Source organism: Anomaloglossus baeobatrachus, chromosome 4, assembly GCF_048569485.1.
Source record: "Anomaloglossus baeobatrachus isolate aAnoBae1 chromosome 4, aAnoBae1.hap1, whole genome shotgun sequence".
In the NCBI taxonomy this organism is placed as follows: domain Eukaryota; kingdom Metazoa; phylum Chordata; class Amphibia; order Anura; family Aromobatidae; genus Anomaloglossus; species Anomaloglossus baeobatrachus.
This window is the reverse complement of record NC_134356.1, coordinates 104,723,535-104,867,713: the sequence shown is the minus strand read 5'-3', so window position 1 is coordinate 104,867,713 and position 144,179 is coordinate 104,723,535.

Sequence of the window (144,179 nt, the reverse complement as noted above, 5' to 3'; positions counted from 1 at the left end):
GAGGCACAGGCCTAAATGGCAGCTGATGCCTGGGCGCAACTGAAACCGCAGCAGGCTGCTTGCGTTTAAGGCGTCACCGTTTTGTAACAACAAATACCATCCAAAAGAACAGGTGTACTTCTTCCCATGGATAATCTGATATGATCCCTTTTTTCATGGACACGACCATCGCTAACAAATGTAGATGAGGCCAAATAAGCAGCTGCTTCAATGGATCTGAATTGCTCCATAAAGTGGCCTCTCCTCCACCCCAATTTCAAGATCCCAAATACTCCATTCCTCTGTGGTGTCAATCCAATCGCACTTGCTTCCTAACAGCTCTCAAGTTTCCACCAGCCCCGCTGAGTATGGGGTGACAGAGATGGTTGAGTTTGCATAGCTGTTCAGTCGCACTATAGCCTGGGAATCAGAGGTCTGCTCCAAAGTTGCAATGAGTACAGACAAGGAAGTTATTATTATTTTTATTATTATTGATTTATAGAGCACCATTGAATCCATGGTGCTGTACATGAGAAGGGGGTTACATACAGAATACATATACAAATAACTATAGACAGACTGGTACAGAGGGAAGAGGGCCCTGCCCTTGCGGGATTACATTCTAAAGGATTTTTGGGAGGAGACAGTAGGAGTTGTTTAGGTTGAGCGTCAAGTACGTATGGTGGTGGTGTCATTGAAGGTTATAGTCATTTCTGAACAGATGAGTTTTCAGATTCAGTTTGAAGCTTGCATGTGTAGCATATAATCTAACGTAGAATAGAAAATGGCATAAACATCTGCATATCGTTAGTTCAAATATAGCAATGCACATGTACATACATATTTATCATATATAGCGCAGAAGGACTATGATATATGAACCAAATCGCTAAAGGAACAACCAAAAAAGAGAGAAAAGAGGCGATCAATGGTTCAATACTTATTTTATTAATATTCATAGAACATGTGGACAAGTGAAGGGAGGAAAAAACGGTGTACATCACCGCAACCAGTATAGGTATAGATAATAATGTGCCAATTATATCCCAAATTCAAGATATAGGGTCGTATCCAGAAAGGGTGAGAGTCCCATAATTTGGAGAAAGGACCACATCAGGCCGACACATCAAAACAATTCCTGCTAAATAGATACAATGTATGATAGAAAATTATCTATATATATAATTGCCTTATTCTGTCTGTCTGTCTGTCTGTCTGTCTGTCTGTCTGTCTGTCTATCTGTCTGTCTGTCTGTCATGCTCCAAAATTGTGTCCTTACGGTGACACAAAGCTGATTGGCCGCTGGGCTCGCCATGGCCCCGCTCGCCCAGGCTGCGCCCCCACACGGATTGGCCAGCCGCTCGCCCAGGCTCCGCCCCCCCCACAGATTGGCCTCTCGCCCCGGCACCCTGCAGGCATTGGCAATTCGGCCACGCCACGCCCCGCCCCCCTCACGCAATGCACGCTAGCTCTGGCCCCACCCCCTCCCTCCTCCCGCGCATTTCTCGAACTGACACGGCTGTCACGGAGGTGAGTACGGTACTCCCTGCCCACCCCCCCCCCTCCCCCCCCGCCCCCGCCCCCGCTCGCACAGGACTGGTGTGGATACGTTGCTAACCATGCTCGCATGGTTACAAGCGCTGTCACGGAGGTGAGTACTGTACTCCCTCCCCCCCCCTCCCCCCCCCGGCCCCCGCTCGCACGGCAGTGGTGGGAGTGGTGTGGATACGTTGGTATCAAGCCCATCAAGGTCCTGCTGCGCCAGAAGATCCACACGCACACACACAAACATACACACACATCAGATCACACTCACACTCACTCTTACACACACCTCACACACACCTCACATCGCATCCACATACTCACAACATCCTGGGATATCGCTTGCTTCTCGGCGGCGAAAATGTGCTGTTGTGATCTTCCAGGACCTGACGGAGGATCACATGGCCAGAAGCATGTGATATCCCCGGATGTTGTGAGTATGAGCGCGTAAGTGCGATATCGTCAGTGTCTGTGTGTGTGAGTGGATGCGATCGGGTGTGTGTGAGTGGATGCGATCGGGTGTGTGTGAGTGGATGCGATCGGGTGTGTGTGAGTTGATGCGATCGGGTGTGTGTGTGAGTGGATGCGATCGGGTGTGTGTGTGAGTGGATGCGATCGGGTGTGTGTGTGAGTGGATGCGATCGGGTGTGTGTGTGAGTGGATGCGATCGGGTGTGTGAGTGTCGGCAGAGGACCAGGCCGTGCTGGAGGAGGCTGGGAGCAGAGAGGCTGATCATGGGGAAGAGGGGAATGCTGATGCTGAAGGAGGCTGGGATGGGAAGGCTGGGAGGAAGGAGGCTGGGACGAGAGAGGCTGATCCTCAGGAAGGCTGAGGAGGGGAGGCTGATGCTGAGGGAGGCTGGAAGGAGAGAGGCTGAGCAAACGTGCTCCATCCGCCATACTGCGCACTCCCCATCGTGCTGCATCCCCCATGCTGCGCACTCCCAAACGTGGTCCATCCGCCATGCTGCGCACTCCCAAACGTGGTCCATCCGCCATGCTGCGCACTCCCAAACGTGCTCCATCCGCCATGCTGCGCACTCCCAAACGTGCTCCATCCGCCATACTGCGCACTGGAGCACGTTTGGGAGTGCGCAGCATGGCGGATGGAGCACGTTTGAGAATGCGCAGCATGGCGGATGGAGCACGTTTGGGAGTGCGCAGCATGGCGGATGGAGCACGTTTGGGAGTGCGCAGCATGCCGGATGGTGCACGATCGGGAGTGCGCAGTATGGCGGATGGAGCACGTTTGGGAGTGCGCAGCATGGCGGATGGAGCACGTTTAGAAGTGCGCAGCATGGCGGATGGACCACGTTTGGGAGTGCGCAGCATGGCGGATGGAGCACGTTTAGGAGTGCGCAGCATGGCGGATGGAGCACGTTTGCAAGTGCGCAGCATGGCGGGTGGAGCACGATGGGAGGTGCACACCTCCCCCCAACACACACACACACGCGCACTGCACAACACACACACACTAGGAATCACAAACAACGCCCTACACAGACACCCACACAGACAACGCTGCACACACAAATATACGCACATACTGCACAACACACACATTGCTCAAAACATACCTCCCCCCAAAACACACCACACCCACACAAACCGCACAACACACACACACACACACAACGCTACAGACACACAGCGCTCCACAAACAACGCAACACACGCAACACACATACAACACCGCTCTCACCCCCCGCGACACTCAGAACATGTACAGCGCCCTACACAAACACTTGGTAACTACACACAACAACATCTATATATATATATAACAAAAATCATACATGAACTACACAATACGTAAATTCTAGAATACCCGATGCGTAGAATCGGGCCACCTTCTAGTATATCTATAAATATGTAAATAGGAGCAGGAAGGATGAGACAAGACCTTTCAATGTGGAAAAGACTCCTCAGTCATTATATAGTCTATGTCATGTAAATTGCATCATACTAGTACACATCCATATGCTTACACATCACATAAAGAAACACATAGGTATTCATCCACAGGAACATATGTTCCATGCTAGCTCTGCTGTAGAAGCCACAGCATGCAGACCCCATATATGGCCAGTGAGAGACCAAGCAATGATTTATATATATATATAGAATTAATTTCACACAAAGTCAATATATATGGAAGTAACAACAACAAGAGCAGCAGTATGGGGATACCTCACAGAATAATTGTAAGCATGCATCTGCACATACATACATTTAGTCCCACATAGAGGTCAATAGATTAATCCCACATGGAAGTCAATGTGTATATCACATAGCATGAGAAAAGGGGAATTGATAGTGTATGCATGTACACATAGACGTATTATAGACGAGGCTGCAGCAAGAGGACACACACAGGTTACACATATATATAACCTCACAACGGTGGCCAATCGTGTGTTCCCCTTGCGGCAGTAGCGGCAATCACCAAACCACAGCACGTGCAGGTGTCAGTGTAAAGTAGGACATATAGCACCACGGGGTAGTAAAACCAATAATACCACCGGGTAACAAAGACTATAACACCGACACTCCACACACGCTACCGGCCGGCGACCGCCACCGTACTAGCACAACAAGATAGAAGCATATGGGGAAAAAAATCCCACAATGGGGGACATCAGAACACTTTCTGGATCAACCAAAATGTGGATAAGGCAATACCTAGAATCTGCGGTTTGCGGAGGGAATGCGCCGGATGCGCATTTCGGAGTGTACCTTCGTCAGGGGGCGTGACCGGAAGACACGGGGGTGCCATTAAAATAGGCCTTCATCCCCCAGCTGATTGGGCAGACAATCGGACGCATCCGCCACCGGCCAACCGGAAGTCCCGCCTCACAAGCACGTCATGGCCCCACAGAACGCCGGGTAGAAACACCCGGCGTCCCCGTCGCCATAGAGACGCACCTGCGAGGACAAGAAATCCAGGCAAGCGGCGCATGCGTCAACCACCCAGCCAGGAGGGGGATGAAAAATAGAAATAGAGATTATAGTATATTATAGAAACTGCTGTGCAGGGGAATAAACATGGAGGGAGCCCCACATAGTAACCGCAGCATAACATGGATATAGCACCAGTCTCATAAGGGCACAAATTATATACCAATGATACAAATGGAACAAATACTATACATAGTAAAACATACACATAATATACAGCGCATATACAGAAACAAATGCACGAATCACATATATGCACTAAATGCATAGATGTAAGTAAGTATATATATATATATGTCATGGCAATTAAATTCAAGAAATACAAAATGAAAATATACTTTTAGATATAGGGAAGAAATAAATAATAAAAAATAAATTAAAAATAAAAAATGTATAAAAAATGAAAAATAAAGAAAAATAGAGAAGAAAAAGAGATGTATAAAATAAATAAAGATAAAAAAATATATATAAAATAAAATAAAAATAAAAAAAATAGAAAATTACAAACGAAAACTGATTAAGAGACAAAAGGAATATCCAAAAGATGCTGCAGTCCGAAGAGATCCATCCACGTCAACATCCCGTATGCACAGCAATGATGACCAGGTAACCAATCGCCGATGCAGATAACACGTACCAATGCATATAATACTAATAGGCCTAAAAGAATAAATTAAAAACAATTAAAACCAAAAAAGACACCACAACATTTACAAAAATGGAATAAAACTCATGTTTTCATTTAGGCCTTGGGGCTGCACCGTACGAAGACGCCAAATCCATTGCGTCTCTAATTGTGCCAATCGCTGACTAACTCGACCCCCACGAACATCCATATCCAAGATATCAATTCCACGGACTAGAAATCCCCTCGAATCACATTCATGAAAGAGCTTAAAGTGCCGCGGAATTGTCTTAAGAGTGGATGTATCAGAATGTTCTCGTGCGGCTTCTATTCCCAACACGTGTTCACGAACCCGAGTTTTCAACTGTCGGGTCGTGAGCCCAATGTAGATCTTGGGACAAGGACAGACTCCATAATAAACTACAGATTTGGACTCACATGTGATCCTCTTCCTGATTGTGTAATTCTTCAAGGAAGAGGAATCACAAAAAGTATTTGTCCGCATTACATTAGGACAAGCCACGCATTTGCCGCACGGAGAACAACCGGTCCTAATAGCTGGTATATTGGAAAACATTGGGGGTGGAGTACTCTCATGAAGGCTATGGACAAGATAGTCCTTTAGGTTTTTGGCTCTACGTAGGGTGATCTGTGGTCTTAAGGGTAAGATTTTGGCCAGTATGGAATCAGCCTGTAGTATCGGCCACGATTTTAGCAAAGCTTCACGGATGCCAGAATGTGCGGAACAGTAGTTGGTAATAAACCTAATAGTTGAATCACTGTTCCGCACCTTCCTGGAATACAGCAAATCATTCCTCACAGAGTATTTAGCTCTATGGTACGCATGTTTGATCATGCGTTTGCTGTATCCCCTTTCAGAAAATCGTTTAGTTAGTTCAGCCGCCTGAAATTCAAAATCACGATCACTAGAACACAGACGGCGGACACGGAGAAACTGTCCAACAGGTATAGAACGGATCATATGTGGGGGATGGAAAGATGACGCATGAAGTAGCGTATTAGTCGCTGTAGATTTACGATGTAAATTAGACTGTAAGCAGTCCTCGGAATCCCTATACACCAGCACATCCAAAAATGCAACGGAATCAGCAGAGCTTTGATATGTAAGGCGGATGTTGCGGGTGTTGGAGTTCAAATCGTTAAAAAACGACAAATATAAATCTAAGGACCCCTGCCAGATGAGGAAAATATCGTCGATGTACCGAGTCCATAAAAGGACTCGGCCCATCGACGACTCCAAATCTGACAGGGGGAGGTCCCTCTCCCACAGCCCCAGGAACAGATTTGCGTAAGCTGGCGCAAAAGAAGCGCCCATCGCTGTACCCTGGAGCTGGAGATAAAAGGACCCCTTAAAAATAAAAAAATTATGCGTCAACGAGAACTCCAACAACCGCAACACCAGATCCACAAAGTTAGATGACAAATTACTCATACTTAAATAGAATCTCGCTGCCCTGATTCCGTCAGCATGTCAGATACTGGTGTATAGGGATTCCACGTCACAAGATACTAAAAGAGAATCCTTACCCACATATAATCCGTCTATACGTCTCAGAAAGTCACCCGTGTCTTGAATGAATGAAGGAAGGTTCCTAACAAGTGGCTGAAGTTGATCATCAAGCCACTTATTGATGTTCTCAAGGAAGTTCCCATTTCCTGAAATAATCGGGCGACCCGGAGGAGAGGAGGTGTTTTTGTGTACTTTTGGTAGTAAGTACAATGTGGCAATCCTAGGCTCAGATACAATCAAGGCTGATGCCAGTTCAGGGGAGATAGTACAGTCATCCTTAGCCGTTTGCACAATCCGCTTGAGTTCCTCAACATATTTATTGAGGGGGTTGAATGTTAGTTTTTTGTAACATACAGTATCCCTTAGTTGGCGAAACGCCTCTTTCTCATATGCGGATGTCGGCCAGATGACTATATTTCCCCCTTTATCCGCAGGCTTTATAGTAACATCTGGTAGCCGTTGCAACTCCTGAAGACGATTGCGTTCAACCTTGGATAGATTGTCAACCCTGACCTGGCTAGACAAATTTTCAAGGTCTTTGGATACCACCTGCACAAACAAATCAATATTTGCGCAGGAAGATAATGGTAAAGATCTTTTTGAAGAAGGTTTAATGCAGTATGGTACCTTACCTCCCTCACCAGCTCTATGTTCAGATTCTAACTCAGATAATATTGTTAGTGCCGCTTGTTCTTTTTCTGTGGGAAACAAAGTTCGAGATGTATCATCAAAAAAATACCTTTTGAATAAAAGGGATCGGGCAAAAAGATGTAAGTCTTTAATTAATGTAAACATGTTTAGCCCTGCCACTGGTGAAAAGGATAAACCTCTAGACAATAGGGATAAATCAGATTTACTAAGTATATGAGAGCTTAAATTAATCACCTTATTGTCAGTGTTGATGTTAGGTCCTTTAGATTTTTTATACCAGGGAGGCTGATGTCGAGGGAAACCACCACCGCCATATGTCGCTCCCGATCTAGTGCTGGAATCGGACGTTTCCGATACTTCTCTCAAAGAGGATGCACTGGAATGAGCAGACGGACGTCTCGTTCCCTCCTGCATGGCATACGGTTTACGCCAGAAGTAAACCTTATTTTCAGAAAAATCCTTCTGGTCTCGTCTAAACTTCCTCAGATGAACATCTCGAATTTGTTTCACAAGGGAGTCAACCTTCTTCATGGCATCAGAATCATATTTGTCAGCCTTGTCAGGGGGACAAATAGACCGAAAGGAGGTCTGTTTCTGGTCAATGACAGAGTCCATCTTAGCAATATTAGAAGTGTTTAAGTCTATCAGGAGTTGCATGAGATTAAAGGAGCAACTATTGCACGTATCCTCCCACCTCGATATAAAGTCTTGGTCCTCAACCACAAAGGTTGGTGTTAATCTTACCCTAAGACCATGTGGTATTAATTTTTTATCAATATATTTAGACAGGAGTAACCTGCTCCACCAAAGGTGTGTACGTTTACTTAGGAGAGTAGTAATCTCAGAAAACATGAGATCTAAATCCGGTCCACTACTAATCTCATTATCCGTAGGGACCTCACCAAACACTTGATCCACTTGGTTCAGCCATGAAGACTCCATGGCTTTATAGTCCATTATGAATATACCTAAATCTGTGCATAACACAGTGAAGAGAACAAGAATAGAAAATGGCATAAACATCTGCATATCGTTAGTTCAAATATAGCAATGCACATATACATACATATTTATCATATATAGCGCAGAAGGACTATGATATATGAACCAAATCGCTAAAGGAACAACCAAAAAAGAGAGAAAAGAGGCGATCAACAGTTCAATACTTATTTTATTAATATTCATAGAACATGTGGACAAGTGAAGGGAGGAAAAAACGGTGTACATCACCGCAACCAGTATAGGTATAGATAATAATGTGCCAATTATATCCCAAATTCAAGATATAGGGTCGTATCCAGAAAGGGTGAGAGTCCCATAATTTGGAGAAAGGACCACATCAGGCCGACACATCAAAACAATTCCTGCTAAATAGATACAATGTATGATAGAAAATTATATATCTATAAATATGTAAATAGGAGCAGGAAGGATGAGACAAGACCTTTCAATGTGGAAAAGACTCCTCAGTCATTATATAGTCTATGTCATGTAAATTGCATCATACTAGTACACATCCATATGCTTACACATCACATAAAGAAACACATAGGTATTCATCCACAGGAACATATGTTCCATGCTAGCTCTGCTGTAGAAGCCACAGCATGCAGACCCCATATATGGCCAGTGAGAGACCAAGCAATGATTTATATATATATATAGAATTAATTTCACACAAAGTCAATATATATGGAAGTAACAACAACAAGAGCAGCAGTATGGGGATACCTCACAGAATAATTGTAAGCATGCATCTGCACATACATACATTTAGTCCCACATAGAGGTCAATAGATTAATCCCACATGGAAGTCAATGTGTATATCACATAGCATGAGAAAAGGGGAATTGATAGTGTATGCATGTACACATAGACGTATTATAGACGAGGCTGCAGCAAGAGGACACACACAGGTTACACATATATATAACCTCACAACGGTGGCCAATCGTGTGTTCCCCTTGCGGCAGTAGCGGCAATCACCAAACCACAGCACGTGCAGGTGTCAGTGTAAAGTAGGACATATAGCACCACGGGGTAGTAAAACCAATAATACCACCGGGTAACAAAGACTATAACACCGACACTCCACACACGCTACCGGCCGGCGACCGCCACCGTACTAGCACAGCAAGATAGAAGCATATGGGGAAAAAAATCCCACAATGGGGGACATCAGAACACTTTCTGGATCAACCAAAATGTGGATAAGGCAATACCTAGAATCTGCGGTTTGCGGAGGGAATGCGCCCGATAATCTAACGTGTTGAGGTAGTGAGTTCCATGAGACAGGGGAAATGATCTGCGCAGATAGCCTGAAGCTTTGTGACTGGGATCCAGGCCCCGATGAAGAAGGTGCTGTGCCTAATCTACACCCTCATTTCCAAAAATTAAATCCTCCTGGTGGAGACAATGGGGAACATGATGAGGAGCACAGATACCTGATTGGAAGGACAACTTTACTATTCGGTCAGGGCAGGAAGAGGTTGTCTCGGAGGACTCAGGACGAGGGGAATGAAAACACACAGGGTTATTGATGAGGTTGGAGACAACACTTACTGTCAAACCAAAGTCAGCCAGTCGATGAGGTCAGCAGAGGAGGTGGAGGAGGATGCTACTGACGACGAGGTTACGTTGCATCTTCCTGGCCAGAAATAAAGTACTGGAAGCACGTCAACAACTGAATCCTGGACCACAACTTTGACTCTGAGCAGATGTCGTGTTGGCTATGCAGGTCGCATGGGCTGTAAGCCTTTCCTAGCCTGTGAATTTTTAGACATCGCAAAGGATCACCAAAGTCATGTAATCTGTAAGATTTGTCAACAATCTGTAAGTAGAAGGCAAAAACTCACACTTTTGAGTACTTCCTCCATGAAGTATCACATGGCTATGAATTGACAGCGTGAAGGTGTATTGCTCAGCTTTAGCAACTGTCAACGCAATATGCTTATTTGCCGTTCATTGCATGCATTGTTGCAGACTACACACAAGGGGCTGCTGTTTTTTTGGATCTGCCTTTGGTCACTATAGCAATATAAAATTGCTCTTTGGGTGTGGACTTGGAGATGCTGTCTATGAACAGAAGGAAAAGCTAAAGGTGTGTGTTACAGCAAGGAGCCACCGCGGAAACACTTCGTTCAATTGTGAGGGGAGTTGTGTTGTACTTTGATGATGAGCACTGTAACGTCAGTGAGCAGCATCCTGTGCCACAGACCAACATTCTTACGGTGCTGTCTATACTGTTTACCGTGAGAGGAGCGTAAAGTCTCTATTTCTGGCAACTGGACATCACAGTACCCGGGTACGGTAGGCTGTGCCCAGACAATAATGCGGGCACGCAACACTTTGTTTTATTAGCAAAACACATATCTGTTCTGGGTAGGCCGACTATATAGACAATAAGACTTGCTGCCTCTGCACTGTCAAATTGTCATGTACAGTTTAAATCATAGAGGGACAGCAACACATGTTTGCATTGACTGTTGCTTTTCAAGATTTCCATGACTGTGTTGCAGAGCTGTGTGGTTTGCATTCACACTGTTATCATCTGCAATATCTGTGAGGCTTCAGCTAACAAGGGTATTCAGGGGGGGTCATGTGTTTTGTCTATGTTTAGGTAGATAACTTGTAAGCTCTTGCACCACTGGTAAGTCGTGTTCGCACACACAGACACACGCACAAACACACAATTACTGCTACACAGAGGGATTAGCAGGTAGTAGGCAACAGAATAGATTGTTCAATTTTTTTAATTGTATGCATGGTTCTTATTGTTTGTTTTGGTAAAGTTAAACAATCATTTATCAACCCAACTGCCTAGAGTCCTTTTCCTTTTGCCTGGTTTTGCTGCATACTGGGGAGCCCACCCTGTACACGACTTAAAATGAAGCATAAGTCGCAATGTGAATTTCACTGTGCTACAATGCGGCCTAGCGTGCCTGTGCAACCACCGCTTGCCCCATCAAGTGCATCTGCGTGCTCTTCATCCTCTGTGACTGTGGGGACAGCAGTCACACATGTTTTTTCACACTGAACTTCCACTCCTTAACCCGCAACAGGGAGTGTGATTGGCAGGTCGTCACTTGTTTTGGAAGTGGAAACAGATGGTATTGTTGAGCTGTCAGACATCGAGAGAACCATCATTGGATGCAGACTACATTATATCCACGCCTGCACCTTCGTCACAGTTTGCCTGGACTACCTGCAGTTAATAATTGCATTCCAGAAATGGAAAGGAGTGTAGAATGCACATGTGTTGTACCTTGCTTGGCAGCAAAGGAACACTAACTTAGTATTCCAGACAATTTTCGGAAGGCAGAAAAAGAGTCAGCTCTTTGTGCAAATTAAATAGCGTGGCAAAAGTGGACAGATGGGTACAGTGGCCGTGTTCTGTGGGTACCAGGACAGTAAAAGAAGCCTCACTTTCTATCACTCCTAATGATCAAATGCAGCAAGGAATTCCCTGAGTTTGCTATAAAATTAGCATAGCTAAATGTGCAGGAGGGTGTCATGCAGAGGTGCTAGAAATAGCTTGGCAACAGTGGGGCACTAATGGAATACAACAGCCAGTTCTATGATGCCACTAAATGGCAGTATTTTTTGCTATCATTATAGCTTATTAAAAACAGAGCAGGAGGGTGTCATGCAGAGGTGCTGCACATAGATTTGCACCAGTGGGGCACTAATGGAGTACAACAGCCACTTCTTGTATGCCACTAGGTACACTGAGTGTTTGCTAGTATAATGGCTTAGTAACAATGAGTTTGAGTGTGCAATGCAGGTAGACGTGCTGCAAATATCTTTGCACTAGTGGGACTAGACAAAAGTCCAATAGCCTCGTTTAGAATGCCACTAGGTACACTGAGTGTTTGCTAGTATAATGGCTTAGTTAAAAAGAGTTTGAGTGTGCAATGCAGGCAGACGTGCTGCAAATATCTTTGCACTAGTGTGACTAGACAAAAGTCCAATAGCCACGTTTAGGATGCCACTAGGTACACTGACTGTTTGCTAGTATAATGGCTTAGTTAAAAAGAGTTTGAGTGTGCAATGCAGGCAGACGTGCTGCAAATATCTTTGCACTAGTGTGACTAGACAAAAGTCCAATAGCCACGTTTAGGATGCCACTAGGTACACTGACTGTTTGCTAGTATAATGGCTTAGTTAAAAAGAGTTGGAGTGTGCAATGCAGGCAGACGTGCTGCAAATATCTTTGCACTAGTGTGACTAGACAAAAGTCCAATAGCCACGTTTAGGATGCCACTAAGTACACTGACTGTTTGCTAGTATAATGGCTTAGTTAAAAAGAGTTGGAGTGTGCAATGCAGGCAGAGGTGCTGCAAATATCTTTGCACTAGTGGGACTATAGCAAAGTCCAATAGCCACGTTTAGGATGCCACTAGGTACACTGAGTGTTTGCTAGTATAATGACTTAGTTATAATGAGTTGGAGTGTGCAATGCAGGCAGAGGTGCTGCAAATATCTTTGCACTAGTGGGACTATAGCAAAGTCCAATAGCCACGTTTAGGATGCCACTAGGTACACTGACTGTTTGCTAGTATAATGGCTTAGTTAAAAAGAGTTGGAGTGTGCAATGCAGGCAGAGGTGCTGCAAATATCTTTGCACTAGTGGGACTATAGCAAAGTCCAATAGCCACGTTTAGGATGCCACTAGGTACACTGAGTGTTTGCTAGTATAATGGCTTAGTTAAAAAGAGTTTGAGTGTGCAATGCAGGCAGACGTGCTGCAAATATCTTTGCACTAGTGTGACTAGACTAAAGTCCAATAGCCACGTTTAGGATGCCACTAGGTACACTGACTGTTTGCTAGTATAATGGCTTAGTTATAATGAGTTGGAGTGTGCAGAGGACAGGAGGGCACAGTGCCAGGATTGTGGGGCTCTGGGTAGAGGAATGGAAGCCTGCCTTTCTATTCCCTCCTAATGGGGAAATGCAGCGACGAAATCCCTGACCTTAGCTACACAGACGCTGTCTGTTTTCAGGACCTGTCACCTATGGCTCTGACCCTGCCGGTACGAGCCCTTAAAAGGACTGATAGAAAGTGCTCTCCCTGTAGATGGAGCGCATACAGCTGTATCGGCGATAGGATTTAGGACGGAGCTGCGCCAGTGATGTTTGACACCAAGGACGCAGAAGGCAGATAATGGCATCCTGGAGGAAAATGTCCGGTTTTATAATGCAGGGACATGTGACATGGACATCCTATCACACATGCCGTTGCTTCTCTGGCTAAAAGTCCACTTAGCTGTGTGTGTGTCTGGGATTGGCTGACATGCTGGCCCTCCCCACTACACGCGCGCGCTTAGGGAAGGAAGACAAGGAAAAAAAAAAAATGGCGATCGCCATTATACAAACAGCAGTGATCTGAACGCGCTGTTCCCGCACACTATACACTGAAATTTCATAATAGTGTGAGTCACAGAGTGACTTACACTATTACAGCGGAAAGCCAGCTAGGAATTAGCTGTTTTTTGCTGCTAGAACCGTTCTCGAACGTTTCAAGAACTATCGAGCTTTTGCAAAAAGCTCGAGTTCTAGTTCGATCTAGAACAGGCCCCAAAATCACTCGAGCCTAGAACTGGAGAACCTCGAACCGCGAACCGCGCTCAACTCTAGTGATCAGCAGATAGTGCAGAGCGATCGGACTGCTGATCGCAATAGCCCCCTAGGGGGACTAGTAAAATAAAAAAAAAAGTTAAAAAAAAAGCTTTAAAAAATTAAAAAAAAAAACAAAAAAACCTAAAAGTTCAAATCACCCCCCATTCGCTCCATTGAAAATTAAAGGGTTTAAAAAATAAAAAATATACACACATGGAATCGCCACGTTCAGAAACTCCCGGTCTATCAAAATATAAAATCAATTAATTTGATTAGTATACGGCGTAGCGGCAAAAAAATTCCAAACGCCAAAATGACGTTTTTTTGTCGCCACAACTTTTGCCCAAAATGCAATAGGATCCCTAAACCCAGTAATGAGCTATTCATCTCTCCCTCCATCCTCCCCACCCATCTTACCTTCCCCTCAGATATTTTCCTCCACATTTCACCCAGTGTCTCCAGACACACATGTCCACCTCATGGCCTCTCCTGCTCCCACTTACTAACACTCTCATTGCTTCTCCTCACTGCTGGGGATATTGCTCCAAATCCTGGGCCTCCTCACCCCATCCCTATTGTCACTTCAAACCCTCTTCAACAACCTAACACAAATTTCCGCAACCTCGCAAACCTCATACCCATTCACCCAGCCCCCGCTCCCCCAGTCCCACTAACAGGAGCTCTATGGAACGCTCGCTCTGTCTGCAACAAACTATCCTACATTCATGATCTTTTCATCACTAATAAACTCTCTTCCCTCGCCATCACAGAAACCTGGCTCACCCCCTCTGACACTGCCTCTCCTGCTGCACTTTCTTATGGCGGTCTCCAACTGTCTCACACCCCCCGCCCCAGTAACAAGCATGTTGGAGGAGTTGGTTTGCTCCTGTCCGACCAATGCTCCTTTAACTCAATTCCACTACCACACTCTGTTACTCTTCCCTCTTTTGAGGTGCACTCCGTACGCATCTACGCCCCCTCCAACCTCCAACTGGCTGTCATTTATCACTCCCAAGGGCCAGCCACTGCCTTTTTTGACCATTTCACCATTTGGCTACTAAAATTCCTTTCCACCGACATCCCCACCATCATCATCTGCCTCGAAACTTCTAACACTTACTTCCTCCTTCGATCTCACCCAATGGTCCTCTGCAGCTACTCACTAAGATGGCCACACGCTGGACCTCATCTTCACTCGCCTCTGTTCCCTATCTAACCTCTCTAACGCGCCTTTCCCCCTGTCTGACCACAACCTACTCTCATTCTCATCCCTCTCTTCTCCAAGAACACAACCCCCCCCTCCACAAACTTTCACACTCCCACAGAAATCTCAATCACCTTGACTTTGTCAGTCTCTTTTCCCTCTTGCAGACATTGCTTCTTCAAACAATGCATATGCTGCTGCCACTTTATACACCACCATCTCTGCAGCTCTCAAATCAGCTGCCCCCCCCTCACACACACCAAAACCCGCACAATCAACAGGCAACCCTGGCACACGAGTCAGACTAAAGAATTGAGATGGGCTTCCAGAATTGCTGAGCACAGATGGAAGAGGTCTCATTCCACTGAGCACTTCATTACATACAAACAAGCTCTCACCACTTTCAAGTCTGTACTCACTGCTGCAAATTAAACCTACTTCTCATCCCTCATATCCTCTCTATGCCACAACCCTAAACAGCTATTCAACACTTTCAACTCTCTCCTCCGTCCACCAGCACCACCTCCCTCTCCTCTCATCTCAGCTGAAGACTTTGCCTCTTTCTTCAAGCAGAAGATTGACAACATCAGAGCAAGCTTTGGCCCACAATCACCACAGCCACTCCTCACAGCTACTCAGCCTTCTTCCTCGAAATCCAGTTTCTCCACCATGACAGAAGAACATCTTTCCACTCTACTCTCAAGATCACATCTCACAACTAGAGATGAGCGAACCGGTCGCGGTTCGGCTCGAGGTCGGTTCGCCGAATGGAGGTCCCGTTCGAGTTCGGTTCGTCGAACGTTCGACGAACCGAACTCGAACTGCATAGGAAACAATGGCAGGCAATCACAAACACATAAAAACACCTAGAAAACACACTCAAAGGTGTCCAAAAGGTGACAAACAACTCACAACACAACACAAACACATGGGAAAGTGACAAGGACATATACTCATGCGAAAACAAAAGAGCTGGACAAGGAAAAAGAGGAGGAGACACAGATATAAGACTGGCACGCCCTTCTAAAATCATGTGAAACACCGCAAGGTGACTCCAAGCGGAGTCTCCCTTTTTTCTAAAAATTGGGCCACACACACACCCACCCCTTCAGTGGCAGCACTTGTGCCCCAGTTGTACACTTCACAGCTAGATTTGCATCAAGCACATTCAAAAATACGCCATACTTAACCGTTCCAGGATGACACTGGGGTAGGTAGCAAAGTCTTTCCTGATCCCAGCTGTATGCATCTTGGATCATTTTTTAAAACAATGTAAGCAAGGATTACTCCAAGCGGAGTGTCCCTTTTTTCCAAAAATTGTGCCCCACACACACCCACCCCTTCAGTGGCAGCAGTTGTGCCCTAGTTGTACACTTCACAGCTAGATTTGCATCAAGCACATTCAAAAATATGCCATTCTTAACCATCCCCAGGATGACACCGGGGTAGGTAGCAAAGTCTTTCCTGATCCCAGCTGTATGCATCTTGGATCATTTTTTAAAACAATGTAAGCAACGATTACTCCAAGCGGAGTGTCCCTTTTTTCCAAAAATTGTGCCCCACACACACCCACCCCTTCAGTGGCAGCACTTGTGCCCTAGTTGTACACTTCACAGCTAGATTTGCATTAAGCACATTCAAAAATACGCCATTATTAACCGTCCCCAGGATGACACCGGGGTAGGTAGCAAAGTCTTTGCTGATCCCAGCTCTGTTCATCTTGGATCATTTTTAAAAACACTGTCAGTAAGGGTTACTTCAAGTGGAGTCTCCCTTTTTTCCAAAAATTGTGCCCCACACACACTCACCCATTCAGTGGCAGCACTTGTGCCCTAGTTGTACACTTCACAGCTAGATTTGCATCAAGCACATTCAAAAATATGCCATACTTAACCTTCCCCAGGATGACACTGGGGTAGGTAGCAAAGTCTTTCCTGATCCCAGCTGTATGCATCTTGGATCATTTTTTAAAACAATGTAAGCAAGGATTACTCCAAGCGGAGTGTCCCTTTTTTCCAAAAATTGTGCCCCACACACACCCACCCCTTCAGTGGCAGCACTTGTGCCCTAGTTGTACACTTCACAGCTAGATTTGCATCAAGCACATTGAAAAATACGCCATTCTTAACCGCCCCAGGATGACACCGGGGTAGGTAGCAAAGTCTTTGCTGATCCCAGCTCTGTTCATCTTGGATCATTTTTAAAAACACTGTAAGTAAGGGTTACTCCAAGCGGAGTCTCCCTTTTTTCCAAAAATTGGGCCCCACAGACACCCCATCAGTGGCAGCACTTGTGCCCTAGTTGCAAACAGGATGTTTTGATTTGCATCAAGCACATTCCAAATCCACAAGCATTTACTCTCCCCAGGATGACACAGGGGTAGTAAATTCCTTGTGGATCCATGACTTGTTCATTTTGATGAACGTTAGTCTGTCCACATTGTCACTGGACAGACGCGTGCGCTTATCTGTCAGCACACACCCAGCAGCACTGAAGACACGTTCAGAGACAACGCTGGCAGCTGGACACGACAAAATCTCCAAGGCGTAACTGGAGAGCTCTGGTCATTTTTCAAGATTTGAAGCCCAAAATGAGCAAGGCTCCATTTGCAAAGTCATGGCATTGATGTTCATTTGGAGATACTCTTATATCATCCTCTCCAGCCGTTGACTATGTGTCAGACTTGTTGTCTCTGGTGGCCTTGCAAAGGAGGGTCTAAAAAAATTATGAAAAGATTCCATAAAATTGCTGTTACCAGCTCCAGATACGGTGCTACTGGTACGGGTAGACTGTTGGAGATGACGAGACCGTCCCATGTTTGTCAAGTTACAACTGGGAGATTCACTCCCTGCACCTGCATGGTTGTTTGGTGGAAAAGCCGAGCTAAGATCGAGTAACAGCTTCTGCTGATACTCCTGCATACGTGCGTCCCTTTCTATGGCTGGAATTATGTCACAAAATTTGGACTTGTACCGGGGATCTAATAGTGTGGCAAGCCAGTAGTCATCATCACTTCTAATTTTGACAATACGAGGGTCATGTTGGAGGTAGTGCAACAAGAAGGCACTCATGTGTCTTGCGTAGCCATGCGGACCAAGTCCACGCTGTGTTTGTGGGTGGGTAGAGGTGCTAACCGTTCTTTCTTCCTCTGACATCTCCCCCCAACCTCTTTCAACTGAAATTTGACCAAGGTCTCCCTCATCCGCTGAGTCTTCCATGTCCATGGACAGTTCGTCCTCCATTTCTTCATGTTGTCCTGCACCTTCCTCAACATTTCCCCTGCTACCATGCGCCCTTGTTGATCCCTGTCCCCCATGGTCCCATGCCTGCTGCCGTGGTGATGATGAACGTCTGGACTTTGGTGATGTTGTTGTCCCTTGCGCATATGATTCCTCCTGTAGTTCCTCCCCTTCCTGTTGTCCCACACCCTGACTCCGAATAGTGTTTAGCGTGTGCTCCAGCATGTAAATGACTAGAATTGTCATGCTGATAATGGCATTGTCAGCGCTAAACATATTCGTCGCCATGTTGAAACTGTGCAGAAGGGTGCATAGGTCCTGGATCTGAGACCACTCCATCAGGGTGATCTGCCCCACCTCTGCATCTCGTTGGCCCAGGCTATACGTCATGACGTATTGCACCAGGGCTCGGCAGTGTTGCCACAGTCGCTGTAACATGTGGAGAGTCAAATACCAGCGTGTCGCCACATCGCATTGCAGGCGATGAACCGGCAGGCCGAAAGACTTCTGGAGCGATGCAAGTCGCTCAGCTGTGGCGGTTGAACGGCGGAAGTGAGCAGACAGTTTTCGTGCCCTGGTCAGAAGGCCATCTAGGCCGGGATAGTGTGTTAAAAATTGCTGGACAACAAGGTTCAACACGTGAGCCATACAAGGCACGTGTGTCACCTTGCCCAGGCGAAGGGCCGCACCCAGGTTTGCAGCATTGTCTCACACGGCCTTACCAGGCTGCAGGTTGAGTGGAGACAACCATTTATTAAACTCGGACCGCAGAGCTGACCACAACTCCTCAGCTGTGTGACTCTTATTCCCAAGACATGTCAAGCTAAAGACCGCCTGATGCCATTGCGCTCTGCTGCCAGCATAGTAATGAGGGGTGCATGATTCCTTCTGCGCAGTGAGAACGCTGGTGGCCTGACCAGGCAGGCTTGGGGCGGCGGTGGAGGACACAGATGAGGTGGAGGAGGCAGAAGCAGTGGCGGAACTTGGACAGACAGAGGATTGACACACAAGTCGTGGGGACGGCAAGACTTGTGCAGCAGACCCTTCACCATCTATCACCATAGTTTCCCAGTGCCCAGTCAGCGACATGTAACGTCCCTGTCCATGCTTACTGGTCCAAGTATCGGTGGGGAAATGCACCCGTTCACACACAGAGTTTCTCAAGGAAGCGGTGATGTTGTGTGCGACATGCTGGTGTAGCGCGGGCGCACCTTTCTTAGAGAGGTAGTGGCGACTGGGCATCTGGTACAGGGTCACAGCGACAGACATAAGGTCTCTAAAATCCTGTGTGTCCACCAGGCGGAAAGGCAGCATTTCGGTAGCCAAGAGCTTACAGAGGGATAAAGTCAACCTCTTAGCTTTGTCATGGGTCGCAGGAAATGGCCTTTTATTTGCCCACATCTGAGGGACAGAGATTTGGCTGCTGTGTGTAGACGGTGTTGAGTAGGGTGTCCCTGGAAAAATGCAGGTTTGTGAGGAAAGTGCAGGCGGAGACATGATGTTGCCTTCATCCAACGTTGGTGCTATCGATGTCTGAGAGAGCTGTACACACGCACTTGTTTCCCCTTCCAAACCAACTGACGACCTACCAAGCAAACTGCCTGTTGCGTTTACAGTGGTGGAAGTTGTGCATGGAAAACCAGGTGTGACAGCTGTCCCCACAGTCCTAGAAGATGAAGAGCGCGCGGATGCACTGGAAGGGGCAGGCCGTGGATGGTTCGCTCCGCTAGGCCGCATTGCAGCACGGTGAGCTTCCCACTGGGACCTATGATATTTATTCATGTGACGATTCATGGAAGAAGTTGTCAAACTGCTGAGGTTTTGACCTCTACTAACAGAATCACGACAAATTTTACACATCACATAATTTGGGCGATCTTTTTCTATGTCAAAAAAGGACCAGGCTAGGCAAGGCTTAGAGGGCATGCGACCTGCTGAGCCACCCCGACTAGTGCTCAGAGGCAGAGTGGTGGCTGATGATGCAGTTGTAGATGTGCTACCAGTGCTCCGACTCTGTCCAGGAAGGCGCAAGGTAACTTCGTCGTCGGTTGCATCCTCCTCCACCGCCTCTGTTGACCTCCTCGAGTGCCTGACTGTGGGTTGACAGTAGGTGGGATCTAGAACTTCATCATCAATTGTTGTGTTTGCACTCCCCTCACCCTCAGACCGAGCCTCTTCTTGCCCTGACTGAATATTTAAGTTGTCATCCCAATCTGGTATCTGCGTCTCATCGTCATCAGTGTGTTCCTCATTGTCTATAACCACAGTTGTTACAGTTTGTGACAAAGAGTCAACATTATGCTCAGAAACTTGGTCTTCACGCCTGAATCAGAGTCACAAAGGTTCTGGGCATCACTGCAGACCATTTCCTGGTCTGTACTCACTGTAGCTTGGGAGCAGACCTCTGATTCCCAGGCTATAGTGTGACTGAACAGCTCTGCAGACTCAGCAATCTCAGTTCCACCATACTGTGCAGGACTGATGGAGACTTCAGAGCTGGGAGAAAGCAAGTTTGATTGGGATGACAACTCAGAGGACTTGTGTTTTTTGGATGCGGTACTTGAGGTGGCTTAGAGGGCACTTGTTGGACCACTTGAGATCCATTCAAGCATTTTCCTTTTTGGCCATCATCTACCTTTGTTCCTGTTGTTTGTGTCCGTAAAAAAGGGAGCACATCGGATTGTCCACGGTAAGTAGTAGACATCTTACTTTTGCTGGTAGATGGTCTATCTTCAGCAGATGTTAATGGAGCTTTTCCACCTTCCCCACGGACAAACCCTTTTTTTCCTTTTCCACCACGCCTCTTCCCCTTTCCACCAGCATCTGTCATTTTGCCACTCATGTTGATTGCGACAAGATTGTGCACTGAAAATGTGGTAGTAAAAATTGAGAGGTAGTGTAGATTGCAGCGGTGGTCTAGCTTTATTAACAGCAGAATAATAAAGAATAAATATCCCTGACAATGCAACTACGGCCCTTAAACTGGCAGCATAAATGGCTAGTATAATGGCTTAGTAACAATGAGTTTGAGTGTGCAATGCAGGCAGACATCCTGCAAATATCTTTGCACTAGTGGGACTATACATAAGTCCAATAGCCACGTTTAGGATGCCACTAAGTTCACTCAGTGTTTGCTAGTATAATGGCTTAGTAACAATGAGTTGGAGTGTGCAATGCAGGCAGACGTGCTGCAAATATCTTTGCACTAGTGGGACTATACAGAAGTCCAATAGCCACGTTTAGGATGCCACTAAGTTCACTCAGTGTTTGCTAGTATAATGGCTTAGTAACAATGAGTTGGAGTGTGCAAAGTGCAGGAGGGTACAGTGGCAGGGTTGTGGGTCTCTGGGTAGAGGAAAGGAAGCCTGCCTTTCTATCCCTCCTAATGGGGAAATGCAGCGAGGAAATCCCTGACCTTAGCTACACAGACGCTGTCATCTTGTGTAGCTGTTAAACTCTGTTTTAAACTCTGTCACTCATGGCTCTGACCCTGCCGGTATGAGCCCTTAAAAGGACTGATAGAAAGTGCTATCCCTAAGCTGTCCAGCGCTGTGTATAGAGCATATACAGCAGTATCGGCGATAGGAGCTGCGCCAGCGATGTCTGACACCAAGGACTCAGAAGGCAGATAATGGCGTGCCGGAGGAAAATGTCCGGTTTTATAATGCAGGGACATGTGACATGGACATCCTATCACACATGCCGTTGCTTCTCTGGCTAAAAGTCCACTTAGCTGTGTGTGTGTCTGGGATTGGCTGACATGCTGGCCCGCCCCACTACACGCGCGCGCTTAGGGAAGGAAGACAAGGAAAAAAAAAAAAATGGCGATCGCCATTATACATACAGCAGTGATCTGAATGCGCTGTTCCCGCACACTATACACTGAAATGTCATAATAGTGTGACTTACACTATTACAGCGGAAAGCCAGCTAGGAATTAGCTGTTTTTTTTGCTGCTAGAACCGTTCTCGAACGTATCTAGAACTATCAAGCTTTAGCAAAAAAGCTCGAGTTCTAGTTCGATCTAGAACAGCCCCCAAAATCACTTGAGCCGCGAACTGGAGAACCTCGAACCACGAACCGCGCTCAACTCTACCACCAACCCCTACCCACGGAGGGGGAAAACAACATCCCAGCTGCTCCCTACCATCGTTCCCGGGATCCCCGTCACCAGCAGCGGTGGTGCCCACCTTCACCACAACCCGTGGGTGGCGTCACGGACTAAATCCCCAAACAAACCACCCCCTTTTCACTCACGGACGAGGAGTGCCGCTCGGGTCCCCATATCCGGCCCACCGCTTGAGCCACCGAGCAGCAGCACTGCTGGACCCGAGCGTTAGCGAGCGCAGCGCCCCGCCGCTCGCGACAGAAACATTCCTCCCAAAAGGACGTATACAAATTGGCCAGAGCACATGAAAAACTGGCACCCATTGGGCAACCAGAAGTTTGGAGGTAAAAAATGTTATTAAATTAGAAAAAATATTCTTTAACAAAAAACCAGTAACTGTGAGAATAAACTCCTTATGTATGCCATCCAGGGAACTATATTTCTCCAGGTAAAAAAGTATTGCCTGTAGAGCTAAATCATGAGGAATACTGGGGTAAAGTGAATTGACATCGCTCATAATCCAAAATGAATGCTCAGTCCATTTGATATCATTGAGGTTTTGTAGCAGACTTTTTGTGTCCCTAATATATCCGGGGGTACGTCTGACAAGGGGCTGGAGAATGTTATCAAGCCAGTCTGACAGGTGACTAGTCAGAGAACCTATGCTGGCCACGATGGGGCGGGGGGGGAGATATTTTTATGGACTTTGGGGGATACTGAATAAAAGGACACAGGAGTACCTCATAATTGATAATCCTGTTTGCCCTATATTTCAAGGCCTTCCCAATCAAACCCTTTTTGTAATATTTCATTTAATTTGGTGGCAAAAACATTAGTCGGATCCCCATTAAGACGTCTATATGTCAAAGTGTCACTCAGGATGTCCATAATTAATTTTTCATATAGGGTATTGTCCAGGACAACTACTGAGCCCCCTTTGTCCGCTGATCGGATCGAAATATAAGGATTGTTTTTCAGATCATTCAGGGCATGTTTTTCACGTTTTGAGAGATTGTCAGGAAGGGAAGACTCACAAGAAATGATGTCCCGGACTTCTCTTTCAATTAGATCCTGGTAAGTATCCATGGCTTGTGTCCTGGAGGCTACTGGATAAAAAGATGGATTCCTGGTCTGAAAGGGAGGAATTTCGGAAACCACGTCCTCAATTCCACCCAAATCTTGTAAGGACATAATGGAGGTCTTGTCTCTTAAGTCCATGTATAGAGGAATAGGAGTGCTGGGGGCTTCCAAAGGAGGATTGGGAACAGCATCACATTCCCCAGAAGGGACATTCAAAAAATGTCTTTTGACCGTGATATTTCTAATAAACCGATTGACATCCCTCATAGTCTGGAAAAGGTTTGCCCTAGAAGTGGGGGCAAAGTTCAATCCTTTGCTCAGAATGTGTCGTTGGTCCCCGCTCAAGATGCAGGCAGAGAGATTGAGAACAGAATATTCCGAGTGGTCATGCTGGATTAATTCCTCCAGTACTTGCGGCGCCTGGAGCACCCCCCCCTTTTCCCTTCCTTCACCCCCCTCCCCTCCCCTCTCCTCTCTTCCACTTCCCCAGCCCCTTCTTCCATTCTCCCCCCCACCCCACCTTTCCGTCCCCTTCCTCCCCTCCCTCTCCTGTCGGCGTCGGTCTTTATACTTTAGACTTATTTATTATACTATACAATTTTTCATTCACATTTATTTCTTAGTTTCTGTTTTTTTAGATTGCAGAATTCCACTACGTTTATGTCATTACTTGGTCCATATTCTTTAATAAGTTTTTTTTCGTTTTTCCTTTTTTTCTTTTTTTCTGCTTTGCAGTCACCATGATTATATAGGTGCTCTGTATTAAGGGGTCTGCGCACAAGACTCTCTGTGCTGTTCATTCTCCACTCGTGTGCAGTCCTCCTCATACCAGCGCTATTGCACATGCGCTGCTTACATTTAGATGGGATGTGCCCCATCTTTGACTCGCCGCGCATGCGCGGACCTTCCAGGATGGTGGCGCCCATCTTCCTGCATTACAGCGGCTGTAATACACGCTCCTGTTGTCCATCGGTCCGGACCATTAGCCACCCTCCACTCAGGTGATTCCTATTTATCTATTATTATGTGGCATATATATCACCCTTGTTGGGAGCTACTAGCACACTGTTACGGGGGGCTGTCTGATAATAAAACCCAAAAGAATATCAGACAGTCAGGGTCCACCGTGCAAAGACTCTGCTGCAGACTATGGCAGAGGATAAGGGGTATGTATATAAGTGTGCCACTGTAAATAGTAATAGCACAAGTGCAGAGTGCAATACCTCTGTTAAACTCACATAGGAATATAATTAGGAAATAAAGCATTTCCTCCCTTGCTTGGAGGGTGTGTGGTATGGTCTCTGTTAATGGTCACAGAGTCAAAAGCAGTGAGTGTGAAATGGCACCTACCTAGGTCCGTTCCTCTAGAGGTGCCAGGAGACGGACAGCAGCGTAAGCCGCACAAAGCTCCTACCTGCGTTCGCTCCACTAGTGTGCGAGGACACAAACCACTAGATATGGCACCTGCCTAGGTCCGCTCCACAAGTGGTGCAAAAGAGACGGACAGCACCATAAGCCGCACAAAGCTCCTACCTATGTTCGCTCCCCTAGTGTGCGAGGATACAAACAAATGCCAGACGCAGTATGAGGAACGTTACCCTAGCGGCAACGTCCACCTACGAGTAGAATCACAAGACCCAGCCGGACCATGTGCCTCAGGCACCTGCCTATGTCTGCTCCACTAAGGTGTAAGGATACGGACCCCAGCCGAAGCTGTAAGGTATAAGAACGCTACACTGCCGATAGCGCTCACCTATCATAGACAGATAGATGCCTAGAGGGACGTGCACAGAGCGTCTACTCTCATGCATGAACCAAGAGGACTGAGCACCGGGCGGCGTGCGTCAGGGTCTTATATAGACTCTATGCCTCATCCAAGATGGAGGACACCAGAGCCAATCCGCTGCCAGAACGACAGCAATGACGTCACACTGGCCTATCACCGAGCAAAGCGTCACAAGCACATGACCAGCGACCAATCGGCATAGAAGGTGTCAGAGACATGGTGACCATGTGTCACAAGCACATGACCAGCGGCCAATCAGCTTAGAAGGTGTCAGAGACATGTGACCTCGTGTCAGCGATGATGTCACCCGCACATGTGCAATGGCTCCAAGATAGGACTTAGTCTGTGCAGTAGCAAGAAATCCGAACATAGTCTCCAGTGCCACAGCAACCGTAACAGTACCTCCCCCTCAAGGGCCCCCCTCCAGGCGACGGAGGTAATCGGCAACAAAGTCGGGAGCATGGACAGCCTCCTCAGGCTCCCAAGAGCAATGTTCCAGGCCGTAGCCCTCCCAATCTATCAAGAAGAACCTGCACCCTCTAACCATCTTAGAGCCAACTATGGCTCGTACCTCATAGCTAGAGCGAGAGGAATCAGAGGCAGGAGAGTGCACTTCACGAGCGTGAGGTAAAATAGCCGGCTTTAGCAGTGAGACATGGAATTTGTCATGGATCCTAAGATGGACGGGTAACTTCAATTGGTAGACTACAGGATTTACCTGTCGAAGAACCTCATAAGGACCCAGGAAGCGAGGAGCAAATTTGACAGAGGTCACTCTAAGTTTCACGTGTTTTACAGAGAGCCACACAAAGTCCCCTGGAGAAAAGACAGGAGCCGGGCGCCGAAACCGATCGGACACCGTCTTCATACGGTCTTTAGCTGCTTGGATCGACTCTTGAGTCCGATCCCAAACCTCTCTGGCATTAGTTGCCCAGTCGGCCACAAGAGGAGGAGGTAATGCAGCGGGAAACGGTACCGGTACCCTAGGGTGTTGCCCATTATTGAGTACGAACGGTGTCTGCCCAGTGGCCTCAGCCAGCGAATTGTTAAGGGCAAATTCTGCCCAGGGTAGGAGGGAGGGCCAGTTATCGTGGTTCTCAGCAACAAAGTGTCGAAGGTATATAATCATGGATTGATTGGTACGCTCAACCAAAGCATTGGTCTCCGGATGGTATGCCGAAGAGAGATTCAACTCAATTTTCAGAAGGCTACAAAGATCTCGCCAGAAACGGGAAGCAAATTGTGGGCCTCTATCACAAATGATACGATCTGGCATCCCATGAAGCCTAAAGACATGCTTGAGGAATAGTTTAGCTAGTACCCTGGAAGATGGGATTCTCGATAACAGTACGAGATGAACCATCCGGGAGAAATGGTCCATAATGACCCACACAAATCTATGTCCCTGTGAACACGGAAGATCACCCACAAAATCCATGCCTACCACCTCCCATGGTCTATCTGGCACTGGTAAAGGATGCAAGAACCCTGCCGGTCTCTCCCGTAACGGACGGTTGCGAGCACACGAGTAGCAGGAACCAACATATCTCTTGACGTGGCTGGCTAAGTGTGGCACCAATACCACCTCTCGAGTAACTCTCGTGTCCGTCTAATACCAAAATACCCACCCACCTTTGAAGTGTGGGCCCACGACAGTATATCATTCTGTCGATCCGGCGGAACAAAGGTCTTGCCCGGTGGGATTTGGTTTAACGTCACAGGGGAGAGCATTTGAAAAACTCTGGAGGGAAGGATAAGACAAGGTTCGTCAATCTCTTCCTGGGTAGAAACCATAGAGTGAGACAGGGCGTCTGCCTTGTTATTCTTACTCCCAGACAGATAGTTGATGGAGAAGTGAAAGCGGGAGAAAAACAAGGACCAGCGGGCTTGGCGAGGATTCAGACGCTGAGCGGTTTGTAAGTACGTCAGATTCTTATGGTCTGTATAGACCTGGAAAGGATGTTTCTCTCCTTCTAGCAAGTGACACCACTCCTCCAAGGCTAATCTCAGGGCGAGCAGTTCCCTATCCCCAATGGTATAGTTTCTCTCTGCCGGTGAAAAGGTTTTAGCAAAGAAGAAACACGGCCTTTTTCTACCTACACCGTTCTTTTGATACAAGACCGCACCAGCACCCACTGAAGAGGCATCAACCTCCAAGAGGAAGGGCTTATTCTCATCGGGTCTTTGAAGAACGGGAGCAGTTGAAAAGTGTCTTTTTACTGCCTCAAAAGCCTGGGATGTCTCAGTAGACCAGACTTTTGGATTAGCACCTTTCTTTGTCAAGGCCACCAAAGAGGCCACCAAAGTGGAGAAATGGGGTATGAACTGCCGGTAATAATTTATGAATCCTAAGAAGCATTGCACCGCCTTCAAGGAATGAGGTTCGGACCATTCCAGGACAGCAGAGAGCTTCGCAGGATCCATAGCCAGACCCTCTTGTGAGATAATCTAACCCAAAAAAGGCAAGGATGACTGCTCGAATACACACTTTTCGAGTTTAGCAAACAATGAGTGCTCCCTTAAACGGGAAAGGACACGAACGACATCCTGACGATGAGTCTCCAGATCAGGAGAAAAAATCAGGATGTCGTCCAGATATACCACGACGGAGGATAACAGTAAATCCCTGAACACATCGTTTACGAAGTCCTGAAATACTGCGGGTGCATTACATAAACCAAAAGGCATGACAAGGTATTCATAGTGACCGTCTCGGGTGTTAAAAGCGGTCTTCCATTCGTCACCCTCTCGAATTCGTACCAAGTTATATGCACCCCGGAGATCCAACTTCGTAAAAACCTGAGTTCCCCTCAGTCTGTCAAAGAGCTTCGAAATTAAAGGTAACGGGTATTTGTTCTTTATTGTGATTTCGTTGAGACCCCTGTAATCTATGCAGGGACGCAAATCACTCTCTTTCTTCCGAACAAAGAAAAACCCAGCTACCGCGGGAGAGACAGACTTACGAATGAACCCCTTCTCTAAACTCTCTCTTATATAGGTCGACATGGCCTCCAACTGAGGTATTGACAGGGGGTAAACCCTGCCCTTAGGTGGAACCGAACCTGGGATAAGGTCTATGGCGCAGTCACACGGCCTATGGGGTGGAAGAACCTCAGCACCCTGTTTGGAGAACACGTCAGCGAAATCCAAATAGGGTGTAGGTATGGGAGAGAGATCAGTTGATGCAACCACAACTACCTTAGGTGGTAAGGGAAGACATCGGGACTGACATTTCGAACCCCAACTAATAATGCTGTCGGACTCCCAGTCAATTAGAGGAGCATGGGTCCGAAGCCATGGGAGACCCAGAAGAACGTCGTCTATACCCTCAGGGTCACATAGAGAAGATTTCTTTTCTTGTTTTGCCTGAGACAGGGAAAGGCGCAAGGGAACTGTCCTCAATGTAATGGAGTCAGACAACATAGTCCCATTAACAACACGGACAGGAATAGGCGCCTCTAACATGATTGAGGGAATATTGTGTCTCTTTACAAATCCTGAGGACACAAAAGTCCCGTCAGCTCCGGAATCCACAAAAGCCATAATAGGCCATGTATTCTCAGAGAATGAGAGCTGACCTAGGATACTACACTTAGAGGGTGCAGAAGACGTCTCTAGTAACCCCCCTCTAATGGTTACTAGGCCTGGGAGTTTCCCTGACGGCTAGGACACTTGTTGGCATAGTGCCCAGCCTGGTGACGTAACATACGTAACATATAGGAGGACCAGACCTGCGTAGTCTGGAGGACATATGACCTAACTCCATAGGAGTGAGAGATGTCTCAGATGCTGAGGAAGATGGTAGTGGACCCTCAACAACTGGAATAGCCTGATGCTTAGGGCGTGAGGAAGAGACCTCGAGTCTACGTTCCCTATGGCGTACGTCGATCCTTGTTGCTTCAGTGATTAAGTCCTCCAGAGAAGCAGGGACCTCACGAGTAGCCAGAGCATCCTTGACATAGCCTGCCAACCCTCTCCAGAAGATAGGAATCAACACCTTTTCTGGCCAATCTAGTTCTGCCACCAGAGTTCTAAAAGCAATGGCATAAGAACTAGTGGATAACGAACCCTGAGATAGATCTAACAGTCTCAGGGCCGCATCATGGGTAACCTGCGGAGTGCGGACCCATGAATACCGCTTTAAGAGCTTCAAGAAAGTCTTGATGTCTCAGAGTAACCACATCAGAGCGCTTCCATAGGGGAGTCGCCCATTCTAAGGCTTTGTCCTGAAGTAAGGATATGATAAAGCCTACTCTGGACCTCTCCGTAGAGAAGCGAGAAGAGTTGACCTCTAGGTGTATCTGACACTGAGTAATGAAACCACGACATGATCTGGCATCGCCAGAATACCTGTTTGGCAGAGCAAGTCGAGGATCATGTGCAGATGTCACCATGGTCTGAGGTTTATCCTCAATAGTCTTGAGCCGCGACTCAAGTACTTGTATGTAACGGTGTAACTGCTGATATTCTGCCATACCTGCCAGACCCTTGGCTAAGTCCTAATGTTACGGGGGGGCTGTCTGATAATAAAACCCAAAGGAATATCAGACAGTCAGGGTCCACCGTGCAAAGACTCTGCTGCAGACTATTGCAGAGGATAAGGGGTATATAAGTGTGCCACTGTAAATAGTAATAGCACAAGTGCAGAGTGCAATACCTCTGTTAAACTCACAGAGGAATATAATTAGGAAATAAAGCAATTCCTCCCTTGCTTGGAGGGTGTGTGGTATGGTCTCTGTTAATGGTCACAGAGACAAAAGCAGTGAGTGTGAAAGGCACCTACCTAGGTCCGTTCCTCTAGCGGTGCCAGGAGATGGACAGCAGCATAAGCCGCACAAAGCTCCTACCTGCGTTCGCTCCACTAGTGTGCGAGGACACAAACCACTAGATATGGCAACTGCCTAGGTCCGCTCCACTAGTGGTGCAAAAGAGACGGACAGCAGCATAAGCCGCACAAAGCTCCTAACTATGTTCACTCTCCTAGTGTGCGAGGATACGAACAACTGCCAGACGTTTTCCTAATGGCAATGTCCACCTACGAGTAGAATCACAAGGCCCAGCCGGACCATGTGCCTCAGGCACCTGCCTATGTTTGCTCCACTAAGATGTAAGGATACGGACCGCAGCCGAAGCTGTAAGGTATAAGAACGCTACCCTGCCGGTAGCACTCACCTAGCATAGACAGAGAGATGCCTAGAGGGACGTGCACAGAGCGTCTACTCTCATGCATGAACCAAGAGGACTGAGCACCGGGTGGCGTGCATCAGGTTCTTATATAGACTCTATGCCTCATCCAAGATGGAGGACACCAGAGCCAATCTGCTGCCAGAACGACAGCAATGATGTCACGCTGGCCTATCACCGAGCAAAGCGTCACAAGCACATGACCAGCGACCAATCGGCATAGAAGGTGTCAGAGACATGTGACCACGTGTCACAAGCACATGACCAGCGGCCAATCAGCTTAGAAGGTGTCAGAGACATGTGACCTCGTATCAGCGATGATGTCACCCGCACATGTGCAATGGCTCCAAGATAGGACTTAGTCTCCAGCGCTTGCACATGTGCAGTAGCAAGAAATCCGAATTTAGTCTCCAGTGCTCACACATGTGCAGTAGCAAGAAATCCGAACATAGTCTCCAGTGCCACAGCAACCGTAACACACACACTTGCCCTGAGGAAGCCGTTGCTGCGGCGATATGCGTGGGTCTTGTCCCCCTCCACCCTCTTGGCTCCTTCTGTTCATCCGCATGCTTGCTGCTACTTTGCCTTCCTTGGCTATCGCCTCCATGAAGCATCCTTGCCTTATGGTTATACGTGCTGTTTATCTCTGATGCTTTTCAGTAGGTGATGTTGCTTCCATGATACATAACTATTGTCTATTCTGACATTCTTTGGTGGGTTATATCGCTTACTACGGTGATCTTTTTTCTTATGCACAGTGTTTTGCGGATTACAGTGTGTTGGCCTGTACTATGTCTCATATGCACTTTGGTCAGCATTTACTATTAGCGTTTGTATATCATTGTATGCTTACATTTTTCATGCATGACCATTGTATGTATACATAATTATTGCACATGCTTTGTATATCACGGGTGTTACAGGGGGTATCAGGCCGTGTTATTCTGTGTGTCATGTTTTTAGGTGTTTTTATCTTGCTTCCACAATAAAGGTTTGCCTTTTATACACATTATTGTGGTTGTGCTCCCCGTCCTTATGCAGTTCTTTTTCTTTGTTATTGTCTGGTCTCTTCCGCTGCATGGGTGAGCACCTATTTATAATTATTGAGGTGGTGCACCCGCTTTTGTGTTTCTCTGGAGCGAATGAGGTATCTGCCCCCTGTACTTGCCGTGTTTCCTTCCTCCCCTGCATTTTTTGGGGCGTTCCTCTGTTGTGGCTGCTTATATCTGGGAGCCTGGGTTTCGCTGCCAGGTTCATAAGAGCTGGAACTACCCTCCGTGGAGTCCAAATCGGTAGATGAAAAGTACACAGACTTATCATTAGAAAACTGTCTGTCCAGTTGCCTCAAAATGGACTTCATTATTTCATTTTTTTCGTTTTATATACAGTTTTATATACAGTTTCTTACATATTGGCATGTTTCATGTGATGAGATCTTGCATGTGGGGATTTGTGATCTCTATAATAATAATTTTGGTATTCTCAATTTCCGTATTTTTTCCCCTTACCAATCTGGTTTTTGATTATATCCTCTTGACACCTGTGCGAATCACACACCTCCCTCCCCTTTGTGTCTATGCTCCCTTTGTTTGAAACATTTATATATTCTGTCCATGGCCGCGCGCAGGTAACTTATGACTAAGGACACTCTTGTTTTTAGAAATTAGATCCGAAACGCGTAAAGTTTCACCGGCGCACCTTTTTGTACAGTGTGTTTCCAGGCATGATTATTTTAGAGACATTAATAAAGGTTTTTTTATATTTTATTGGCCTGGTGCTGAGCCTACTCTCTTTTCACCAAACCTTCTGCTCGTATACCAGCATGGACGGACCGGCAGGCTTCGTGCACCTTGGAGCATTAATAGGATCCGGATGACAGGTGAGCTGGACAACTACCTTTTCCTTGTATATCAGTCTGTATACGTCTGTTGTCATCGACCTCAATATCAATATCAAGGAAATCTACTTGTTTAGCACTGCTTTTATAGGTTAACCTGATATCGAATGGATTTTTGCCCAATCAGTCCATTAAATAGTCGAGTTGCTCCGTCATGCCCGTACATCAAATAAACAAATCATCGATGTACCGCAGCCAGCACTGCAGATGGCTGTCGGCCTCCCCACCCCCGTCACAAAGCAAACCCCTCTCCCAGTACCCCACGAAGATTATTGCGTACGAGGGCGCGCAGGCCACGCCCATGGCAGTGCCGTGTTCCTGCATGTAATGTACATCTTTAAATAAAAAGAAATTGTGGGTAAGGACAAAACGGAGCAACTCGAGTATTAGATCGCACATCGGACCATCCCGACCGGAGTTCATCAAAAAGAATTTGGTTTCCTTCAGGCCATCCTCGTGGCGGATGCATGTGTACAGGGTTTCCACATCTGCCATTACAAGTAGTGTGTTACTATCCACAGAGATGCCATATATCCTCCTCAGAACGTCCGTCATGTCACGTACATATGAGGGGAGTATCTCGACCAAAGGTTTTAAATAATAATCAATAGATTGACATACTTGTAATTAAACAGAGGGATGCACAGCCTGAGATAAACAAGAGTGTTGCCCTATGTGTGAAAGCAGAATATGTGCAAGAAGGGGACAGAGCACACATAATATGGGCGCACATCAAAAAATAATGTGCAAAAACATGTTATATATAATTTATTTATTGGGTCAAATAGAGAAAAACACACAATTAAAATCCTTTAAAAAGACAAACAATTATAAAACAACCTCAGAGTATAGTTCAATGGTTCCAGGATAATATACCAATTGATACAATGATAAGAAAATGAACATAGGTAATACCAATAAATATTTATAAATTGTATCAACTAATTCTCCAATTAAAATTGACATAATCTATTGCATGCAGATAATGGTTTCAAACAATTTGTATTTTTTGATGTGCGCCCATAGTATGTGTGCTCTTTCCCCTTCTTGCACATAGATTGACATACTAGCTCACACAACCCCTCAATGCCGGTTCCTAATGTATATCCATTGATGGAGTGGTCACAAGATCTAGTGCTTCAGAGTTCATTTCATTAATAGGATCCCAGATAACCGTTCCTTAAGAGGTAAATGATCCTAACGGTGCAATCACAAAGCTGCTTCATGATGACAGCTGAATATCGTGCATACAGACTCCCCGCTGTGGCCAGTATTATTGTGCCCTGTAGTATTGTGCCCATCCTTGTAATATTGTGCCCTGTAGTACTGTGCTCATCCTTGTAGTATTGTGCTCTGTAGTATCATGCTCTGTAGTACTGTGCTCTGTAGTACTGTGCCCATCCTTGTAGTATTGTGCTCTGTAGTATCATGCTCTGTAGTACTGTGCTCTGTAATACTGTGCTTCGTAGTACTGTGCCCATCCTTGTAGTATTGTGCGCTGTAGTACCGTGCTCCGTAGTACTGTGCCCATCCTTGTAGTATTGTACTCTGTAGTATCATGCGCCGTAGTACTGTGCTCTGTAGCACTGTGTCCATCCTTGTAGTACCGTGCTCTGTAGTACTGTGCTCTGTAGTACCGTGCTCTGTAGTATTGTGCTATGTAGTATCGTGCTCTGTAGTACTGTGCTCTGTAGTACCGTGCTCTGTAGTACCATGCTCTGTATTATCGTGCTCTGTAGTACCGTGCTCTGTAGTACTGTGCTCTGTAGTACTGTGCTCTGTTGTACTGTGCCCATCCTTTTAGCTGTGCTCTGTAGTATTGTGCCCTGTAGTATTATGTCCTACAGTACTGTGCCCATCCTTGTAATCTTGTGCTTAATCTTTAGTAATATGCAAAAAAAAAAAATCAATCTCCTCACCTTTCCTCTGTTCCCTCTTATTAGGCTGTGTGCCCACGATCAGGGTTTGCAGCGTTTTGGATGCAGCATGCTTCAGCTGCGTCCAAAACACTGTGATGTAGAGTACAAGCAGAGTGGAAGGGATTTGTAGACACCCCATGTGACTGTGCTTGTCGGCCAGAGTTGAAAACTGACCTGCAGAGGCCGCGGAATGTGAATTTATTCTGCGGAGTCACTGCCCTCCCTAGGGAGAACACAGCGAGTAGACTGCAGTGCTCTGAACCCTGATCGCGGGCATGGGGAGCTATGGTCTCCTAAGGAGGAGACTGGCAGCCCCGCAGGTCAGGACTCGCCGCGTCAAGGATGCAGCTGGTCCTGATAGTGAGCACGTACCTTACATGCTTGTTGAGGCCCGTGACGATCACAGCTGTATGCCCAGAGCCGGCGCCGGCAGGACTTTACTACAATTGAATCATTTGCGGTGCCACGCTGAGGAGATGCCTGCTGGCCGCCAATCAGGTGCAAGGAGGGGACGTCTTACAGCGACATCACTTCCTTGTATCTGATTGGCCGGCAGTAGACAGCATCTCTGCTGCTGGCGCCGGCTCCAGGGCATAGAGCTGCAATCGTCACGGCGTCTGCGGGCCGCAACAAGCAGCCTCAGGGGCCGCGTGTTTGAGACCTCTGGTTTATTCGACTGGTTATTATGAACAAAAGACACACTCTCCCCAATATCGCCTGTAACTGGCTGTGTGTAACCTGTTATATATATTTCATGTACACATGGAATAAAACTATATGGAGATCTTATCCAGAGTGTTCTTTCCTTCCTGTGCTCGATACTACTACACTACTGGACAGGCATAAATAGTACGCTACAAAATATAGGCATTTATAAGCATGATTTGAAGGCAAAGAAAGTTTTGCTGTCTTGGCCTTCAATAAATTACTGTACTAAAAAATATGGGCTTCTGCCCCTACTAGTTGGAGCGACCAAGTATTTACTCTCTCTCCATTGGAAGAAATCTTCTCCTCCAACTCTTCATGATTGGGAGGAAAAGGTACATGTGTTATACAGATTAGAGGAGTTACTAGCTGGGAGACACATTCTCACCCCACTTTTAAGGCAACCTGGGATCCCTGGTCTAGCAGGTACAATATATAGACCAAGTAGTTGGTTCACGCAACGGTCCAACTTTAATCATTCTAAGATTCTATATGCTTATTCTATACCCTACTCTTGATACTCCTGACAATCTTAATCATCATCATTTCGGCTCTACTCCATGCCCGCCTCCTGGAGTCCCAGCCAAGAAGATGCGTGCCTCAGTGAGTCCAAGCACTATTCATACCCTACTGCCTTATACATCTTAAGTATCACTGTAGTTCTACCTCTCGCCTACCAAGTTATATGTTTTGTTATATTGATCTTCATTGTCTTGCAATTACCATGGAATTGTAATGGGAATAAAGTTATTTGTGTTTGATAGAAAAACTTTCTTAAAGTAAAAAATTGTTAAAAAAAACATGTTCATGCAGAAAGGGTACCAGTACTAAATGCAAAATCAGTAAAAAAAACATGAAAGTTTTATTTCATCATAGCATGAGAAAGAGAGCAGTGCACATGCGTGGCAGGTTAGATTCGTAAACGATAAAGGGTAACTCTAGTACACTATGTGGGAAAAAATATAGTCTGGATGCTCAATTAGAGGGAATTTGAGTGCACGGTATCTAGTGTTTACTCAGATTACTCAGGAGATGAGTGCGGAAGAAGAAGAAAGTCAATGTAATTAACAAGAAAGAGAACATTAAGGAAAAATAATCATAAAAACAATTTAATACACCAAAATATTCTCAATCACATTAGAAAGCTATCCAGGGAATAAAAGAAAGAAATAAAAACATTTTAATAAGAACAACAATAAAACTTATATAGTAATGAAAGTAAAATATATATTGATTCATAAAAATGCTAATTAAAAAATATCTGTAATTTCATTAAGCCCGTGTGGTCTTAGAGGTATTCTTTATTTATAAATTGAATACCTTTTCTTATTTAGAACCTCTTTTCTGTTTGGTATATGAGAGGAAAAACTTTTATTATGATTAGTGATGTGCGAGCACTAAAATGCTCGGGTGCATGTTATTGGAGCTGAGCAATTTCTACTGATAAGGTGCTCATCTCGAGTAACAACCATAAAAATGCAGTTTCCTACCAAGAGATGCTGGGCTGATTGAACTTTGAACTCAGTGACCTCACCTCAGGTGAACAATCAGTTAACCTGAGGTCAGTTTACCTATGTTCACAGATGGGGTACCATGGGAGTAAAGATGAGTGAACCTCTCAAGGTTCAGTTCATCTAGCACAACTGAACAAGTGAATGTTCACCGAGAATTCCTAGACTATTGACATAATAAATATAGAGGTGGATGAGAGACAGGCTGATGCTCCCATACCCCTGCCAGTACAGACAAGGAACAACATAGACACCTATCTAGTAATCTCAACATTGAAAATCTTTTCAGGCAGAGAGCAGTACAGTAGCATCAATTGCCCCCCTCCCGATAGGACCTTAAAAAAACAGGGAGGTGCGGTCCATGCAACACACAGGCTGTGGCCTGGCATTTCAATTTTAAAAATGAAGACATTCTACAGTGACTGGTGTAGCCTCGTGCTCCCAGAAGACTGGCATTACCCACAAGACACAATTTTTTACCTATCTTGTAGTCTCGACATTCAAAATCCTTTCAGACCGACAGCAGTACAGCAGCACCAATTGCCTGCCTCCCCATAGGGCCTTAAAAGAGCAGAGAGGTACGGTTCATGCAACACACAGGCTGTGGCCTGGCATTTTAGTTTTAAAAATGAAGACATGCTAGAGTGACCGGTGTAGGCCTCTAGTTCCCAGAAGACTAGCATTACAGACATAAATGTCTTTATGAGTGAGGTGGAAAGGGTATCTTTTTCATGTAAACTGTAATGGCATCATCAAACTTGGAGTGACTCATTTGCACTCTAGTTTGGCAACGTTGCTGCCCTTACATACACAGATGAATGAAGACTCCATTTGGAAAGACCGCAGCTCAGTAATGAAGATCTGATGCAGCACATGCTGTCATTTCTGCAAATATGATGAAGAAAAGGACCGCTCACAAGAAACATCGAACCAATATGGGACCAAGTAAACCAATGTCTTATCTAAGAAGAAATATTGCAGGTTGCAGGATATAACATGGCTGGAAAGAGGGCAGTGGTCCAATAACTCAATAGAAATGAACTGTTTTGATCACGTACCAGTCAACCCTTCTCTTTATCTTATAAATATGGTGGATTTGATTGTTTATGGACTTGTGCTTCACATAGATGAAAGGGTGTCTGATCACAAAGTTCTACCAGATAGAGTTGTATCATCCTGAATCAGCAATGCTCATTTAGCAGGGGAGTGGCATCCAGGGCACCTGCAGGGAATACTTCCATGAAGACAACCTGCCTTTTGGCTCCACTTTATGGTTGAAAATCTCTTTGCGTGTGAGTTTGAAAAAAAGGGTATCTTTTTCATGTAAACATAAACAAATAGCCAGCTCACCGTAGTCCAGGTCTGGAGTGTACCACGTGGTCCGCATGGAAATCCAAAGTAGAGAATAGCAGAATCCAAGACAAGAATGAAATCCATTAGCATACAAAATGACCAAAAATTGAGAAGAAAACAGAAAAGCCAATACATGGCACCTGTCTTAGCACACGCTAAACATCAAACACGACTTGGGATGTTTTTTGTGATATTGAATACTCTGTGCTATAGTATATGATCTCCTTAAGTGTTACATTGTTTATATCTATCTATTTGTATTTTTGACATTGATTATGGATATGGAGTTCATATATTATACATTGATTACCTTCCTCTTTGTACCACGACTAGGACACCTGAATTAATTTTGAGTGTTCTGTGTTATAATTAGAGATGAGCGAACCGATCCCGGTTCAGCTCGAGGTCGGTTCGCCGAACGGAGGCCCCGTTCGAGTTCGGTTCGTCGAACCGCATAGAAAACAATGGCAGGCATTCACAAACACATAAAAAACACCTAGAAAACACCCTCAAAGGTGACAAACAACTCACAACACAACACAAACACATGGGAAAGTGACAAGGACATATACTCATGCGAAAACAAAAGAGCAGGACAAGGAAAAAGAGGAGACACAGATATAGGCATGGCACGCCCTTCTAAAATCATGTAAAACACCGCAAGGTGACTCCAAGCGGAGTCTCCCTTTTTTCCAAAAATTGGGCCACACAGACACTCACCCCTTCAGTGGCAGCACTTGTGCCCCAGTTGTACACTTCACAGGTAGATTTGCATCAAGCACATTCAAAAATACACCATACTTAACCGTTTCCAGGATGACACCGGGTTAGGTAGCAAAGTCTTTCCTGATCCCAGATCTGTTCATCTAGGATCATTTTTAAAAACACAGCAAGCAAGGGTTACTCCAAGCGGAGTCTCCCTTTTTTCCAAAAATTAGGCCCCACACACACCCACCCCTTCAGTGGCAGCAGTTGTGCCCCAGTTGTACACTTCACAGTTAGATTTGCATCAAGCACATTCAAAAATACGCCATAATTACCCGTCCCCAGGATGACACCGGGGTAGGTAGCAAAGTCTTTCCTGATCCCAGCTCTGTTCATCTTGGCTCCTTTTAAAAAACACATCAAGCAAGGGTTACTCCAAGCGGAGTCTCCCTTTTTTCCAAAAATTGGGCCCCACAAACACCCACCCCTTCAGTGGCAGCAGTTGTGCCCCAGTTGTACTTTTCACAGCTAGATTTGCATCAAGCACATTCAAAAATACGCCATAATTAACCGTCCCCAGGATGACACCGGGGTAGGTAGCAAAGTCTTTCCTGATCCCAGCTCTGTTCATCTTGGCTCCTTTTAAAAAACACATCAAGCAAGGGTTATTCCAAGCGGAGTCTCCCTTTTTTCCAAAAATTGGGCCCCACACACACCCACCCCTTCAGTGGCAGCAGTTGTGCCCCAGTTGTACACTTCACAGCTAGATTTGCATCAAGCACATTCAAAAATACGCCATAATTAACCGTCACCAGGATGACATTGGGGTAGGTAAAAGTCTTTGCTGAACCATGACTTGTTCATCTTGGCTCCTTTTAAAAAACACAGCAAGCAAGGGTTACTCCAAGCGGAGTCTCCCTTTTTTCCAAAAATTAGGCCCCACACACACCCACCCCTTCAGTGGCAGCAGTTGTGCCCCAGTTGTACACTTCACAGTTAGATTTGCATCAAGCACATTCAAAAATACGCCATAATTAACCGTCCCCAGGATGACACCGGGGTAGGTAGCAAAGTCTTTCCTGATCCCAGCTCTGTTCATCTTGGCTCCTTTTAAAAAACACATCAAGCAAGGGTTACTCCAAGCGGAGTCTCCCTTTTTTCCAAAAATTGGGCCCCACAAACACCCACCCCTTCAGTGGCAGCAGTTGTGCCCCAGTTGTACTTTTCACAGCTAGATTTGCATCAAGCACATTCAAAAATACGCCATAATTAACCGTCCCCAGGATGACACCGGGGTAGGTAGCAAAGTCTTTCCTGATCCCAGCTCTGTTCATCTTGGCTCCTTTTAAAAAACACATCAAGCAAGGGTTATTCCAAGCGGAGTCTCCCTTTTTTCCAAAAATTGGGCCCCACACACACCCACCCCTTCAGTGGCAGCAGTTGTGCCCCAGTTGTACACTTCACAGCTAGATTTGCATCAAGCACATTCAAAAATACGCCATAATTAACCGTCACCAGGATGACATTGGGGTAGGTAAAAGTCTTTGCTGAACCATGACTTGTTCATCTTGGCTCCTTTTAAAAAACACAGCAAGCAAGGGTTACTCCAAGCGGAGTCTCCCTTTTTTCCAAAAATTGGGCCCCACACACACCCACCCCTTCAGTGGCAGCAGTTGTGCCCCAGTTGTACACTTCACAGCTAGATTTGCATCAAGCACATTCAAAAATACGCCATAATTAACCGTCCCCAGGATGACACCGGGGTAGGTAAAAGTCTTTGCTGAACCATGACTTGTTCATCTTGGCTCCTTTTAAAAAACACAGCAAGCAAGGGTTACTCCAAGCGGAGTCTCCCTTTTTTCCAAAAATTGGGCCCCACACACACCCACCCCTTCAGTGGCAGCAGTTGTGCCCCAGTTGTACACTTCACAGCTAGATTTGCATCGAGCACATTCAAAAATACGCCATAATTAACCGTCCCCAGGATGACTCCGGGGTAGGTAGCAAAGTCTTTCCTGATCCCAGCTCTGTTCATCTTGGCTTCTTTTAAAAACAATGTAAGCAAGGGTTACTCTTAGCGGAGTCTCCCTTTTTTCCAAAAATTGGGCCCCACACACACCCACCCCTTCAGTGGCAGCAGTTGTGCCCCAGTTGTACACTTCACAGTTAGATTTGCATCAAGCACATTCAAAAATACGCCATAATTAACCGTCCCCAGGATGACACCAGGGTAGGTAAAAGTCTTTGTTGAACCATGACTTGTTCATCTTGGCTCCTTTTAAAAAACACAGCAAGCAAGCGGAGTCTCCCTTTTTCCAAAAATTGGGCCCCACACACACCCACCCCTTCAGTGGCAGCAGTTGTGCCCCAGTTGTACACTTCACAGCTAGATTTGCATCAAGCACATTTAAAAATACGCCATAATTAACCATCCCCAGGATGACACCGGGCTAGGTAAAAGTCTTTGCTGAACCATGACTTGTTCATCTTGGCTCCTTTTAAAAAACACAGCAAGCAAGGGTTACTCCAAGCGGAGTCTCCCTTTTTTCCAAAAATTGGGCCCCACACACACCCACCCTTTCACTGGCAGCACTTGTGCCCTAGTTGTACACTTCACAGCTAGATTTGCATCAAGCACATTCAAAAATATGCCATAATTAACCGTCCCTAGGATGACACCGGGGTAGGTAAAAGTCTTTGCTGAACCATGACTTGTTCATCTTGGCTCCTTTTAAAAAACACAGCAAGCATGGGTTACTCCAAGCGGAGTCTCCCTTTTTTCCAAAAATTTGGCCCCACACACACCCACCCCTTCAGTGGCAGCAGTGTGCCCCAGTTGTACACTTCACAGCTAGATTTGCATCAAGCACATTCAAAAATACGCCATAACCGTCCCCAGGATGACACCGGGGTAGGTAAAAGTCTTTGCTGAACCATGACTTGTTCATCTTGGCTCCTTTTAAAAAACACAGCAAGCAAGGGTTACTCCAAGCGGAGTCTCCCTTTTTTCCAAAAATTGGGCCCCAAACACACCCACCCCTTCAGTGGCAGCAGTTGTGCCCCAGTTGTACACTTCACAGCTAGATTTGCATCAAGCACATTCAAAAATACGCCATAATTAACCGTCCCCAGGATGACACCGGGGTAGGTAGCAAAGTCTTTCCTGATCCCAGCTCTGTTGATCTTGGCTCCTTTTAAAAAACACATCAAGCAAGGGTTACTCCAAGCGGAGTCTCCCTTTTTTCCAAAAATTGGGCCCCACAAACACCCACCCCTTCAGTGGCAGCAGTTGTGCCCCAGTTGTACTTTTCACAGCTAGATTTGCATCAAGCACATTCAAAAATACGCCATAATTAACCGTCCCCAGGATGACACCGGGGTAGGTAGCAAAGTCTTTCCTGATCCCAGCTCTGTTCATCTTGGCTCCTTTTAAAAAACACATCAAGCAAGGGTTATTCCAAGCGGAGTCTCCCTTTTTTCCAAAAATTGGGCCCCACACACACCCACCCCTTCAGTGGCAGCAGTTGTGCCCCAGTTGTACACTTCACAGCTAGATTTGCATCAAGCACATTCAAAAATACGCCATAATTAACCGTCACCAGGATGACATTGGGGTAGGTAAAAGTCTTTGCTGAACCATTTGTTCATCTTAGCTCCTTTTAAAAAACACAGCAAGCAAGGGTTACTCCAAGCGGAGTCTCCCTTTTTTCCAAAAATTGGGCCCCACACACACCCACCCCTTCAGTGGCAGCAGTTGTGCCCCAATTGTACACTTCACAGCTAGATTTGCATCAAGCACATTCAAAAATACGCCATAATTAACCGTCCCCAGGATGACACCGGGGTAGGTAAAAGTCTTTGCTGAACCATGACTTGTTCATCTTGGCTCCTTTTAAAAAACACAGCAAGCAAGGGTTACTGCAAGCGGAGTCTCCCTTTTTTCCAAAAATTGGGCCCCACACACACCCACCCCTTCAGTGGCAGCAGTTGTGCCCCAGTTGTACACTTCACAGCTAGATTTGCATCGAGCACATTCAAAAATACGCCATAATTAACCGTCCCCAGGATGACTCCGGGGTAGGTAGCAAAGTCTTTCCTGATCCCAGCTCTGTTCATCTTGGCTTCTTTTAAAAACAATGTAAGCAAGGGTTACTCTAAGCGGAGTCTCCCTTTTTTCCAAAAATTGGGCCCCACAAACACCCACCCCTTCAGTGGCAGCAGTTGTGCCCCAGTTGTACACTTCACAGTTAGATTTGCATCAAGCACATTCAAAAATATGCCATAATTAACCGTCCCCAGGATGACACCGGGGTAGGTAAAAGTCTTTGCTGAACCATGACTTGTTCATCTTGGCTCCTTTTAAAAACACAGCAAGCAAGCGGAGTCTCCCTTTTTTCCAAAAATTGGGCCCCACACACACCCACCCCTTCAGTGGCAGCAGTTGTGCCCCAGTTGTACACTTCACAGTTAGATTTGCATCAAGCACATTCAAAAATACGCCATAATTAACCGTCCCCAGGATGACACCGGGGTAGGTAAAAGTCTTTGCTGAACCATGACTTGTTCATCTTGGCTCCTTTTAAAAAACACAGCAAGCAAGCGGAGTCTCCCTTTTTTCCAAAAATTGGGCCCCACACACACCCACCCCTTCAGTGGCAGCAGTTGTGCCCCAGTTGTACACTTCACAGCTAGATTTGCATCAAGCACATTCAAAAATACGCCATAATTAACCATCCCCAGGATAACACCGGGCTAGGTAAAAGTCTTTGCTGAACCATGACTTGTTCATCTTGGCTCCTTTTAAAAAACACAGCAAGCAAGCGTTACTCCAAGCGGAGTCTCCCTTTTTTCCAAAAATTGGGCCCCACACACACCCACCCTTTCACTGGCAGCACTTGTGCCCTAGTTGTACACTTCACAGCTAGATTTGCATCAAGCACATTCAAAAATATGCCATAATTAACCGTCCCCAGGATGACACCGGGGTAGGTAAAAGTCTTTGCTGAACCATGACTTGTTCATCTTGGCTCCTTTTAAAAAACACAGCAAGCAAGGGTTACTCCAAGCGGAGTCTCCCTTTTTTCCAAAAATTGGGCCCCACACACACCCACCCTTTCACTGGCAGCACTTGTGCCCTAGTTGTACACTTCACAGCTAGATTTCCATCAAGCACATTCAAAAATATGCCATAATTAACCGTCCCCAGGATGACACCGGGGTAGGTAAAAGTCTTTGCTGAACCATGACTTGTTCATCTTGGCTCCTTTTAAAAAACACAGCAAGCAAGGGTTACTCCAAGCGGAGTCTCCCTTTTTTCCAAAAATTGGGCCCCACACACACCCACCCCTTTCAGTGGCAGCACTTGTGCCCTAGTTGCAAACAGGATGTTTTGATTTGCATCAAGCACATTCCAAATCCACAAGCATTTACTCTCCCCAGGATGACACAGGTGTAGTAAATTCCTTCTGGATCCATGACTTGTTCATTTTAATGAAAGTCAGTCTGTCCATATTGTCACTGGACAGACGCGTGCGCTTATCTGTCAGCACACACCCAGCAGCACTGAAGACACGTTCAGAGACAACGCTGGGAGCTGGACACGACAAAATCTCCAAGGCGTAACTGGAGAGCTCTGGCCATTTTTCTAGATTTGAAGCCCAAAATGAGCAAGGCTCCATTTGCAAAGTCATGGCATCGATGTTCATTTGGAGATACTCCTGTATCATCCTCTCCATTTGTTGACTATGTGTCAGACTTGTTGTCTCTGGTGGCCTTGCAAAGGAGGGTCTAAAAAAATTATGAAAAGATTCCATAAAATTGCTGTTACCAGCACCAGATACGGTCCTACTGGTATGGGTAGACTGTTGAAGATGACGAGACCGTCCCATGTTTGGCAAGTTACAACTGGAAGAATCACTCCCTGCACCTGCACGGTTGTTTGGTGGAAAAGCCGAGCTAAGATCGAGTAACAGCTTCTGCTGATACTCCTGCATACGTGCGTCCCTTTCTATGGCTGGAATTATGTCACAAAATTTGGACTTGTACCGGGGATCTAATAGTGTGGCAATCCAGTAGTCATCATCACTTCTAATTTTGACAATACGAGGGTCATGTTGGAGGTAGTGCGACAAGAAGGCACTCATGTGTCTTGCGCAGCCATGCGGACCAAGTCCACGCTGTGTTTTTGGCATAGAGGTGCTATCCGTTCTTTCTTCCTCTGACATCTCCTCCCAATCTCTTTCAACAGAAATTTGACCAAGGTCTCCCTCATCCGCTGAGTCTTCCATGTCCATGGACAGTTCGTCCTCCATTTCTTCATGTTGTCCTGCACCTTCCTCAACATTTAGCCTGCTACCATGCGCCCTTGTTGATCCCTGTCCCCCATGGTCCCATGCCTGCCGCGTTGGTGATGATGAACGTCTGGACCTTGGTAATGTTGTTGTCCCTTGCGCATATGAATCCTCCTGTAGTTCCTCCACTTCCTGTTGTCCCACCCCCTGACTCCGAATAGTGTTTAGCGTGTGCTCCAGCATGTAAATGACTGGAATTGTCATGCTGATAATGGCATTGTTAGCGCTAAACGTATTCGTCGCCATGTCGAAACTGTGCAGAAGGGTGCATAGGTCCTTGATCTGAGACCACTCCATCAGGGTGATCTGCCCCACCTCTGCATCTCGTTGGCCCAGGCTATACGTCATGACGTATTGCACCAGGGCTCGGCGGTGCTGCCACAGTCGCCGTAACATACAAAAAACACAAAAATGTATACACTAAGTACCCTGTTATTAAGCACTTGCAATTTATTTATTTATATTCAGGGTATTTTTCATACAATTTTTCTCCTTGGTTTTTTCTAGTCTTAAGGCTGCAATTCACATGCCTAATGTTGCATGTTTACTGAACATTGTTTCAGCTCAGGTTTTTGTGTTTTTTGTATGTTTTCTTGCTTGGTTGCAAGTTGGGGGTGCAGCCCTCCTAGTACTGAGACTGAACAGCTGATTGCGTCTCACTTTGCTGTGTATTTTATCTGGGACACAGCTAACCACTTGCCACCATCCATATTGGAGTTTTGACATGACACAAGTCAGGTATTGATAATGTTTTTAACTTCAGTAGGTTAGGGACTGTCTCAGATGGGTACACCGTGACGAGGTGAGACAGCTTTTTACCTTTTTGCAAAAATGTATACACTAAGTACCCTGTTATTAAGCACTTGCAATTTATTTATTTATATTCAGGGTATTTTTCATACAATTTTTCTCCTTGGTTTTTTCTAGTCTTAAGGCTGCAATTCACATGCCTAATGTTGCATGTTTACTGAACATTGTTTCAGCTCAGGTTTTTGTGTTTTTTGTATGTTTTCTTGCTTGGTTGCAAGTTGGGGGTGCAGCCCTCCTAGTACTGAGACTGAACAGCTGATTGCGTCTCACTTTGCTGTGTATTTTATCTGGGACACAGCTAACCACTTGCCACCATCCATATTGGAGTTTTGACATGACACAAGTCAGGTATTGATAATGTTTTTAACTTCAGTAGGTTAGGGACTGTCTCAGATGGGTACACCGTGACGAGGTGAGACAGCTTTTTACCTTTTTGCAAAAATGTATACACTAAGTACCCTATTATTAAGCACTTGCAATTTATTTATTTATATTCAGGGTATTTTTCATACAATTTTTCTCCTTGGTTTTTTCTAGTCTTAAGGCTGCAATTCACATGCCTAATGTTGCATGTTTACTGAACATTGTTTCAGCTCAGGTTTTTGTGTTTTTTGTATGTTTTCTTGCTTGGTTGCAAGTTGGGGGTGCAGCCCTCCTAGTACTGAGACTGAACAGCTGATTGCGTCTCACTTTGCTGTGTATTTTATCTGGGACACAGCTAACCACTTGCCACCATCCATATTGGAGTTTTGACATGACACAAGTCAGGTATTGATAATGTTTTTAACTTCAGTAGGTTAGGGACTGTCTCAGATGGGTACACCGTGACGAGGTGAGACAGCTTTTTACCTTTTTGCAAAAATGTATACACTAAGTACCCTGTTATTAAGCACTTGCAATTTATTTATTTATATTCAGGGTATTTTTCATACAATTTTTCTCCTTGGTTTTTTCTAGTCTTAAGGCTGCAATTCACATGCCTAATGTTGCATGTTTACTGAACATTGTTTCAGCTCAGGTTTTTGTGTTTTTTGTATGTTTTCTTGCTTGGTTGCAAGTTGGGGGTGCAGCCCTCCTAGTACTGAGACTGAACAGCTGATTGCGTCTCACTTTGCTGTGTATTTTATCTGGGACACAGCTAACCACTTGCCACCATCCATATTGGAGTTTTGACATGACACAAGTCAGGTATTGATAATGTTTTTATCTTCAGTAGGTTAGGGACTGTCTCAGATGGGTACACCGTGACGAGGTGAGACAGCTTTTTACCTTTTTGCAAAAATGTATACACTAAGTACCCTGTTATTAAGCACTTGCAATTTATTTATTTATATTCAGGGTATTTTTCATACAATTTTTCTCCTTGGTTTTTTCTAGTCTTAAGGCTGCAATTCACATGCCTAATGTTGCATGTTTACTGAACATTGTTTCAGCTCAGGTTTTTGTGTTTTTTGTATGTTTTCTTGCTTGGTTGCAAGTTGGGGGTGCAGCCCTCCTAGTACTGAGACTGAACAGCTGATTGCGTCTCACTTTGCTGTGTATTTTATCTGGGACACAGCTAACCACTTGCCACCATCCATATTGGAGTTTTGACATGACACAAGTCAGGTATTGATAATGTTTTTAACTTCAGTAGGTTAGGGACTGTCTCAGATGGGTACACCGTGACGAGGTGAGACAGCTTTTTACCTTTTTGCAAAAATGTATACACTAAGTACCCTGTTATTAAGCACTTGCAATTTATTTATTTATATTCAGGGTATTTTTCATACAATTTTTCTCCTTGGTTTTTTCTAGTCTTAAGGCTGCAATTCACATGCCTAATGTTGCATGTTTACTGAACATTGTTTCAGCTCAGGTTTTTGTGTTTTTTGTATGTTTTCTTGCTTGGTTGCAAGTTGGGGGTGCAGCCCTCCTAGTACTGAGACTGAACAGCTGATTGCGTCTCACTTTGCTGTGTATTTTTTCTGGGACACAGCTAACCACTTGCCACCATCCATATTGGAGTTTTGACATGACACAAGTCAGGTATTGATAATGTTTTTAACTTCAGTAGGTTAGGGACTGTCTCAGATGGGTACACCGTGACGAGGTGAGACAGCTTTTTACCTTTTTGCAAAAATGTATACACTAAGTACCCTGTTATTAAGCACTTGCAATTTATTTATTTATATTCAGGGTATTTTTCATACAATTTTTCTCCTTGGTTTTTTCTAGTCTTAAGGCTGCAATTCACATGCCTAATGTTGCATGTTTACTGAACATTGTTTCAGCTCAGGTTTTTGTGTTTTTTGTATGTTTTCTTGCTTGGTTGCAAGTTGGGGGTGCAGCCCTCCTAGTACTGAGACTGAACAGCTGATTGCGTCTCACTTTGCTGTGTATTTTATCTGGGACACAGCTAACCACTTGCCACCATCCATATTGGAGTTTTGACATGACACAAGTCAGGTATTGATAATGTTTTTAACTTCAGTAGGTTAGGGACTGTCTCAGATGGGTACACCGTGACGAGGTGAGACAGCTTTTTACCTTTTTGCAAAAATGTATACACTAAGTACCCTGTTATTAAGCACTTGCAATTTATTTATTTATATTCAGGGTATTTTTCATACAATTTTTCTCCTTGGTTTTTTCTAGTCGCCGTAACATGTGGAGAGTTGAATTCCAGCGTGTCGCCACATCGCATTTCAGGCGATGAACCGGCAGGCCGAAAGACTTCTGGAGCGATGCAAGTCGCTCAGCTGCGGCGCTTGAACGGCGGAAGTGAGCAGACAGTTTTCGTGCCCTGTTCAGAAGGCCATCTAGGCCGGGATAGTGTGTTAAAAATTGCTGGACAACAAGGTTCAACACGTGAGCCGTATAAGGCACGTGTGTCACCTTGCCCAGGCGAAGGGCCGCACCCAGGTTTGCAGCATTGTCGCACACGGCCTTACCAGGCTGCAGGTTGAGCGGAGACAACCATTTATTAAACTCGGACCGCAGAGCTGACCACAACTCCTCAGCTGTGTGACTCTTATTCCCAAGACATGTCAAGCTAAAGACCGCCTGATGCCGTTGCGCTCTGCTGCCAGCATAGTAATGAGGCGTGCATGATTCCTTCTGCGCAGTGAGAACACTGGTGGCCTGACCAGGAAGGCTTGGGGTGGAGGTGGAGGACCCAGATGAGGTGGAGGAGGCAGAAGCAGTGGCGGAACTTGGACAGACAGAGGATTGACACACAAGTCGTGGGGACGCCAAGACTTGTGCAGCAGACCCTTCAACATCTATCACCATAGTTACCCAGTGCCCAGTCAGCGACATGTAACGTCCCTGTCCATGCTTACTGGTCCAAGTATCGGTGGTGAAATGCACCCGTTCACACACAGAGTTTCTCAAGGAAGCGGTGATGTTGTGTGCGACATGCTGGTGTAGCGCGGGCACACCTTTCTTAGAGAAGTAGTGGCGACTAGGCATCTGGTACTGGGGCACAGCGACAGACATAAGGTCTCTAAAATCCTGTGTGTCCACCAGGCGGAAAGGCAGCATTTCAGTAGCCAAGAGCTTACAGAGGGATAGAGTCAACCTCTTAGCTTTGTCATGGGTCGCAGGAAGTGGCCTTTTATTTGACCACATCTGAGGGACAGAGATCTGGCTGCTGTGTGTAGACGGTGTTGAGTAGGGTGTCCCTGGAAAAATGCAGGTTTGTGAGGAAAGTGCAGGCGGAGACATGATGTTGCCTTCATCCAACGTTGGTGCTATCGATGTCTGAGAGAGCTGTACACACTCACTTGTTTCCCCTACCAAACCAACTGACGACCTGCCAAGCAAAGTGCCTATTGCGGTTACAGTGGTGGAAGTTGTGCGTGGAAAACCAGGTGTGACAGCTGTCCCCACAGTCCTAGAAGATGAAGAGCGCGCGGATGCACTGGAAGGGGCAGGCGGTGGATGGTTCGCTCCGCTAGGCCGCATTGCAGCAAGGTGAGCTTCCCACCGGGACATATGATATTTATTCATGTGACGATTCATGGAAGAAGTTGTCAAACTGCTGAGGTTTTGACCTCTACTAATAGAACCATGACAACTTTTACAGATCACATAATTTGGGCGATCTTTTGCTTTGTCAAAAAAGGACCAGGCTAGGCAAGGCTTAGAGGGCATGCGACCTGTTGATCCACCCCGACTAGTGCTCAGAGGCAGAGTGGTGGCTGAGGATGCAGTTGTAGACGTGCTACCAGTACTCCGACTCTGTCCAGGAAGGCGCAAGGTAACTTCGTCATCAGTTGCATCCTCCTCCACCACCTCTGTTGACCTCCTCGAGTGCCTGACTGTGGGTTGACAGTAGGTGGGATCTAGAACTTCATCATCAATTGTTGTGTTTGCTCTCCCCTTCCCCTCAGACCGAGCCTCTTCTTGCCCTGACCGAATATTTAAGTTGTCATCCCAATCGGGTATCTGCGTCTCATCTTCATGTCCGTAAAAAAGGGAGCACATCGAATTGTCCATGGTAAGTAGTAGACATCTTACTTTTGCTGGTAGATGGTCTATCTTCAGCATATGATAATGGAGCTTTGCCACCTTCCCCACGGACAAAACCTTTTTTTCCTTTTCCACCACGCCTCTTCCGCTTTCCACCAGCATCTGTCATTTTGCCACTCATGTTGATTGCAACAAGATTGTGCACTGAAAATGTGGTAGCAAAAATTGAGAGGTGGTGTAGATTGCAGCGGTGGTCTAGCTTTATTAACAGCAGAATAATAAAGAATAAATATCCCTGACAATGCAACTACGGCCCTTAAACTGTCAGCATAAATTGCTAGTATAATGGATTAGTAACTATGAGTTGGAGTGTGCAATGCAGGCAGACGTGCTGCAAATATATTTGCACTAGTGGGGCTAGACAAAAGTCCAATAGCCACGTTTAGGATGCCACTAGGTACACTGAGTGTTTGCTAGTATAATGGCTTAGTTATAATGAGTTGCAGTGTGCAATGCAGACAGACGTGCTGCAAATGTCTTTGCACTAGTGTGACTAGACAAAAGTCCAATAGCCACGTTTAGGATGCCACTAGGTACACTGAGAGTTTGCTAGTATAATGGCTTAGTTATAATGAGTTGGAGTGTGCAATGCAGACAGACGTGCTGCAAATGTCTTTGCACTAGTGGGACTAGACAAAAGTCCAATAGCCACATTTAGGAAGCCACTAGGTACACTGAGTGTTTGCTAGTATAATGGCTTAGTTATAATGAGTTGGAGTGTGCAATGCAGACAGACGTGCTGCAAATGTCTTTGCACTAGTGTGACTAGACAAAAGTCCAATAGCCACGTTTAGGATGCCACTAGGTACACTGAGTGTTTGCTAGTATAATTGCTTAGATATAATGAGTTGGAGTGTGCAATGCAGGCAGACGTGCTGCAAATGTCTTTGCACTAGTGGGACTAGACAAAAGTCCAACAGCCACGTTTAGGATGTCACTAGGTACACTGAGTGTTTGCTAGTATAATGGCTTAGTTATAATGAGTTGGAGTGTGCAATGCAGACAGACGTGCTGCAAATGTCTTTGCACTAGTGGGACTATACAAAAGTCCAATAGCCATGTTTAGGATGCCACTAGGTACACTGATTGTTTGCTAGTATAATGGCTTAGTTATAATGAGTTGGAATGTGCAATGCAGACAGACGTGCTGCAAATGTCTTTGCATTAGTGGGACTAGACAAAAGTCCAATAGCCACGTTTAGGATGCCACTAGGTACACTGAGTGTTTGCTAGTATAATGGCTTAGTTATAATGAGTTGGAGTGTGCAATGCAGGCAGACGTGCTGCAAATGTCTTTGCACTAGTGGGACTAGACAAAAGTCCAATAGCCACGTTTAGGATGCCACTAGGTACACTGAGTGTTTGCTAGTATAATGGCTTAGTTATGAGTTGGAGTGTGCAATGCAGGCAGACGTGCTGCAAATGTCTTTGCACTAGTGTGACTAGACAAAAGTCCAATAGCCACGTTTAGGATGCCACTAGGTACACTGAGTGTTTGCTAGTATAATGGCTTAGTTATAATGAGTTGGAGTGTGCAATGCAGACAGACGTGCTGCAAATGTCTTTGCACTAGTGGAACTAGACAAAAGTCCAATAGCCACGTTTAGGATGCCACTAGGTACACTGAGTGTTTGCTAGTATAATGGCTTAGTTATAATGAGTTGGAGTGTGCAATGCAGGCAGACGTGCTGCAAATGTCTTTGCACTAGTGTGACTAGACAAAAGTCCAATAGCCACGTTTAGGATGCCACTAGGTACACTGAGTGTTTGCTAGTATAATGGCTTAGTTATAATGAGTTGGAGTGTGCAATGCAGACAGACGTGCTGCAAATGTCTTTGCACTAGTGGGACTAGACAAAAGTCCAATAGCCACGTTTAGGATGCCACTAGGTACACTGAGTGTTTGCTAGTATAATGGCTTAGTTATGAGTTGGAGTGTGCAATGCAGGCAGACGTGCTGCAAATATCTTTGCACTAGTGGGACTAGACAAATGTCCAATAGCCACGTTTAGGATGCCACTAGGTACACTGAGTGTTTGCTAGTATAATGGCTTAGTTATAATGAGTTGGAGTGTGCAATGCAGACAGACGTGCTGCAAATGTCTTTGCACTAGTGTGACTAGACAAAAGTCCAATAGCCACGTTTAGGATGCCACTAGGTACACTGAGTGTTTGCTAGTATAATGGCTTAGTTATAATGAGTTGGAGTGTGCAATGCAGACAGACGTGCTGCAAATGTCTTTGCACTAGTGGGACTAGACAAAAGTCCAATAGCCACGTTTAGGATTCCACTAGGTACACTGAGTGTTTGCTAGTGTAATGGCTTAGTTATAATGAGTTGGAGTGTGCAATGCAGGCAGACATGCTGCAAATGTCTTTGCACTAGTGGGACTAGACAAAAGTCCAATAGCCACGTTTAGGATGCCACTAGGTACACTGAGTGTTTGCTAGTATAATGGCTTAGTTATGAGTTGGAGTGTGCAATGCAGGCAGACGTGCTGCAAATATCTTTGCACTAGTGTGACTAGACAAAAGTCCAATAGCCACGTTTAGGATGCCACTAGGTACACTGAGTGTTTGCTAGTATAATGGCTTAGTTATGAGTTGGAGTGTGCAATGCAGGCAGACGTGCTGCAAATATCTTTGCACTAGTGGGACTAGACAAATGTCCAATAGCCACGTTTAGGATGCCACTAGGTACACTGAGTGTTTGCTAGTATAATGGCTTAGTTATAATGAGTTGGAGTGTGCAATGCAGACAGACGTGCTGCAAATGTTTTTGCACTAGTGTGACTAGACAAAAGTCCAATAGCCACGTTTAGGATGCCACTAGGTACACTGACTGTTTGCTAGTATAATGGCTTAGTTATAATGAGTTGGAGTGTGCAATGCAGGCAGACGTGCTGCAAATGTCTTTGCACTAGTGGGACTAGACAAAAGTCCAATAGCCACGTTTAGGATGCCACTAGGTACACTGAGTGTTTGCTAGTATAATGGCTTAGTTATAATGAGTTGGAGTGTGCAATGCAGACAGACGTGCTACAAATGTCTTTGCACTAGTGTGACTAGACAAAAGTCCAATATCCACGTTTAGGATGCCACTAGGTACACTGAGTGTTTGCTAGTATAATGGCTTAGTTATAATGAGTTGGAGTGTGCAATGCAGGCAGACGTGCTGCAAATGTCTTTGCACTAGTGGGACTAGACAAAAGTCCAATAGCCACGTTTAGGATGCCACTAGGTACACTGAGTGTTTGCTAGTATAATGGCTTAGTTATGAGTTGGAGTGTGCAATGCAGGCAGATGTGCTGCAAATATCTTTGCACTAGTGGGACTAGACAAAAGTCCAATAGCCACGTTTAGGATGCCACTAGGTACACTGAGTGTTTGCTAGTATAATGGCTTAGTTATAATGAGTTGGAGTGTGCAGAGGACAGGAGGGTACAGTGCCAGGGTTGTCGGTCTCTGGTTAGAGGAAAGGAAGCCTGCCTTTCTATTCCCTCCTAATGGGGAAATGCAGCGACGAAATCCCTGACCTTAGCTACACAGACGCAGTCTCTGTTTTCAGGACCTGTCACCTATGGCTCTGACCCTGCCGGTACGAGCCCTTAAAAGGACTTATAGAAAGTGCTATCCCTATGCTGTCCAGAGCTGTGTATGGAGCGCATACAGCTGTATCGGCGATAGGACAAAGGACGGAGCTGCGCCAGTGATGTGTGACACCAAGGACGCAGAAGGCAGATAATGGCGTGCTGGAGGAAAATGTCCGGTTTTATAATGCAGGGACATGTGACATAGACATCCTATCACACATGCCGTTGCTTCTCTGGCTAAAAGTCCACTTAGCTGTGTGTGTGTCTGGGATTTGCTGACATGCTGGCCCGCCCCACAAGACGCGCGCGCTTAGGGAAGGAAGACAAGGAAAAAAAAAAAAAATGGCGATCGCCATTATACAAACAGCAGTGATCTGAAGGCGCTGTTCACGCACACTATACACTGAAATTTCATAATAGTGTGAGTCACAGAGTGACTTACACTATTACAGCGGAAAGCCAGCTAGGAATTAGCTGGTTTTTTTGCTGCTAGAACCATTATCGAACGTTTCTAGAACTATCGAGCTTTTGCAAAAAGCTCGAGTTCTAGTTCGATCTAGAACAGGCCCCAAAATCACTCGAGCCTAGAACTGGAGAACCTCGAACCTAGAACCACGCTCAACTCTAGTTATAATATATGTCTTTTCATCAGTGGCACATTGTCTATAATTATCTATGTATATTTTTGATATTTATCATTGACATTGAGCCATTATTATATATTGATTATCTTCCTCTTGGGTCACGACTAGGACATTTGAAGTTACACTGAAGACTTTATGCTACAGTTGATGTTCTCCTACTATTGTTACACTGCATAATTACTCATCCTTGTCTTTCTATGCTCGCTCCCGCTCCTCCTCCCCCCTTCGGCGCGGCTGCATCAGTGGCCTGCTGGCCCGGCTCTGTCGGCATCATTATCGCCTGCGCGCATGCGCGGTTCGCGGGTGACGCGTCCCCGCTTTCGCGCATGCACGCTACCTTCAAGGGGCGTTCACAGCTGACGGCGCCGGGTACCAGCCGCGATTGGTCCAGTCGCGCTGACAGAGTGGGGGTGGAGCAGCTGGAGCGTGCGAGCGCCATGTATAAATACACATGGCTGCTTCATAGCGTTCCACCTCCCCCTGATGAAATAATCCTACAGCTGAGATTGTGAAACGTATACATCAGGGCTCTCTCCGGGGGGTCTGCTCTGCTGCTTATCAGGCCTGCTTTGTGCACTTTATGGGTATGTTTACTTAACCGGCTGGGCCTCTATTCATGCATCTATGTCTTTGTACTCAATCTGACTGTTCATTGGCATCCATTTAGCACCCCATGGTGGCTAAATTTGTTCATTTGTTTTTAAGTTTTTGACCTTGTTTGACTATTTGACTCTGTCCTTGCAGAGTTTGCTGCTTTACCAGCACCTGTATTAAGCACTGTTTATTAGTGATATTTGGATCCTATTTTATATACTGAATATATCTCTGTTATCTAAGAGTACATACTTTTATCATAGTGCTTATCTAGTGCTGGCTTTTACCATCTGTCTATGTGTAATAATTGTCAAAACTCCACATCACGCTTTCTATGTGCAGGATGCCCTGTCCATGTTTCTGACCCTGCCTGTCATTTATTTCTTTTACTTGTGCCCCACATGTATTTGTCATCTTGTACATTATATTCTATCTGCCGGCCTGTTTTGCCGCTGATTCCTTTGTGCCAGTTGCCATTTATTAAACATATTTGCACTTTACTCTTTGTCCTCCAGTTCTTGAAGAATGAAATCCAGCGGATCTCAGGCAAGGAGGAATAGGTTAAAAAAAAATGTTATTCTTTCTTTAAAATTTCATGACAGATGGCATCCAACAGAAACAAGACATATGATCCAATGCATTTCGACAGAAAAAAATATTGCTAAGTCTTAATCATGGATACTAACAATGAATTGCAATATCACTATATTGTATGCTAAATCCCAACATGCACCAGGCTACCTGTTGGACTCCAAATTGGCTCCCACCAGCACTTGGTAGGTGCACCTGTGCACTAGAAAAAAATCACTCAGATAAATGCACATATAAAATAGCAATACTGTAAGAAAAATATAATAAAAACAAATATACATGAAAAAACATCGCTATTTTAAACAAAATCAATTACATTGAACAATTAAGTCTTGGCGGATATTCAGACCCTTAGGAACCCTTGTATCAAGTTTGAAAATCCAAAAGGACTAACGATTTAAGATTCTTCTTTGAAAATCTCCACCTATATCTGAGTTGTTAACCTTTTCAATAGCTCTGAATTTGAGACCCGAAAGGTCCCCTCCATGTTGTAAGGAAAAATGCTTAGAAACCGCTGAAGAACCACATAAGTGCCATTTACCAGCATCCAAAATGTGGCGCCTGATGCGGTTCTTCAGCGGTCCGACTGTACTGCCGACATATTGTTTGCGGCATATAGTACAGTCAATTAGATAAATGATGCCTTTTCTGCTGCAATTCATGTCACCTCAACTGATATTGCAACCCAGTAGAAAAAGAAATACTCTTTCGTTGGAATGGAATGAAATATTGGCATCTTGTTCTATTAAACTCATGGAACTACTTGTTAAATATGACAAAATGGAAAGGACAAAGTTAATAAGGACATTTCTTATGTTAAGGTAAAAATTGAGAAAACTTCAGCAACCTGAGGAAGTGAATAAATTAAAGAGAAAATTTATTTAAGTTTTAAAAAATTGGAAGGTAAAATCATTGAAATAAAGAAATGTAAATTTGAATGGGACATTAAAGATTAAAGAGACTGACAATGTGTACTCATGGAAAGCTTTACATACGAGGAGACCCATACTTAAATATGGAGGCCGTGAACGCAGGAGGGTTAGTTTTTCTGATGGTTCATATGTTACCTCGGGAAAACCCACTGATGATAGTGCGGACTCGCAAGCTAATTTGTATGATAAAAGTTTTCCTCCGCTTACTTCTAATTTTCGGTCAAAAAACGTAAAAGAGGGTGGAGAGAAAACATAGGCGCAACTAGAAGTTCACCGAGGATCAGAAAAAAGAACTGATTTGTCCGGTTATTAACTTGTCTAGTTAAATCCTCTCTGCTGATCAAATCAGGGTGCTGTCTAGGGGTTTGGGCTTCTCAAGCCGGTGTTTACTTCCTAGAGCTTTGAGTAACAGAACTTCCCACACGTACACCTACAATACCCCACCTATTCACTTTTCCACCACAACCTTGTCTTGATTTACCACTCATGCTTGATGTACTCTTCTGACTCGCCCGCCCCAGGGCCTTAGGTGACTCGGTGTCGGGCTGGACTAGTCCGAGGTAGTCAGCGGTGGCGGGGTCCGACTCCGTGACTCTAGCGGAGTCAATTTAAGTGACGGAATGGGGGAGATGGTAATGAAGTGTATATAATATTCGTGATGCCACCTGTGGTATTTGGTGGCTATGAAGCCGCAGCTGCTGGATGGGACCTCTGGGGCTGGGGTTGTGGCAGCTGAGGTGTTTCTTGCTCCCCACAGGTGGAGTGGGTACCTCGGGGCAACCGTTAGGATAAAGTCAATGGTGGTCTGGTCAGGTAGGGACCGGGTGGACTTCAGCAGCAGGAGTGGAATGGAAGGGACTTGTAGTACTCCTGGTGGTACGTTGCAGGGCTGACAGGGTGCGGAAAGAAGTAGGCGACACAAAGGCTGCGGTTCAAGGTGTTTTTGCTCACTGTTTGTTAAGCCCGTAGGGTGTCGGTTTCCACCATGATGGGCTCCAGGCGATCCCGAACTCCTTGGATCCCAGTGCCGGTTGTGACCCGGTGAATTCTTCTCTCATGCACCTCTCTGTTACTAGTGGGTCCCCGTAGCCTGTAGCTTTAGAAGGCCCCTGCTTGGCTTTCTTGTATAAAAAAGTCCCGGTCCGTTCGCAGGCAGTGCGAACCTTTCACTGGGCTGTACCTCTGTACCAATTCCCAGGCTCTGAGTATGCTGCTGTGCTTCGGACACTATGGTGGACCGAGAAACGTACAATCTTCTCTCCCTGTAGATTTATTAGGCGAGCCTGAAGCGTCCCCTAATCTAGGGCTCTACACCCGGTGCTCGGTCCTGTGAGTAATCACATTTAACTTCCCAGTGACCACACTCCTCGTTTCACGAAAGTCACTAGTGAGCTCTGACTGGAACTGATTAGGACTGTCAGCTGTCCCCCTCCTTCTCCTCAGACCGACTGACTGGACTCCACACTCTCTCCAACTGGTCTCAACCAGTTCTCCTCAACTGCCCACTTTTCAAACCTAACTCCTCCCACACTCTCTCTGCCAGGCCCCACCCCTACAGGACAGTGAATGGGACTTAAGGCTCTATAACCAGGTATACTGGTCGCTGCTTCCCAGCATCAATGGAGTACCTGCCTTAAACTCTCACCCGAGATGGGTCCCGACAACTGGCGTGTGTTGAGATATGATGTTGTGTAGAACCGACACTGATCACCCAGGAATTCAAGATGAGAACAGCACCTAAAATTAGGTGCCATGTGACGTCTGAAGCCTCAGGGGCGCCACAATTCCCCTTTGAAACAGATGCATTGGAACTCTATGATGACACCAGTCAGACACCTGACACAAAAGATAAATTATTTAGTTCATGCCTGAGTTGGCAATATTGTGAAAGCACTGAAGAGTACCAATAACTCCAAATGTGATTCACTGCATAATTTCCAACAGACCCTGAAAAGTGCCAAGACCTTTTTAGCTACTTCACTAGTAAATTAACAGAAGGTAGTACCAATGAATAATACATCAAATGTGATTGTCTGCATAATTTTCAGCAGGCAATGAAAAGTGCCAACATCTTTTTACCTAGTTCACTAGCAAATTTACAGCAGGCACTACTAACTAACAATATCTAGAACCCCTTTTACTTAAGAGGGAGGCATCATGGATTCTGAAGTTGACAAATAGACATCTACGTGTTTTAAATTTGAAAACACTTTTGTTCTTTATTAAGATTTTCCATGTCTGCCAAATTTGGTGGGCTTGCATTTTCTTTTAATTTATGCATCATTATTTAGTAATTCCAGGATGACAGTCTTTACTACTGTATGTACTCTGCAACAATGATAATCGATCTGTGTTTTAAGCCACAATCTGTGAGTAAGTCTTTCAAGTTTCCTGCATCCTATTGTTTATTCTATATTACAATGGATTTCCTTCATTTAAGCAACGTTCTTCTATGGTACTGTATGTAGTTTATATTCCGCTAAACACTCAGCATGAGATATTTCAATTTACACTGCAGTATTTCATCATTATTTCCGTTCATTTTTTGGATGGTTTATATGTTTGTTTAATTTTGTTTACTTATTTATTGCAGTATTAATGAAGACTATGTATCCTGTGGACTATTTATAATAACCCTTGGGCTAATGGTTCATTTTATTTTTTTTTTTAATATTTCTTTGCCTTGTTTGGATGGTCTATGAGCTTTGACATACATGGAAGAACTTTGCCTGCTGATCCATCCTATCTGATGGTATTGAAGACACCTTGTTTGAATGTCCATGAACTTTCCTGGACTAAGGGTACCGTCTCACTAAACGACGTACCAGCGATTCCGACCACAATACGACCTGGTCAGGTTCGCTGGTACATCGCTACAGGGTCGCTAGTGAGCTGTCAATCAGGCAGATCTCACCAGCCACCAGCGACTCGTGTAACGATGCTGCACTTGGTAACCAGGGTAAATATCGGGTAACTAAGCAAAGCGCTTTGCTTGGTTACCTGATATTTACCCTGGTTACCAGCGTACACCTCTTACAGCCTGCCAGCGCTGGCTCCCTGTATACGTAGCTAGGGTACACATCGGGTTACTAAGCAAAGCGCTTTGCTTAGTTACCCGATATTTACCCTGGTTACCAGCGTACGCTGCTTACACACAGTCGGTGCTCGTTGGTCTCCCGCCGTCAAACACGCCGATGTGTGCTGCACAGCGGGAGACCAACGAGCAAAAATGAACCATAGCATTGTGTAAAGATCAGCGATTTCACAGCAGGCGCCAGGTCCCTGCTTAGTGTCACACACAGCGAGATTGCAGATGAGGTCACTGTTGCGTCACAAAACCTGTGACTCAGCAGTGATCTCGCTAGCGATCTCGCTATGTGAGAACTACCCCTAACTCTGCCTGCTGATCCTTTTACTTGGAGTTTTCAAGATACCATATCTTGAGTGTCTAAGAGTTTTCCTGCACAAATTTTGCCTGCTGACTTACCTACCTAAATATACCTAATTATACTGAAGACACTTTGTCTGATTGCCTATGAGTTTTCCTGGACTAAATTGGGCGGTTGATTTATTATGTCATGTTATTGAAGATTGTTGCCCAATGTTTTGTCCATGGCTTCAAATGGATACCGGGTGGGTTTATCTACTATTACAATCCGTTTATGGACTTTTTGGTTAATATTTATTTGAGCTTTGTGGATTTTTTAAATCAGATGCATTTTTTTATATTTGTACTGCATTTATATTTTTATGTGTGTGATTATTGTTATGGATATATAATGTGAACCTAAGTTGTGGACATACACAGATAATTGCATTTATGTCTACGTATACTTTTTTGGAATGCTGTCTTGTTTTATATGCAAATAATTTTATTTTTTTGGATCCCATTAGGCATTGAATCCAACTTGACTGTTTATGTCAACTATGTTCCATGGCGATGTCATGACTAATGTTGGTTGTGAGCGTTATCTCACCTTTTTGTGTTTTTGTCTAATTAAGCATTTAATATTTAATGGCTCCTAACATGTAGATGTGACGCCCCAGGGCAGTGGGGTACTCGGTCCCGGGTGTGCGGTGAACAGTGGAGTCGTGGTCGTGGCCGATGGCCGGTTCCGTGACCCTGGGGGTCGATCTGAAAAAAGGGTAAAAAAAGAGTTTTTGATTACACCACTTGTGGGTTGCGGCTATTTTGTGGGAGCCGCCACTGCATAGTCTTTCTGGGGCGGGTAGTATAATGCAGCTCATGGGTTCAGGCCCTCCGCAAGCAGGGCTAGGCCCCAGAAGAGGATGATGGGGGTAGTAGTGCTGTGCAGTGGGACTTGTGGGGGCACGTAGAGGGGAATAATCCAGACCATACAGGAACTGCAGTTTAGTTGTTTCCTCACTATGCTGGTTCAGCGCCTGCTTGGTGCTGGTTCTCAGGCGTTCCCTCACCCTTTGTTCCCAGTGCCAGTTGGTGACCTGTAGAGTTGACCTCCGTGCACAACTTCAGTTTTGGTGGGTTCCCGTGGTTTAAAACTTCTTGGAATCCACTTTGTTTCTCAGTCTTTGCCCGTATAGCAGGCAGCCTGGACATTTTTAATGGGTTGGACTCATGTCCCTGTCCCCAGGTCCCCTCTTTGCTGCTTTGCTCCGGACACTCAGGTTGATGAGGGACGCTGATGATCTTGGCATATTTAACAGGTAGCTTGACGCGTACTCCCATTCAAGGGTTCTGCACTCCGCCTGTGCTGAGTTCTGTGAGTATTGGTCCAGCACTCCTTGACAACCTTCAGTTCCTTAAGAACCAGCGCCTTACTCCACAGGAGCTTTTCTCCTTTTTCAACTTTTGTTGGTTTCTCAGGTTTTCCACTTAAACACTTTGATTTCTGCACACTTTCACTAGTCCTAAAATACAAAAAAAGACAGTTTGCGCTCTGATAATGCTAAAGTATGGAAGCCATGAATGTGTGAACATGGACCTGCATTACTGCTAAGGAAAATCTAAGAAAAATGAGATATTTAGCATATAGAAATGGCCATTTGTATATCTGCCCAGTTGCCCCTTCACGGCATACCTCGTAACTGGGTACCTAACGCTATTCTGAAGCCTCTCTCTGGGTTAAAAACCTCCTGTGTATGGGCACATAGGAACCTGCTATATAGAATGAGATTACCTGTGGCAACTGGGGGAGGGGTGCACGGTATGACCCTCTTAATATAGACAAAAAAAAGACTAAAAAAAAAAAAAAGCGTTAGGTACCCAGTTACGAGATATGCCGTGAAGGGGCAACTGGGCAGATATACAAATGGCCATTTCTATATGCTAAATATCTCATTTTTCTTAGATTTTCCTTAGCAGTAATGCAGGTCCATGTTCACACATTCATGGTTTCCATACTTTAGCATTATCAGAGCGCAAACTGTCTTTTTTTGTATTTTATGTCATGTTCAGTTATGCGCCTGTTCACACGTCAGGTCGATGAGGCTGAGTGCAGGCAGTCTTTTTTTGACTTTCACTAGTCCTGACTGGACCTCACTCCTTCACTCCACTGCTCACTGACTGATTCTTCCTGCCTGCCTTTCACCTCAACACACCATTAGCCCTGCCCCCTTTCTGGGTCTCTTTCTAGAAAATTGGATGCCTACCAACATATGAGTGGCCATCTCTCTAATCTGTTACTAGGCAGTCTCCCAGGCTGGACATTGGGTTTTGTGTGTGTCTGATGGTGCTGGTGTGTTTACTGGCAATGGTATTCCAGGGATTCCAGGGTTTGGGTTTCCATATATTTTGTGGCACCTGATACCTCAGGGGTGCTACATTGAGATATGTCAGGATTAAGAGCGGTTTTCTGCTCAAAACGTGTAGACCTCTGTCTACACTGCTGTTTTAACGTTATTTTCTTTTTTATCGATTTGGAATAAAGATTTGGCTTTTTTATGCGGATGCTGCTGACTTTCTTATTTTTATCAGTAACTAACAATACATACAAATGGGATTGAACAACAGAAGGTAGTTTAACCCAGCACTTTGAACTTAATATCCAGTCCAAAAATTTTTTTTTCTGGAGTCTTGATAAAATTTAAATCATTTATTACTGTATATAAAAAATGCCAAAATTAAAAACATATTTAGTTTTACGTGTTTCAAGCTCTATCCGAGCTCTAACTCATAGCTTAAAAGGTGAGTTGAACCTATTTATATGTACAAATGTGATTGACTGCATAATTTTGAGCAGGCTATGAAAACTGACAAGACCTTTTTACCTAGTTCACTAGCAAATTGACAGCAGGCAGTACTAACAATACCTGCAAATGTGATTGATTGGCTAATTGGGAGCAGACTGTAATAAGTAGCAATAGCTATTTAGAGCGTTCACTGGCAACTCTTTACCAGGCACTGACAAGTACCTACCCCTATTTCTATCATTAAATGCCGATTTGTGGCATACAGCTTTCCCTACACTGCAAATCTGTTACGGGGGGCTGTCTGATAATAAAACACAAAGGAATATCAGACAGTCAGGGTCCACCGTGCAAAGACTCTGCTGCAGACTATGGCAGAGGATAAGGGGTATATAAGTGTGCCACTGTAAATAGTAATAGCACAAGTGCAGAGTGCAATACCGCTGTTAAACTCACAGAGGAATATAATTAGAAAATAAAGCAATTCCTCCCTTACTTGGAGGGTGTGTGGAATGGTCTCTGTTAATGGTCACAGAGACAAAAGCAGTGAGTGTGAAATGGCACTTACCTAGGTCTGTTCCTCTAGCGGTGCCAGGAGACGGACAGCGGCGTAAGCCGCACAAAGCTCCTACCTGCGTTCGCTCCACTAGTGTGCGAGGACACGAACCACTAGATATGGTACCTGCCTAGGTCCGCTCCACTAGTGGTGCAATAGAGACGGACAGCAGCAAAAGCCGCACAAAGCTCCTACCTATGTTCGCTCCCCTAGTGTGCGAGGATACGAACAACTGCCAGATGCAGTATAAGGAAAGTTACCCTAGCGGCAACGTCCACCTACGAGTAGAATCACAAGGCCCAGCCGGACCATGTGCCTCAGGCACCTGCCTATGTCCGCTCCACTAAGAGGTAAGGATACAGACCGTAGCCGAAGCTGTAAGGTATAAGAACGCTACCCTGCCGGTAGCGCTGACCTAACATAGACAGAGAGATGCCTAGAGGGACGTGCACAGAGCGTCTACTCTCATGCATGAACCAAGAGGACTGAGCGCCGGGCGGCGTGCGTCAGGGTCTTATATGGACTCTGTGCCTCATCCAAGATGGAGGACACCAGAGTTAATCCGCTGCAGGAATGACAGCAATGATGTCACGCTGGCCTATCACCGAGCAAAGCGTCACAAGCACATGACCAGCAACCAATCGGCATAGAAGGTGTCAGAGACATGTGACCACGTGTCACAAGCAGATGACCAGTGGCCAATCAGCTTATAAGGTGTCAGAGACATGTGACCTCGTGTCAGCGATGATGTCACCCGCACATGTGCAATGGCTCCAAGATAGGACTTAGTCTCCAGCGCTTGCACATGTGCAGTAGCAAGAAATCCAAACATAGTCTCCAGTGCTCGCACATGTGCAGTAGCAAAAAATCCGAACATAGTCTCCAGTGCCACAGCAACCGTAACACAATCCCTATTCTAAACTACCGCTTTCCTATCTATCTCAACTACCTATCATTAAAGCCCTAGCTAAGCTAACTGTCTAGCTGTCCCGCCGGGAGCCTCAGCAGCAGCACCTTCCCTAATGTTTCAAATTCACAAAATGGTGCCGACGCCGCATGTACGCAATTTAAATGCAGTTGGATATGTGACTTAGGCAGCCATTCACACAAGTCCTTGTGTGTGAACCTTGTGGATGTTTCTGCACCGTGATTGGCTACAGAAATATTCGCAAATAAAGTTAAGAAAAAAAATTGGCATCGCTTGCATCTGGCTTCACCCGAATGGCCACTACTTCACTCATCAAACACATCTTCCCATTCATCATACAGCACCACAATCCTACACAAAAGCATAACATGTATTAAAAAAAAAAAAATTTAAGTGCAGTCAGGGATTGCACAAAACTGAATATTACCGACTTTTGGGGAAAGGGTTCGGGGTTGCTGAACCCTAACAAACAGGCTAAAGCTCGTACTGAATTTGAAATTGGTGAACCTCTATCAAACAGGTTCACTCATCTATAGTAGCAATCTTCTTTTCAAGCACCTCTCTATCCTTTTCAGTCTCACCTAATTGCACGATAGGCTTGTGATGAGATCTATCTGGACTTTGTTACTCATCTTCCCGAAGTGCTTGAGTTCAGTATTAACTTGATTGTTGTGGATTGATTTTCCAAAATGTCTTGTTTTACCTAGTCTTCCATCCACTTCACAGTTGGTTCAAGCATTTTTCAAATACATTTTCTGGTTCTTTGGTCTTACAGTTCATAGTCTCCAACCGTAAGCTGCATTTTTGTACCATGTTATGTAGGGTACTCTGAAAGAACGTAAACATTTCCCTGGATCTCTACTCAGCCTGTTACCCCTCAAAATTAATTTGCAGACTAAAAGAATCAATCAGTTCATGAAAAAGTATTTACAAATATTTTTGAATTCTCACCAAGATAACTGGCCAGACCTACTGACATGGGCTGAATACACATAACAATTCTGTTTCAGATTTTCCGGGAAATCTCCATTTGTTACAGTGTTCAGCTGAGAACCTCATCTCCCTTTTCCTATTTCGGTGGAAAGTCTACTTCCTGCTGTGGCAGTGTCTATCAGGACGTCCATAACATCTGAACTGAGGTATAAGTTAATTTAGCTGCAGTAAGATTTAAGATGAGTGCTGATAGACACCGGTGACCTGTTCACTACATCACTCCCATGGGTAAGGTATGGCTCTCCACTAAAACCATCTATTTGAAGACTCAAAAAAACCTGGCACTAAGTTTATTGATCCATTCAAAATTTTCATCATTTGGTTACCTTCCATCTTAAACTATTTCCTACTGTGAAAATCCCTAATGCTTTGCATGTTTTTTTACTATGTGCTCTCGTCATCAATAGATTCTCTCCTACAGTCAAGGCAGTACCTGGTCATTGCTTCTGATTGTGACACTGAGTATGAGACCAACCAAATCCTGGACTGTAGGAAGTTTCATGGTAATTTCTTATACTTGATAGACTTTAAAGGATACAGTCCTGAGGATAGATGTTGGGTGACAAAAAGAACTTTATTCTCCAATCTTGCTCAAAATGCTAAGCATCTTCTTTCTTCCATTATAGACTCTGGGAGGGGCCATAATAGGAACAGGCGAGTAGCAGCATCCACCCTGAGTTGGTCTTTTCTCCCCTCACCCTGGTCCTCTGAACTCTGTTGTGCTCCACATTGGGCTTTGCAGGTGGCCTGGTGTGTTCCCATTTGACCAACTGCCTGGGCATATGCAATATAAGGCGTACAACTACACACATTTGAAGAAAACAAATACAGAATATCCAGGGTAATAGCTGTAATAAAAATAGAGAGAACACACCTTCAAGCAAATACCAGAAAACCTAAATCAACCAAGATTATGGTTCTAATTTATACAGAAAACAACTAAAGGATCTACACCAAGACATAGGTGAGAACCAAAAAATAGCGTACCATGATCATCATTAAAAAACATATCTTTATTGGATAATATAATAGAAAATTGTACTGGTATAAAAAAGGTGGAAGGGACCCAACAGTGTGGTAACACCAATAACAAAAGGGCAAAAACAAGGCAAAAACACAGGTCACAATGTAATGACAAAACAATTGGTCAAATCAAAATGATGCAAATAGGCAAAAATTATTATAGGGATGGATGGTACACAAGGTTTATTAATAATGAACAATGGTGATACTTTATTTAGTATCCAATAAAGATAAATTAGATGGTTTTTAATGATGATCATGGTACACTATTTTTTGTTTCTCATCGGAATAAAAATAGAGTAAAAAATAGCTACTTTTAACACAGGGACAGGTATATCCCAAACCCATACTACAAGCAGGCTTTTGTTGCATTGGCATTTTTGGCCATTACAGATGACCTCCCTAAAATATCTGGTTGATTCAGTATTTTCTCAGGATTTGCATGGGTGGTTAGCCTATTTTTTTTTTTTTTTTAAACATTCTACTTGTGTTTTAAATGTATTTTATGGTAAATAAAAAGTGGCACTATAAATAGATAATGTGGTGTTAGAGAAAACAAAACCCATATACTGGCTGAAAATGTAGAAGAGCTAGCAATACCACCACCAGCACTGCTGACATCAACAGTCTTGACAATTATAGTACCAAACAGAAACCACAATTGCAATCCTTTGCATGCAGCAAATGTATTAGTGGAGAGGAAGCGGAGGGCAGAGTGGCATATGTCAGGTCCCTCATCTCAAACATAGCAAGGTGATGTCACTACTGACAGTGATACTGTAAGCTTGTAAGCCCGTATTCAATCCACACCTCTACAGCCATGCTATTTAAAGTGTAACTGTTGCTTCAATTTTTATTTCATAAATCAATAGTACACATGAAAATAAGCAACTTTGTAATGTATCTTATCAGACAAATTTGCTTTTTTCTCTGTTAGGATCAGTCATTATGAAAATTCTCAATTCTGAGATAGAATCTGTATTCAGAGAAGACTTTCCCATTACTGAGATAGGAGATCGCTGATGGGAATCTCCAGAACGTAGATAGAAGATTGAGAAGGGGTGGCGCTTGGCCTTTAGCTCCTCCTTCTGCCTCTAGCTCCTCCTTCTGCCTCTAGCTCCTCCTTCTGCCTCTAGCTCCTCACTCCTCCTGTCGTCATAGGAGATGGCAGTTGTTACTGATCAGATTCTATCTCAGTAATGGGAAAGTCTGTCCACAAAGTTCTCCGCCCTCATTTCTGTCTATCACCGTACCCATAATTTCTGCAACTGATCTTAGACCAACATCCTTCATACTCTGATACTCGTACCTCCATCTCCAAGACTTCCCTCATGTTGCACTTGTTTCCTGGAATGCATTAACCCAGATAATTGGATTAACACCTTGCCCCCACATTTTTAGTGTGTTTTTAAAACATCTCTTTAGATAGACTTATAACGTCACTGGCTGTAGTACCCAGGTGTTGCCGTGTGATGGTTCCTAACGATATTGTGCGCCACGGGCAGCGATTTGCCTGTGACATAGCGGTTCTGTTTTGTCACAAGTCAGCTTATGGGATCACCAGTGAGGTCCTCTGAATTAGGCCTCTTCAGACCTAATCAAGATCGAGCGCTCAGAGAAAAAGACCTGCATCCATGTGAGCATGATCAATTTTCTGTTTATTTAGCTAAGGTACAGTTTATTTATACCATTTACAGATCAATGTGATATTGCAAATAAGGCTTCTAGCTGGACTTTACAAGTTGCTCATATGACCTTTAAGTTTTAGCAAAACAAAAATGTAGAATCATGCATATGAGATAAGAAGAAGATAAGAAGAACATTTAGAGACAATAATAATCCTTGAGCTTGTCTCTTATTCCGAAGGCTCTATGACTATGAACTACCACCAGATATACTTACTAATGAAATAAAATATCTTTAATAAAGAAATAGAGAAACTATTTAACCCTTCTATATCAATTTCCCCCTTTTGTAAATGGTATAACCTTCACTACAGGGTCAGTAGGCATCCAAACAGGAGCTGCTGGCTCATGGGCCTAGTACCCATGAGGGGTCTTACTACCACTTCACCCATCCACCCTCAGTGTGGACACCTACTCCCTGTCAGTAGAGGCCATTTGGGGTCCGTAATAAACTACAGAGGGTTCAATACTGAAACTCTTAGAACATACATTATTCAGTAGTTTAGCTAATGCATATATCAATGCTTTTACAGCTATATAAAGCAATAGACAGAATAACAATATTTGCATACAGGATTGTATAATGCCAGAAACCCAACCTGCTAGGCCCTTAAACCAATTAGCTGGATTCATAAAAGAAAATGTATTTTCCCACCTGGAGTCTTTGCTGGAATCATCCATATATATACATACACATGTATATACATATAATAGGAGAACAGACACAAACACACGGAAACAATCATTGTCCTTTCCACAGATAGCAACATCATTATATTGAAGACTGAACCATAATCCATCGTAGGTAATGGGGCCTGAATGAGGGATCTTAGTCTTTACTTTGGTAACTACACCCTCAATGTCCGGATTGTATTCCATCCACCACGACTGTCCCCTAGGCTGTGTGATATTTAGCTGGAACCAGGGATTAGTGACCTTTCCAGCTATAGTCAAGGTGGCAAATACATCTTTTCACCAGAATATCGATAGAGTCCAGTTTTCATTGTACATACAGTCTGATATCAACACCTCCTGTGGTTCCAGAGGTAAGGCTAAATATGGCATAGTCTTTGAAGAAAATAAAACTGTGTGTGCAGATCCAACAGTCTTTTGGCTTTTCTCCTTCCATGTCCTCAATAAGAGAAATATGGTGGCGAATGAGTTTATTATCCCAATCCGTATTTAAAAGTTCGCTCAGTGTCTTTGTTTGGTGCAGCAACCCTGTTACACCTAGCAGGATAATTAGCAAGACTGTCATTCTGCCGGTGGAGTGACCTTTTTACAGTGACTGGTGTGGATCCAGGTGGGCTTTCCCTAAAGTTTCACTGAGGTGGATGTGGTCAGCTGGACTTGGAATGGGCCATCAAAGCGTGGATCTAGGCTCCTTCTCACATGTCTGTGCATGACCACCCAATCACCTGGATTCAGTTGATGCACATCTGCACTTGCATTGGGATCTGGAATGGATGAAAAGACATGTTTATGCACCACATTAAGTCTTTCCTGTAAGGCCTGGATATAGGCTGTCATAGTGCCGTGTTGCATCTGTAACACTTGTGGAAAGTAGAGACCTGTTTTTGGGGCACTACCAAAAAGGACTTCAAAAGGAGACAAGCCTGTCTTTCTATTTGGAGTGTGTCTGACTGAAAAGAGTGCCAGGGATAAGCACTCTACCCAATGCTTTCCTGTCTCTGCCATGGCCTTTTGAATTTTTTTAGTTTAAGTGTCCCGTTTAATCTCTCTACTTTTCCACTGCTCTGCGGATGATAAGGGGTATGGAATGCCTGCTCTATTCCCAGGGCCTGCATAATGTCCCTCATTATTTCTCCAGTGAAGTGTGTACCCCTGTCACTTTCTATGGCTTCTGGGATGCCATACCGACAGACTAGTTCCTTCATCAGTTTTTCTGCAGTTGTTTTAGCATTTGCACATTTTACTGGATAGGCCTCAACCCATCCTGAGAAGAGATCTACACATACCAGGACGTATTCATACACTCCTACCTTGGGTAGTTGTATGTAGTCTATTTGCAGTCGTTGACACGGTAGAGCGGTCTGGGTGTTGCTTTCTTAGGGACTTTTACTGTTTTACCTGGGTTGTGTTGTGCACAGATAATGCAGGATTGTACGTGTTTGGAGGCTACGTAACTGAAGCCAGGAGCGATCCAGAAGGCATTCACCTGGTTACACATGTGACTTTTTGAGGCGTGAGTGGGGCCATGTGTTGCTTGTGCCATCATAGGGAACAGGGACCTTGGTAAACACAACCTATCCTTACTTTCCCATACTCCATTCGAGTTCAGCCCAGCTCCCATTTTCCCCAGTGTTCCTTCTCTGTTTGGGCAGCCTGATGCTGGAGGGATTTCAGGACATCCAGACTTACTGTGGCTGGGTCTTGCTGGCTCCCTGCCACTATCCTCTGATCCCTAGGCCTCTTTGCTGCTGCTTTTGCATCCGCATCCGCCCTTCTATTGACCGCTACCTCCAGTGAGTCACCTTTTGTGTGTGCTTTCACCTTAATGATGCCAAGCTGGACTGGTAGCATTAGTGCCTCCATTAACCGTTTTACCAATTCTGCATTTTTAATAGGCTTACCAGCTGACGTAAGAAAAGCTCTACTTCTCCAGATAGGGCTAAAATCATGACAGATCCCAAATCCATACTTTGAGTCTGAATAAACATTAATTGTCCTACCTGATCCCGCTCTACACGCCTCAATGAGCGCTGTTAGCTCCGCCTCCTGCGCGGACATGTGCGGCGGGAGTGGTTCAGCTCGGATTACCTCATGTGAGGATACTACTGCATATCCAGTGTAGAATCTCCCATCCAGGTGGTATCTGTAGCCATCTACAAAAAACTCAAAATCTGCATTAGTAATAGGTGTATCATAGACATGTGGAAAACCTGCTGTCTCCTGACTCATCAGCTCTATGCAGTCATGTTCAAGCGTCATGTCAAAGTATTCATCCTCACTTGCTACCATTGTCACCAATTCCCCCTTTTCCGAATCTACTGGCAAAAGGGTGTCTGGATTCAGAACATTACACCTCTTGAGGGTGACATACTCAGGAATCAGAAGGGCACATTCAAGTCTGAGCTGTCTGGCCATAGACAGGTGTTTCGGTTGGACTTGCACAAGTATAGCATGGATGTCATGCGGGGAGTAAATTGTTAAGGGAAATGTTAATGTGATCTCGCAAGCTTTTCCTAGCAGTACTGCAGCAGCCGCTACAGCACGGACACACGTGGGTGATCCTCTGACAACTGGGTCCAATCGCGCTGAGTAGTAAGCTATTAGTCTTTGTTTGTCACCATGTTGCTGTGTGAGGACGGCTGTCGCATACCCTCCCTGTTCTGTGCAAAACAAGAAAAATGGTTGATCGTAATTTGGAATAACCAGGGCCGGGGCAGATACAATGAGTAGTTTAAGGGAATGAAAGGAATCAATAGCTTCCTGAGTGAGGTCAAAGGGGTCAGATGTCAGACAATCATAGAGGGGTTGCATCATTTGCGAGGCAGACCTTATCCAAGGCCTGCAGTATGACACTAAGCCCAAAAAGGTGCGCAGTTGCCGGTGGGACCTGGGTAAGGAGAGATTTTGGACTGCTTGTTTTCTCTCCTCAGTCAGGTGTCTCGTACCTTCAGAGATACAGTGACCCAAAAATGTTACCTTTTGCTTACAGTACTGTAATTTTTCACGTGAAACTTTGCAACCATTCTCTGCCAGAAAACACAGCAAAGAAATTGTGGCTTCCTTGCAGGACGTCTGGTCTGGACAGCAGAGCAAAAGGTCATCCACGTATTGCAATAGTGTAACCTGTGGATGAGGCGGTTGCCACTGTTCCAGAATTCCTGCCATAGCTGTAGAATAAATGGTAGGTGAATTCATTCCTCCTTGCGGGAGGACTGTCCACATGTACTGTTTCCCCTCATGTGTGAAGGCAAAAAGATACTGACAGTCAGGGTGTAGAGGCACAAAGAAAAATGCATTTGCCCAATCAATTACTGTAAAACATTTGGAGGCCCCTGGGATTTGTGATAGTAAGGTATGTGGGTTTGGAACAATGGATGTTACACTCTCAGTGACAGCATTGACAGATCTCAAATCATGCACCATTCTGTATGTATTAGGGGAACCTTTGGGCCCTTTTTTTCTTGATTGGATACAAGGGAGTGTTACAGGGGGAGGACCTTTGTACTAGAGCCCCTGCTTGCATATTTTCTCTTATCTCTGGTCAGGGCCATTGATTTGGCTGGGCTTAAGGGATACTGTTTTATCAAGGGAATTTCAGACACCAATCATAGTTACATAGTTAGTTACATAGTTACTTAGGTTGAAAAAAGACCTAGGTCCATCTAGTTCAACCTTCCTCCACCAGTTCTACATTTTAGTCACTAAGTCATTTATAACCAACAATGTTTTGTGTACTGAGGAAATCATCCAGCCCTTTTTTAAAAGCTGTTATAGTATCTGCCATTACTACCTCTTGTGGTAGTGTATTCCACAGTCTGACCGCTCTAACTGTAAAGAACCCTTTCCTATTTAGGTGTCGGAATCGCTTTTCTTCCACTCGCAGTGAGTGCCCCCTGGTCCTTAGTACTGTCTTTGGAAGAAATAAGTCATGTGCCAGTCCTTTATATTGACCACACATGTATTTATACATATAAATGAGATCTCCTCTGAGACGTCTTTTTTCTAAGCTAAACATATCTAACTTTTTCAACCTGTCATCATATGGGCGGCCTTCCATTCCTTGTAATAGTCTAGTTGCCCGCCTTTGAACTGACTCTAACTTCTGAATGTCCTTTTTAAAATGTGGAGCCCAAAACTGGATCCCGTATTCCAGATGTGGCCTTACAAGTGATTTATAGAGGGGTAACAATACGTTGGGATCACGGGATCTAATCTCTCTTTTTATACACCCTAAAATCTTGTTTGCTTTAGCAGCTGCTGCTTGACATTGAGTGCTGCTACTCAGCTTATTTGTAATGAGAATACCCAAGTCCTTCTCCTGTTCTGTAGTCCCGAGTTTACTTCCATTTAATGTATACGCAGCTATAGGATTACTCCGTCCTAGGTGCATTACTTTACATTTATCAACATTAAATCTCATTTGCCAAGTATCTGCCCATTCTGACATCTTATCCAGATCTTTTTGTAATATTGTACTATCCAGGTCAGTTTTTAATATCCTACATAGTTTGGTGTCATCGGCAAAGACTGACACTGTACTATCAATCCCATCCACAAGGTCATTAATAAAGAGAGTAAAAAGAATCGGTCCAAGCACAGATCACTGCGGCACCCCACTGCTGACTATAGCCCATTTAGAGAATGTACCATTTATGACTACTCTTTGTTTCCTATCTTTTAGCCAATTCCTTACCCAGTTGCATATTGTGTCCCCTAGTCCTTGCTTCTGGAGCTTTAGTATAGGGCTATTATGTGGTACAGTATCAAATGCCTTTGCAAAGTCCAAATAAATCACATCAGCTGCATTACCAATATCCAGGTTTGAACTTACCCCCTCATAGAACCCCAACAGGTTGGTTAGACACGACTTATCTTTCATGAATCCATGCTGTTTGTCAGTTATCATATTATTTTCTGCAATATATTTTTGCATGTCATCCCTTAAAATGCCCTCAAAAACTTTGCATACTACTGATGTCAGGCTTACTGGACGGTAGTTGCCTGGATCTACCCTTTTACCTTACCTTAAATATCGGTACCACATCAGCAATCCTCCAATTTTGAGGCACCAACCCTGTTACAAGTGAGTCTAAAAAGATGAGATACAGCGGTCTGTCGATTTCGGAGCTCAATTCCCTCAATATTCGTGGATGAATGCCATCTGGCCCTGGGGATTTGTCAATGTTTAATTTACTCAGACGTAGGCGTACTTCATCTTGTGTTAAATTAATTATATCGGGTGGTGGACTTTGATTTTTCACTTGTTGAATGATCCCTGGTACAGTCAGTTCCTTGGTGAATACAGATGAGAAATGCCTATTTAATATCTCAGTCTTTTGTTTGTCCTCTATAACTAACTTGTTATTATATTATATTATATATTAATCCCTCCAGTCCCTTCGTGGTCACCAGTTTCCTAGGGAGGCAAAGGAGGAGGGAAGGGAGGAGGAGAGTCAGTCTGCTCCCTCTCCTATTTGGGGTTTTTGCACTGTCTGGCGTAATGTCCATTCTGTCCACAATTCCAGCACTGTACGGTCACTAGGTCACCTGGTGCCCTCCCTCTCTGCTTCCACTGTTTTCCTTGTGCTCTAGCATACATAACTAGTCGCTTGCATTTTGTCAGTTCAACCCCCTTAGCTACTTGCAGAAGGTCTGTTGGGTCCATGTTTCTCCACTCAGGTCTGGCTGTCTGTACTGCTTCTCGTAAAACCTTATTCATACCGTTAACGAATATACTCATCAGTATTTTGTCATTAAGGGAGGTTCTGACTTTGTACCCCACGTCTGCCCACTTCAGCTGTAACCTCCAAAAGTACGTCTCTATACTCTCCCCTTCCTGCTGTATTACATCAGTCAGGGAAAGAGGGAAAGGTTGGTCTTCAGGGTCAGATAACTGTTTTCTTTCCTCACCGTCAGAGTAATGTCCAGCTTCCTCCCCAAAACTCAATTCCTTCACTACCTCTGTCTCAGTGTCAGCGTCCTCTGTCATCACATGTGATCTGGTTCAAACAGGATTTAGTGCAATCTGCTTAGGGCGAGTAGCATTACACGTAGCACAAGTACTTCTCCAGTCTGGGTTTTTCTGACTACAATGTTTACAAGTCCATTCATCTGGTCTGGGTTTCTGATCATGTGAAGGTGGGGCGGTAGCAGTCACAGTTTTTGCTTTTGGTGCATTAAAACATTTATAATACACTTTACATAACAATAATATAATACATCCCACTGTTATTTCTTTACATCCACAATGCTGCACCTCTTCCTTGAATCTGTGCCATTTCTCAACATCCAAACACCTACACTCTGGCATGTCTGCCTTTCTGAGTATTGGTCTGATATTTTTCACTGCTTCCTTGACTTTCCTTTCTTGCACTATCTGTTTGGCTGTTTTGGATCCCGCTGGAGCCCCACACTGCACACTGAACAAGTTGCCCATGGCTTCAACTTATTCCCACACACCCACCTTTCTGCAAATGCCCTCTCAGTGTCCCTAAACCTTGTTAACAGGCCACACGTCTCCTGGCAAGTCAGAATGGGCTCTCAAGTGGTAGCTGGAAGGCTAAATCAGCATTCACTCTCACCTGCTACACTTGCAGGGCGTATTGGGAAGGGTTAAAAAAACACCTCTCTCACCCAATAGACCAGATGACTAAAGCAGGAAGGACCAGGTGTGATAGTCCTCTCACCTGCTAGACCACCTCCATGTAAGTGGGAAGGCCACACTGCTCTCTAACCCACTTCAAACCTGATGTGCAGTTGGGTACCCCATGCTGGTCCTTTACAAAGTATTCCAGCAACGAACATAAACTAGAGTTAAACCAAAACAATCCTCAGAGCTGACTTCTCACAGAGGGCAGAAAATCGCGCAGCTGTTCACTTGACCCCTCCCAACAGAATAGCAGCAGTGCACAGTTTGTTTAGCAAGAGTGTTATCTCAAAAGAATTCTTCGTCCAGATTCAGCTTTTCCAAAACATCCCTAATACCCACTGGTATAATACACAATCCGAGCAGAAAATTGAGACTACTTATATACCTTCACAGCACTTGATTCTAGAAACATATGTAACAATACACCTTCCAAGGATCAGTTAACCTCACATGTAAATAAAATTATCTAAACCAGTCTTGACACTGATGGGAAAGAATACATATGTCAGGTATCCACTAAAATACTCTATATGGCTATGCCCTGTGACATTTCACAGCCGGAACATCTTTTCAAAGTCCACAGTATGACCTATAACCATTAGACTTATACATACATATTATTTCACCAAGGCTCTTATCTCAATTACTTGTCACTTTGTTATTCAGAGGCTTCTCATCAATATACAACAACCTATTGCCTGCCTACTTTATCTAGGCATTAATATGAAACCACTTATGAACACATATCCCTAGACCAGTGTATTGCCCATCAAAGATGGCCAAAGCAAAACACAAAACACAGCAACACAGCAAATGTAATTATACAGAGACTGTCCCAAATTCCGTGCTATGCAATCTATGCGATCAGTTAATGGATGGACAACAGATTATCTTATTACTCTATATTTCAACTCTCATTCAGACATGCATGAGAAAAAAACAATACTCACTGGTGATGCCAGAGTTCTTGAACTATGAGTACAGCCTTACCCAGAATATTCGGGAAATCAGAGAGAGTGAAATAAAGTGTAAGAATTAAGCTTCTCACCTTGCTGCAGCTGAAATTTCACTGTCTCAAGAGTAGAGTTGAGTGCGGTTCGCGGTTCGAGGTTCTCCAGTTCTAGGCTCGAGTGATTTTGGGACCTGTTCTAGATCGAACTAGAACTCGAGCTTTTTGCAAAAGCTCGATAGTTCTAGAAACGTTCGAGAACGGTTCTAGCAGCAAAAAAACAGCTAATTCCTAGCTGGCTTTCTGCTGTAATAGTGTAAGTCACTCTGTGACTCACACTATTATGAAATTTTAGTGTATAGTGTGCGGGAACAGCGCCTTCAGATCACTGCTGTTTGTACAATGGTGATCGCCATTTTTTTTTTTTTTCCTTGTCTTCCTTCCCTAAGCGCGCGCGTGTAGTGGGGAGGGCCAGCATGTCAGCCAATCCCAGACACACACACAGCTAAGTGGACTTTTAGCCAGAGAAGCAACGGCATGTGTGATAGAATGTCCATGTCACATGTCCCTGCATTATAAAAACGAGTATCTGCCCGTCCGGACGCCATTATCTCTTCTGCGTCCTTGGTGTCAGACATCACTGGCGCAGCTCCATCTTGAGTCCTATCGCCGATACTGCTGTATGCGCTCCATACACAGCGCTGGACAGCTTAGGGATAGCACTTTCTATCAGTCCTTTTAAGGGCTCGTACCGGCAGGGTCAGAGCCATAGGAAACAGGTCCTGAAAACAGAGACAGCGTCTGTGTAGCTAAGGTCAGGGATTTCCTCGCTGCATTTCCCCATTAGGAGGGAATAGAAAGGCAGGCTTCCTTTCCTCTACCCAGAGCCCCACAATCCTGGCACTGTACCCTCCTGTCCTCTGCACACTCCAACTCATTATAACTAAGCCATTATACTAGCAAACACTGAGTGTACCTAGTGGCATCCTAAACATGGTTATTGGACTTCTGTATGGTCCCAGTAGTGCACAGATATTTGCAGCACGTCTGCCTGCATTGCACACTCAAACTGATAGTTACTAAGCCATTATACTAGCAAACACTGAGTGAACTTAGTGTCATCCTAAACGTGGCTGTTGGACTTCTGTATAGTCCCAGTAGTGCACAGATATTTGCAGCACCTCTGCCTGCATTGCACACTCAAACTGATAGTTACTAAGCCATTATACTAGCAAACACTGAGTGAACCTAGTGGCATCCTAAACGTGGCTGTTGGACTTCTGTATAGTCCCAGTAGTGCACAGATATTTGCAGCACGTCTGCCTGCATTGCACACTCAAACTGATAGTTACTAAGCCATTATACTAGCAAACACTGAGTGAACTTAGTGTCATCCTAAACGTGGCTGTTGGACTTCTGTATAGTCCCAGTAGTGCACAGATATTTACAGCACGTCTGCCTGCATTGCACACTCAAACTGATAGTTACTAAGCCATTATACTAGCAAACACTGAGTGAACTTAGTGTCATCCTAAACGTGGCTGTTGGACTTCTGTATAGTCCCAGTAGTGCACAGATATTTGCAGGACGTCTGCCTGCATTGCACACTCAAACTGATAGTTACTAAGCCATTATACTAGCAAACACTGAGTGAACCTAGTGGCATCCTAAACGTGGCTGTTGGACTTCTGTATAGTCCCAGTAGTGCACAGATATTTGCAGCACGTCTGCCTGCATTGCACACTCAAACTGATAGTTACTAAGCCATTATACTAGCAAACACTGAGTGAACTTAGTGTCATCCTAAACGTGGCTGTTGGACTTCTGTATAGTCCCAGTAGTGCACAGATATTTACAGCACGTCTGCCTGCATTGCACACTCAAACTGATAGTTACTAAGCCATTATACTAGCAAACACTGAGTGAACTTAGTGTCATCCTAAACGTGGCTGTTGGACTTCTGTATAGTCCCAGTAGTGCACAGATATTTGCAGGACGTCTGCCTGCATTGCACACTCAAACTGATAGTTACTAAGCCATTATACTAGCAAACACTGAGTGTACCTAGTGTCATCCTAAACGTGGCTGTTGGACTTCTGTATAGTCCCAGTAGTGCACAGATATTTGCAGCATGTCTGCCTGCATTGCACACTCAAACTGATAGTTACTAAGCCATTATACTAGCAATTTATGCTGCCAGTTTAAGGGCCGTAGTTGCATTGTCAGGGATATTTATTCTTTATTATTCTGCTGTTAATAAAGCTAGACCACCGCTGCAATCTACACCACCTCTCAATTTTTACTACCACATTTTCAGTGCACAATCTTGTCGCAATCAACATGAGTGGCAAAATGACAGATGCTGGTGGAAAGGGGAAGAGGCGTGCTGGAAAAGGAAAAAAAGGGTTTGTCCGTGGGGAAGGTGGAAAAGCTCCATTATCATCTGCTGAAGATAGGCCATCTACCAGCAAAAGTAAGATGTCTACTACTTACCGTGGACAATCCGATGTGCTCCCTTTTTTACGGACACGAACAACAGGAACAAAGGTAGATGATGGCCAAAAAAGGAAAATGCTTGAATGGATCTCAAGTGGTCCAACAAGTGCCCTCTCAGGCACTTCAAGTAACGCATCCAAAAAACACCAGTCCTCTGAGTTGTCATCCCAATCAAACTTGCTTTCTCCCAGCTCTGAAGTCTCCATCAGCCCTGCACAGTATGGTGGAACTGAGATGGCTGAGTCTGCAGAGCTGTTCAGTCACACTATAGCCTGGGAATCAGAGGTCTGCTCCCAAGCTACAGTGAGTACAGACCAGGAAATGGTCTGCAGTGATGCCCAGAACCTTTGTGACTCTGATTCAGGCCGTGAGGACCAAGTTTCTGAGCATAATGTTGACCCTTTGTCACAAACTGTAACACCTGTGGTTATAGACAATGAGGAACATACTGATGAAGATGAGACGCAGATACCCGATTGGGATGACAACTTAAATATTCGGTCATGGCAAGAAGAGGCTCGGTCTGAGGGGGAGGGGAGTGCAAACACAACAATTGATGAGGAAGTTCTAGATCCCACCTACTGTCAACCCACAGTCAGGCACTCGAGGAGGTCAACAGAGGTGGTGGAGGAGGATGCAACTGATGACGAAGTTACCTTGCGCCTTCCTGGACAGAGTCGGAGTACTGGTAGCACGTCTACAACTGCATCCTCAGCCACCACTCTGCCTTTGAGCACTAGTCGGGGTGGATCAACAGGTCGCATGCCCTCTAAGCCTTGCCTAGCCTGGTCCTTTTTTGACATAGCAAAAGATCGCCCAAATTATGTGATCTGTAAAATTTGTCATGGTTCTCTTAGTAGAGGTCAAAACCTCAGCAGTTTGACAACTTCTTCCATGAATCGACACATGAATAAATATCATATGTCCTAGTGGGAAGCTCACCGTGCTGCAATGCGGCCTAGCGGAGCGAACCATCCACCGCCTGCCCCTTCCAGTGCATCCGCGCGCTCTTCATCTTCTAGGACTGTGGGGACAGCTGTCACACCTGTTTTTCCACGCACAACTTCCACCACTGTAACCGCAACAGGCACTTTGCTTGGTAGGTCGTCAGTTGATTTGGAAGGGGAAACAAGTGAGTGTGTACAGCTCTCTCAGACATCGATAGCACCAACGTTGGATGAAGGCAACATCATGTCTCCGCCTGCACTTTCCTCACAAACCTGCATTTTTCCAGGGACACCCTACTCAACACCGTCTACACACAGCAGCCAGATCTCTGTCCCTCAGATGTGGTCAAATAAAAGGCCATTTCCTGCAACCCATGACAAAGCTAAGAGGTTGACTCTATCCCTCTGTAAGCTCTTGGCTACCGAAATGCTGCCTTTCCGCCTAGTGGACACACAGGATTTTAGAGACCTTATGTCTGTCGCTGTGCCCCAGTACCAGATGCCTAGTCGCCACTACTTCTCTAAGAAAGGTGTGCCCGCGCTACACCAGCATGTCGCACACAACATCACCGCTTCCTTGAGAAACTCTGTGTGTGAACGGGTGCATTTCACCACCGATACTTGGACCAGTAAGCATGGACAGGGACGTTACATGTCGTTGACTGGGCACTGGGTAACTATTGTGATAGATGGTGAAGGGTCTGCTGCACAAGTCTTGCCGTCCCCACGACTTGTGTGTCAATCCTCTGTCTGTCCAAGTTCCGCCACTGCTTCTGCATCCTCCACCTCATCTGGGTCCTCCACCTCCGCCCCAAGCCTGCCTGGTCAGGCCACCAGCATTCTCACTGCGCAGAAGGAATTACGTACCCCTCATTACTATGCTGGCAGCAGAGCGCAACGGCATCAGGCGGTCTTTAGCTTGACATGTCTTGGGAATAAGAGTCACACAGCTGAGGAGTTGTGGTCAGCTCTGCGGTCCGAGTTTAATAAATGGTTGTCTCCACTCAACCTGCAGCCTGGTAAGGCCGTGTGCGACAATGCTGCAAACCTGGGTGCGGCCCTTCGCCTGGGCAAGTTGACACACGTACCTTGTATGGCTCATGTGTTGAACCTTGTCGTCCAGCAATTTTTAACACACTATCCCGGCCTAGATGGCCTTCTGACCAGGGCACGAAAACTGTCTGCTCACTTCCGCCGTTCAAGCGCCGCAGCTGAGCGACTTGCATCGCTCCAGAAGTCTTTCGGCCTGCCGGTTCATCGCCTGAAATGCGATGTGGCGACACGCTGGAATTCAACTCTCCACATGTTACAGCGACTGTGGCAGCACCGCCGAGCCCTGGTGCAATACGTCATGACGTATAGCCTGGGCCAACGAGATGCAGAGGTGGGGCAGATCACCCTGATGGAGTGGTCTCAGATCAAGGACCTATGCACCCTTCTGCAGAGTTTCGACATGGCGACGAATATGTTTAGCGCTGACAATGCCATTATCAGCATGACAATTCCAGTCATTTACATGCTGGAGCACACGCTAAACACTATTCGGAGTCAGGGGGTGGGACAACAGGAAGGGGAGGAACTACAGGAGGATTCATATGTGCAAGAGACAACAACATCACCAAGGTCCAGACGTTCATCATCACCAACGCGGCAGGCATGGGACCATGGGGGACAGGGATCAACAAGGGCGCATAGTAGCAGGCAAAATGTTGAGGAAGGTGCAGGAGAACATGAAGAAATGGAGGACGAACTGTCCATGGACATGGAAGACTCAGCAGATGAGGGAGAACTTGGTCAAATTTCTGTTGAAAGAGGTTGGGGGGAGATGTCAGAGTAAGAAAGAACGGTTAGCACCTCTATGCCACAAACACAGCGTGGACTTTGTCCGCATGGCTGCGCAAGACACATGAGTGCCTTCTTGTTGCACTACCTCCAACATGACCCTCGTATTGTCAAAATTAGAAGTGATGATGACTACTGGATTGCCACACTATTAGATCCCCGGTACAAGTCCAAATTTTGTGACATAATTCCAGCCATAGAAAGGGACGCACGTATGCAGGAGTATCAGCAGAAGCTGTTACTCGATCTTAGCTCGGCTTTTCCACCAAACAACCGTGCAGGTGCAGGGAGTGATTCTCCCAGTTGTAACTTGACAAACATGGGACGGTCTCGTCATCTTCAACAGTCTACCCGTACCAGTAGGACCGTATCTGGTGCTGGTAACAGCAATTTTATGGAATCTTTTCATAATTTTTTTAGACCCTCCTTTGCAAGGCCACCAGAGACAACAAGTCTGACACATAGTCAACGGCTGGAGAGGATGATACAGGAGTATCTCCAAATGAACATCGATGCCATGACTTTGCAAATGAAGCCTTGCTCCTTTTGGGCTTCAAATCTAGAAAAATGGCCAGAGCTCTCCAGTTACGCCTTGGATATTTTGTCGTGTCCAGCTGCCAGCGTTGTCTCTGAACGTGTCTTCAGTGCTGCTGGGTGTGTGCTGACAGATAAGCGCACGCGTCTGTCCAGTGACAATGTGGACAGACTGACGTTCATCAAAATGAACAAGTCATGGATCCAGAAGGAATTTACTACCCCTGTGTCATCCTGGGGAGAGTAAATGCTTGTGGATTTGGAATGTGCTTGATGCAAATCAAAACATCCTGTTTGCAACTAGGGCACACATGCTGCCACTGATAAGCTGTCTGTGTGGGGCCCAATTTTTGGAAAAAAAGGGAAACTCCGCTTGGAGTAACCCTTCCTTGCTGTGTTTTTTAAAAATGATCCAAGATGAACAGAGCTGGGATCAGGAAAGACTTTGCTACCAACCCCGGTGTCATCCTGGGGACGGTTAAGAATAGCGTATTTTTGAATGTGCTTGATGCAAATCTAGCTGTGAAGTGTACAACTAGGGCACAAGTGCTGCCACTGAATGGGTGGGTGTGTGTGGGGCACAATTTTTGGAAAAAAAGGGAGACTCCGCTTGGAGTAAAGGCCCTGTCACACACAGAGATAAATCTGAGGCAGATCTGTGGTTGCAGTGAAATTGTGGACAATCAGTGCCAGGTTTGTGGCTGTGTACAAATGGAACATCATGTCCATGATTTCACTGCAACCACAGATCTGCCAAAGATTTATCTCTGTGTGTGACAGGGCCTTAACCCTTGCTTGCTGTGTTTTTTAAAAATGATCCAAGATGAACAGAGCTGGGATCAGGAAAGGCTTTGCTACCAACCCCGGTGTCATCCTGGGGACGGTTAAGAATAGCTTATTTTTGAATGTGCTCGATGCAAATCAAAACATCCTGTTTGCAACTAGGGCACAAGTGCTGCCATTGATAAGGTGTCTGTGTGGGGCCCAATTTTTGGAAAAAAAGGGAGACTCCGCTTGGAGTAACCCTTGCTTGCTGTGTTTTTTTAAAAATGATCCAAGATGAACAGAGCTGGGATCAGGAAAGACTTTGCTACCAACCCCGGTGTCATCCTGGGGACGGTTAAGAATAGCGTATTTTTGAATGTGCTTGATGCAAATCAAAACATCCTTTTTGCAACTAGGGCACAAGTGCTGCCACTGATAAGGTGTCTGTGTGGGGCCCAATTTTTGGAAAAAAAGGGAGACTCCGCTTGGAGTAACCCTTGCTTGCTGTGTTTTTTAAAAATGATCCAAGATGAACAGAGCTGGGATCATGAAAGACTTTGCTACCAACCCCAGTGTCATCCTGGGGACGGTTAAGAATAGCGTATTTTTTAATGTGCTTGATGCAAATCTAGCTGTGAAGTGTACAACTAGGGCACAAGTGCTGCCACTGAATGGGTGGGTGTGTGTGGGGCACAATTTTTGGAAAAAAAGGGAGACTCCGCTTGGAGTCACCTTGCGGTGTTTTACATGATTTTAGAAGGGCGTGCCATGCCTATATCTGTGTGTCCTCCTCTTTTTCCTTGTCCAGCTCTTTTGTTTTCGCATGAGTATATGTCCTTGTCACTTTCCCATGTGTTTGTGTTGTGTTGTGAGTTGTTTGTCACCTTTTGCACACCTTTGAGGGTGTTTTCTAGCTGTTTTTATGTGTTTGTGATTGCCTGCCATTGTTTCCTATGCAGTTCGAGTTCGATTCGTGGAACGTTCGACGAGCCGAACTCGAACGAGAGCTCCGTTCGGCGAACCGACCTCGAGCCGAACCGCGACCGGTTCGCTCATCTCTACTCAAGAGTCCCCAAAACTTCTTCCGAATAGGCTGTTTGGCCACGGCTCCACGTTGGGCACCAAAAACTGTTGTAGCTGTTCTGCTTTGTCACAAGTCAGCTTATGGTATCACCAGTGAGGTCCTCTGATTTAGGCCTCTTTAGAGGACCTAATCAAGATCGAGCGCTTGGAGAAAAAGACCTGCATCCATGTGAGCATGATCAATTTTCTGTTTATTTAGCAAAGGTACAGTTTATTTATACCATTTACAGATCAATGTGATATTGCAAATAAGGCATTTAGCTGGACTTTACATTTTTGTTTTGCTAAAACTTAAAGGTCATATGAGCAACTTGTAGAGTCATGCATATGAGATAAGAAGAAAAGAAGAACATTTAGTGACAATAATAATCCTTGAGCTTGTCTCTTATTCCAAAGACTCTATGACTATGAACTACCACCAGATATACTTACTAATGAAATAAAATATCTTTAATAAAGAAATAGAGAAACTATTTAACCCTTCTATATCACCTGTGACGCACAACCGACAGGGCGGGTGCTTTCACCAGCGATATCGCTGCGTGTAACATCTCCTTTAGCCTGTGACCTTTTCCTTGGCACTGTCTTCACTGGTTGGCCCCTGTAGTGTTAAACTTGTCGGGTCCCGCTCACCCGTATGGCTAATGGAGTGAGCTTGCTCTCAAGGTTCACGCATGGGATTTTCTAGACTATGTATTGGGAAAGTCCTATCCCTCTCGTTGCGCTAGTACCCCGATTTTGGAGTGGGTGGAGGATGAATCATGAACTGTTCACCCTCGTCGGGTAAATTGCCAGGACGCTTGAAGCTACTTCCCGGGCTAGGGTCCACTTACCCCGCCGTACCCTGGCCCCTGCCCGGAGATGGCTCAAGGCCGCTGGCTGCCCTTCTCGGCAGTTCTGTGCCCCTTGACACGATTCCCTGCGACCGGGGTTCCAGCTTCTACCAGGCCCAGACCAACGTCTGCCACCTAGTAACTGAGGAGCCCAGCTCCTAACCTCCTCCAACCACTTGTGACCTCTCCTTTCGAGAGTCACCACTCGACTGACTACTCCTGACACTCCTGACCCTCCCTAACCAACCCCCCAAACAGGCGGCCCTATTCCCTTAAGGATACCCATTGGTGTGTCTGGTGGGTATTGTGCAGAATGTTTCTAGGAATTTTGACTGGCTTGTTCTTAGCAAAACCAAAGGCCAGGGACCCTTAACCGAGGAGGAGATTGACACCATGCAGAAGGGCAGATTGCACAATGTCCTGTGATGACCTGATAGGCCATAGCATCACATCTCTTTCCCGGGCTGTCTCTTTCCCGGGCTGTCTCTTTCTCGGGCTGTCTCACCACCGACATTTTATTACCTCACACATAAGCTTCTTATACTAACAGTTTATTTTTGTTCGTATATCAACCACTGACAGTTGCTTTTAATAGCCATTAGCTCCCACCTCAATTCAGTTAAATGGAGGCAGGATTTTGGTGAATAATTGTAAAGCACAGGGTTAAATTTTCCCAGCAAAACATAGTCTATGACGTTCCCAGGGTCACATGGGGCGTCTGTGCAAAATTTCGTGACTGTAAATGCGACGGTGCGGATTCCTTTAGCGGACATACACACATACATACACACATACATACACTGAGCTTTATATATTAGATTTCACTAATCTATCTAACTCATCCCTGTTCCCTCTTTCTAAATTTTGCTTTGAATGTGGTCTCTTTTATTCATCTGTCTCCACATCCTCCATGCACTAAATAGCACTTGGTAGCTGTACTTAGTCAGATCTTGGCTGATGATAGCTCATGCAACTTATTTGAAATGCCTTATTTCTTATAATGATGGGTGGACCGTACCTGACAAGCACTTCTTACCTATTGTGTCCCCCCTATTTCCTTATAGGTTGTAAGCTTCGTCTTCACTCCTCCTGTAACTGTTGAATTTTGTGTTAGCTTTTATTGTCTTTATTGTCTGCACCTGTCCCTCATAACCCCTTCAGCCCCGGGCACTTTCCGTTTTTGCGTTTTTGTTTTTTGCTCCCCTTCTTCCGAGAGCCTTAACTTTTTTATTTTTCCGTCAATCTTGCCATATGAGGGCTTGCTTTTTGCGGGACAAGTTGTACTTTTAAGTGAAACCATAAGTTTTACCATATGGTGTACTGGAAAACAGCAAAAAAATTCCAAATACGGAAAAATTGCAAAAAAAGTGTGATGGCACAATAGTTTTTGGGAAGTTTTATTCACAGTGTTCACTATATGGTAAAATTAATGTATGGGTATGATGCCTGAGGTCGGTGCGAGTTTGTAGACACCAAACATGTATAGGTTTACTTGTATCTAAGGGGTTAAAAAAAATTCACAAGTTTGTCCAATAAAAGTGGTGCACGTTTTGCGCCATTTTCCAAAACACGTAGCGTTCTTATTTTTTGGGATCTATGGCTCAGTGACAGCTTATTTTTTGTGTCTCGAGCTGACGTTTCTAATGGTACTAGTTTTGCGCAGATGCTACATTTTGATCGCCTGTTATTGCATTTTGCGTAAAAATTGCGGCGACCAAAAAACGTAATTTTGGCGTTTGGAATTTTTTTTGCCTCTACGCCGTTTACCAATCAGATTAATTGATTTTATATTTTGATAGATCGGGCATTTCTGAACGTGGTGATACCAAATATGTGTATATTTATTTATTTTTTAACTCTTTAATTTTCAATGGGGGGAAAGGGGGGTGATTTGAACTTTTAGGTTGTTTTTTTTTTTATTTTTTAAAACTTTTTTCTTTACTTTTTTTAATTTTACTAGTCCCCCTAGGGGGCTATAGTGATCAGCAATCCGATCGCTATTATCTATCTGCTGATCACAGCTATACAGCTGTACACAGCAGATACAGTCACTTTCTTTTTCCCTCTGCTCCGTGCCGAGGGAAAACGAAAGTGAAACATCATAGCTGCAGGCATCATCACATGACCCTGTGCTATGATGGCAACCACCGATAGTCACGTGATAACGCACGTGACTTCCGGTGGGGGCGGTGGTAAGTAAAAAACATGGCCGCGCGCATTTAGATCTTGCTGCCAGACTTTGGCAGCAAGATTTAAGGGGTTAATGGCCGCGGGTGGAAGCGATTCCACCCGCGGCTAGCAGGCACACATGTCAGCTGTTGAAAACAGCTGATATGTGTGCCGACCGCCGCCTGCCCGTAGCAGAGGGCGGGGCTTAACAGGACACGCTCCATGACGGATATATCCGTCCATGGTTGTGAAGGGGTTCATTGTAAAGTGCTGAGAGATATCTTGGAGCTATATAAATAGTATTTATGTACGCTGTTCTGGTGCATATTGGTAATCCCTGCCTAACCGTCCCTGTATACACTAGCATAGATAAAGAGATTTTTAGAAAAAGTATTTCTAAAGATCTTTTACTATATGCTAATGAGCGAGAGGACTAGTCCCCTGGGCGTTAGTTTACTGGCTAGTCAGCTCCATTAGCGTGTTAGTACGCCTCTGTGGGCGTGCTAACATGCTAATGAATACGCAGCATCAGAGGGTGATCTCACTCACCTCTCCGCCGCCATCGTATCCGATGCTGGATTTCGGCTCAGTGCGCATGATCCCGGAGTTTCGATCATGGGCACTACTTCAGTTTGAAGCCAGGACATATACACCCGACTTTATAGTGCACATGACCCAAAATCTGAAGTCATGCGCACTGAGCCAAACTCCACCATCATACGCAATGGCGGCGGAGAGGTGAGTGAAATCATCTTGTGATGTTGCGTATTCATTAGCATGTTAGCATGCCCACAGAGGCGTACTAACATGCTAATGGAGCTGACTAGCCAGGGAACTAACGCCCAGGGGACTAGTCCCCTCGCTCATTAGCATACAGTAAAGGTCTTTAGAAATACTATTCCTGTTTGGTGCTCTCCTCCTGAGTGCGACCTCACACGACACCATCCGGTGCTGACTGCCTATTGTGTGTCAGATGGCTGCTGACTTCCTCTGTGGGTGCCCCGCCTCCTGGGTTCCTTAACTAGTGGGCATGAGGTCCCATACCTCATGATGGCCACCCTAGCACCTACCCTAGCCCGGTCCCAGTAACAGAACCCCTGTGTTATGTGTTGGTTGAGTGATACCAGCAACGACCTCCTCCGGATTCCGAGATAAGTACTGTACCTTAACTGAGGTACAGTATCCTGTGGCACCTGAAGCCGCAGGGGCGCCACATACCTCCAATTTTAAGCAATAGACATTTTCCTTTCTCATCAGACTTTCACTTCGGCAATTTAAAACCGTCACTTTACATATCGTATAACATTTTTCCATTTCACATAAAAACATTTTCACTTTAATGCAACATAAAAGCAGAAATTGTAAGGGGGACCTGCCCTGAACCCCCAACGTAGGCTCTGGATGTGCTCAGAGCGTTCCGGACCCTTCTTCTCCTCTTCAGCACACTGACAGGTTTTCGTGTCTTACTAATTTTGGTAGGGTGCACAACGGGTGCAACATATTACAAGGCAAGTCCTGGCCATACCAAGTCCGATGGCCCAGCTGTCCATTTAAACACTTAGCAGATCTACGCAGTTCTTGTAATCAAACAATTTACAGGGACATCACCTCGGCATTCTTACTCTTTCTTAATCGCTGGATCCTGAGGGCCGGCTCCTATCCCAGGTTTTTTCCATTTGTGGGACAACCTCGGGCATAGTGCCCCACTTTGTCACAGCGGCGGCATATGGACTGCCTGTCGGAATCATAGCGATCAGGAACCGACAGCAACGCGTTTTTCCATCGCCGTCGCCAGGGGACATCATCAGCACTGTTGGCCAACTCAATAGTAACCGGTTGTGTAGGCCCCTGCTGGGACTGTACGACCTTGGTTGGGGCAGCCATACTCTTTGTTAGTTCCAGCAGTTGGAACCGAAGTTCAGCGTTGGAGTCTCCTGCCCGGGTTTGCTCGCTGGCTTTCACCATTGCCATGCTTCCGGTAGCACCTCAGGACCCGGGGTTACCATGGCCCGACAAGGCACAGTGATGGGTGGGTTCTCATAACACCTGAATGGCCCGATCCTTATGTACCGCCCCGTGCTCGGCAGCTGAGCAGCTCGGATCCGGACCTTCAGTGGGTGGCTTGAGGGTCCCCGGAGCCAGGGGTCTCGCGGTCACTTCAACTGAAAGGGGGGTTGTGGTTTAGGGACGTAGATGTACGGCCGGAGCCGTGTTAAGTTTGTGACGCCACCCACGGGATGTGGTGAAGGTAGACACCACCGCTGCAGTTACGGGGAACCCTGGGGAGATGTTTGGCAGCAAGTTGTTAACCTCTCTGTGGGCAGGGATGGTGGCCCCGGGACCCGTTGGGGGTGTTTGGCGGTGCAGGGAGATGGGCGACCGGAGGGTGCTGTTGTACTCACTATTAGTAAACACACGAGTCTCTGGTAAACCAAGGTGATGGTGGTCGGTGCCCGCAGCCAGCTGCAGTCTGGTCACCCACCCGGCTGGTGGTCTCTGTCTTTCTCCCACACCTGTGTTGGATGGTGGACTGCCTGTGCTTGCAACTTCAGGAGTCCGCTCCCGGCTTGTGGTTGTCTAAGGAGCCCTTTGCCCGCAGACGCTGGCCCGTGGGATCTCTGAGCCGTGGCGGTGGCTGCTTATCCCCCTCGTTGGGCTGTTGCCTTCAGTTGGGACTTTGGGTGGGGCAGGACCTCTAGTCCTGGCCGCCATCAGTTAATTAGCTAGCCCCCAGTAGCTTCTGGAACTAGCTTCAGGGTCTGAGAACCCCCCTTTGTGCTCCGGTTTCCGAGTCGGTTCCTCGGGTCTCGGTCCACCTCGGTTCCACCGAGCCGTCTTCCTGGCTCCTGCAGACGGAGACCGCCATCTGCCTCCTAGCCAGAGGTACCAGGCCTCCTACCCTGGCACCTGCTCAAATTGGGTTCTCTCCTCTTGTGGAGCGAAGCTGCACACAGCTCCAACCCACACACCTCTCCAACTTGAACTCTGAAACTCCACTCTACTGAACTGGCTACTTTCCCTCCCCAGGCTTTCTGAACTCCTTGGTGGGCATCTTCCAACCATCTGGTTCTGCCCCCTGGTGTGTCCATCAAGCTCTGAGGGGGGTGACTAGGGTTTAATTGGTTGGCTGTGTGTCACCTATGAGGGACAGGTGTAATGCAGGGCCCTATTTGTGACTACCTGGCCCAGCCAGGGCGTCACACTTAAACTCAGCAAAGCTGAGGTCAGGACTTTGCAGGGTCAGGATACGCAGCTGGGTCCGGTGAGCATCAGACAGGAGTCCCTCAATGAATTGGTCAGTTTACAGGCGATCCTCATCTTGTATACCATTGGGATCTGTCGGACTGCCCTCATTGCCTCCTGAAGATTCAAAGCATACACACTGTCCTGTACCCTTTGCTTACAACCATAAAATCTAATTTTGATCTCAGCCTCTGTCCGAGTATCGAAGATGCTTTTCAGCTTGGCCAAAATCAGCTTCACGATTCTTTTGTCAGCGTCCGGCCAAGATCTCACGTTCCGTTAGGCTGCTCCAGTCAGCTGGCTGATCAGGATACTGGTCTTTGGATTTTCTGTCAGGGGGTATACTCGAAACATTCCATACAGTCTTTCCTTGAAATCAGTCAAGGTGTACGACTCCCTCGAATACTGAGACAGCCACATCGCCCCCAGAATATACAGCATTGTAAACGGCAGCATCGATGCGGCGGCTACGGCTACAGGTATTGGTTGATCCTCCTCCTCAGTGGACATCTCTGGCTAAATCGCTTACTTCCAGCAGCGGAACTTTTCTTCGCGCGCTTTTTTGGATTCCACCCACGATGGCACGCCCCTTCTTTTCCCGTGCTGTGCGATTAATGGCGACCGTTGTTTTCAATAAACGTCTTACAGTGTCCTTAAGGCGCACAGTTCCCGCTAGGACGGGCACGAAATCCTGTTCGTGATGCAAAGTTGACGCGCCTGCGGGTTGTGGGTTACTTGTTTACCGCCCCGTGCTCAGCGGCAACCGAGATGCTCGGATCTGGGCTCGCTGGTGGGTGGCTCGAGCGTCCCCGGACCCGGGGGCCTCGTGGTCCACTTTGATATGAAAGGGGGGCTGGCGCTTTTAGGGAGACGTAGGTGTACGGCCGGAGCCGTGTTTGAGTTCGTGACACCACCCACGGGATGTGGTGAAGGTAGGCACCACCGCTGCAGTTACAGGGGCACCCGGGGGAGATGTTATGCAGCAAGTTGTTAACCCCTCCGTGGGCAGGGATGGTGGCCCTGGGACCCATTGGGGAGGTAGTTGGGCGGTGCAGGGAGGTGTGCGGCCGGAGGGCACTGTTGTACTCACAGTTCGTAACGTACACGAGTCTCTGGTAAACCACATTGATGGTGGTCGGTGCCCGCAGCCGGCTGCGTCTGGTCCCCCACCCGGTTGGTGGTCTCTGCCTTTCTCCTGCACCGTGTTGTGTATTTGTGGGCTACCTGCGCTTCAGAGTCGGAAGTCCGCTCCTCGGCTTTGTGGATGTCGGGAGAGCCCTTTTGCCCATAGACGCTGGCCCGTGGCTTACTATCCTCCTCGTTGGGCTGTTGTCTTCAGTCGGGACTTTGTGGTCTGGACTATAGGTCCTTTCCCACCCAATCAGTTAATTAACTCAGTCCAGTCGCTTCTGGACCTCGTTTCAGGGTCTGAGTACCCCCCTTTTTGCTCCGGTTTCCGAGTCGGTTCCCCGGGTCGGTACCGGCGGGCCACTACTCTGTCCCGGTCCACCACTGTTCCACCGAGCCGTCTTCCCGGCTCCCGCAGGCTGAGGCCACCATATGGCTCCTATCCAAAGGTGCACGGACTCCAACCCTGGCACCTGTCAGACTGCTGCAGACCTGGGCACAGGCCTGCTTCTACTCTACTTCACCTCCACTAACAGACAGACTACTTTTCCCACCTCAGACTCTCTGGACTCCTCGGTGGGCAGGGCCAACCACCTGGCTCTGCCCCCTGGTGTGTCATCAAGCCCTGAGGGGGGTGACTAGGTTTTAATGGTTGGCTGATGACAGCTTTTTAGGGGACAGGTGTTGTACAGGGTTCTAACTGTGACTACCTGGCTAGTCCAGGGCCTCACACTCCCCCTTGGTTAACTACAGACTGTCCGTGGGCTGTCCGACCACCACCGTTTATTTTGTTCTGAAAAAGATAATAAAACATGTATACAAGTATACTAACATATTTACATCAAGAAGGCTTTGTATTCATCCCTTACGGGAGGCATTTTGCTTAAACGTTACCAACATAAACATTTTTATTAACCGGGAATGGGACGGGAGCGGGTCCTTTCATTTGCCCACCCAAGCAAACCTAGCCCTAATGCTGCCTCTAAGAACTAGGTCAGCACCCCTTTTCCCCAGTCCAGGAAACGAGTTCAGGTAAGGGTATTGCCCACGCGGGCCGGGTAATAAGTTCCTTACCCGGCAGTCTCTCAGAAGCCCCACGTCCAAGGGACCCCTGACCCGGAGGGTTGTCACCGGTTTCTATGGTGACGGGACCTCGGCCTCCTCTGCCGCAGGCCCTTCCTCCAACTAGCTTCTCCGGAGACTGTAGGACCTGAGAGGGTGGTCCGGGATTATTTACAAGCCCAATAGTATTTGGGTGGCCTGCAAGTTCTCGGCCGTGTCTATTTGTAAAACATTAAAACTTTAAAACGGGAACATTAAGTCAAACTTGCAGCGATCGCCGGCCCCTTCAGGGCCAGCCATTCTCAGGGCACGTACCCGCAAAGTGCTCCGGCTGCCTGCAGTACCTGCAGATTGCGACCATCATGTCGACGGTGGGCGGGGCCAACCACCTGGCTCCGCCCCCTGGTGTGTCCATCAAGCCCTGAGGGGGGTGACTAGGTTGACTAGGTTTAATGGTTGGCTGATGACACCTTTTTAGGGGACAGGTGTTGTGTGGGGCTCTAACTGTGACTACCTGGCTAGTCCAGAGCGTCACACTTGTCACCGAGCTACGGTTCTTCTCCTGGGTCGCCGCAGTGGCCTCGCCCTGTTCCATGACCCCGGGTGTCAATAAAAGGTGGTTGAGACCACTGGTTAATAGGTCCCCCGCTCTTGGCTGTCCGCCTCTTTCCGGCATCGGCTGACGCAAGCTCACCTCCCACCCTCCCCTCCTTTTTGAGTCAATTTTTTTATGTGTTTAATGGTAATTTTGTGTGTGAAGCAACAGCTGGCAGTAATTCAAACGGTTATGAGACCGAGGACCTACATGCCCTTCAGGAGCTGGAGGGGCAAACCGTTTTGGTAAATATAAAAGAAGGTTCGAGTTCCAAATGAAGTTTTAAAATAAATTTAAAAAAGGTTCAATAAAGCTGTGGCTGACCTTGTTCACTTAAAGGGGATCAGTTGTGTTGGTTTTTATTTGCGCATGGGGCACGGGAGGCTGGGGGTGATGAGATGGTGTATGCCATCAGTCTTGCTCACAGAGACATTTGACGGAGAATTCTTGCCTCTGCTTTTAGCAATTTCCATACCTGCCAGAATACAAGTGTCATTTAACAACATCTTCTGACTCAGTATTATAATAAATAAATAAATATAGGTGTATATATGTAATATAAAACAGAACCAGCTATGCATGTTTTTCCTATGCTGAAAACTATTGACAGTTATACAATATAGTCTTGTCAAGTGCATTACTGCCACCTAGTGATGCTGTCTTGGTAACTACATTATTAACTTTATGATTACACAATTTATAATCTCAGGCTGAGGTGTTGCCTTCTTTCACTGCCTCAAAACCCATCATTTCTAATCACTCCTCAAATCAACTAAGATAGGAGCAAGTTCAAGATTAAGAGATGACTTCGTAAACTGAGGGTTTCTAATACCTGGCAACAAAGCAGGCTAACGTTCAACCCTGTACAAAGCTGATCAGGAAAAAGATCTCAGGAAAAAAAGCTGGTTCCACACATAATTCTTGAACTGGCTTCAAGACACTCAAAGGTTTCTTCCTAAACACGGATACTCCTCAAAAAGGAAATCTACCTACTCCAAGACGGGGAACCGTCAGGAACCACTCCATCTATCCATACTTCCAGTGCAATTCCGGCAGTTGCATATATCGCTCCAGGAGCCTCTCTTCATACAAAAATACCAAATGATGCCATTCTAGAGTCTTACCCTCCTGATCATAATATGCCCCCCCAAACCAGAAAGAACCCAGCAAAAGGCAGCTACTTAGAAGCCTCTCACCACTGAAGGTTGGAATAAATCTAGGGACCATGCCTTTTTACTCAGGAATAATGGAGATGCTGGACTCTTGGGATGATTGCCTACATCCAACCCACTCTACTGTCACTACATCACCAAGATTATCTGAACCTGAAGAGTTACATTCTTATCTTCAATATTTACCAACAAAACATGATTTTAAACCACTCATTTCGGAAGTTAAAACATGAAGTCTTTAAAGTCATTGCAAATAGGAATAACGTTTGGAACACCATTCTAAGTCCGAACTGGGTGCAAAAACCTAAAAAAACATCACTATGGGGAGATAAGGTATGCACACCAGTGACTATGTAAGGGGAATACATAAAATAGCAGAAACTGCTGTGTGAATACTGACTTGAAAAATCCAATAGCTATAACTATAACATAGTTAGTTATAACATACTATAACATACTATAACAATAGCTATAACATAGCTATTGGATTTTTCAAGTCAGTATTCACACAGCAGTTTCTGCTATTTCATGTATTCCCCTTACATAGTCACTGGTGTGCATACCTTATCTCCCCATTTTAAAGTCATTGCAGACTGATGGACTCACTGGAAAGGGAACATGATGCTACACCTAAAAATATGACTCTTCACAGGAAACTATTTCTTCTCATATTGAAGCTCTCAGAGTTACTAATCATCATGTAGAGGATCTGGATAACAGACATAAATGTAATAATATCCACCTGAGAGGTAGTCCTGAATCTGAAGGAAGTGGAGGTCTCCAGAAAATCCTGGAATCAATTTTCATTAAACTCATAGGCCTACCCCATACCAACAAAATTAAGCTTGACAGGGCCCACTGTGCTCTAAGGCCAAAGGGATCCTTGGCCTTTCCCCAAGATACTATATGTTGTGTCCATGTCTTTATAATTAAAGAAGCCATTATGTCAAACACAAAAAAACTGGAATACAAAAGGGCACACTTCCAGCTCTTCATAGACATTTCCTGGATAACCTTGCAGAAGTGTAGAGACGAGCAAACCTTTCAAAGTTCAGTTCACCGAACCTTGGCAAGTTTCCTGATGTTCACTGAACAATTCATCAAATAGTTTCAAACCCCATTGGATTCAATGGCCGCCAAACCTAAGGCAGAGAAAACACCTTTAGAGGTGTCAAAAAGCTTCCAAAACCTCAAAAATACATTTTTCAGTGCAGCCCCACTGTTGTGGCACAACCATTAGTTTTCCAGGCTATTGACATAAGAAATATTAAGGTGCATGAGAGACAGCTGTTGGGCTGGTGCTACCATACCCCTGCCAGTATAGACAAGACACAACTTGGAGATCCATCTTTGTTTTTTGATATTTTAAAACTGTTCAGTCAGACAGCAGGACAGTGGTATCATGACCCCCCCATTTCCCAATAGTGTCTTTGCACTCAGGTAAGATCCGTGCAACACACAGTATGTGGCCTGGCATTTCCATTTTTAAAATCAAGAGGTGGATGACTGACAGGATTAGGTCTCTCATTCCCCCACCCCTGCCAGTACAGGCAAAAGACAATTTGGAGACCCTACTTGGAGTTTCCACAATTCCAAAAATTAAAGTCAGACAACAGGAAAAGTGGCACAGACTGCAAATAGTCAAACGCCACAACATGGATGCGTGGTACCGGTCCTGTAACAAGGCCTGAACAAGCATTTCTACCTTCACCAGAGACAACAAGATGATATACAGGTGTAGGGCTGGTGCTCCCAGACCCCTGGCACTCCACCGTCGCCTAGTCTGGGACTGTGGTGGCAAAGTCATTGGATATCCATGACTTGTTCATCTTTATGAAAGTGAAGCACGTCTGGCTGTCCCCTAAAAGTGTAAGCTGCCTATCTGTCAATACCATGCCAGCAGCACTGAAGACATATACTGAGAAAACGCTGGCTGCTGGTGATGCTAAAACTTCCAAGGCTTGACTGGTGAGCTCATGTCACTCATCCATTTTTGAAGTCTAAAATGCAAAACGCTCTAACAGCCCCTTGTGGCATTGCTATTTAGCTCTATATACTCTTGGACCATCCTCTCCAGTCGTTCACAATGTGTCAGACTTCTGCTCTGTTCTGCTGGTGCATGTGATGGTCTAAAAAATGTGTGCCACAAATCACAGAAATTGCTTCTACCACTTGAACTGCTGCTCATGTTTCTGTGATGACGACACAACACACACAGGAACTGTGGTTGTAATTCTAGAACTACAATGCACACTGTGTGCCTGACTGCTGTCTTTTGGTAAATTACTCTTAAGAGGGTGTATAAGCTTGTATCGATAATCCAGCACTTGCACGTTCCAAGGGGAAACATCTTGCTTGATGTATTCTTGTACCGTGGATCTAACAGGGTGGCAACTTCACTACCAGTTTGTCTTTTACCATGAGCCTGCCTTGATTGATGGACTCCACCCTCCCATGACACCTGCCTGTGCAGTGACTGTCCGGACCTTACAGAAAATGGTATTCCTTCCTCATCCTCCTCTGCTTTTTCCTCTTCCTCTGGAACCACCAGCTCCTCCCACAGACTATTCAAAGTATGGTCCAACATGTAGATGATCGGAATAGTGATGCTGATGATCGCATCATCAGAGCTAACCATTATTGTAGCCATTTCAAAACTGTGCAGGAGGGTGCAGAGATCCTTCATCTATATCCACTCCAAAATCATGATTTGCCACACAACTGGACTGTGGTATGCCAGGCTATACATCATAGCATAGTACACCAGGGTTCGCTGCTCCTGCCACAGTCATTGCAACATGTGCAGAGTGGAATTCTACTGTGTCGGCACATTGCACATCAAGTGGTTAACTGGTAGTTCAAAAGACCTTTGTAGTGACGCAAGTTGATTAGCCGTGGGGTGCGAATGGCGGTAGTGAGCACACAGCAACCCTGCCTTTTGCAGGAGTGCATCCAGGCTGGGATAGTGGCCTAGAAATTGCTGTACAACCGAGTTGAGGATGTGAGCCATGCAAGCATATGTGTGATGTGTGTACCTGTCATTGACTTTCATCTAAGTGTGACGCCCTGGCAAACCCAGGTAGTCAAACAATAGAGCCCCCGCACAGCATCTTCCCTCACAGGGATACGTATAGCTGACCTGAAACCTTAGTCACCCCCCCTCAGGGTAGGACAGGCACACCAGTGGGCGGGACGAGGCAGATGGAGAACGTCCACCTAGGGGTCTGGAGAGCCCGGGGTGGGAAAACAGTCAGTGAAGTTGGTAGCTCAAGTGGAGTAGTAGTGGAGGAGAAGGTGAAGCTCAAGTACAGAGAGCAGAGGCGCCGGGGTTGGAGCCCCGGTGTATTGGCTAGGTGGCAGACGGTGGTCCGTGTCTGACAGGAGACAAGAAGACGGCAGCCGGAGATCCGAGGTGGACTGGGGCAGGGTTGGAGCCCGCCGGTACTGACACCAGAGAACCGACCCGGAAACTATGCACAGAGGGGGTATTTGGACCCTGAAGCCAGGACCGGAACCAACGGCCTAGCTAATTAACGAATGGAGGGCAGGATTATAGGTCCTGTCCCAACCAAAGTCCTAAAACCAGACAACCACCCACAGAGAGGGATAGGGCATCCGCCAGGGCCCGATAGTTCCCATGGGTCAGCGTCAGCGGGCACGGCTCCCAACAGAAGTACCGGGAGCGGACTCCCATGTTCCACACTGGGAAGTCCACCACATCACAACACAGTGCAGAGGAAAGTGACACAGACCATCAGCCCGGGTGGGGGACCAGAGTACACCCGGCTGCGGCGGCCGGCCACCAGCACCTTGGTTAATCACTGGACTTGTCTGATTTATTTAATCGTGAGTAAGCTGAGACTCCCTGGTCTGACCAGGCGTGCCGGCCCCTGCCATCACCGGCCCCTGCACCAAGTTACCGGGTTCCGGGGTAACCATCCCTACCCATGGAGGGGATAACTACCAGCTGCCATTCCATCGCCCCCGGGTGCCCCACAGCAGCGGCGGTGGTGCCACACTTCACCACACACTGTGGGTGGCGTCACAGACTGATTACGGAAAATCCCGTACAAATACGTCCCCTTTTATTGGAGTGTCTGCGTGATCCCCGGGTCCTGAGAATCCCTCAAGCCACACTGCGGATCCGGATCCGAGCAGCCCAGCTGCTACTGACGTGGGGGCAGCACGTAAGCATGATTCTAAATAATGTGTAAATAGACAAATTCATAAGAAAAAATATATATCATTTTATTAGGGACATCAAAAATTGCACAGAAAAAAACAGAGTGTTATAAAAACAGAGAAATCACAGAGGGTCAAACATAGATATGTAACAAATCAGAGCAGTGAAATCCAATGCATATGTAGATAACGTGAATGCATAACAAGAGATTATATGCCAGAGGGTGAAATATTGCACAGCAGTCCCGATATTAATTGCACAAATGTCCCAGTAGGCAGTAAAATGTCCTGCTATAAGAAATATACAGGTAAAACAATATCCAATGAGGGACAGCTACAAACCCAATCATATAAAAGGCAAGTGCCAACATAATGAAACCATTTGCAAATAGCCGCTAAGGAGCACTCATAATAGAGACGAATGTGCAAACATATGAAGCTAGGTATTCAGGCCCTGGGAAAAATTAGGTAAGAAATACAATGCCCCCCCAAGGCACAGCACTACTGACCCAGAAGAACACCCTGCTCTGCATCTCAATGCACGTTTCGCATCAGCTTCGTCGGGAGGTGCAGGGACAGTGAAACAGGCTGTTTAAATCATAAAATTGTAGTACCAACCAGCCTATAGTGGCGCACAGCAGCCATCCGATGCCCATCTTCCACTGCGTCCGCCATCCATTCTCTGCTGCGTCCACTGTCCCGGAAGTCAGGGTTCACATGCGCAAACTACGAATGGGTCAATTAAATAAAAGTAAACAATCCTGTAAGTTGTTAAACGTGAGGAGTCATAGAAATCAGTTACTCAGACCACCTGTGGACACGCCACACATCCCCCACAGGTCAAGGACCCCCACTTAGGACCACTACAGGATTCAAACAAATTAGTGACCGGTGGAGTATAGTGACTTCTACCAATCAAATTCTTTAAAGTTCTGGATCTTTTGGGTGTAATAGCAGGTTTTGAGGTAAGTAATGGAGATAGATCACTATCGGAGAAGAGTACAGGCCTATATTTTGTCACTATTCTCGAAATCTCCATCCACTGAGCATGATAGGGAGTGATCAGGCAGATTGTATCATCGCTTTTTTAGGGTATGATTTAAGCAATGCATCACGTGGGGTCTCTTTTGCTCAAATGTACCTAATTGATGAATAGCTCTTTCATGATAGTGTTGTGCTCTAAAACGTCTTTTAAGATCATCAGATTGTTTTTCAAAAAGTACATCACTGGATGAAATCCCACAGACCTGCAAAAATTTCCCAGTTGAGATGGAGTTAATCACCTATATGGGGTGCGAAAAACTGGCACTTAGGAGAAAGTTCACCGCTGTTCTGTTACGGAGGATATCAGTACGTAGTGACCCATCTTATTTTTGGAAATCTGTACATCCAGGTTTTAGATCTTTCAGTGCTAGAGGTATAGGTAAGTTTAATGTTAACATTGCTATTGAGTCATTGCATAAAGCTGTCCAATTGGTGGATCTCCCCCTGCCAAAAAAATATCATCAATGAAGCACAACCACATGTGGATTGCGCCAAACTCAGAATCCGAAAAATGGATGGACCGCTCTTAATATCCAAGAAAGGTTTGCTGTGAGGGTGCACAAGACGCATGAGACAACATTACCTTCTCCTTGAAAAACTCTTTCCAGGAAAATAGTCATCCAAAGAAAAGAAAGCGGCAACTCACTCTGTGAACGGCAAGTAACTTTATTCTGTGGTTGCAGACAAATACAGGAGCAGTGGGGAGACTCGAGGACTCGTCAAAGCGCTATCAGCGCGAAACAGGCTGTCGTCTGTTCTCCGTCCCCCGAACTCCTCCCTCTCCCCACTACTCCTGTATGTGTCTGCAACCGCAGAATAAAGTTACTTGCCGTTCACATAGTAAGTTGCCGCTTTCTCTTCTTTGGATGACTGAATTCCTCACTTCACTGCTCGCTGAGCACCACTCTGCAAGGCACCTTCAACACAGGCGCACGTGCAGTCCAGGATCAGCTGATCTTCACTGAACTGTGAGTACAGCTCCACTGCCCGGCATTATTGCTCTGCAGTGCCCGACCCTCCTCTACAACTATCTTTCAAGGAAAAAGTAATGTTGTCTTCGACATTATGGTGTAGCGCAGACACAGCTTTATTAGAAAAGTATTGGCAACTGGGCAACTGGTATTAGGGGACTGGTACAGCCATCAGCTTTTGGAAATTCTCTGTATCCACCAGGTGGAAAGGCAGCATTTCCGTGGCCAACAGATTGGAAATGATGAAGTTCAAGGTCTTAGCTATGGCATGTAAATGAGGAAATTATCTTTTCGATGACTAGAACTGAAGGACCAAGAGCTGGCTGGTGTGCTGAGAGGGCAGAGTAGGTTATAAATGGCAAACTGGAGGACTGTGAGGGAGGTGCAGGCAGAGATATTATGGTGGATTGTGAAACATGTGGTATACTCGGTCTGCAAAATTGTTTAAAATCCATAGGTATGTTCACTTCTATAACAACTTATGGGCTCTCAATCAACCCAACTGTAGTTAGTAAACAAGTGCAAGTACTGCAGTCGGAGACCCGGGTGAGAACAGTTTGAAAGTGATAGAGAAGGAAGAAGCATCAGATGCGGTTGATGGTGCGTCGGGTAGTTTGGGATGCCCGCTAGGCCACATTTTAGTGCAGTTAGATTTCCAGATTAACAAATGTTGATTGGTCATGTGATAGTTCATGCATTTAGTACAGAAATTATTTTAATTTATACCTCAACTGTGTTGTTTTTTTTAAAGTTTACAGAGAACATGAGTTGGGTCATCCATTCCAGTCACAAAAAAGCCCAGGCTAGGCAACCCTTGCTGCCCATGTGAAATGTAGACCTGCCACTACTACTGGACACAGCCAGAGTTTTGTCTGAGGATGAAGTGCTTCTTCTGGTTGCATCACTCCGTGTCTGTGAGGGAGGCACCTCATCTTCCTCCTCCTACACCTTCTCTGCTGAGCTACTCAGCTGCGTGCCTCTGGGTTCACACCAAGTGGGATCTACAACTTCATTGTCATACTCTCTATTGTTCCACTCCTTGCCATGACAGTCACTCTCCTACTCTTCATGACCTGACATCTCAGTACAGTACGCGTGCGCATCATGTATCTAAGTCTCATCATCATCTAAGTCCCCCCCCCCGGGGGTTAACGTCTGTCACAGAGCGTCTTGCTCCTGCTCAAACTGTACTTCGTCTGGGCCCGGATACAACTGAGAAATATTTTGGTCATGGGTACAGATGCTTTCCTCCTCTTCAGTTTATGACGTTTTGTAGCCGACCTCTGATGCCAATAGGATAGAATGTATGAGCAGCTCTGTATACTTTTCCATCTGTGGTTCCCCATAGTCAGTTGTGCAGTTGGAGAGTTGTAATGCAGGGAGAAACAAGTACAATTGGGGTGGCACCTCCTGAGGAATGAACTGTGTGTGATGTTGAGGTGCAGGAAGAGGAGGAGAGGCCACTTGATGCAGTGCTTGCTATCCATTCTAACATGCTGTTTCTTCCACTCATTTACAAATTGAAGTGATGTTCGGCAGCCAAAGAAATGGAGTGAAGTAGCCCGTCCAGTAACAGAAGTTGTTCTTAGTTTTCTTGTGAGAGGGCGCTGATGTTTGCTCACTAGAGCTTTGACTAACATTACAACATCCCACCGTACACCTCAAACATCCGCCTATTCCTCCTTCCACTATGACCTCGTGATTTACCACTAATGTTTGATGTACCTTTCCCCTTTGAAACAGATGTTTAACAACTCTAGACCCACACCCGTCAGACAAATGACACAAAAGTAAAATTCTGTATTTCATGGCTGAGATGGCAATATTGGGATGGCCCACAGAAGTATCAATACCTATTGAGATGATTCACTGGCAATTTTTTAGCAGGCACTAAAAAGTAGCAGTACCTATTGAAGTGGCTCATTGCCAAATTTTTAGCAGGCACTAAAATGTAGCAATTAGAGATGAGCGAACCGGCCGTGGTTCGACTCGAGTTCGGTACGTCGAGTTCGGTTCGGCGAACGTTCCACGAACCACTTGAACCGCAGAGGAAGCAATGGCAGGCAATCACAAACACATAAAAACACCTAGAAAACACCCTCAAAGGTGTCCAAAAGGTGACAAACAACTCACAACACAACACAAACACATGGGAAAGTGACAAGGACATATACTCATGCGAAAACAAAAGAGCAGGACAAGGACAAAGACGAGGAGACACAGATATAAGCATGGCATGCCCTTCTAAAATCATGTAAAACACCGCAAGGTGACTCCAAGCGGAGTTCTCCCTTTTTTCCAAAAATTGGACCACACACACACCCACCCCTTCAGTGGCAGCACTTCTGCCCCCAGTTGTACACTTCACCGGTAGATTTGCATCAAGCACATTCAAAAATACGCCATACTTAACCGTTCCCAGGATGGCACCGGGGTTGGTAGCAAAGTCTTTGCTGAACCATGACTTGTTCATCTTGGCTCCTTTTAAAAAACACAGCAAGCAACGGTTACTCAGAGCGGAGTCTCCCTTTTTTTCAAAAAATTGGGCCACACACACACTCACCCATTCAGTGGCAGCACTTGTGCCCCAGTTGTACACTTCACAGCTAGATTTGCATCAAGCACATTCAAAAATACGCCATACTTAACCGTTCCCAGGATGGCACCGGGGTTGGTAGCAAAGTCTTTGCTAAACCATGACTTGTTCATCTTGGCTCCTTTTTAAAAACACTTCAAGCAAGGGTTACTCCAAGCAGAGTCTCCCTTTTTTACAAAAATTGGACCACACAGACACCCCTTCAGTGGCAGCACTTCTGCCCCCAGTTGTACACTTCACCGGTAGATTTGCATCAAGCACATTCAAAAATACGCCATACTTAACCGTCCCCAGGAGGTCACCGGGGTAGGTAGCTAAGTCTTTCCTGATCCCAGCTCTGTTCATCTTGGCTCCTTTTAAAAAACACAGCAAGCAAGGGTTACTGCAAGCGGAGTCTCCCTTTTTTCCAAAAATTGGGCCACACAGACACTCACCCCTTCAGTGGCAGCACTTATGCCCTAGTTGCAAACAGGATGTTTTGATTTGCATCAAGCACATTCCAAATCCACAAGCATTTACTCTCCCCAGGATGACACAGGGGTAGTAAATTCCTTGTGAATCCATGACTTGTTTATTTTGATGAACGTTAGTCTGTCCACATTGTCACTGGACAGACGCGTGCGCTTATCTGTCAGCACACACCCAGCAGCACTGAAGACACGTTCAGAGACAACGCTAGCAGCTGGACACGACAAAATCTCCAAGGCGTAAATAGAGAGCTCTGGCCATTTTTCAAGATTTGAAGCCCAAAATGAGCAAGGCTCCATTTGCAAAGTCATGGCATCGATGTTCATTTGGAGATACTCCTGTATCATCCTCTCTAGCCGTTGACTATGTGTCAGACTTGTTGTCTCTGGTGGCCTTGCAAAGGAGGGTCTAAAAAAATTATGAAAAGATTCAATAAAATTGCTGTTACCAGCACCAGTTACGGTGCTACTGGTACGGGTAGACTGTTGAAGATGACGAGACTGTCCCATGTTTGTCAAGTTACAACTGGGAGATTCACTCCCTGCACCACGGTTGTTTGGTGGAAAAGCCGAGCTAAGATCGAGTAACAGCTTGTGCTGATACGCATACGTGCGTCCCTTTCTATGGAAGGAATTATGTCACAAAATTTGGACTTGTACCGGGGATCTAATAGTGTGGCAAGCCAGTAGTCATCATCACTTCTAATTTTGACAATACGAGGGTCATGTTGGAGGTAGTGCAGCAAGAAGGCACTCATGTCTCTTGCGCCGCCATGCGGACCAAGTCCACGCTGTGTTTGTGGCATAGAGGTGCTAACCGTTCTTTCTTCCTCTGACATCTCCCCCCAACCTCTTTCAACTGAAATTTGGCCAAGGTCTCCCTCATCCGCTAAGTCTTCCATGTCCATGGACAGTTCATCCTCCATTTCTTCATTTTTTCCTGCACCTTCCTCAACATTTCACCTGCTACCATGCGCCCTTGTTGATCCCTGTCCCCCATGGTCCCATGCCTGCCGCGTTGGTGATGATGAGCGTCTGGACCTTGGTGATGTTGTTGTGTCTTGCGCATATGAATCCTCCTGTAGTTCCTCCCCTTCCTGTTGTCCCACACCCTGACTCCGAATAGTGTTTAGCGTGTGCTCCAGCATGTAAATGACTGGAATTGTCATGCTGATAATGGCATTGTCAGCGCTAAACATATTCGTCGCCATGTCGAAACTGTGCAGAAGGGTGCATAGGTCCTTGATTTGAGACCACTCCATCAGGGTGATCTGCCCCACCTCTGCATCTCGTTGGCCCAGGCTATACGTCATGACGTATTGCACCAGGGCTCGACGGTGCTGCCACAGTCGCTGTAACATGTGGAGAGTCGAATTTCAGCGTGTCGGCAAATCGCATTTCAGGCGATGAACCGGTAGGCCGAAAGACTTCTGGAGCGATGCAAGTCGCTCAACAGCGGTGGTTGAACGGCGGAAGTGAGCAGACAGTTTTCGTGCCCTGTTCAGAAGGCCATCTAGGCCGGGATAGTGTGTTAAAAATTGCTGGACAACAAGGTTCAACACGTGAGCCATACAAGGCATGTGTGTCACCTTGCCCAGGCGAAGGGCCGCACCCAGGTTTGCAGCATTGTCGCACACAGCCTTACCAGGCTGCAGGTTGAGTGGAGACAACCTTTTATTAAACTCAGTCTCCAGAGCTGCCCACAACTCAGCCGCTGTGTGACTCTTATTTCCAAGACATTTCAAGCTAAAGACCGCCTGATGCCGTTGCGCTCTACTGCCAGCTTAGTAATGAGGGGTGCGTGATTCCTTCTGCGCAGTGAGAACGCTGGTGGCCTGACCAGGCAGGCTTGGGGCGGAGGTGGAGGACCCAGATGAGGTGGAGGAGGCAGAAGCAGTGGCGGAACTTGGACAGACAGAGGATTCACACACAAGTCGTGGGGACGGCAAGACTTGTGCAGCAGACCCTTCACCATCTATCACCATAGTTACCCAGTGCCCAGTCAGCGACATGTAACGTCCCTGTCCATGCTTACTGGTCCAAGTATCGGTGGTGAAATGCACCCGTTCACACACAGAGTTTCTCAAGGAAGCGGTGATGTTGTGTGCGACATGCTGGTGTAGCGCGGGCACACCTTTCTTAGAGAAGTAGTGGCGACTGGGCATCTGGTACTGGGGCACAGCGACAGACATAAGGTCTCTAAAATCCTGTGTGTCCACCAGTCGGAAAGGCAGCATTTCCGTAGCCAAGAGCGTACAGAGGGATAAAGTCAACCTCTTAGCTTTGTCATGGGTCGCAGGAAATGGCCTTTTATTTGTCCACATCTGAGGGACAGAGATCCGGCTGCTGTGTGTAGACGATGTTGAGTAGGGTGTCCCTGGAAAAATGCAGGTTTGTGAGGAAAGTGCAGGCGTAGACATGATGTTGCCTTCATCCAACGTTGGTGCTATCGATGTCTGAGAGAGCTGTACACACGCACTTGTTTCCCCTTCCAAACCAACTGACGACCTACCAAGCAAACTGCCTGTTGCTGTTACAGTGGTGGAAGTTGTGCGTGGAAAACCAGGTGTGACAGCTGTCCCCACAGTCCTAGAAGATGAAGAGAGCGCGGATGCACTGAAAGGGGCAGGCGGTGGATGTTTCTCTCCTCTAGGCTGCATTGCAGCACGGTGAGCTTCCCACTAGGACATATGATATTTATTCATGTGACGATTCATGGTAGAAGTTGTCAAACTGCTGACGTTTTGCCCTCTACTAAGAGAATCACGACAAATTTTACAGATCACATAATTTGGGCGATCTTTTGCTATGTCAAAAAAGGACCAGGCTAGGCAACGCTTAGAGGGCATGCGACCTGCTGATCCACCCCGACTAGTGCTCAGAGGCAGAGTGGTGGCTGAGGATGCAGTTGTAGACGTACTACCAGTGCTCTGACTTTGTCCAGGAAGGCGCAAGGTAACTTCGTCGTCGGTTGCATCCTCCTCCACCGCCTCTGTTGACCTCCTCGAGTGCCTGACTGTGGGTTGACAGTAGGTGGGATCTAGAACTTCCTCATCAATCGTTGTTTTTGCACTCCCCTCACCCTCAGACCGAGCCTCTTCTTGCCCTGACCGAATATTTAAGTTGTCATCCCAATCTGGTATCTGCGTCTCATCGTCATCAGTATGTTCCTCATTGTCTATAACAACAGGTGTTACAGTTTGTGAAAAAGGGTCAACATTATGCTCAGAAACTTGGTCCTCACGGCCTGAATCAGAGTCACAAAGGTTCTGGGCATCACTGCAGACCATTTCCTGGTCTGTACTCACTGTAGCTTGGGAGCAGACTTTTGATTCCCAGGCTATAGCGTGACTGAACAGCTCTGCAGACTCAGCCATCTCAGTTCCACCATACTGTGCAGGGTGGATGGAGACTTCAGAGCTGGGAGAAAGCAAGTGTGATTGGGCTGACAACTCAGAGGACTGGTGTTTTTTGGATGCGGTAGTTGAGGTGGCGGAGAGGGCACTTGTTGGACCACTTGAGATCCATTCAAGCATTTTCCTGTTTTGGCCATCATCTACCTTTGTTCCAGTTGTTCGTGTCTGTAAAAAAGGGAGCACAGCGGATTGTCCACGGTAAGTAGTAGACATCTTACTTTTGCTGGAAGATGGTCTATCTTCAGCAGATGTTAATGGAGCTTTGCCACCTTCCCCACGGACAAACCCTTTTTTTCCTTTTCCAACACGCCTCTTCCCCTTTCCACCAGCATCTGTCATTTTGCCACTCATTTTGATTGCGACAAGATTGTGCACTTAAAATGTGGTAGTAAAAATTGAGAGGTGGTGTAGATTTCAGCGGTGGTTTAGCTTTATTAAAAGCAGAATAAACAACAATAATTATCCCTGACAATGCAACTACGGCCCTTAAACTGGCAGCAAAGTTTGCTAGCATAATGGCTTAGTAACAATGAGTTTGAGTGTGCAATGCAGTGGTGCTGCAAATAGCTTTGCACCAGTGGGACAATAATGAAGTCCAACAGCCACTTTTAGGATGCCACTAAGTTTCCTCAGTGTTTGCTAGTATAATGGCTTAGTAGCAATGAGTTTGAGTGTGCAATGCAGTGGTGCTGCAAATAGGGAGGACTGGAGCTTTGCACCAGTGGGACAATAATGAAGTCCAACAGCCACTTTTAGGATGCCACTAAGTTTCCTCAGTGTTTGCTAGTATAATGGCTTAATAACAATGAGTTTGAGTGTGCAAAGGGCAGGAGGGTACAGTGGCAGGGTTGTGGGTCTGGGTAGAGGAAAGGAAGCCTCACTTTCTATCCCTCCTAATGGGGAAATGCAGCGAGGAAATCCCTGACCTTAGCTACACAGACGCTGTCATCTTGTGTAGCTGTTAAAATCTGTTTTCACGGACCTGACTGTCACCTATGGCTCTGACCCTGCCGGTATTAGCCCTTACAAGGGCTGAAAGAAACTTCTATCCCTATTCTGTATAGCGCTGTGTATAGAGCGTACACAGCAGTATCGAAGACAGGAGCTACGCCAGCGGTGACTGACACCAAGACGCAGAAGGTAGATAATGGCGTGCTGGAGGAAAATGTCCGTTTTTATAATGCAGGGACATGTGACATGGACATCCTATCACACATGCCGTTGCTTCTCTGGCTAAAAGTCCACTTAGCTGTGTGTGTGTCTGGGATTGTCTGACATGCTGGACCACCCCACTACACGCGCGCGCTTAGGGAAGGAAGACAAAGAAAAAAAAAAATGGCGATCGCCATTATCCAAACAGCAGTGATCTGAATGCGCTGTTCCCGCACTCTATACGCTGAAATTTCATAATAGTGTGAGTCACAGAGTGGCTTACACTATTACAGCAGAAAGCCAGCTAGTAATTAGCTTGTCTTTTTGCTGCTAGAACCGTTCTCGAATGTATCTAGAACTATCGAACTTTAGCAAAAAGCTTGAGTTCTAGTTTGATCTAGAACAGCCCCCAAAATCACTCGAGCCGTGAACTGGAGAACCTCGAACCGCGCTCAACTCTAGTAGCAATACCTATTAAGATGGTTCCCTGGAAAATTTTTAGCAAGCACTCTGAAGTAACAATACCTATTCAGATGCTTCACTGACAAATTTTTAGCAGGCACTAAAAAGTAGCAATACCTATTTCCCTATGAAATGCCGATTTGTGGCACACACCCCTCCCTACACTGCATGTTTCTATTAGAGATTAGTGAACCTTTATAGAACAGGTTTGCTCATTTCAAATTTGGTATGAGCCTCAGGTTCATCGAACGGTTCGGCGAAGGTAGCGTTTGTTCGGTAAGGCTTGGAAACCGAACTTTGAAAGTTTCGCTCATCTCTATTCCCTATTCTACACTATCGCTCTCCTATCTATCTCAACTACTTATGATTAATTCCCTAGCTAAGCATACTGCCTAGCAGCAGTGGTGGCAGCACCTTCCCTAAGCTTTAACAATCACAAAATGATTCCACATTTTATATGCAGAGGGATAAGTGATTTAGGCAGCCTGTGACACAAGCCCTTGTGTCTGAACGTTGTAGATGTTTTCTGTGTTGTTATTGGCTGCAGGAACATCATCAAAGTTAAGAAATAAAACGTGCTCCGCTCATCTGGCCTCTGCCTACCTCTTTCTGTCCCCCTGTTCATCATACAGCACCACAATTATATGCAAAAGCATCATATGTTATTAGAAAAGCATTTTTAAAAACGATCATAGCTGATCATTAACGGGCTTTCCCAAAAATGCTTGTGTACCTGATTTCGAACTGGATAGGGAATGCTCGTACAAAATTTAAAATTGGCCAACGCGAACTGCAAAAGTTTGCTCATCTCTTCAGAAGAGATGACATTTACATTCCCTCTTCTCTGGGGTTTTCATTTTTCTCTCACTGCCAGAATAGAGGGAAAATCGGGTTCCTTAAGATCTTATGGTGATTTTACGAACTTTTGCAAAATCTTTGGCATTCTTCTTCCACACATTTAAGATTGGCAATTGGAGTCCTTATCACCCGACCCAAGTCCAATATGAAAGTGAAAGAACAAAAAGCACAGAAGACCAAATTCTGCTCAAACTACCTTACTGCCTCTTGGAATAGGATGTTCCATGAAAACTCTTACTGTAATTACTCTTTCTATTGAACACCATGTGTTTCAATATGTTAAGACAGGGTTGCTATAAGGGTTGCTACAATAACCTTTTTTAAAATAGCCTATCTACATATAATACCTGAAAGTTGCCAGGGTATTTTATCCTTGCTGTTGGATCCTATGTTTGTTTCTTTATACTACCGTATTTTTCGTACTATAAAGGCCCCGTCACACTAAGCAACATCGCTAGCAACATCGCTGCTAACGAACAACTTTTGTGACGTTGCTAGCGATGTTGCTGTGTGTGACATCCAGCAACAACCTGGCCCCTGCTGTGAGGTCGTTGGTTGTTGCTGAATGTCCTGGGCCATTTTTTAGTTGTTGCTGTCCTGCTGTGAAGCACAGATCGCTGTGTGTGACAGCGAGACAGCAACAACTAAATGTGCAGGCAGCAGGAGCCGGCTTCTGCGGAGGCTGGTAACCAATGTAAACATCGGGTAACCAAGAAGCCTCCTCCGCTCTCACTGTCAGTGCCGGCTCCTGCTCTGTGCACATGTAGCTGCAGCACACATCGGGTTAATTAACCCGATGTGTGCTGTGACTAGGGGAGCAAGGAGCCTGCTCTGTGCACATTTAGCTGCAGCACACATCGGGTTAATTAACCCGATGTGTGCTGTAACTAGGAGAGCAAGGAGCCAGCGCTAAGCATTGTGCGCTGCTCCCTGCTCTGTGCACATTTAGCTGCAGCACACATCGGGTTAATTAACCCGATGTGTGCTGTAACTAGGAGAGCAAGGAGCCAGCGCTAAGCATTGTGCGCTGCTCCCTGCTCTGTGCACATTTAGCTGCAGCACACATCGGGTAATTAACCCGATGTGTGCTGTAACTAGGAGAGCAAGGAGCCAGCGCTCAGTGTGCGCTGCTCCCTGCTCTCTGCACGTGTAGCTCCGTGCGGTGGTAACCAAGGTAAATATCGGGTTGGTTACCGATATTTACCTTAGTTACCAAGCGCAGCATTTTCCACGCGGCGCTGGGGGCTTGTCACTGGTTGCTGGTGAGCTCACCAGCAACTCGTGTAGCGACGCTCCAGCGATCCCTGCCAGGTCAGGTTGCTGGTGGGATCGCTGGAGCGTCGCAGTGTGACATCTCACCAGCAACCTCCTAGCAACTTACCAGCGATCCCTATCGTTGTTGGGATCGCTGGTAAGTTGTTTAGTGTGACTGGACCTTAAGACGCACTTTTTTTCCACCAAATCTGGGAGGAAAGTGTAGGGTGTGTCTTATAGTCCGAGGCAGCGGCTGTGGAGAGGGAGGCAGCGGCTGTGGAGTAGGATCACACAAGGCAGGGAGGGTCGCTGCTCTAGGAAACCGGTGGCTGGAGAAACAACGTGTGCCTGCTGTTTAAAGTAAACGAATATTCATTAGCTGCTCCCCGCCCACCTTTCTCTAGTCAATGACTAGAAGCGGATGTGAGGAGCAGCAAATCAATACCTGTGTAATTTAGACACCGGACACATGTGGGTGCTCCAGCCGCCGGCTTCCTGCAGCGGTTGGAGAGACTGTGTGTCCGCTGTTTAGGAGGCAGGAGTGGGATGCCGCTGCAGTCATGTCTGGCCCAGAGGAAGTGCAAATCACTGCAGTGTTCAGGCCAGAGCACGACATACCATCATAGCACGGTCCGCAGTCTCTGTGCTGAGTGCTCACATTGTTTCTAGTGCAGAGGCAGGACCAAACAAGCAAAGTCTCCCGTAGCTGACAAAAACCTGCAGTGATGTAATGAAGAGGGGGGGCCAGAGCAGCGCAGAACATCATAGTGTCCCGCCTCTGCACTAGAAACATCTCGAGGACCTGCAGTGATGTAATGAAGAGGCAGGACCAAAATGAAAGCTAGGTGAGCATCACATCTGTAAAATTAAGGCAATAAATAAATATAGTGTAGAAAGGCATTATTGTACACCTGGATGGGGTGGGATCATATATACACACACACACACACACACACCAGGTTGGAGGATCACACATATAAGGATGGGGAACATACAAATTGCACGATGGGCGCCATATATACCTGGAAGGGGCCTAGAATGGGGGATATGAGTACAGAATTTGGGGATAATATTACCTCCATAACAGTGTCAGCAGCAGACCCACCCCCCATAACAGTGTGTCATGACCACATTTTTTTACTTCAATTTTGTTTTTCTATTTTTTCCTTCTCTAAATCAAGGGTGCGTCTTATAGTCTGAAAAATACGGTACTGATTATACTTGTTGTTTTTTTCATCATTGGGGTATACTTATAACCCCAATGCTCCCAGGGATATCCTGAGCTCAGAATTTCTTGGCCCTCAGAGTCCCCTAGGAGTTATCCCAACTTAAAGATTCCTTACAAGTAAAATGTGTTATTATGTTTGTTTTACTCAATTTGTACATGTTTACTGTCATTTTGTGTTCCCCATCTCCTTGTGTGGTATCCTCTTCTCTCTAAAATGTTATACCTAGCAACCTTGAAAGAGTTCCAATGACCCCCCCAGATGTTCTCCGTGCCTCTGATATTGGTGAGTCTACACCAGCAACTGTACTCCTTTTACATCCACCATGACTACATGAATCTCACTAAATGTTAATCAGCTCAACTCAAATGTTAAGAGGCACTTATCTCTCACTCAGATTACATCCCTAAAAGCAGATGTGATGTTTTTGCAGGAAACTCACTTTAACAAATCTGGATCTTTTAATTTTTCTCTCAACCATTCATATTGAGGGGTTGGTCTGCATTCTGTTGGTACATTAGATGTTTTGGCCTGGGCTGACTGGATTAGTTGCCCCCTTTCTGATGTGGGTATGTTACATTTTTGGGGGAGTTTTATCTTCTCTTTTTGTTGCTATTTTTGATATTTATCAGTGTAGGGACTTGCAAACATGCGGATCCGTGACGGGGATTGCAAACGTATGTATAGTGGCCAATTTACTAACTAATACCTCATATATATTTGATATACATTTTTTGCACATTTCTATACAGGATACACCCAGGCCTCTTAATTCAGGCCGTGCATAATGGAGTCTCTGTCCCTGTGTGCTGTATTTGAGTAGTTTCCGAGTAAGGCTAGCTTCACATCAGCGTTTTTCTGCCTTAAGGCAAAAAAACGCAAACTGCATGTGACTGGATCCTTTTTTGTTGGATTCCAATGCATGCAACCGCAAGTGACCTGATCGTTTTTTAACTGGATCCAGTGAACGGATCCAGCAAAAATACTGACCGTTCACTTGCATTCTCCTGCGTTTGTTTCAAGTTTTTGGACTAATTTGTAATGGATCCTTTGCCTGTTCTAGAACTAAGTTTGGAAACAAAGAAAATGATGCTTTATTTACTGGAACAGTCCAACATACGTTTTAATAAAGATTCTGTTTGCCAAGTGTTATCAATCTTTCTTTTTCAATTTATTAAATTTTCTTAAAGGGATCCTTTTAATAAAGATTTTTTTTAAATATTATCTTAAGATTTCAAACATTATAAAAACTGGCTACACATGGTCTCATGTGTCATTTCCTGGCTGAGATTCACAAAGGATGACTGCATCTATGGACATAGATAACTTTGTGACTAATGATTGCACATACATATCTAAAAAATGTTGGAAAATTTGCCGTTTACAGGCAAAAGTAGTGGAGAAAGAGCGTGTGAGAAGATGGTTCTGGAGAAGACGTCGATATTGGCTTCATCCACTGACTTTACAAAGATTTTCTCGCGGTGCATACTATTTTTTGGTTCCAGAACTGTTAAAAGATGAGGCAAAATTCATGGACTACTTTCGCATGTCAAAGTCAACTTTTAAAAAACTGTTACATCGTGTACAACCATACATTACCAAGCAGGACACAAGTTTTCAAAGGGCAATATCACCAGGCGAGCGTCTAATGTTAACGTTGAGGTGAAATTTTTTTTTTTTTATTTATTTATTTTTTTTTTGCTTGCAGAAAAATTTAAACTTGTTTTTTTTTATAAAATTAAATTAAAAATAACCAAATTGTTAATATTAACTGTCTGCTTTCTAAAATTATTGTTTTTCTTTATTTTAACCAACAGATTTTTAGCAACAGGAGAAACTTTAACATCATTACACTTCCAATACAGACTTGGAATATCCACGGCCTTGGGTATTGTTAAAGAAACTTGCAAGGCATTGTGGGCTGTTCTGCAGCCTGATTTTCTTCCCGAACCAATAACTGAAAAATGACTTAGTATTTCGGAAAAATTTTATGAAATTTTCCAGTTCCCAAATTGCCTGGGTGCTGTGGTTGGGAAGCACATTAGGATACAGAAACCATCTGGAAGTGCGTCACAATATTTTAACTACAAGAAATATTTTTCCATTGTCTTGATGGCTATTGCCGATGCTCAATACCGGTTTGTGGCTGTAGATGTTGGGGCATACGGCCGAAGTAACGATTCCCAAGTTTTTAAGGAGTCATCAATGTCATCAATGGGTCGTCGGTTATATTCAAACAACTTTAATTTCCCAAACCCAAAACCACTGCCCCATACAACTGAACCACCAATACCATTTGTCATGGTTGGTGATGATACCTTCCAAATGTGTGGCAATCTCATCAAGCCCTATTCAAGCAGAGGACTCGATGCCAGAAAACGCATTTTTAATTATCGCCTCACAAGGGCACGTCGATTTGTGGAATGCGTTTTTGGCATTTTTACAGCAAAATGGCGAATTCTAACCACCACCATACAACTAAAAACTGAAACTGTAGATGATGTGGTAAAAGCTTGCGTTGCACTACATAACTTTGTCTTGATTCGTGACAGACTACCCATAGACCCAAATACATTGGAAATTGTTTTGGACGATTATGATCATAATCATCTTCGCTCCTCTGCTGGAGTGATTCAAATTAGAGATTTTTTTGCAAATTATTTTATTTCAGACGCTGGAAGAGTCCCCTGGCAAGATTAATTTGTGTGATGGTTTTCATCTGTGATTAAAAATGTTATTTTAAACAATGGTTCAAAATTGGATTATGAATCTAAAGTAGCATATATTTTTAGTGCCATTAAAAAATTATGTTTGTTTTTTCTTGGGCCAACATATCAATTACATGTAACATGTTTAGTTTGTTTTTTGTCATAACATGGAAATTATTAATCAACATTATAAAATACAAATACAAAGTACTTTAAACACAATTTTTTAATTTTTTTATTTTTGATTAATGGTTGTAAAATCATTTTTTTGGTTAACATTAAAAATAAGAATATATAATAAATATTTGGAGTCAGATATAAAGAAATTCTTTACCCCTCTTTTCTTACAAAAAAACATTTGAAAATGTTTCAATGAGGTTTTTAGAGGATTAAACTTTACACATTGTACAAAAAATATTTTTGAAAAATTAAAATGTAACGCATAATTGCTTGAAAATACAAAGAAACACAAAGACAACATTTCAGCAGCAAACACAAAATAAAATTATTACTATAATTTTTAGGTAAAAAACAAAAAAATCAAGATTCACTGTCTGGTGAATTTGAAAAATTTGACTCACTAAAAAAAAAAGTTGGACTGACCTCTCTGGTTGTAGGAGTGTGAAGGGCATGCTCATGTGGAGTGTGACGTGACAAAACGTGTGAGGGTGACGAAACAAGGCTCGGAAAACTCTGTGCAAAATTAAGAGAAGGATCATAACCAAGACAAGGTGCTGGAAGAAATGTGGTGGTGAGGATTTGGGGAGAGGACACAATAGATAGAGCAGAGGGAGAGGGCGTTGGCGAAGGCAACAAATGTTCAGCCGGAGAAATAGCTAGTGAATGTGCTACCAAATTATTTAAAGGATTATTATCTGGTTGATTATGTAACAAAATCCATGTAGGCTAAGGTTTTGTGGGGAATGGTGCAGTATATGGATGATTGTGATGCTGGTGGCGTCTAGATTTAGTTGCAGATCTCTGTCGCGGGGAGTTGATTGGTGGGTTAGGTTGTTTGTAACGTTTAGATACTTGCAAACTAGGTGGTTTGGATGAGGAAATTGATTGCGTGGGATTATATAATCTAATAACATCAATTGGTTGTGTTTGGGAATGACCCATGAAAGGGATTGTAGGTTGATGAAGTTGTTTTGAACCTGGATGTTGATTGTGCCCAAGTCCCGGAAATACAGGTCTTGAAACAAGATTGCTCGAAGTTGCTTGAGCACTAGGCTGGTTAGGCTGATTTAATTTTGGATGGTTACTATCCAAACTTTTGCCAGACAAATTATGTCTAATAAGGGGTCCAAGGTATGGTTGAGATGATGCCCGTAATGGAGATGATGCAGATGTTGGGTTGGACACTGGTGCTAGTTATGTTTGGTATTGTTGCTGTGAGGCTATTGTTGAAGATCTGCGTGGTTGAACAGGGCCCAGATATGGCGGTGTTTGTTGTTGAACCATTAATGAAGCAGTTGGTTGCTGTTGCAACGGGCCTATGTATGCCGTACTTTGATGCTGTAAGTTAATTGTGTTGCCAGGTTGTGTTGGATAAGTGGGCATGTAGGGTTGTGTCGGGTGAGGTTGGTTAGTGGACACATGTGGAAGAGGAGGTTCAGGTGACAGATAGGGTTGTGACGGGTTCGTTCTATGCATTTCCTGGCCTAAAGATTCCTGACAGGCTTCAATGATTTTCAATTGACTGTCACTAGGTAGACTTTCCATATGTCGTAGTACTGTCAAGAAAAACAAATGGTTGACAGATTTATTTGCATCGGCCTCAAGTCTATCCAAACGGCAATTAATAACTCTGAAACTTTCTTGAACTTGGACAAAACCAGTTGTCACTTTTTCATGGGGATATTTCAGAGAATCCTGGAATACTGTGCATAAACTCCGGCATAAGGCTCCGATCCATAGGCCTCTGACGCTGATGCAAAGACATGAAGCCAGGTCGTACAGTGTGTCTAGCATCTGGGATATTGGCTCGGGGAAAGCCTAACCTAGATCCTTCCAAAGGAACATCATGAGCCTGGCAGGAATCATTACCACTCGTGAGGGGTTCTGTGGAATGCGAGTGTGTATTGGTTCCAGAGAGGTCAATGTTTGGTTGGCTCTCTGGGTAGCAGATGTTGCCATCTTCAATGTCCCCTCCACGCTGGTCTTCGGATGGCCTTGAGACACTGCCAGATGTTCTGTAAAAAGGACATTTTTTAAATGAGTTGGTTACACATTGATTTATAACGGTTTGTTAAATTTTGTTTCTCATTAATTAAAATTCTAAGTACCTGCGGGACGCCAGCGATGGTCTTAAAAACGGTAAAATATGAAAATATTTGTATCGTGGGCGTCGTCCAGACGAACCACTAGGTGCATTTTTATCTTTATTAATTTCTTTTTTATATCGGTCCCGAATGGAACGCCATCTTTTAATGACTTTTTCGCCTTTTTATGATAATTATAGGAGTAAAAAAACCCAAAACATTCTGTATATAAATTATTAAATAATAGATAAAAAAAAATATTTTTTATGGTATACTGAGGCATCTATGTGATGCCTCAGGTCGGTGCGAGTTTGTAGACACCAAACATGTATAGGTTTACTTGTAACTAAGGGGCTAAAAAAATTCACAAGCTTGTCCAAAAAACGTGGCGCACGTTTTGCGCCATTTTCCAAAACCCGTAGCGTTCTCATTTTTCAGGATCTGAGGCTCAGTGATGGCTTATTTTTTGCGTCTCGACCTGATGTTTTTAACAGTACCATTTTTGCGCAGATGCTATGTTTTGATCGCCTGTTATTGCATTTTGTGTAAAATTTGCGGCGACCAAAAAACGTAATTTTGGCGTTTGGAATTTTTTTGCCGCTACGCCGTTTACTGATCAGATTCATTGATTTTATATTTTGATACATCGGGCATTTCTGAATGTGGCGATACCAAATATGTGTGTATTTTTTCGTTTTTTAACCCTTTAATTTTCAATGGGGTTAAAGGGGGCTGATTTGAACTTTTAGGTTTTTTGTTTTTTTTTTTAATTTTTTAAAACTTTTTTTTTTTTTTTTTATTTTACTAGTCCCCCTAGGGGGCTATAGTGCAAAGCGATCGGATTGCTGATTGCTATCTGCAGATCTCAGCTACAGAGCTGAGAACTGCAGATTTGCTGCTTCACTTTCAATGCCGGCTGTATTCCGGCATTGAGAGGAAGTGAGTCATGTTAGCTACAGGCATCATCACATGACCCTGTGCTACCATGGCAACCGCCGAAAGTCACGTGATCATGTCACGTGACTTCCGGTGGGGGCGAGGTAAGTGACTGTCATGGCGGCGCCCATATACATATCGCTGCCATTTTTGCGCAGATGCTACGTTTTGATCGCCTCTTATTGCATTTTGCGCAAAAGTTGTGGAGACAAAAAAAGTCATTTTGGCGTTTTGAATTTTTTTGCCGCTACGCCGTATACTGATCAGATTAATTGATTTTATATTTTGATAGATCGGGCGTTTTTGAACGCGGCGATACCAAATGTGTGTATATTTTTTATTTTTGTAACCCTTTAATTTTCAATGGGGCGAATGGGGGGTGATTTGAACTTTTAGGTTTTCTTGTTTTTTTTTTAATTTTTTAAAACTTTTTTTTTTACTTTTTTTTATTTTGTTTTAGGGTTATTTTACTAGTCCCCCTAGGGGGCTATTGCGATCAGCAATCCGATCCCTCTGCACTATCTGCTGATCACAGCTACACAGCTGTAAACAGCAGATATGCTCACTTTCTTTTTCACTGTGCCGCGGGCACAGCGAAAGTGAAAGCAATTCATTTGTAGTACAGGAGTCATCACATGACCCTATGCTACCATGACAACTACTGGAAGTTAGGTGATCACGTCACGTGACTTCCGGTATCGGGCGGCAAGTAAAAGTTTACCGCGATCGCGCTTATAATGGTGCTGTCACATATTGACAGCGCCATTTAAGGGGTTAAACGGCACGAGCAGATATCGATTCTGCTCGTACCTAGCAGGCACACATCTCAGCTGTGAAAATCAGCTGAGATGTGCGCCGATCGCAGCATGCTGCCGCCGGCAGACCGCGGGCAGTAACGTTATAACCACTAGGATGTAATTTTACTGTCCGCGGTCGTTAAGGGGTTAAAGAATCAAATTCAAAGCAGATTTTATATTTTTCAGACATACATCACGTTGATCATTGTTTTTAGGGCAGTCATGGTCAAGATAAGTTTAGGACAGATCGTCAAGGCAGGCAAAATCATTTGTATTAATCCGGGAAGGCGTCATAGTTATAATTCATTCCATGATGACTCAGTTGTAGTTTGAGGAAATTTTACAAACCTACAAGCTTTCTTGCTTTTTAAATATTGAAACAAAAATAAGAACAAGCTGTTATTCGTTATGAACAACCTAACATGCTCAATAGATTCAATCTACAAACATATGAACCCACTGACAAGTTGTTTTGAACTTAGGGGTAATTGGCACGCTGCGTCATTGATAGCGATCTCGTTAACGATGTGAAATGCTAGTTCGCAAGTGCGATCTTTCGGGATCGCACATAGGTCATTTTACGCATATGCAATCTCGAAAGATCGCACTTGCGAAGTATAATTTCACATCGCTGACGAGATCGCTAGCAATGTCGCAGCGTGTAAAGTACCCCTAAGTCTGATTCTGATTTTGTGCCTTATTTTTAGGCAAAGTTTGTTTGTTCACCCATGTCAAATCATGTATTTTTGGTAATAGCGCTTTCTTTAGTTTTTAAACATACAGCAACATTTATTTTCATGTAATCCACGTACCCTGCAGGATTGCACATTATTTAAGTCAATCCATCAGCCCTGTTACTCATGTAGGCTTGCAAAATCGGTCTAAAAACCCCATTAGGCTATTTGTGCACTAGGCGTTTTTAGCCGCGGTTTAGCTGCAGACATTTATTGAGAAATGTTTGCAATCTATCTGCAGACATTTCCCTGCAAAACCTATGGGCAACCAAAAATAGCTGTGTGCACACTGGGTTATTTTCTCTAGAAAATTCTTTGTGAAGATTTTCTAGAGAAATTTTCATGAGTAAATGTGCATGTCACTTATTTTCCGCAGGTACCTGCGGTATTTAACACCATTCACTGTACTGTATTAGCGAAATACCGCTGGTATATCGCAGGTAGAAAATGATGTGCGGTATACCCTCGATATAGCCGCGATTTACCTGCGGTAATGTACATCTTTGCCGTGCGATTTTCAGGGAAGTGATGTCATTATGACAGGAAGAGGAAGCGGAGCAGAGAGTAAACACACACACATCACAGACACGGACGTATAGTAAACTCACACAACGCAATCACACAGACATATAGAATACACATACAAATCAAACAGACATATAGAAATCAAAAAACGCGTGCCCCACTGTCTTTTTACCTTCCAGCCGAGGTAAACAAATGGCGGCGGCACGGTATTCTCAGGCTGGGGAGGGCGAGGGCCAAGGTTAATACCCCCCCTTCCTCCCGCAGCCAAGAATATCTGCCGCAGCTGCCCCGGGACTGTCGCATCCACTATGCGACAGTCCCGGAGTGCCCCCCGCTCTTCAAGATGCCGTGATGCAGTGGCAATCCAGGTAATAAGGAGTTAAATGACAGCGGGTCGCTGCCATTTAATTTTTGGCTTTTAATCATGTCAGCGTCTATGAAACAGCTTTGATGATTAAATCCCATAAGTAAAGTAAATAAACACATACAGCGAGAAATCCTTTCTTTGAAAATGAAACACAAAAAAGCCCCTCTTTCACCCGTTTATTAACACCCACAAAAAGCACAGCTCTAATGTAATCCACGTCCTACGATGCTTGCATCCTGCTGCGACTTACACACTGCTGACTGCAGCCTCGCAACGAGCCTGCAGAGAGGTAATTACCGGTCATTTCCCACGGCCGGTAATGTGAGCACACTACTGCTCCAGAGAAATTCTGGGGACAGGGACTATATCTTTTGATTGATCTGTCCTCTATCTATCCCTCCCTCTATCTATCCTTCTTTCTATCTATCTAATCTATCTAACTATCCATCCATCCATCCATCCAAAACCCATATGTTTTTACCGCGGTTTTTCTGCGGTTTTTCTGCAGGCTGAACCCGATGGATTAATAAAAACAAAATAAAAGTTGAAAATCCTAAAAAAAAAGAAATAACTAAACAAAATACACTTTGGATATAGATAGATAGAGAAATAGATAGATAATGGACAGATAGATTGAAGGATGTATAGATAGATAGATAGATAGAAGGATAGATAGATTTGATAGATAGATAGATAGATTACATAGATAGATTAGATAGAAGGATAGATTGAGGGAGGGATAGATAGAGGACAGACCAATCAAAAGTTAGAGTCCCTGTCCCGTGCATTTCTCAAGAGCGCTAGTGAGTTCACATTACCGGCCGTGGGAAATGACCTGTAATTACCTCTCTGCAGGCTCGTTACGAGCCGGCATTCAGCAGTGTGTCAGTCGCGGCTGGATGCAAGCATCATAGGACATGGATTACGTCGGAGCTGTGTATTTTGGGGGTGTTAATAAATGGGTGAAAGAGGAGGCTTTTTTGTTTTTCACTTTAAATAAAGGATTTATCGGTGTGTGTGTGTGTGTATTCACTTTACTTATGGGTTTAAATCATCAAATCTGTCTCATAGACGCTGACATGATTAAAAGCCTGGACTTAAATGGCAGCGATCCGCTGTCATTTAACTCCTCATTACCTGGATAGCCACCGCATCACGGCATCTGGAAGAGCCGGGTACAGTCCCAGAACAGTCGCATCAAATGGATGCGGCCCATTCTGGGCGGCTGCTGGCTGTTATTGTTAGGCTGTGGGGCTCCCCATAACGTGGGGCTCCCCATCCTGAGAATACCAGCCTTCAGCCGTTTGTCTTTACCCTGGCTGGTATCAAAATGGGGGGAACCGCACGTTGTTATATTTTAATTATTTATTTATTTAATTCTCTGTTCCATAGTGACACGCCCACCGGCGGCTGGGATTCGTTGCTGTGAGACAGCTGTCACTCAGGGTGTGGGCGTGTCTCACTGCAACCAATCATATTTGCTGGTGCCCGGGGAAAGCAGGGAATACGAGATTGTTTAATGAGCGGCCGGCTTTTTCAAAATTGGAGAAGCCGCCAGAGCAGTGTGAACGCCGTGCAGTGCCGCGCCGGGGATCGGGAATCGGTGAGTATGAGAGAGGGGGGGAAGAGATAGCCCGGCATGAACAGAAATAGAGAGAGAGAGGAAGAAACCGAACGTCCGACCGACCGACTGACCGTCAGAGTGATATTGACAGACTGACAGATAATGAATCTAGACTTGTAACAATTTTTTTATTAAAAAAAAAAAAAATATTCACATTAAGATCAGTACGAACTTTAATAATATAACATTGTGATTGTGTTTTCTTTTAATTTATATTGACTTGCTAATATTTGACAAAAAAAAAACTTTGGCAAAACAACTATGTCATTTGGCAACGCGGTCATATGTAAAATATATCTATAAAAAATAGGAAGATGGAAGAATCTCTATGAAGAACATATTTTAATATTTCTGTGACAACAACTATTCATACCAAAAAGCAAAATGTAAACAAAACATTAAGGAAAATGCCAAAAGATAATGAGAAACTGACACATTGAGGTTTATTCTCCAAAAAAAAGAATGACAACATGATCCAAAGGTCTCAAAGGAGCATCCCTGCCGCAAAAAAATGCTAATGTGAAAACTTTATCCGTCTACCATTGCATTACATTGCAGCTACTGCTGCAATGTACAGGATCCGGTGAGTTGCAGTTTTATGTCCAAGGGAAAAAACGCTGCATGTTGCGTTTTGGAAACATGGTAGAAAACTGCATCTCACAGGATCCAGACAATGTCGCATCCAAACGGATGCAAAAGCATGTTGCCGCAAGTCCATTGACACTGCATTGTGCTGTCAACGGATCCGGCAACATGCGCTTTCAGTTTTTCTGCCAACCGGCAGATGAACGCTAATGTGAAGCTAGCCTAACCCACCTAATCTAATAGTAAGGGCGTGGTAATAGATTGCTGGCTGAACACCATGCGCATACAAGTGTGAACAGTGCCCTATGCGCGCCACTAGTGTGCAATTTACCTTGCACCTGTTAATTGTCCATCATATTGAGGGGTGTGTCTGCTTTCTGTTGGTGCATTAGATGTTTTGCCTGGGCTGACTGGACTAGTTGCCCTCTTTTCTGCTGTGAGTATATTACATTTTTGTGGGAGTGTTATCTCCTCTTTTTGTTCCTATTTTCTCAACCAGTTTACCAAACTAATTTCTGCCACAAAAGACAGAAAAAGGCAGATGTAGTGATATTTTTATAAAGATGAGTGACAGATTTAGTTTTTTTGCACAACACCATTGCAAGTACAGACAAGACACAGCTTGGAGACCCATATTGGAGTGTTGACGTTTTAAAAAATTTCAGGCATACAGCAGGACAGTGGCAAATATTGCCTTTCTCCATTTCCGAATCGTGTCTTTGCACAGCAGGGAGGTATGGTCCATGCAACACACAGAATGTGGCCTGGCATTTCCATTTTTAAAAGTGAGCACACAGCGACCAAGCCTTCTGCAGTAGCGCATCTTGGTCAGAATAGTGGCCTAGACATTTCTGTAGAACCAGGTTGGGGACGTGAGCCATGCAAGGCACATATGTGATGTTGCCCAGGCATAGTGCCTCCCCCTGGTTTGCACCGTTATCACACACGGCTTTCACTGGCTTCAGGTTCAGTGGAGACAGCCATTGATTAAACTCTGCCTGGATAACAATCCACAACTCTGCAGCTGTGTGACTGCGTTCGCCGATGCAGCACTACTTGATTGCGTTGAGCTCTGGCTGAGCTAACGGAGGGGGGAGGGATTCTCTCTGCACTCTTGATATGTATGTTACATTAAGGGAGAGGTTGATGTCGCAGGTGGAGACCCTAGAGGAGGTGGAGAAAGCAGAAGAGGAAGTGGTAGATCCAGAATTTTAGCCTTGGGGATTTCAACACTTTAAATGCAGTGCCTTCCATGCCTGTCCCCACAGCCACCAGAGTAACCCAGTGTCCAGTCAGCAAGATGTAACGTCCCTGACCATGCTTGCTCATCCAGTTGTCAATGGTAAAATGCACTCTGACAGACACAGAGTTTTCCAAGGAAAAGTTAATATTAGCTGTTACTTGATGGTGTAGCGCAGGCACAGCTTTATTAGAGAAGTAATGGCTACTGGGCAACAGGTAATGGGGGACTGCAACGGCCATGAGGTTTTGGAAACCATCTGTATCTACCAACCGGAAAGGCAGCATTTCCGTGGCCAACAGTTTTGATATGTTGAAGTTCAAGCACTTTACTTTTTCATGTGATGGAGTAAATTCTCTTTTACGTGACCAAAACTGCATGATCGAGGGCTGGCTGCTTTACTGAGAGAGGGTGGAGGAAGGTGTGCACGACTGACTAGTGGACTGTGTGGGAGGTGTAAGGGTTCTTGTAATTCTGGATTGAGATTCGTTTTGAATTGATGATGCGCTACAATTTTTTAATTCACTTTTTTTCTCTATCTCGTTCTGTTTTCGAGATAAAAATGCTAACTCCGTTGTTTTCCACCATGTGGCGCTATAGGTGGTTTAATTGCATAACGCATGGCTACTTTACTATACCTAGACACCACTTCTATTCCTATAGCCGCCGCTGGTCTCAAGTTAATGGCGGGGGACAGGATATGGGTGGACACACTGTATAACAAAAAATTGAGATGAACTTTTGTTATTGACCAAATACTTATTTTCCACCATAATTTGCAAAAAAATCTTGCCAGATCAGACAAGGTGATTTTCTGGATTTGTTTTCTCATTTTATCTCTCATAGTTGTGATCTACCTATGATGTCAATGACAGGCCTCTCTCATGTTTTTAAGTTGGAGAACTTCCACGATTGGTGGCTGACTAAATACTTTTTTCCCCACTGTAAACAATTTTGGAAATCCTAATTAAATCAAAATAAACCGTTCCCATTTTAGTTCAATGTCAGATAATGAGAACAACATTCATATGTGTCTTTTTTGATGGTGTATGTAAACTTGTGATTTCGACTGTATGTTATGTTCAGTATGCACCGATTCCGACCTTTGGGTTATGAAGTGGCGGCAGATTATCCATTTTTGTATTATGGAGTGGTGCCACTCTATCTGTGCACCACTCCCAATTACTTGTAGTGTTTTTAATTCTATGATAGCAGGTCCTTTTCCAGACAATATATAAGACTATATGCGCACGTTGCGTTTTTTTCTAGCGTTTCTGCAGCGTGTTAAGCTGTAGCGTCTCATTGTCAAAATGCATGAGTTTTGCTTTCCAAACAAAGTCTATGTGAACTATGCAAAATTCGTGCGCACGATGCTTTTTTAAACACAGCATTTTCGGAGACAAAAAGTTTACAAAATCTCTGCATTTAAAAAGGCAGCATCTCACTTCTTCAGTGCGTTTTGGCAGCGTTCATCAACCATTGAAATCAATGAGATGTTGAAAAACGCAACCAAAATGCTAAGCATTGCGTTTCCCCTGCATTTATGTTGCAATCCGCATGTTTATTTGACATCAAAAAAGCATTTGTTTTGGCCTGGAAGTGAGGTTAAAAGGTTTCCTGTTTACCTCACATCCTGCCCTAAATAAAATGAGTCATGCAATATTGTCACAAGGATCATTAGCAAAGCATCTTGTTTGCTAATATGTGGCACCCCAGGATCTGGTTGCCACAACAGTGTTGCCCCTCCAAAGGGTTAATGCTGAGCCTGGAGGTAATTGGGGAAGTCTATTGGCCAGGAAGTACCAACATTCAACACTGTTTCTCCCTCAGGCCAGCAGAGGGAGCTCTAAACCTGGAGTTCCAGGGAACACTTCCTTATGCCTGACCTGGGGGAGGAGTTAGTTAAGCTGGTGTCACACATAACGACGACGACAACGACGTCGCTGCAACGTCACCATATTCTGTGACGTTGCAGCGACCATAGATGATCGTTAGTAAGCTGTCAAACATGCTAAATAAAGCAGCGACGAAGCAGAGATCATAGCGACGTCGACGGTCGTTGTGTGGTTTCAGACATGTATTTGCACGACGAGTCAGAGGTGTGGTTTTAACCCCTAGATAAGGTTTGCGTTATCTCTTTTCACGCCCCTCTGTTCCTATTGGTGATCGCTACAGCGCTTTGCGTTGTCTTTCTTCACGCCCCTCTGTTCCGATTGGTCATCACTACAGCGTCGCCTGATTGGGTGACCGTATCAAACAAAAGACGACGCAGTAGCGCTTCCATTCACTCTACCTGAGCTTTTTCAGAACGCAGTTTGTTGCAGTGATTTTTTCAATTTGTTGATTTCGTCTTGGATTTTTAATATTCTCCTGACTTAAAGGTAAGTAATTTTTTTGGGCAGTATTATACCAATATTCTAGTACATCGTGACATTAATATAGCAACTGTATTCTTGTATATTGTGGCAGTATTATAGTTATATTTAGTTATATTTATCTATGTACATAGGGGGAAGTATTATAGCTTTTCTATTCCTGACGTTATATATTCAATACCGCTGTACATATAGTTATGTTCTTGTACATAGGGGCAGTATTATAGTAGTTATATTCTTGTGCATAGGGGCAGTATTATAGTAGTTAAATTCTTGTATATAGGGGGCAGTATGATAGTAGTTATATTCTTGTACATAGGGGGCCGTATTATAGTAGTTATATTATTGGACATAGGAGCAGTATTAAAGTAGTTGTACATAGGTGGCAGTATTATAGCAGCTATATTCTTGTGCTTAGTTTATAACAATGTAGTAATACATTAATTTCCTTTTTTTTCAGATGTCTTCCAACAAACAAGAATTCATAAGGGAGGTGATTGAGATGTATCAATCCCTGCCTTGTTTGTGGAAGATAAAGTCTGTCGATTACAGCAATCGATACAAGAAAAAGCAGGCCTATGAGCAGCTTATTGAATTGTTCCAGAGGCATAACCCTACGGAGACCATTACGACAGAGATTGTGCGAAAGAAAATCCAGGGTCTTCGCACCGTTTATAAAAAGGAACTAAATAAGGTGGAAAAGGCCAGCAAATCTGGTGCCGGAACGGAGGAACTTTACGTTCCAAAGCTTTGGTACTACAATTTGCTGGCCTTCATAAGAGACCAAGAGGTACCACGGACAATAACATCGCTGTCCTTTGGTCCCGGAACACAGCCTGAGGTCCGGTCTGACACCACAGTTGGAGATGTAAGTACCTTTGTGAAACTTTTGATGTACATGGCATTATTTAATTGAAAATAGTTACTACGGTTTTCTATGATTACTGTTGCAGATTTCAAAATGTATCCCTTCCAGTTCAGATAAGTATACTCCTTTACTAGTTTCTCCACACTCTATTTTCATACCATGTAATGACATTTCATATCTTGTAGTACTAGTCTGCCCCTCCCATTAGTTTCCAGTGCATGTGTATCCCTGTGCCTGCTGCTCATGATATCTGATTTTAACATCATTTTTATTGTTCCGCAGGATCGTTGTGAAGCTGGGCCAATAGTGACAGGTGGTGATGATGAAATTGCCGGGACTTCCGAGGAGACCGCAGAAGCTCCATTACCGCGGCGGATCTCCTCAACCCGTAAGAGGCAGCCGAACAACTCATCTTCAACAGACCTTATGGATATGGCGAAGAAAATCCTGGAGCAGCACAGCAGACCATCCATTTGCGGATTTGCCCAGCTTACGGATGAAAGACTCCGTAAGCTGGATGACAAACAAAGAGTTCATGTCGAAAGGGTCATGCTGGAGGCCCTCAACAAGGCGGCAGAGGGGAAACTGACAGACTCCTCAAAAGTGTGTGACGTAGAACATCGACAACAGTCTTCATGGGATCAAGTGCCATGGATGAGGATGGAGCCTCCACCACACCTCCAGCATGACCCCCCCGCACAGTATCCCATGTTCCCCCCAACGAACCAATTTTTCAGCCCACAGAGGCAACATTTAAATGACTCGAATAAGCAATACCAAAATTTATAGTTTTTGTTTTTTGTTATAATATTTATGCTGTTTTTGTTGTTGTTTAAGCAATGTTAGGGAATTGTAATAAAAAATGTCTTTGATTTCAAACTTTTGTACAGCTTTCATGAATTCTGCATAACATTATTCACGGGGTAAAGGGTTGGGTGGAGGTCAAGGTCGCCATCATGGCACAACTCTACAGATGCACGATGCACATATATAATGTGTGTGTGTGGGTGTTTTTTTTTATTTTTTTTAAATAAGAATGTTTTTGTGGGTTCTTTGTTTTAAAGCTGTGGTGGGGAACATAGTGCTCTCCCTGCTGCCTTCTAGTGCTGTCACTGTCAGTGCTGTTTGTGTTATGCCACCTACAGCTCTTTGTGCTGCCACCTATTGCTGTGTTGCCCAGGGATTGGGGGGGAAATGAGATCCTGGCCAAGGGGTTACTTCTGCAGGTATCCCGGTGTCGTGACCCGGTCTGTAATGTCAAGCTCCCAAAAAAGAGGGGGATTAGGTAGGGGGAATTGTCTGTCACGCCACCCGTGGGTTGCGTTGATAAGGTGGTGGCACCGCCACTGCCTCTGGGGACCGTGCCCGGGACTGATGGTGTGGGGCAGCTAGGTGGGATACCCTCCACGGGTAGGGGGATTTATAGTCCCACGGACCAATTGGGAGAGGTAGTTTGTAGAGTGACGGGTACAGTCCTCGCCTTGTACCGGGTGGTGCAGGAGTACTCACAGTATAAACCAATAACTCACCCCAGTCCAGTAATTATCCAAGTTGCTGGTAACAGGTGCCAACGGCCCGCTGCTGTGAAGACGGGTCCCACACCCGTGTGTGTAATTCAGGTGATCTTTTCCTGCCCGAGGTATGTGTCTTCTTTTCACACTGGTCCGTACTGGGTCCCGACAGCTGGCACCCCTCTCCTGGTCCACTTCGGGTCCCACAAGAGGCTGGCCCATTCCTGAGGCCGTGAGTACCACTCACCCCAGCCCCACACAGGGGCTGCTTATGTGACGCCCTGGACTAGCCAGGTGGTCTCAGAGGTAACATCACACACACACACACACACCCTCCCCTGGACAGTCAAGATCATTGAAAAAAAAAACAAAAAACATTGTTGCCACTCTACAGTCTTGATGTCCTCCTGTTTTCGTGGGGAGGGGGTGAGTGGGGTCTGATTGGCTGGTGTGTGTTTGTGTGTGGGAACCTCCCCAAGGGAGGGTTAAATCAGCATCAATAACATGTATGCAGACCTCTGTAACACCCAGGTTTTGCCAGGGCGGCACAGTGCTCTTTGTGCTGCCAACTACTGCTCAGGGTGATGTATATGCCCCATACTCTTAAGGGATGTATATGACGCAGCCTCTCCTGGGATGTATATGCCTCAGTGTTTCCTGTGATGTATATGCCCTAGCTTCTCCTGTGTTGTGTATGCCCCCAGCCTCTCCAGACCAAGACATACATGGAAATGTAGTGGTGAGAATCAAAATGATCAATCTCACCGAACATCACAGTCTCTCCAGCCACCACTCTGGGGCTGATTTTATTAATTATTTTAACAAATATAGCCTGGTCGTGTTCAAGTTGATAATTTGGTGTGGCCCCCGTTGGTTGGTAGAAAATTCCAAATGGTCCCCGGCAGTAAATAGGTTCCCAAACCCTGTTTGAAAGTTTTGTCCAAAAATGTAAGCAACAGCGAAAATAAACTAGAAAGATTTATGTGACATACAAAACAAAAAAAAACATTTAAATCACAAACATTCAGTGGCCCTGCTGTTGGGCTGCCAAAAACTGTTCCAGCAGCTCCCCATGACGCCGGACGGCTTCTGACAAATGGCGTTGTGAATCCAACACGTCCTGTAGTGTGGGGATTTCTGTGGAGGGAATGGGAAAAGTTAACCATCCTTGTTCCAACATCGAACTGTCAGGTATATGTTTTTGGTTGACCACTTACGGTTCTGGGGTTCATCACCTTCTTCTTCTTCTGAGGCGCTGATGGCCCAACCAGATCCTGTGGCTAGGGAACACAAATCAAATATTAGTACACAACAGCCCACCATCATTTAAACATCCATGTATCCTTTACAACTTGTAGGGACACCATGTTATGTGCATAAATTACAGGAAGGGTAGCCTGCACAAAACTCACCAACTGATGCGGGGGAGAAGGCATCGTTAGAAGGAGAAGTATGGGGAGACTGGGTAGAAGGTGGTGATGGGGTTGAAGGAAGAGATGGGGTTGCAGCAGGTGATGGGGTTGGAGAAGGAGAGGGTGTCCCAGCAGGCGGAGGTGGTGGTGGATCGGAAGCAGGAGATGTTGGAGCCGGCGGGGATGATGGCTCCGCAGCAGGAGATGCTGGAGCTGGCGGAGATGGTGGATCCACAGCCGGAGAGGGTGGAGATGGTGGAGCTGCCTGTGCAGCTGGAGGTGGTCCTAGGTATAGGAGAAATCTTTTATTGAGCGCATAACTCCAGGCCACCATGGCTTACGCCTACTTTACACCATACAATTCTGCATACGATATCGTATGTGATGTGACACGCCCCCATCTTATGTGCGACAACTGAAATTTGTTGACCGTGTCGCACCTATGCTTTGTTCCTGTCACAAGTACTTACCCTTCTATACGACCATCCATACGTAAGAAGCGGGACGCAGGTAAGTTGCAGTTCATCATTCCCGGGGTGTCACACACTGCGATGTGTGCTGTCTCGGGAACATTGAGCAACCAGACGTTCAATTTTTAGTAATTGAACGACGTGTATGCGATGACCGGTTATTCGTTTAATCGTAATCGCATGTAGGTTTTACAGACTACAATATCTCTAACGATGCCGGATGTGCATCACTTACAACGTGACCCCGCCGACACATCGGTAGATATATTGTAGCATGTAAAGCCCGTGTATAGCCTGCTTTTTTACGTATGTTTGACAAACCTTTTTCTAGGGGCACCAGACACATGGGGACCACTTGCCTCAAAGCAGCAAACATGCTGCATTCATTGGAAAAACAAGGCACAAAAATCAATCACTTAAATTCTTCTATTTTATTCTGTTCTGTAAATAGTATAACATATGGCTTGTACTCAAGGCTTCTAATGTCACTCTGATATGCACCGAGATAACAATGATAATCAGAGATTCAAATGCAAAGATAAAATAAACCCATTATACCCCAGGAGCATTGAAGTTTTGAGGTATCTGAAATTTACCTATGATCAAGTTAGATAATTAGCTCTTTTTCGCCACCTTGACCCTCTGATATGCACACTAGATATCTAGGTATAATGTAATTATTTTCTTTAGATATGCACTGAGATAACACTGATAATCAGGTCAATGGACAATACTCCAAACGCGATTACACAGCATGGTTTATTGCGAAATGGTTTTTGTAAAGACTGGCACAGTGTTGATCAAATCCTAATATATGCAAAGAGTAAATAATCCCATTACCCCAGGAGCATTGAAGTTTTTAGTTATCTGAAATTTACCTATGATCAAGTTTGCATACCATACCTTTTACAAAGGATAATTAGCTCATTTTCGCCACCTTGTCCCTCTGATATGCACACTAGATATCTCGGTATAATGTGATTATTTTCTTTGCAATATATTGCATTTGAACTACACTGTGCTTTCCAAACAACCTTGTTCTAATCGCGTTTGGAGCATTGTCCAGTCATCTGACTATCCTTCTTATGTCGTTGCATATCTGAGTGAGCAAGTTTAGAAGCCATATGTGTGTGTATATTTCTAGTGCATATGTTTCAGAAATAAATCCCCTCCTTTGGGTCCTCGCCAAACTACCTCATATTTTACACAATTGTATTATTATTCTTTGTAAATTTTATATAAATTAAGATTATTTTTTTTTATTTTAATGATTGGTCATTGGCATTTTGTGCCATGTTTTTCCAATTGTAATCGCTGGGTCACCAGTGTCGGGGAAGAATATCACAGTTAATGTCCATGTTATGAAAGTATGTATGCTGCATTCATTGCTGCACTTATGCATGCGTGGGGAGTGGGTGACAGGTCCTCGATAACTCGTTCAGCACCCATGTGTTCGATTATTTTTGTTTTACTGATTTTTTTCAATACCTTTCATTTTTCCACCAGACAGAACTTTTCAGATTTTTCAGTCAATGTTCCCATATGTTTTCTGCGGGAACCTCACAGCACTTTTTCTTGCTGTAAGCTGCGTCCAACACCATTAAAGGGGGATTGACACACCACGACATCGCAAATATAAGTCGATGGCTTCACGGAAATCTTGACGCACAAACGGCCGCATTAGCGATGCCGTTGCGTGTGACTCCGATGAGCGATTTTGCATCGTTGAAAAAACGGGCAAAAACGCTAATCGGCGACATGGGTGTCCATTCTCAAAAATCGTGAATGCAGCAGTAACGAAGTTGTTCCTCGTTCCTGCGGCAGCACACATCGCTGCGTGTGACGCCACAGGAACGAGGAAGCTCCCCTTCCATGCCTCCCGGCCACATTGCGTAAGGAAGGAGGTTTTACCCAATACTGTATATAACATATATACTATCCTTCATACACAAACAGTAAGTTACGGACTGTGTGACCCCTCGTGGCCCTGCACGCACACCTATCCTTTTTTTCACTGGCAGCACAGGTGTCACACGGATCGCACACTGATGTGATCTGTGTGACATCAGTGTGACAAATACCAGAGAAAACACGGGTCTTTTTAATAAAAAGATTTTCTATATTTACCTCTCTCCAGCGCTGCTGTCTCTGGCTCTGCTGCCTCCCGCTCCTTATCGATGGTAATTATACTCACTGAATATTCACTGCAGTGAGCAGCTGGAAGCAGGGACAGTGATGGGGACCGCATCGCTGGGTGAGCATACAGGTGTGTGTGTATGTTGAGAACCTGGAAGCCGGAGCATCTCGGGGACTCGTCACAGTTCCCAATGAACTCTGATGAACCCATGAAGCTGTAGCGTGGGTGTCGCAGGATGGTCATCAAAGTTCATTGGAAACTCTGATGACCTCCTGGAGGCCACTGTGCTTGCAGAATACTCACCTGTCCCTGCGTTGATGCCCTCAACGGTGCTGTGCCCGGTGCTGTCATCGCGCCGCTCCGGCTTCCAGGTCCTGAGTGCGGTGAATAATCAATGAATGAGCAGTGGTCAGGAGCGGGAAGCAGCAGAGCTGAAGAAAGCAGGTAAATATCCATGATCCATGAACCATAAAGCCATGGGTTGTTCATGGGTAAACAAAGCTGAACAGGACCAAAGCCGCTAAACAGCACTCACCATGACGCCTCTCGATGTCTGCTCGGATGCTGGCGAGGAGTTCACTGGACTTATACCGCAGGTCTGCCAGTTTCTTCCTAATTTGGGTTGTGGATCGCTCCACCCCAAATCGACGGGCCAGGCCTCTACTAATTAGCCTCAGCACAGCCTGCTTATGAAGCATGGGATGGTCATGCTGTGCCTCGCAGAAATAGTCTTTTTTTTACCATCATTTTTACTAAATAACGGACCTCCACAGGCCCCCATGGAGAACTGCGACTCCTAGCCGCCATGTTCCCACCTCTGAACATTAACAGAACATGTACGCCGCCCAACAGACTTCAAAGGCGACGTGAGCAACGTCATCACGTCACGTTCTGAACAACGTCGCAATAGCGATCCCGCTAGCGGTCTCGTTATCAACGAGGCGCTCGAACCGCGTCACAGTAGCGTTCCCGTTCGTGAAACTAGCGGTCTGAATAAAGCTAGCACAGAGTCACAGTAGCGTTCCCGTCTGCGATCCCGGCTGTAACCGAGTCAGATAGCAAAAGGCATAGATAGCACTTAAATCTTTGATTTATCTTTGTGTATTGGATTTTTGTGTTATGGAATTATGGAATGTAAAGTTATGGAATATTCTTGTACATAGGGGCAGTATTATAGTAGTTATATTCTTGTACATAGGAGCAGTATTATAGTAGTTCTATTCTTGTGCATAGGGGCAATATTATAGTAGTTATATTCTTGTGCATAGGGGCAATATTATAGTACTTATATTCTTGTACATAGGGGGCAGTATTAAAGTATTTATATTCTTGTACATAGGGGGCAGTATTATAGTAGTTATATTCTTGTGCATAGGGGCAATATTATAGTAGTTATATTCTTGTGCATAGGGGCAATATTATAGTACTTATATTCTTGTACATAGGGGGCAGTATTATAGTAGTTATATTCTTGTGCATAGGGGCAATATTATAGTAGTTATATTCTTCTGCATAGGGGCAATATTATAGTACTTATATTCTTGTACATAGGGGGCAGTATTAAAGTATTTATATTCTTGTGCATAGGGGCAATATTATAGTAGTTATATTCTTGTGCATAGGGGCAATATTATAGTACTTATATTCTTGTACATAGGGGGCAGTATTAAAGTATTTATATTCTTGTACATAGGGGGCAGTATTATAGTAGTTATATTCTTGTGCATAGGGGGCAGTATTAAAGTATTTATATTCTTGTACATAGGGGGCAGTATTAAAGTATTTATATTCTTGTGCATAGGGGCAGTATTATAGTAGTTATATTCTTGTGCATAGGGGCAGTATTATAGTATTTTTATTCTTGTGCATAGGTTGCAGTATTATAGTAGTTATAATCTTGTACATCGGGGCAGGTGGGACACCACCGCTGTTGTTGTTGGGCACCCAGGGGAGAGGTAGTGGCAGCTGGATGTTAACCCCTCCGCGGGTAGGGAGGGTGGTCCCGGGGCCCAATGACTTTTTGCTGGGTATAGCAATGGCATAAAGTGTTAGTGGTATCATTTTGATTTACAAATCTATTATGGGAAGGAGAATAGAACGGACATGCAATTATACTCGATGGGGTATCGGTACAGAGGACCTAAATGGTTGTTGGTCCAAATGGCAGTCAATGTAATAAAAGTCATCAACCATAATAGTTTATATAACATTTTATTGAACAAATGCAAACATTATAAAATTCAGAAAGATTAAAATAAAATGGACAACAAAAATATATTATTAAAAAAACAGTATAGACAGCAAAATGCTCAGTAGGCCTCTATAACATCTGTTGCTGCCAACTTACAGCACCAGGACCGTTAAAATATTGGCAGTAGTTTTCTCGGCAGGCCTTCGCATCATCCTTGTTTCTGCCATGTATGACCGGTTGAAGGCCTGCGATTGCTGGAGCATTAGCACGCCACTCACCAAGAACCACTTCCCCATTTGTTGGTTCCACAGAGTCCACGAAACCAGGCGGACTGTACGCATTTACATCTTGACGACGAAGGAAGTTGTGCAGCGTGCAACAGGCCAAAACAACAGAGTCTATTGATTGTAGCTTTAGGTTAATCGGAGTGTGGAAAAGTCTGAAGCGGTTGGCCATGATCCCGAAGGCATTTTCTACTACCCGACGTGCCCTTGACAAGCGGTAATTGAAAATGCGTCTTTCCTGCGTAAGAGCGTTTTGTGGAAACGGTTTTAGAAGATTGGCATGAAGTGGGAAGGCTTCATCGCCGACAAAAACAAAATTAAGGTTTCCTGTGGTCTCAGAGTTGGGTGGCAAGTGCAGGGCACCGTTCTGCAAATGCTCACCAAATGCTGTGTGCTCCAAAACACCACCATCAGAAACCCTGCCGTTCATGCCAACATCGACATTTATGAATTCATAGTTTGCATTAACAAGGGCCATCATTATGAGGCTGAAATAGCCCTTGTAATTGTAAAAATAGGATCCGCTGTTCCGTGGTTGCGTGATGCGCACATGTTTTCCATCCAAAGCCCCACCACAGTTTGGGAACTGCCAGAGCTGCTCAAAATCCTTGGCAATTTTATTCCATGCCTCCACTGTTTTAGGAAATTGATTATCACTGCGTAGACTGCGAACAATTGCATTACATGTCTCAGGAATTATTACGCTGAGCAGGGACCTTGAAACAGCAGCAGAAAAATGCAAGTCTTGGAGGGAGCGTCCTGTGGCCAGGAATCGCAGTGTGACTGCCAATCTTTCATCTGGGGGGACGGCAGCACGCATCTTTGTATCCTTTCGTTGAATGAGTGGCGTAACTCTTTCCAGTAACATTTTGAAGGATTCCTCTGACATCCGCAGATAGTTGCGGAAATCATGAGGATCCTTCTCCTGCAGCTCTCTGATAAGTTGCATGTGTGAGAATTCGGACCTCCTCTGCAGCCACTCTCTGGTCCACATGCGCCGCTTTCGCTTTGAACGCCTCTCTAGCATCCGTGCCTCATTTTGTCGCCGAGCTTCCTCCACCAGCATTGCAGCAACTACAACAGCACACTGCATATCATCCATGATGTGAAACTGCAAAAATAAAACGAAATAAGAGAATTTTCAACAATATGTATGTATATTCCTATATACCGGAATATAAAAAATATAATACTTCCAGCTATGTAAATAAATTAATATAACAACTATAATACTGCCCCCTATATACAAGAATATAAGTACTATAATACTGCCCTCTATATACAAGAATATAACTACTATAATACTGCCCCCTATATACAAGAATATAACTACTATAATACTGCTCCTATGTACAAAATTATAACTACTATAATACTGCCCCCTATATGCAACAATATAACAACTATAAAACTGCCCACTATATACAAGAATGTAAGTACTATAATACTGCCCCCTATATACAAGAATAAAAGTACTATAATACTGCCCGCTATATGCAACAATATAACAACTATAAAACTGCCCACTATATACAAGAATGTAAGTACTATAATACTCCCCCCTATATACAAGAATAAAAGTACTATAATACTGCCCCCTATATGCAACAATATAACAACTATAAAACTGCCCACTATATACAAGAATGTAAGTACTATAATACTGCCCCCTATATACAAGAATAAAAGTACTATAATACTGCCCCCTATATGCAACAATATAACAACTATAAAACTGCCCACTATATACAAGAATGTAAGTACTATAATACTCCCCCCTATATACAAGAATAAAAGTACTATAATACTGCCCCCTATATGCAACAATATAACAACTATAAAACTGCCCACTATATACAAGAATGTAAGTACTATAATACTCCCCCCTATATACAAGAATAAAAGTACTATAATACTGCCCCCTATATGCAACAATATAACAACTATAAAACTGCCCACTATATACAAGAATATAACTACTATAATACTGACCAAGAATACAACTATAATATTGCCCACTATATCCAAGAATATAACTACTGCTCCCTGTGTATAAGAATATAAATATTATAATATTGGTTCCCTAAGTACAAGAATTCAAGTAGTACAATACTGTTCCCGTATACAAAAGTACTATCCTATATAAAACAATTTCAAAGCATACCTACCTTTTCAATCACAAGGTCTGATAAGAGGTCTGATGAAAGATCCAGAAAACACGACACACTAGCGACGCCAAACAGAGAATGTACTTCGTAGAACAAAAAATAGAACTTAAAGAATGAAATCACAGTGACGCCTTCGGCAAGGTACCCAATCGGAACGCTGTTGTAACCACCAATCGGAGACGTAGGGGCGTTGCAAAATAGAGCGCAAAAACACGCCCTTATCCTGCCTTCAGCCCTACGTCACTGTTTTCAGCGTCGTAGCGATGGTCGCTGCTGTGGTGTCAAATACAAGAATGCAGCGCTTATCAGCATGCGCAGCGGGATAACAGCGATCAAAAAATGACCTGGAACATTCAGGAGCGAGCAGCGATTTCGCAGCAGGGGTCTGATCGTTGTTATGTGTCACACTTAGCGACGTCGCTGTTGAGGTCGCTGCAACGTCACAGAATATGGTGACGTTGCAGCGACGTCGTTGTCGTCGTCGTTATGTGTGACACCAGCTTTAGTCTGTTAGGGAAGTTCAAGGAGAGAGGAGCTGAGTAGACGGTCTTGTGAGCTGGGGTTTGGAGCTAGGCTAGCTCAACCCAGAAAAGGAGGAGCCGTAGCGAGGCACAGAGAGAAGATTCTAGGGGAGAACTGGCCAGAACCGGTTCGCCTCAGAAGAACACAGTGAAAATTATACATCGAAGTCTGTGGTTGCCAGGGTGTAAAACCCTTACCTGGTAGCCGAATCCGAAGGACAGGAGGACTGTAGGTCTCCTGGCCCCCAAAACAATCCGAAGGTACAGCTGCATCACCAGGGCCTGGTGTAGACCCCAGCAGGGAAGCATCAGAGAGGGCCTGCGCAGTCTATCCTACGAAAAAGGGACGAACCACCGGTCCCAGCAGCAAGAGGGCCATTGCTAAACCCAGAGTGCAGGGTCCTGTAGAAGCAAAGGAAGAACAGGGAGTAGGCCTCAATACTCGACTGGCCAAGGAGATCACCCCAGTTACTTCCAGGCTGACCGGATCCCCTGCACCACCTGTGACGATCTCCCAGGACTGAATTGTTGCACAGTAAAAGAAAAGAAGGTAAAGAGACTGTTGTTTGTTTCAGTTCTTTACACTACCTGATTAGCCCTGCACCCTTTCCAAGCACCATAGACTTTAATAAGCATTAACGGTTGCCCCGGAGTACCGCTCCACCTGTGGGGAGCAGAACCATCCCAGCTTCTAATCCATCAGCCCCGGAGGTCCCATCCAGCAGCGGCGGCTCCATAGCCGCATTCCACAGGTGGCGTCACAAATATTCTACAAACTTTATTATTAGTTATCACCCCCACAACTGCCATATTAGTTGACCCCACCAGGGTCACGGAGTCGGGCCCCTCCACCATTGACTACCCCCGGACTAGTCCGGCCCAACACCGGATGTCCCAAAGCCCTGGGGTGGGCGAGTCAACCTTGGCGTCATGAACAGGATGTCGTGCCCGGTCCCACCGGGTACTGTGCGCCTTGAAGAACTGTGCTTAGAGACTGTTTTAGTGTAAAAACTGCCACCCCATTAGCCTCGCTGAGCGCAGGAAGAAAGGGGGCATGCCCAAAAAAGAGCGCGAAGAGAACGCGCCATCAGAGCGGAGGTTCGTTAACCCCGCACGACTCTGAAGAGATTTTGAAAAGAGAGTGGAGCCTGGTAAGATCCACTAAGGGGGAAGAAGGATGTCCGACGCTGAGGAGGTGCAGCTGGCTGCTATAGCCCAAGACGCAGCAGCACTGGCAAATGTAATCCCAGTCGCCATCACCCCAGCTCCCGCTGCAGCGCCCGTAATGCCGCTCACAGTGCCATACCTCCCAGAAGCGGACTGGCTACTGCAGTACTCCAGGGAGTCACATACCCTGAGCGACTTCAGAGAAAGGCTGCATAGCTTGTTTAAAGTGTATTCTCTAACTGAGAGCCAGAAAGTGGGCATAATAATAGGACAGTTAACTGGTGCAGGCCAGCGTGAAGTAAAGTCCTGGCCTGACACTGATAAAGGGACAGTAACCCAGATACTGGCCAAGTTGAAGAGTACTTTTGACACCCGCACTGCAGCAGAATTAAAAATGAAATTCTTTGGGTGCAAACAAAGGGCTAAAGACAGCATAAGGGACTATGCCTTAAACCTGCAGCAGGCACTGAAAGCAGTTAAACAAGTGGACCCAAAGAGTGTACGTGAAGAAGACAAGCTCCTAACTGAGCAGTTCAAAGAAGGGCTCCTGTCAGACGCCCACAGGACACAGCTGCGTATCATGGTCCTGCAGAATCCTGCCCTTGACTTTGCAAAGTTTAAGGAACAGGCCATCTGGGTACTGAGAGACTCTACCCAAAATGACACAGTACCCCTCCGGCCTCTTGCCATCACATACCCAGAGGAAGTGCCTACAACCCGAGCCACTGCATGGGCTGAGGTGCAGATCCGGGATAAGGATCCCGCTGCAGAGCTCAGACAACAGGTCCAAGAACTGACCAAGACAGTGACTATGTAAGGGGAATACATGAAATAGCAGAAACTGCTGTGTGAATACTGACTTGAAAAATCCAATAGCTATATGTATGAGTGAAAATGTGAAAAATGGAATCTGCATTACTGCCATGAACATATGAATCAAGAGAAATTTAGCTACTGAATTGATCAATGCAATAGAGCCCCAACACTACGCCAAAGTATTTCTCTACGTTGGGGTCCCTAGCTTGTGTGTGTCCTCTCATGCAGTTAAAAAACTTACCGTGTATGGGAAGCTGAGACCCAGGCTATTTATGCGTATGATATGGATTGGCAATAGGTGTGGTTGGGGAGGGTTCACAAACGAAAAACTACTAACACATAAGGAATAACGTTTGGAACACCATTCTAAGTCTGAACTGGGTGCAAAAACCTAAAAAAACATCACTATGGGGAGATAAGGTATGCACACCAGTGACTATGTAAGGGGAATACATGAAATAGCAGAAATTGCTGTGTGAATACTGACTTGAAAAATCCAATTCAAGAATCCAATATGTAAGAGTAAAAATGTGAAAAATGGAATCTGCATTACTGCCATGAACATTAGTGATGAGCGAGCATGCTTGTAACTACTCGGTACTCGCACGAGTATCACTGTACTCGGGCTGCTCGGCGGGTACCGAGTAATTTTGCAATACTCGTGCTTTACTCGTGGTCTTCATCCCTGCATGTTGGCGCTCTTTTGAGAGCCAGCCCTCATGCAGGGATTGGCTGGCAGACCACTGCAATGCCACAGCCCTGTTAGTTGTGGAATTGCAGTGATTGGCCGGCCTGCACAGCGTGACCGAGCCTTTATACCGGCCGGCGCGCTGTGCTCTGTACACAGCCATCTCATATTCCCTGCTTTCCACGCCCACAGGCGCCTATGATTGGTTGCAGTGAGACACGCCCCCACGCTGAGTGACAGGTGTCACACTGCACCCAATCACAGCAGCCGGTGGGCGTGTCTATACTGTGCAGTAAAATAAATAAATAAATAATTAAAAAAACGGCGTGCGGTTCCCCCCAATTTTAATACCAGCCAGATAAAGCCATACAGCTGAAGGCTGGTATTCTCAGGATGGGGAGCCCCACGTTATGGGGAGCCCCCCACCCTAACAATATCAGTCAGCAGCTGGCCAGAATTGCCGCATACATTATATGCGACAATTCTGGGGCTGTACCCGGCTCTTCCCGATTTACCCTGGTGCGTTGGCAAATCGGGGTAATAAGGAGTTATTGGAAGCCCATAGCTGCCAATAAGTCCTAGATTAATCATGTCAGGCGTCTATGAGACACCCTCCATGATTAATCTGTAAGTTTCAGTAAATAAACACACACACCCGAAAAATCCTTTATTAGAAATAAAAAACACACACATATACCCTGGTTCACCACTTTAATCAGCCCGAAAAAGCCCTCCTTGTCCGGCGTAATCCAGGATGATCCAGCGTCGCATCCAGCGCTGCTGCATGGAGGTGACCGGAGCTGCAGAAGACACCGCCGCTCCGGTCACCTCCACACAGCAAATGAACACAGCCGCGCGATCAGCTGCTGTCACTGAGGTTACCCGCTGTCACCGCTGCATCCACCGGTGGCCGCGGGTAACCTCAGTGACAGCAGCTGATCGCGCGGCTGTGTTCATTTGCTGTGTGGAGGTGACCGGAGCGGCTGTGTGTGCTGCGGCTCCGGTCACCTCCATGCAGCAGCGCTGGATGCGACGCTGGATCATCCTGGATTACGCCGGACATGGAGGGCTTTTTCGGGCTGATTAAAGTGGTGAACCAGGGAATGTGTGTGTGTTTTTATTTCTAATAAAGGATTTTTTCTGGTGTGTGTGTGTTTATTTACTGTAACTTACAGATTAATCATGGAGGGTGTCTCATAGACGCCTGACATGATTAATCTAGGACTTATTGGCAGCTATGGGCTGCCAATAACTCCTTATTACCCCGATTTGCCAACGCACCAGGGCAAATCGGGAAGAGCCGGGTACAGTCCCAGAACTGTCGCATATAATGTATGCGGCAATTCTGGGCGGCTGTTGGCTGATATTGTTAGGGTGGGGGGCTCCCCATAACGTGGAGCTCCCCATCCTGAGAATACCAGCCTTCAGCCGTATGGCTTTATCTGGCTGGTTTTAAAAATGGGGGGAACCGCACGCCGTTTTTTTAAATTATTTATTAATTTTAATTATTAATTTTAATTATTTATTAAATAATTAAAAAAAACGGCGTGCGGTTCCCCCCATTTTTAAAACCAGCCAGATAAAGCCATACGGCTGAAGGCTGGTATTCTCAGGATGGGGAGCTCCACGTTATGGGGAGCCCCCCACCCTAACAATATCAGCCAACAGCTGCCCAGAATTGCCGCATACATTATATGCGACAGTTCTGGGACTGTACCCGGCTCTTCCCGATTTACCCTGGTGCGTTGGCAAATCGGGGTAATAAGGAGTTAATGGCAGCCCATAGCTGCCACTAAATCCTAGATTAATCATGTCAGGCGTCTCCCCGAGATTCCTTCCATGATTAATCTGTAAATTACAGTTAAAAAACACACACATCCGAAAAATCCTTTATTAGAAATAAAAAACACTAACAAAGTCCCTCATTACCAATTTATTAACCCCGACAAACCCTCCATGTCCGGCGTACTCCACGGACTCCGGCGTCGCGTCCAGCTCTGCTGCATGGAAGTGACAGGAGCTGCAGAAGACACCGCCGCTCCGGTCACCTCCACGCAGCTAATGAAGACAGCCGTGCGATCAGCTGAGCTGTCACTGAGGTTACCCGCTGTCACTGGATCCAGTGACGGCGGGTAACCTCAGTGACAGCTCAGCTGATCGCGCTACTCACCTCATTTGCTGCGTGGAAGTGACCGGAGCGGCGGTGTCTTCTGCAGCTCCGGTCACCTCTATGCAGCAGCGCAGGATGCGACGCTGGAACATCCTGGATGACGCCGGACATGGAGGGCTTTTTGGGGCTGATTAAAGTGGTGAACCAGGGAATGTGTGTGTGTTTTTTATTTCTAATAAAGGATTTTTCGGGTGTGTGTGTTTATTTACTGTAACTTACAGATTAATCATGGAGGGTGTCTCATAGACGCCTGACATGATTAATCTAGGATTTAGTGGCAGCTATGGGCTGCCATTAACTCCTTATTACCCCGATTTGCCAAAGCACCAGGGCAAATCGGGAAGAGCCGGGTACAGCCCCAGAACTGTCGCATATAATGTATGCGGCAATTCTGGGCGGCTGCTGACTGATATTGTTAGGCTGGGGGGCTCCCCATAACGTGGAGCTCCCCATCCTGAGAATACCAGCCTTCAGCCGTATGGCTTTATCTGGCTGGCATTAAAATGGGGGGGACCGCACGCCGTTTTTTTTTAATTATTTATTAATTTATTTTACTGCACAGTATAGACACGCCCACCGGCTGCTGTGATTGGGTGCAGTGTGACACCTGTCACTCAGCGTGGGGGCGTGTCTCACTGCAACCAATCATAGGCACCGGTGGGCGGGGAAAGCAGGGAATAGGAGATTGTTTAATGAGCGGCCGGCTTTTTCAAAATAGTAAAAGCCGCCGGTCACCTCCACGCAGCTAATGAAGGGAATAGCGCGATCAGCTGCTGTCAGTCAGGTAACTCCCGGCCACCGCTGGATCCAGCGGTGCCGCGATTAACCTCAGTGACAGCAGCTGATCGCTCTACTCACCTCAGTTGGTGCATGGAGCTGACTGGAGCGGCGGTGAGTAGCGCGATCAGCTGAGCTGTCACTGAGGTTACCCGCGGCCACCGCTGCATCCACCGCTGGATCCAGGTAACCTCAGTGACAGCTCAGCTGATCGCTATACTCATCTCATTAGCTGCGTGGAGGTGACCGGAGCGGCGGTGTCTTCTGCAGCTCCTGTCACTTCCATGCAGCAGAGCTGGACGCGACGCTGGAGGACTGTGGAGTACGCCGGACATGGAGGGTTTGTCGGGGTTAATAAATTGGTAATGAGGGACTTTGTTAGTGTTTTTTATTTCTAATAAAGGATTTTTCGGGTGTGTGTGTTTTTTAACTGTAATTTACAGATTAATCATGGAAGGAATCTCGGGGAGACGCCTGACATGATTAAGCTAGGATTTAGTGGCAGCTATGGGCTGCCATTAACTCCTTATTACCCCGATTTGCCAACGCACCAGGGTAAATCGGGAAGAGCCGGGTACAGCCCCAGAACTGTCGCATCTAATGTATGCGGCAATTCTGGGCGGCTGCTGACTGATATTGTTAGGGTGGGGGGCTCCCCATAACGTGGAGCTCCCCATCCTGAGAATACCAGCCTTCAGCCGTATGGCTTTATCTGGCTGGTATTAAAATTGGGGGGACCGCATGCCGTTTTTTTTAATTATTTAATTATTTATTTCACTGCACAGTATACACACACCGGCTGCTGTGATTGGTTGCAGTGAGACAGCTGTCACTCAGTGTGGGAGCGTGTCTCACTGCAACCAATCATAGGCGCCGAAAAGCAGGACAGCAGGGAATAGGAGATTGATTAATGAGTGGCCGGCTTTTTCAAAAGAGGAAAAGCCACCGGAGTTTGAACAGCTGTGCAGCGCCGCGGCAGTGATCGGGGAACGGTAAGTAAGAGAGAGGGGGGAGAATGACCGACAGACTGTGAGAGGGGGACAGACAAGACAGAGAGAGACAGACCGACGGACTGA